Source organism: Miniopterus schreibersii (genome assembly GCF_964146895.1).
Source record: "Miniopterus schreibersii genome assembly, chromosome: 13".
NCBI lineage: Eukaryota > Metazoa > Chordata > Mammalia > Chiroptera > Miniopteridae > Miniopterus > Miniopterus schreibersii.
Window position 1 is genome coordinate 22,676,979 of NC_138113.1, and position 144,179 is coordinate 22,821,157.

A 144,179-nucleotide genomic window follows, 5' to 3' on the forward strand; every position below is an offset into this window, starting at 1 on the left:
GGAAAACAAAGCAATTGGCTTCAGTGCTAGTAGGACCCCTAGCAGTGTTAGTGGGCCACTCAGGCAATTGCAGGAAGTGGAAACAGAGAAGTTCAGTAGGAAAAGGATGGTTTTCTGGAGGGAGAAGCTTGAGGGGGAGAGGAGGACTGGAGGGGTGCTCTACCACAAGAGCAATCTGAGTTATTAAATAACATGGGAACAGCTGCTGGGGAGATCACTGGAATAGAAGTCCTGAATTTGAACCCTGCTTGACCTTGGGCAAGTTTTTTACCCTTTCTTTCCATAGTTATGATCAACTGAGGAGGCATTTCTTAATACTGTGAAGAGCCATTTAAATATTTGACATGAAATGGTCATGGCTCAGTGGGACATGCTGGAGCACAGCTCACTTCCATGGCAGCGCTGAGCCCTCGCTCTGTCTTGTGAGCACAGCTGGACCTACAGCCCTCAACTGAAATGTGTTCACTTGCATTGACCGGTCCCTTCAGTGGAGCCGAGACCCAAGGAGGACATGGGGTCTGGAGGAACCGCACTGAGGAACACTCAAGAAGAGAAAGGCCAATGGTTTTTCTCAGGAGAGTTTTTCCCCGGACTTTTATCATTTTTCTCAGACTAGCAACTTCTGCACCTTCGTAAGAAGTTACCTAGACAAGTCTGCTTGTGGCAAGATAAAAGGGAAGAGAAGCCAGACACGAAAGGCCACCTATTATATAATCCCACTTATATAAAATGTCAGAATAAGCAGAGCCATAGGGACAGAAAACAGATTAGTGGTTGCCAGGGGCTGGGGGCACTGGGGAATGGGGGTGATTGCTAATGGGTATGGGGTTCTTTTTGGTGTGATGAAAATGTTCTGCAATTTGATAGTGTGATAATTGTACAACCTGTGAACTTACTATAAACTATTGAATAGTACACTTAAAAGGGTGGATTTTATAATATGTAAATTAAATCTCAATTTAAAAAAGATAAAGTTAAGAGAGGAGGCTCCCAGCAAGGTTCCCATCGCTATGGAAGTTTTCTTCATTGTGGAAGCCTCTTTGAGTGGAGGGGAAGCCATAAGGACCCAGAGTTTCAGAGTAACTCATGGAGGGGCCTGCCTGGGCTGTTTGAGGAATAGAGTCACAGGCTGGACCCCAGCACAAACAGCGAGAAGAGAGAGAGGCAGCCAGGCCCCCCGGTCCTTTACTCACTGGGCAACAGTCCCCGGAAGACCAAAGCAGCACCAGTGACTGCAGGTGGAATTTTTGTTTTTGAAGCACACCCCAAGCACTTCAAGATGGTCACTGGGAGAGGGAGCCATGACCCAGGCTTGGCACGGCCACTGTGGCTTGGTGGGCCCTGCGCTCCACGTCAATGTCAGCCTGAGCCCAAAGCTGAGAGGCTCCCCGACTCTGGGCACTTGCCCTGCGGCTTACCTCAAGCACATGCACACACTCTCCTCCATTTGGAGGGGGCCTTGGAAGGAGAATTTGTGTGTGTTTTTTTAATAAAGAAAATATAGCAAGTATTCATCTTGGTCTATAAACTCAGGTACATATACACACAAATCAATTTATATATTTTCTTTAAGTCAACTTAATTCCAATTCTAAGGTCCTGACATCCAGCGGGCTGGTAGGAAATTCAGTCATCCTGGATTTACCTACTGCCTCACCCCAGGCGCGCCGGGATCTGGGTTTATGTGGTGCCCGGAGAAGGGGAAGTCCCTCCAGTGTTTAGTGAGTCAAAATCCAGGCCTAAGTGTTCCACTGAAGGCTGGCAGCATGGGGCAGGGCTCTTGCACGGGGCTGGGACTCTCTCAGTCTTCGCTGCTGAGGTCTTACCATCTCCCCAGGAAGCTCCCCTGTTACGTGGGGTCCCTGATCCTGCAAGACCCAGCATGGGTCTTATCCATTAGATACTATTGTCCAAGGGCTCAGAAAATGTCTGATTATTGGAATTTAGTCCATGGGCCTCAAAATACAAAAAAAGAGAACTGTGAAACCTGAACTGAATAAATGCTTGTGTTCACAATATCTAATATTGTCATCTTCATTCACTGTTAAATATTAATATGCACAAACATTTCATTCTATTTGATAAGAGTTTGCTAGTTAGATTATCTCACTTAGCAAGAATTTCTGAGTATAGTAATATTTGCTAAGTCATCCTTGGTCAGGAAAAACAACAACAACTAGTGGCACCAGGGACAACTCTAGAATAACCAAGAAGTGACATTCATGTCCCACCAGGTTCCGTAAAGCAGGGCTTCTCAAACATTCATGTGCCTGTGAGTCACCTAGTGGTGTTCTGACTCAGTGGGTCTGTGGTGGAACTGAGGCTGGGCTTTCCTAAAAGTGCTCCCAGATGGAGTAAAGTTGATGCCGTTGATCCCCAGGCCACATTGTGTGTAGCTAAGCTCTAAAGCATCCTTTCATTTATTGCTTCTTGTTCCGGGACTTCCAGTACCTTCAGCTGACCTCTGGGTTAAGTCCAGAGTCTTCTGTCTCCATCAGGTATTGATTCTTAGATACTGGCCCCTCTCTCCAACTGAGTTCTGTATCCAGGAGATGCTTATTCCAGCTCTCAGGCCATTGCTAAAGCTGTTTCTGTGCCTGCGATGCCCTCCCTTCTGGTCTCTGCCAAGTGAGATCCCCTTTACCCTTCAGCATCCAACCTAATTGCTGCTTCCTCTGTGAAATCAGCCCCAAACTTGCCAGCTAGTATTGCTTCCTTCCTTCCCCGAATTCAGTTTTTGTAGCCCTCAGTTTGGCTCTGATTATATTCTGTCATGTTATTAGCTAACTCTTTTGAAGATGTCTGTCTTATTTCTCCAACTAGGCTGCAAGGCCCTGGCGGACGTTGCTAAGATTTCCCTTTTTTTCCCCCTGCAGTCTAGACTTGGCTCTGCCATTAATTAACCACATGATCTTAGAAAAATCACTTTATTTCTCTGAACCTTGGGTCCCTCATTTGTAAAATGAGGAGTTGAACTAACTCAGAGGCTGCTGAAAGCCTGTCTGCCTCTAAAATTCCTTGGTTCCATATGGTTCTGACTACCCTACGTTGCCTAGGACATGGTTGACATCCAAGAACACACCTAGTGGATTTAATTAAATTGAAATTTTAAGCAAGGAAAGGCTATATGTCCCCAGAGAGGTCGTGGATAAATGGCCCTGGGGCAATGCAACAAATCACGGCTGTAGGAGAGATTCATTCTTCCTGTGCCTCCCCCACCTCTTGGAGGCCTCTCCTCTGCGTCTGGAATTTGCCATCTCTTCTCAGCGCTAGGTGCATCCCTCCTTCCATTCTTTACCAAGACCACAGAGAAAATAAAATAAAAAACAATGAGGGAAATGCATGCCTAGGGGTGTGAGAGAGAAACAGGAAAGGAAAGGGGTGGGAGAGAGAGAGTGGGGGAGGAAAAGGGGTGGCAGAGGAGGAGAGCGGAACATGAGGTCATAATCCAGAGGGACCAGACTTTTCAGAAATCGTCTGTCACAGCAACCTAGCCACCAGAAGATGTAAATAAATTAAGATGGTAATTCCATCTCAGATTTGTGGTGTTGTGAACAGCCCTTCCAAGTTCGGCTCTCACGGTATGTGATGTCACCCACATGCCTTGATGGAATTAGAGCCCTAATTTATTTATGGTTGGGGATATGCTATTCCTTATGGCATTGCAATTGTCTTTATTTTATAGGCTGCTTGAAGCAATTTAATATGGTTGGATCCCACAGAGGATGCATACCAGCAGAAACTCAACAAGTGAGAGCTGGCTGGCTAGAGGCACCACCACAGCGCTCCCTCCTCATGGACAGCCTGCTGCCCAGAGCCATGAAAGACCTGCCAAAACATGGGGCTTCAGATTTTTTTCATCTTCCTCAGAGACATCTCCCTCAGGAAACAGGGATCTCTCCAGTGTGATAATCAGGAGCCATCACAGTAGGTGTCATCTTCTCAGAGACCCGGCCAAGCAACTGTGGAAACAAATCCCTAGCAGGATCAAATAAAGGGAGAGTTTAAGGGAACAACTGCTTGGAGCTAAAGCAGGACTTTGTTCAAACTACTCCACACCATGTATGGAAGGGCCTGGACCAGCAAACAGTGTGGAATAGTGTAAGAATTTGGAATTAGAAGCCCTGGGTACAAGCCTTGGCTCTGCCACTATCTGTGTTGTTCTGGGCATTTCACTTATCAGTCCTTACAGGTAAAATGGAAATAATATTTTCTGCCTCAGAAAGTTGTTGAGATGACCAAGTGTCAATGTAGGTAAAGTACTTGTTAATCTCTGACTGTAGCTCCAACCTGGGGAGGCAACAAGTAGATGACCTCACTTGTAGCACAAGCCCTCCTCTAGGAGCTCTTGAACTCCCAAGAGAACCAAATCTCAAGACAGTAAAGCCACCTATTGATATCCTGCACTTCCCACCCTTTGACCAACAGTCATCATGGAGACTGAGTTCTTTCTTGTTGAAGTACCAAAACATTAGACTTCTCCAGGCTACAACACTGGTAGGCTTTAGATTCTTAAGGCCCAGGGGTCCCTTCTCCTTTTGGAATCTCTCCTGTCATCCCTCTTCTGTAGGAGCAATACACATACTTTGCTCATTTGATAGTTTTATACATTACCTTGTCATTCTTGAGTGCATTGTAAGCACACATTGTATTCTGGACCAATGCATTTCTTCTTTTTCAGTTTCAAGTCTCTAGAATGTTCTAGGGTCTCACTTGAGGACGAAACAGCTAGGTGCAGAAAGAAACTATAGTTGAGAATATATAACTTACTATATCCTAATTCCTATGAAACATAGCTATATGTATTTAAAGAAATAGTCAAATGATAAAGAAAGAAGTTTTACTCAACTGCACATCTTAGCATACACTTCAGTTTCCTCACCTGTGAAATGAGGAGTCTTCACCAAATATCTCTGGCAATCACATCCGGTTAATAATATCCTGTAGACTTATAGTTTATTCCACCATTGGCAATACATTACATAGGATTCACCACTCACAGCAGACACAGTTAATCACAGCACTACTTCATGTGCTTCAAAAATCCCTTCCCAAATCACGTTACTGCATGAGATAAAGCCCATTTGCTTCCCGGGTTTATTCATTCAATCATAAGACCACTGTTGAATAACCTTTTATTTTTCTACTTAAAAAAATGTATTTTCCTACCTTCTCTATTCCCTTAGCTCCCTCAGAGACCATTACCATGATGGAAATTCCATAAAAAATACAAAATGTAATGGGTAAAATGATTTTTAGATAAAGCAATGAGGAGTGGCACCATGGAAGAAGTAATACTTGAAATATTATTAAAACTACAACACTAATAACCACTGTTGTTTAACAGAGGACCTGCTATATGACAGGCATTGAGTTTTCTCTTGATCTTACTAATCCTAACAACAATGCTTTGAGATATTTGTTATTTTTCTCATCTTACAGATATGGAAACTGAGGCTCAGAAGAGTTAAATCATTTGCCCAGGGTCATACAACATACAAGTGTCAGAGCTGGGATTCACTACTGAAGTCCACAGTGGGTAGAATTTTCATAGGTAGAAATAGAGGAGAGGAGACAGAAGAGGCTCTGATTAGCACCTCAGAAAAGAAATATTTAGGTATAGATCTAAACAAATATGCACAAAATTTATATGAGAAAAACTACAAAATTCTGATGAAAGATATCAAAGATGTCAAACCCTGATGAAAGGTATTTCCATCAAATAAATGGAGAGATATTCCATGTTCATGGATAAGAAGACTCAATATTGTCAAGATGTCAGTTCTTCCCAACTTCATCTTAGATCTTATGCAACTCCGATCAAAAGCACAGCAAGTTATTTATAGATATTGACAAACTAGTTCTAAAGTTTATATGGGGAGTCAAAAGACCCAGAATCACCAACACAATATTGATAGAGAATAACAAAGTCAGAGGACTGATACCATCAAATGTCAAGACTTAGAACGAAGCTACAGTAATCAAGACAATGTGTTATTGGCAAAAGAACAGACAAATAGATCAATAGAACAGAACAGAGGGCCCAGTAACAGACCCACATAAATGCAGTCAGCTGATCTTTGACAAAGATACAAAGGTAGTCTTTTTGACAAATACTACTGGAACAATTAGACATCCACATGCAAAAATATGAATCTATACACAGACCTTATACCCTTCATAGGTAGAACTAGAAGGGAGGGGACAGAAGAGGCCCTAGGAAAAGGAAATTGGATGACTGTTTAAAACACATTCCAATTAATATGCAAATGGCCCATGCATAATTCAATCAATATAAGACGAGCAAGAAAAGCTGGGCCACTTGAAGGCAGGTGGGTGCATCCTAGAGAAGAGCAGCCTAAGGTCACTGAGCGTTCACCTGGGACAAAGGAGAAAGCAATGAATCCAGTAGGAAATGTTTGCCCAATGGGGAGCCCTGTGCCTTATTCCTGCAATCTGGAGGCAGGCCTCAATGCTAGGCTTGTGTGCTTTCTCCTTGAGAGGGTTTGGAAGATGGACAGTGATGATGGGCGGGTTCCAGGGTGGGAACCTGGAAAATAATAGGTTTGTATTCCGCAGAATAATTTCCTGACTTCAGGTGGGGCGGGGGACAAGTGGCAGTATGAGATGCTGAGTGGGAAAGGACAGAGCAGGACAACCCAGAAGGCACTCTTCCAGTAACCTGAGCAGGTAGGGTACCATGCGCAGGGAGTAAGGAAACGGGGGGCTAGTTCTAGACTTGATGTTAACAGAATTTCAGGGCTTTCTGGACGAGGGGGCAGAGTGAGGGAAAGGCTTCCAGTTTCGGAATGGTTGTTTGAAGCGATGGTTGGTGCCCTTTTTGGGGGCAGCTGAGGGTAACCGGGCTTACCTCTCCGTGAACGACACCTGAGAGGACACTCAGTGAGTGAGTGTTCTCACAGCTAGGGTGTCCTCTACATCATTTCCCATTCCTGGGCCTCAGTTTCCTCTTTTTTAAATGAGACACTTGGATTAGATGACTGCCCAATGTGCCTTCCAACTCTAAATTCTGTCCAGGAAGGCACTGACAGTCCTTGTCTTCAGGAACTAAGAGTTGAAATAAGGAGGTTCAGACACAGCATGCCAGCGTGAGAACGGATTGCTTACAGTGGATGTGGAGAGCAGGGGTGAGCTGATGAAGCTGACTAATGTTTGGGGGGCTCAGAGTTGGGGGGTGGGGGACAGGGCTGAGTGGAACCGAAGCCTCTGATTGAGGCCCAGGTCAGACACTGGCTGTGGTGGTGACTCCAGACCCACAGCTGCTCAGTCTCTTCCCACTCTCATAACGGCACCAAGGACCCGGGTTGGGAGCTGCGGCCTTAGAGACCCTGCTCTTTTTAAGCTCAGTGGCTCCCCTGCCTCTTCGGGCCACTGAGACGCTAACCTGCAGGCCCTGAGAGGCGGCTCAGCCAGCATCTTGAACTCATTTTCCAGCACGAGGGGGTCTGGTTTTATGTCACAGACCAAGGCACGTGTTTACTCAGCTTCCCTGCTCCCCAGCCCAAGGAAAGATAACTGAACTTGATGGATAACCACTAATTGGATCATTACCTTCATTTCGAAATGATTGCCCCTAGCCCCCGGGGGCATTAGTTCCGAGCTGGGGCCCCCAACCCGGCCTAAGGCAGGCTGCAGAGGACAGCTCCGCGAGCCCAGGCCCGCAGCACCGTGACCCCACGGGGGCTCACCGCCGAGCTCCTGCCAGACTCCCTCCCAGACAGCCCCTCCCGGCCCCGCCCCGGCTCCTGGTTCCCAGGCACTCATGGTGTACCTTGCTCCTGACACCCCCTGGAGTGCCCTCTCGTCCTGTTTCCAGGGCTCCCAGGGACACCAGTTCCGACACCCTGCCGCTCTGCCTGTCTGAGGGACCTCCCCCTCGGGGCACCACCTCCCTGGTCCTCACTGTGCACAGTTTACTCCCCCAGACAGAGGACAGGGTCCTTGAAGGCAGGTCCAGCCCTCTTTTCTAAGGCGCCCTTGTGTTGCCAGCACCGGGCTGGGCACACTGCGGTGGCTCGTTGGTTGATTGATGTTATGGGGCAGGAAGAACAGGCAGGAAGGGAGGGCGATTGATTCCAGCTGAGGAAGGAGAGGGGCAGGCACAGGCTGAGGGTAATGGATGCCGGTGGGGGCAGGAGGGCCAGTAGCTCTGAAGGAGCCCCCAGCCCTCTGCTCTGGTGGCTTGGACCTGCGAGCCTGGGTTAAAAAAAGTAGTTTACAGAAGAAATCCCTCTGAGAGTAATTAAATAAATGACCACAACTCCTGGGATGAAATATGACAGCCATTAAAAATGCTTTGAAGACTATTTAATGATATAGGAAAATGTTCATACCAAATGAGTGGGAAAAAAAACACAAGTCACAAAAGATAATGTATAATCTGATTCCATTAAAAATGTTAAAACACATAGGATAACGGTAGCTGACACGCACTGGGCCCTTACGGCATGCCCTGCATGTGCTACCGGCTTCCCAAATGTCATCTCATGTAGTCTTCCTATCAATCCCAGGAGCTAGGTTCCAGCTCATTTTACATAACCCCATTTACATATGTGGAAACTGAGGCACTGCGATGAAGGACCTTCCCCAACTTTCTATCTTGAAGCCTTTAGAGCTCTCTAAGATTCTTATGGTGCCTGGAGGGCCCTCATACAGGGGAATCAGGTCACACCTGTCTAAAGCCATGATCTATGGAGAGCTGTTGGGGGTCTGTTATGTGGAAGAAGGGTCAGCTGTGCTTGGCGTGTCCTCAGGTTGGGGACAGGGAGGCCGACTGTGCTGACTAGGAGGAGGAATGCCTTCCTAATTGCTGCTGAGCAGAGAGGAAGCCTATGTCCCTAGAAGTGAACGAGATTGAGCTGAGGAGGGGATTTCACATTGGGATGACCTCTGAGGACTTTTAATTTTCACAGTTTATGAGGAGTGCCACCCTGGGAATGCAATCCAGGGCTTTCCCTGGCCAGGTGCCTGGGCAGAGAATCCAGGGGCTCAGGAGTTGCTATTTCACCCTTATTATGGACTGAATGTTTGGGTCCCTCCAATACATCTGTTGAAACACTACCCACCAATGTGATGGTATTAGAAGATAGGGCCTTTGGGAGATAATTTGAATTAGATGAGGGCATGTGGGTGGGCACCTCCTGAATGGGATTAGTGCCCTTATAAGACTAAGGAGGGAGCTTGCTTCCTCTCTCACCCTCTCTGCCTTGTGAGGATATGAGAAAACAGCCATCTGCATTTCAGAAGAGGGCCCTTACAAGAACACCACTGTGCTGGCACCTTCATCTTGGACTTCTAGCCTCCAGAACTGCAAGGAATAAATTTCTGTTGCTTAAGCCCCTAGTCTCTGGTCCTTTGTTATAGCAGCCCGAGCTGACTAAGAGCCCCTCTGGGAGAGGGGTGCCCTATCCAGGCACTCCTCCAGATTTCCTTAAGAGAGTACAGACCATGGCCACTTCTAGCCCTCTCTGTCTCTCAAACACACATGTGCTCCATGAGCTAAAGTCCCTGGAGCCCAAGATCAAGATTTTCAACATTTCCTACATTGGAGCACCAGGGAAATCTTGGGCAGTGAAACTGAACATTTTAGAGAAAGGTCATACTAACTAACTTGATAAGAGTGTTATCCTGCAGAGAAAGGCTTAGGACAGGAAGACTGAGTTTCTTCTTGCCTTTTGTGGCCTCCTGAGATTTTACATAAGTCTGGCCAATCTGGGTGGGCCTGGGAGGTCTGAGAGCTGTGTGTGTAGTGGAATGGGGGTAGGGACAGGTCACCTGACTGAGACTGCAGAGCCCACTCACATTTTTCTGGGCACTGTCCTGGCCTTTAAACAGGACACTGGGCTGAGCAATTCAAGCTGATATCGTCCTGTTATCTCACAGTGCCCACTGGTGTTGATGGTGGCATTTGGTAATCAATCAATCAATCAACTTCTCTTTATTGCCTGATAATCGTGTATCCAGCCTAGCTTGTGTGTGTCTGTGCGTGCACATGTGTGTGGGAGCACATGTACATGTTTGTGTGTGTGTTTGAGGGGGTGAGGCATGAAGAAAAGGTATAACCTTGCTTGGGGAGTAAGATGGACCCAGGAGGAAACCGTTCACAGCAAACTCAAAGGCTGGACACTGCTCTGTATTGAGTTGGGAGAGACAATTGTTGCTTGTCTGCCTGGAAGAGTTGAGCATGAAACAGCACGTGCCTGCTGTCTGAAAAAGCCCTGGGTAGCTCTATAACTCTTATACTTAGTGAAATGCCCTTTTATCCAGGGTGAGCCCTAATCCAGCGATTTTCAACTGGTGTGCTGCGAGAATTTTAAAAACATGCAATACCTGTCTGGAGCCATGAATGCCTTGTCTGGAGCCATAAATATATAGGTCATATAATAAAGTTGCATTTTATTGGTGACGTCACATAATAAGTTTGCATCTCATTGGTTAATTGTTGGTGCCAGAAATCCTTATATACAAGTATAGTCACCTGATTTTTTGAAAAAGTCACTTTGGAGCAAAAAGGGTAGGTAATTACTATTGTTTTTGTAAATCAATCAAAATTATACCTATTTTTTTTTCAGATTGGCAAAAAATTTATTTTTTGGTGTGGCACAGAATTTTAGTAATTAGTTTATGTGTGCCATGAGATGAAAAAGGTTGAAAATCGCTGCCCTAATCCAATGGCTGGGGTCCTTCTAAGAATAGAAAATTTAGACAGAGACAGAGACACTGGGAGAACGCCGGGAGGAGATGAAGGGAGATTGGAGTGATACCTCTACAAACCAAAGAATGCTATAAATATTGGGGGAAGAAACATGGAGCAGACTCTCACTCAGAACACCCAGATGGAACCAACACTGTTAATAGCTTGATTTTGAACTTCTAACTTCCTGAACTGTAAGAAAACAAATTTCTGTTGTTTTATAGTCAATTGTTATACAGCTCTAGGAAAATAATACAGTTTCTTATATGTTAGTCCAAGCCCAGAATGCTTCTTTCTCCTGGCCTAAAACCAGCGACTTCTTCAGAACCCACTCTCAGAATCCTTCTCTCTGGGGTTGGCCCAGACCTGGTTAAGTGAGTTATTGCATAAGTCCATCTGGGAGCTGCCTCAGGAGGCGATAGAGGCCAATGGGCGAGTGAACAGCTCACGCTTGGGGCTCCCAGAGAAGGCTTTGTGGAGGCAGGAGCCTGATAGCAGAAACTGGAGATGGAGGGCAAAGAGCTAATTTGAGTGGGAACAGAGAACAGCGCATGTAAAAGCACCTGGCAAGATAAGGCATGGTGCTCGTTGCATTGTAGGTGGTCAGTTAATGTTAGTAAAGAAAATGAAAGAATGCAAGATGTCTTAGAAGCAGCTGACACCAGGCATGAACCACTATAAATTTGCTGGATTCAAGTTTTAGGCAAGAACATTGTTAACTACATTGATTTGAGTGAATTGTCAAAGGCAATGGGGGAAAGCCTAGCTTTTGGCCTCAAAAGTCATGGATTCTGGCTTTGACTCTGCTACTTCCTAGTTTTTGTGAAGTTGGGAAAATCACTTCTCTCTCTGAGCCTCAGACCCCTCAACTGTAAAATGGAGGTGAGAAATATTCCTTAGCTTACAAAGTTATGAAGAAGGGGTGGCAAAGAATTTGAAAGTGCTTTATAAGCTGCAAAGCACAATATGAACATAAAGTCTTATCTGATTATTGACTGGCTGACGGCTTTCCTCTCCTGTAAATGCCCCCTGCCCATCTGTGCCTCTGAGTCCTTGCTCATGGTCTCTTTGCCCACTTGGAAGTCCCTCTGTGCTGGTTAGATTTTGTATCCAAATCTAATCCTTGGTATGTTTCTCTCTCATGTATTAGTCTGCAGGCATTCCAGGACTTAGGATCTTCCCATTTTGTTGCTCTGCTGTGTCTCTTTGCCATTTCCAAGGTCACTTTATGGCCCAAAATAGCTGCTGGAGCTCCAGCATACATCCACATTTCAGCAAGGAGGAATAAAAGAGAAGGCAGACTTCCTGTCTTTAAAGACACTCTAAAAGTTGCATATGCCCCGCTTTTATATATTCTATTGGTCGGCACTTAATCACATGGACACATCTATCTTCTGGAGGAACTGAAACATGTGGTTTTTATTCTGGGTGGTCATGTGACCAGCTGAAACTCAGGGTACTGTTATCATTGAAGAAGGAGGGTGGAGTATTTAGGAAGAACTAGCATCTCTACCATTCTATTCATTTCTCTTGCATGGACCAATATTTCATTCTTCAAGATAAAGTCAAGTTCATCTGCAAAGTAAGGACTTTGGATCACTAGGGAGATCCACAGCTAGCCCATAGGCTGGCAGTGAGCTAAAGGCTTTGCGCGGGTCATCTCGCTGACCCTGCAGCACAGCTGTGGGCTAGGCACCGTCATTGCCTCAGTGTAACAGATGAGGAATTGTGGCCCAGAGAGCGGTGCAACGCCATAGTTTAGGTTTCCTGGGATACAAGCTCAGAGATGGACAGTAGCAATTAGTGGGCAGGCCATGCATTGGAGGGTGCTTTTGGGGCTCATGCCTGGGGAAGAGAGGGAGGGGATGGAAGCAGGACTGGGCAGAGGAGAAGCTGGGCTGTGAGGCAGTTCCAAGAAAGGTCTCAGCTGGCTCCCCAGGGGCCTCTAGAATTGGGATAGCCCCGCAGAGCTGTTCCAAGTCAGCACTTGGGGGAGAGGCCTTTAGACCCTTATGCTGGTCGCTCATTGAACACAGGCTGCCCCAGGAAGAGGGCCTGATGTTGGACAAATCACTCTCCAGCTAAAGCAACCCCTGAGGAGGCTGAGAGCTGAGGGCTCCCCACTGGCAGCACCCCCAGTGGCTGCAAGTGTAAGTCCTTCCTTCTTGAAGCAGGATGCTGGAGGGATCAGAATCCCCCCCTCCCCCAAAGCCACTTGACTAAGCCTACACTAAGCAGCAAGTGACAGAGACAGGACTAGTACCAGGACATCTGACTCTACCAGTTGGGCTTCTGCGGTTAAATGGTTTATTCAGTCGCAGCTGGAAGGAAATGCCCACCATTCAAGCCCCCTCATCTACATTCTAAATCAATTTGCTACATTTGCCTCTTTAGGGTCTCTGCTGGAATCTTCTTCTGGAGACTTTACCTCCATGTTTCCTATGTGCCGTGTTCTTTCTTCTCTCTGAACAAACTCTGGCAGTTAATAGTACCTTGGCTGAACAATATCGAGTCAATCAAAGCCGTGCTTTGTTGACTAAGTCTCCTGGGGGCTCAGCTCTCTGCCAGGTGGAATGGGATTCCGAAGACAGACTCCTGCCCCAGCAGGCTGCTTGGAGAGCCAAGGCCACCACCCATGGAGGCGCTGGCAACTGTGGCAGGAGAGAGCGGCCCTGAGCACTGCCCTGTGAGTCCTGTCTGTCGGTGTTTTCAGAGGACGAGAAGGCCAACCCGGGCTGGGTCAGAAGACCTGTGCTCACGCCTCCTCTGCTCTCCAGGAGGCTGGAGCCAGACTCTCTCCGCTTTTCGAACCCATCACCTGCTCAGTACGTGGGCAGGGACTTTAGAACCATAGGACTGGAGGAAGACAGTCAAGTTTCTTATCTCAGAGGTGAGAAAGCAGAGGCACAGGACTCAGCATGACCCGCTCAGTGGCACAGCCAGGCGGCTGTAGCGTGGCTGGACTGAGGACATGGGCTTCCCGACTCCCAGCCTAACCCACCACCCTGAGCCGCCCCTGCTAACTGGAGGCAGAGGGGCCAGCTGCAGACTTCAGGCTAGCCCTTGCCTCCTGGCATTCTCAGCACAGCACTCAGGACTGAGAGCAGCAAAACGTCAGATGGGGAAGAGCGAGCCCGTGGAAACACTCACAGAACTCGAGCTGATTCCCACCAGGCCCGGCTGCCTCCTTGCTAGGCCCAGGTGGTTGCCCCAAGAAAGGGGGTGGGGAGAAGAGAGCACAAAAGTTCTTTCTATCTTGGGCTTAGCACCTGGGACTGCAGACAATGCCCAGTCGGCTGAGAAGATTTAGGAGTGATTCTGTAGGAAGCCAGAGCGTAACAAGCTTTAGATCAATGGTTCAATATGCAGAAAACTTTTGCCCACCGCCCGAGAGAGGCTCCCTCACACACATAACCTGCATCTTCCCCCTGAAACATCTTAGCTCCACAAAGCAATAAAACAGTCTGGCCTAAGTTACTGGGCTGCTTTGAAGTCCTAGAGAGGCCCATAAATAAGGTAGGTACTTTGGAAGGGGGCGTTCATTTTGAGGGATCCCCATACAACTCTTTCAGACTCACATTGATTTGTTGCTGCCTCTAAGTCAATTTCCTGGGGCTCATAAATCTTGATTCGAGCAACACTAAAATGTCATCGATATTTATTTGATGCATTTCTTACCACTCCATAGGAAAGGAAGAAGAGAGCATCGTCAGCATTCTCACCCGCCACCCCGGGGCGGGCACGGGCCACGGCCGTTCCCCAGTCCTCGAAGGCCGTTCCGTCGTGAACCATAAACCCCGGGTAACAAATGTTCCATTTCATGGTCAGCAAGAGTGGTAACTGTCACTGGAGAAATAAAATTGAGTTATTGTTTCCAGTTTCAAAAGAACAGCAACAAGTATATAAAAAAGAACTGTATGCGATCCCTGTCTTCTTCCCCTCAGACACCTGCAGCCATCTAATGTTTCACTGAATCCTGCCACATAAATGCATAGCTTCACTCACTAATCCATATGGCTCCAGAGACCACTGTTACATGAGAACTTAAACTGATGGGGCCAGGCAGCCCAGGGCAGCTTAATCTTTTTTAATTCAAATCGACTGAGTCCCATGTGGCCCGGAGATGACACCCTATATGCTGCAATCAGACTGACCTAGACTTCTCCTGCTCTAAATGATTAATGAAACTGCCTCGAGTTTGTTTCTATGGTGATTGGAAACCTGACCCAGACAGAGGAATCTGCCATTCACGGCGAACGAACGGAAAGGGGGGGGCATCGGGGACCCTGGCCGCTGGTGGTTGAGAGAAGGTGCCCAAATGCTTCGAGTTCCTCTCCCCGAGAGGGGAGGGAGGGGCAGGAAGAAAACGGCCCTCGCAGGGAAGTCTTAATTCCACCAAAATGCAGAACTGTTATTTCTCCTCAAAGAATCTAAAAATGCGGGAAGATAGCATTTAACTCACCTTTGCTTTCATAAAATAAATAAGTGAATAAATAAAATCAAACTATGAAGTCTTGGATTCCTTCCTTAGAATGAACGTTTTTTGCCCTTGAGGATCATTATGAAACCAGCTGAGTACCTCATATTACTGTTTACTCTTAGGTCATGTGTGGCTTTGTTTTCAGTCCTCATATGAAATAGGTCATATTTGGGCTTCACCTGGCAAAACTTTGCTGTCAGAACTGGCAGAGCCAGGCAGGGTGGGACTTAGGGGGTAGAGAAGCGCTGGGTATGAATGGTTAGTGCCAATGGTCTGCCTGGCAGAACAGTTGGGTCCTATTTCAGGATGGAGCCCATCCTAGCTCTATCAGAGCCCCACATGCTGCCCAGGGGTCCCAGCTTTATGAATTCCTGAATCTCTAGGAGGTCGGACACGGGGGACACCAAAGAACATACCTTGTCATTTCAAAATCTAAGGCTTAATCCAACGTGGCGGTTGGTTGAGGGATAATGACTGTGAAAGTTGGTGGGGGCGTTGTTCCCCTTCTTTCACTTTCCTTACTGCCCACCTGCCTTTCTTCACATAATCACTGGCCACCTCCTTAAACACACTGTCCCCTGCCTCTGAACCTTTGATGGTCCGTGTTCCCAGACTTTGCTAAGACATGGAGGACCCTCCGAGGTTCCTTCCCGCCTCCCCATTCCAGCTCTATCTCCATTCACCTCCGTCAACTGTTCTCTGTATGTCCTCCATGAATGCCCCATTCTCTGCCTTTGCTTTGCTCTTCCCTCTGACTGGAGTGCTCTTCCCGACTCCACGTGTTAGAACAATCCTCTCTGTTTCCCAAGACCCAGCTCACATGCCACCTCAGCACGTGGCTGTCCCAGTTCCTCAGTCATAGGCTTTCCTTGTGCCTTCTACAATAGTGTGTCCCAGGCTCTGCCTTGTGTGATGGGACATCTTGCTCCCAGTTAGAGAGGTTGGCACATAATGTGTGTGCTCAGTCCCCTACTCCTTGGTCCCTGGCTCCATTGACTGCTAGGCGGGAAGCTCATCTGGCCTTTATATCTATTGTCCCCCTGATGGTCACTGCTAGCTGTCCCTGGGTGGGCAGAAGCTTCATGACCTCGTGGTTCAGCAAACACTCAGGAATACCGGGAAAGCAAGCAGTAACTGCTCTAGATCCACTCGAAGCCACTCTTCTGACCAAGCTGGAGCTCATCTGGCCCAAGTTTCCCCAAATTGAACCCCCCCCGTTGAAGGCCTGAGCTGTTCTGACCGGGCCGAGCGCTGTGTAGAGGGCCTTCTGAGCCGGGCCTCTCACCCTAGCCCCTTTATGGGGACTCGGCCGTGCAAGGGTGCACCTGTTAGGCAGCACCCTCCTCTGCCCTCGGCAGGGGAAGACCTGAGGAAGAAGGGGCCTCAGCCAGCCTCTCGCCCATCCAGTTAGGCGTTTTCACAAATTACTCACTGGTAAGCAATCCCTTGGCCTTATCTGACTCTCCCACAGAGGGGGATATCATGTGTGCCTGCTTTATTCTCTGGGGACACAGGTGGCAATACTGGGGTGTGGGGCCCTGGCGGGAGGCAGTGGTATCCCAATGCCTAGGAACAGATATTTGGGTGAGCGGAGACAGGGTGACTGCTTCTCCTGACAAGTGATGAGCCTGAATGAGTTGTGTCCCCAGCATTGTCTCCGTTCACCAAATTCCCCCACCCAGTTTCTTATCTGGAGTCCTTCATGCCACTGCCCAGAGCTCAGGGAGCCCTCCTCGCTCGCTAGTCCCAGCTTCTGCTTGCTCATTTGTTAAGTGGACAAGGTCGCCATCCTTGTCTGTAGCACTGTAAGGTCAAGAACATCTCTCCCCTGTTCCTCTTATCTCTCCTTGCACTCCCGCATCCAACCAAAATGTTACTTGTCATGCTGTACATTTTAAAAAATCACATTTCATTTTGAGGGGTTCAGAAAAAGTCGCACTGCCTCTTTCAGAGGTCCTTCCCTGGGCGAGGTAAGCACTCTGCCTTCCGGGGCCAGGCTGGGCTCGGGGGAGGAAGGGGTGGCTGGGCCAGCAGAACTTGGGGACCGAGTCAGCTGCTGAGGTGAGGAATGTGAGATGTGCAAGAGAGGCGGCGAGAGGGAAGTGAACTCATGAATATTTAGAAGTGGGGGAGAGTGGAATTCAATCTGACACTGATACAAGGGCAGATTGGATTGATAGCAATAATCTAAAATTAGAAGCAGTCTGTCATGGGAGTTTAGAGCTCAGGCCCTAGAAGACAGACTGGGTTAAAAGCTCTGAATTTCCTACTTACCAGCTGAGTGACCTTGGGCAAGTAACTCCACCTCTCTGTGCCCTCGGCTTCCTCATCTGTAAAGTAGAGATGATAAAGCACTTCCTTTATGGGGCTGTGGTAATGACTGATTTCATGTGACAGTGCTTGGCGCATAGTACAAACTAGCTGTGTTCATAATTGAATAAAGGTCAACGCCACGTCCTTCCCAGAGGCTGTCAGGTTCTGTCCTCTTAGAGTTCCTTTCCTTGTTTTCCCAAATCCTCTGCCATCCTCCCCTGTTAATTTGTTTTCAAGGAAAGGAGGGTCTAGGCCGCCACTGTCCAACAGAAACACATGAAATTTAAAACTTTCTAGAAGTCCCACTAAAAAATAAAAATTAATTTTACTAATATATATCATTTAACCCAATATATCAGAAATATTATCCTTCGACGTGTAATGAATACAAAAAAATTGTGACAGATATATATATTGCATCCTAATCTTTGAAATCTAGTGCATATTTACACCTGCAAAGCATATCTCAATTCAGGCACTAGATTGTCATCTGAAATACTTGATTGTATTTTGATGTCATCAAACTGACAGTTGTTTGGAACAACGTGCCTAAGTTGTTCCAAACAACTCTATTTAGCTTTCCAATAACTGAATCCAGTCTCAGGTTTTAAATGAAAATGAATTAAAATGCAATAAAGCTTCAATTTTTCAGATGCACTGGCCACATTTCAAGTGCCCAGTAGCCGATTGTGGCTAGTGTGTTGGACAGTGAAGATCTAGAAGTTGCCATGGGGAAGAATTAAGCCTGAAGAAATGCTATCTGACTGTAGGCATCTCAGTCACAGGAGCTTACTGGAACAGAGACCCTGAGCTCATTCCCAGTGTGGTGGGGGATGGGAAGGGTGGTGTGGGGACACAGGTATACTGGGGATTCTCTTTGTTCTTTTGAGAACCAATGCATACCTGTACCTACCACCTACCAGGTGCCGCCCGTGGTGCCAGAGATGCAGTGCGAGTTAGTGCTCTGGACTGAACTGTGGTTAAAATCTAGCTGCCATCTTCCAGTCTCTAGCCTGCTGTAACTTCCAGGGGGCAGTGGACTCTAAAATGTGATCCCCAGCTTACGGCCCTGCCCCGCGGCCAGCCTGCTGCAGGAATCGGACTGAAGCTCGGTCTGGCTGGAAGGAGCCTGCTGTGGGCCAGGCACCGTGCTCTTAGCTGGGACGCAGCTTAACGGGGTGGCCGGCACCTTTGGGTGGATTGGGGCTTCCAGCTCCCCACTGCCCCGGCCATGTTGGCAGCCCGTGGCTTTCCCCTGCCCCTCTCCACCTGCCTCCCCACCCCCCCAGCTGTCACACCCACCTTGTCACTCCCCTCCACATAGTCCTTAGGATGCCCTTTGGCTCTGGACCTTGGCTCCCTTCATTTCCCCTCTCCGGAATGCCCTTCCTATCGCATTCTTCATCACCCGTTCATATCCTGCCTGCTGTCAAGGCTCTCCTCCTCCAGGCAGCCCTCCAGCACGTGCGATCTCCCTTTCCTCGCATTCACAGCTCTTACTTACCGTGTTGGCGGTTGGCGGGGAGCTGCATGGACGGTGGCATTGTTTAAGCCTCACGGTCTTGCTTTGCCTCCGCGCCCCCGAGAGCTGGGCTGTCCGCCACTCATTCTTCTGTGAGTCCTGCGTTCACTCCTATTCCGCCCTCTCCTCCCTGCCCGCCAGCGCCTGGGCCCCCAGGAGGCGCTCGGGAAAAACCTGCCGATGGACTGATACCCTAGCCAGGGGGCCAGCCTGTGTGATGAAGTTTGCGAGCCCATTTTCCCGGGTAATAACGTAGCCGCCAAGGATATGCCGCTTCCACTGTTACGTTTTATACAACACGGGCCGCCGTTGAAATATTTATGGGAAAATTAATTGCCCTGGAGCCAGCCTTCATTGAGTTCTCTGACGGGAAGCTGCTCTTTCTGCCAATGTGATTGGAGAAAACAAAATGCTTTACTCCCTCCACTAAGTCTTTAGTCACGTAGGGAACCATTTGCTATGAAGCAAATGAACGGCAATCGCAATCGTAGCAGTGGGCATCACTGACATTTATGGACCACTTTCCGTCCGCCGGACACTGTGCCAAGTGCTTCACACGTGTTATTTCATTTAATTCCTACAACCCACCAAGGTAGATACCACTGGGAAGCCTGGGGTGAAGGAAGGGGTCAAGTGCTCATGCTTTGGTAGCGGGCAGCCTGGCACACCGCTGCCAGCTATGTGATTTTTGGCGAGTGTCTTAGCCTAGCTGTAAATCCTTGTGAGGGCCGGAGAGATGATGTATGCAGAGTGCTCAGACATGCACATTCTACTTTTTCAAAATATTTTAGCTGTTATACGATCAGTCCCCATTCTATCGATGGGGAAACTGAATTAAGAGAAATTAAGTGGGTTGCTCCAAGTCACAGTCAGTAAGAGACACATTCAGATTTAAACCCCGCCTGACCTCATAATCCTTGCTTGTAATCACTACGCTACAATGAATTCAGATTTACTCACCTTCTTTGCCCCAGGCCCTGTGCTGGACAGTCGGCAACCAATTATCTCATTCAATCTTCCAAATAATTCTGTGAAATGAATTTCTCTCCTGAGCAGGGAGGGGACTGGGAGCAGCTGCCAGCTGGAGCAATATTCGAGGAGGACAGGCCACCCTGGGTAAGAGGGGCTGCCCCATGGAGCCATCACGGAGTGCCGTGCGGAAGGAAGGCCGCTGCGCTGCTGGGGGGGACAGGTCTCGGGGCTCACACAGGAGGGCAGCACCGCTGCTTACGGGGTCAGGGAAGCTTTCCGAGAGTGGAAGTTCCACCCAAAACAGCTGCAGACTTGATGAGAACAGGGTTTTTTGTCTGTTTTGTTCACTTCGATGCTAGAACTCACAGTCTCTGACACAGAGTAGGTGCTTAATAAGTATTTGTTAAGTACATGGAAAGTGAGCTTTAAGTTGTGTTCCGGGCAGAGAAAACAGTGTGTGCCCAGAGGCCCAGAGGCCCGAGCGACGGTGGCCATTGGTGGCCATTGCCTCTTCTCACCATGGCAAAATATGCGGTGATACAGATGGGGCTCCTCCTGTGGGGGTGCTGGATGTGAAGGCTCGCAGGGTCCAGTTGGCTAAGCAGGGAGGCAGCTCCCCTCAGGGCCTGGGAGGGAAGCCCTGGGGAGTGATGAAGAGGACTGTCCTTGCAGCCTCAGGCATGGTGGGGTGGGGAGAGGTGGCACAGGAGCCAACCCCAGCTCCACAGACGCAATGCCGAGGAAAAGTCCAGGGACGTAGAGGAGGTGCTCACTGCAGAGGGTGACAGTGTCAAGCGCATATGAAACACACACACTCTTCTTTAGGAGATGCATTGGCTGAGAACTTCATCTCGATAAGTGCTTCTTGATTGCTTACTGGAAAATGGTTACACGTGGAAAAATTAGAGGCCTGATTTTGCAAGGTTCTCTGTACCCACCTTCCCACCCCCCCTTTTGGTCTTCTGTCTCTTCTTTGAATTACCAGCTGTCAGCTGAGATGCCAGCTCCTCTAGGACACCCGCTAGCCCTCGAGCCATTCCGTCTCCCATCGCCCCACCCGTTACAGGCAGACCTCACACATCACAGGCAGCCTTTGTGCTTTATGTTGCCGGGGGAGAACACCTGTTAAAATCTCCACGTTCACTAGCACCCTGCCAAAGGACGGAGGCACATTATGTTAAATATAAAAGAGATCTGTAGCACAATTGTCATCAATTGTAAAATTATTTGATTAAATTAATATATTGAATAATTTAGTCAAATGGCTCAAAAACCAACAAATACACAAAGACATATGGTAAAGTCAGGCTCCCACCTTGGTCCCTCTGCCAATGTATGCTCCTCACCTCAGAAATAAAATAAAACCAAACCAGGTACCACTGTTAGTAGTTTTTTGTATATACTTCTAGAGACTTCTAAATATATACCAAGCACTGTTTTTAAAATATAAATTATATCATTCTCTATACACTGTCCTTCACTTTGCTTTTTTTCACTTAACACAGATCCTTAGAACCTTTCTTTATTAGTACTTAAAGAGCTTCCTTGTTTTATTTTAAAGTTGCATAACATCCATTTTACAGATGCGCTACAATTTATTTAACCAGTACCCTATTGACGATGTTTAAGTATTTAAGTTGCTCCCAGTCTTGCATATTATAAGCAGTACTGTAATGAATAATCTGACACTTAGGCAACAGTAAATGTGCTGCTAGAATTTTTACTATAGAAATAATATCACACACGCATACTCCTTAGAGTTCAGAAAGCGCCTTTAAAAAAATTAAACATTTTCCTTTGAGACAGTTGCAGATTCACACACAGTTGTAGGAAATAATTCAGAGACACCCCATATACCCCTCAACCAGCTTCCCCTAACTGGGTACAAAACTATGGTCCAATATCACAGGGAGGAAACTAGCGTGATGCAATCCACTCACGTGATTCAGATCTCACCAGTTTTACCTGTGTGGGTGCATACCCGCGAGTGCATTTAGTTCTATGAAATCTCATTGCCTGTGTAGGCTTGTGTACCCACCATAAGAGTCAAGATACAGTGCAGTTCCAGCACCACAAGAATCCCTCCTCCTGGCCTTTCATAACCAGGCCCACCTTCCTCCCTTGCCCGCTGCCTCCATCACACCCTCAGTCAGTAACTCCTGGCAACCTGGCAGCTCCTGGCAATCTGTTCTGTTTCTCTATAGTTTTGCCATTTCAAAACGTTATACAAATAGAATCATATCATATCGATAATATATGATAGCTTAGGGATTGACTTTTACAAATCCCTTTGAGATGCATCCAAGTTGCTGCATATATCAATAGGTTTTCTTTTCTTTTTTTTTTTTTTTATTGCTGAGTAGCTTTGCAAGATGTGGGTGAACCAGTTTGTTTAAGAATAAGCTGCTGTGGACCCTCCTGTACAGGTGTTTGTGTAAATCTAAGTTTCCATGTCTCTGGAATAAATGCCCAATGGTACAATTAATTGCTGGATTGTATGGTATTTGCATATTTAGTTTCATAAGAAACTGCCAAACTTTTCCAGAATGGCTATCCCATTTTATATTTCTACCAGCAATGTCTGAATAATTTGCATCCTTGCCAACATTTGGTGGTGTCACTATTTTTTTATTTTAGCCTGATAGGTGTATGCATTCCTTTTAAAATTTTCACCTACCCTGCTGCCATCTTCCATCTCCAGGACTCTGTTTCTTTATTTGCGAAATGGAGAAATTGGAGATGGCCCCCAAGGTCCCCTCCAGCTCACACTTTCTGTGGTGGGGCGTAATTAAAGACGGTATGACCGCTGATTAGTGCCCCAACAATGGCAGGGACAACCAGGAGGTGTACCTGAAGCCCGGGAAGCCCAGGAGGGCAGGCGGCCTAGGGGAATCGCAGGGAGGTGGGCTTTGAGGATGCCTGGCTGTGCCAGGCAGCCCGGGGTGTCCTTCTGTTTGGCTTCCTGCAGGCCCGGCCCAGCCCTCGCCCGGCCCAGCAGCCTCTGGCGCGCACGTGGCCCGAGCGGCTCCCCCAGACCCTACACACTTTCGGGTCCCGTAAGTAGCTTTGACAGAGCTCAGCAGTATTCCCTGGATGAAAGCTGTTTTCTTTTAAAAAACAGATGTTGATGACAATAAAGTCTGAAGAGAAGACTGCAATATAAGTGGATTTTTAAATCACTTCTACTTAGAGGAATTCACAGGACATGTTTTAAAAAATATAGCCCCCTACATGATTCCTATTACTAGCTCCATTGATGAAAAGGCTCAAGCACATTTGGTTTAACATCCTTAATACAAAGGGGCACCTCGAAACACATTTCCAGATGAGAACCAATGTAGGCTTTTTTCCTTTTCAATTAGGCCTTACTTTCTGTCAATGGGGCTCCTCTGTTACCTCTTTTTCCTTTAAAAAAACTCTCTTTCTATACAGCTGTCATATTGTAAAGCTGTACACCTGAAATTTATATAATATAACCAGTTACCCTGATGAATTTAATTTAAAAAAATAAAAAATAAAATCCACTGTGAAAAAAGAAAAATACAAGTCCTTGCGCAAATGAGCCCACAATTAAAATATTAAAAATATTAATTGGAAAAAATAAAAATTCTCTCTCATTTATGAGACAAAGAAAGAGCAAAAATAAAAATATTTTATTAATAATATATGTATTTTTTAAAATAGGAAACACATTAATACGATAAAAAAAATTTAAAAGAACAACAAAAAATCAGCAAATACTTTTTCTCCCACCCTACCCCAGCCACTCAGTTCCCCTCCCCAAGACTACCTGCATTATCATGGGTTTTGTGTGTTTGCACCTTTCCAGAGGGATGTTACTCTAACACAAACACACACCCTTATTATTATTTCTCTCTTTTTACATATTATACTCACACACTGCTCTAGCTATTGTTTATTTGTGTTTTTTTCATTTAGCAATATATCCTGGAGATCATTTCTTTTCATTACATAAAGACTTATTCTTTTTTCAGCTGTATAGTATTTCATTGCAATTTATTTAGTAAGTCCCCTATGGATAGATATTCGAATTGCTTCCCATTTGTTGCTATTACAAAAATACTGCAAAGAAGTGCCTTGTATATGAATAATTTCTCACATATGCTCATATAGCCATAAGATAAATTACTAGAAATAGAAGTTTAAGGTCAAAAGATATGGGCATTTGTAACTTTGATGGATTAAATTTTCATTTTACCACCCCTTATAATCCCTTCTCCAGCGTTAGTCATGCTAACATTTTTATTTATAATTTTCCAAAGTTGCTCATTGAACAAGCATTTACTGAGCCCTTACTGGCTAAGTGTTCTGTTAGGCACTGGCCATACAACGCTAAACAAAACCAACTTCGGGAGGAGGCACACGGTGGCTCCACAGCAGCAACGCATATGAATTGCTTCACGGCACTTGGATTTAAAAGAATGGCTCCCCCCAAATCCCATCAAATCTGGCTCTCAGCTCTACCCATGCCAAGGTCTGTGCTAAGTTGTTGGGTTATTTCCTTTCCCATGGATTGTACCAAAATTCTGGGGTTTTTGTGGCCAAAAGTCGGAAGCAGCTCTCGCCTGCTCAGCCCACCGTCAGTCCCTGCGGTTGTCCTGATCCGCCTGCCCCAGCAACCCCGTGTGGGGTCCCACCAGCCAGGGTTGCTTCAGAGTTGGAAGCACTGGGTTTTCAACCTCAGAGGAAATCCTCGCTCCCACTGCATTCTGGCCCTGGGAATTTACTCAGTCTCCTGGCACCACCCCCTCTGCCTTTTTCTCCCCAATTTTATTTTCATTCCTTTCAATTACAATGGACACCTGATATTATATTAGTTTCAGGTGTACACATAGTGGTTAGACATTTATATAACATGAAGTGGTCCCCCTGGTACCCACCTGGCACCATACACAGTTGTTACTATGTTCCCTAAGCTGGACTTTACATCCCCGTGACTATTCTGTGACTACCAACCTGTCCTTCTCAATCCTTTTGCACCCAGCCCCCAACCCCCTCCCACCTGGCAGTCATCAGTTTGTTTTTCGTATCTATGAGTCTGTCTCTGTTTTGTTTGCTCATTTGTTCCTTCTTTAAGAAAAACAAAACACTAACTCAAAAAGATTTCTGCACCCCCATGTTCACTGCAGCATTACTGACAACAGCCAAGATATGGAAGCAGCCCAAGTGCCCATCGGTAGACCCCTGGATAAAGAAGCTGCGGTGCACATCTACAATGGAATATTACTCGGCCATGAAAAGGAATGAAATCTTACCACTTCTGACAACATGGGTGGACCTAGAGGGTATTATGCTAAATAAAATAAGTCAGTCAGAGAAAGACAAGTACCATATGATTTTACTTATATGTGGAACCCTCCGCCTTCTCTTCAAAACACCAGTTTCCATTCCTTCTTTCTCTTACCCAATGCTAGCTGCCTCCTTAGAAGCCCTCCAATACCTGGGAGACGAGACTTTCCCAAAAGAGCCTAGACACTGGACCACAAAGGTTAAGCTGCTTTGAGAACTAGGGGGAGAGGAATCACATTTTCCTTCTTGGGGTTTCTCTATCCATGGGACTAAGGCAAAAAATTCATATGTAAATGAATTATCCCCTGCATAAATAAATAAATTCTAATTGCAAGCAGTGGTGTTCAATAAATATTTGTTGACTGAAAGAATAAAGTATTATACAGAGAAAGAACGGGGGAAATGCCTGAGAGAGGACACTGGAGCCAGAGGTGACTGCTTTGGCCTGAGTGGTCCGAGATGGTTTCTCTGAGGAGATGACATGTCCACTGATCTTGAGGGTCATAAGAAATCAGCTCTGTGAACTGCGTGGGGAGGAGGCACCCAGACACATGGAGTGTGCGGGGCCCGGGGGTAGAAGAGAGTTTGTGAAGTGAGCACGGAGGGAAGCCCCGGGCAGAGGCCGCACAAGGAGGCGACAAAGGGAGGCGGAGGTCGGCTCTGGCGCTCCCATAGGGAGTTAAGGAGTGTAGAATTTAAATTAATGCAAAAACGTTCGATGATTTTAAACAGGGGAATAAATAACTTTTTAGAATCTTTTTACCTTCTGAAAGGATCTCCCAGGCGGCTGTGTAAAAGCGGATTGGAGCCGAGAGGTGGCTGAGCAGGGAGATCCTTTGGGGGCCCTGCCATGGTCACAGCAAGAAGAGAGGAGTGGCGGGGAGGAGGGAACGGTGAGCGGGTTTAGGGTGCGCTTTACAGGCAGCTCAGGTAGGACTCGGTGGAGCCAATGTGGGAGTCAAAAAAAGAGGCACACGGTAAGAAGACCCCCAGGTTTTCACCCGGGAATCGCTGTGCGCTGGGGATAATTGTGAGGCGCGGGGGACGTCATGTAAGGGGCTGAGGGAGGCTGGACCAAGAGTCTATGTACATGTATCTCGGTTCAGTGTTAAGAGTTGGGGTAAGTCTCAACCTGCCGGGCTCTAGTCCCATCTCTGCCAGGTGAGCGATGGGATACTGGGCAAGTCCCCCATTTCCTCACCTGCCAGGGCATAATAATAGTTCCTTCCTAAATTTTTATGAGGGTTAATTGACATAATCTATATAAAATGCTTATAATAGTGTTTTTACATAGTAAATTACCTAATAAAATTTAGCCGTTTTTTATGATCTACTTCTACATTGGTATTTAAAATGGATGACCAATATTTCATTTTACGAATAAATTATTTATCCAGATCCCTAGTTGGATTGTTTCCAGCACTACAGCTTAGTAATAATAGTGTAGTGGTTAAGAGCAGACTCAAGAGTAACCGCCTGGGTTGTAACCTGGCCCAGCATTTGCTGCACATGTAACCTGGGCAAGTTCCCTGACCTCTCCGGCCTGTTTCCTCATCTCTCAAATGAGAAAAACAATAGCACCTGCTTCAGAAGGGACTCTGTAAGAATCGAACGAGTAATAGGTCTAGGTCACTTAGAACATATTAAATACCGTGTTTGTCATGTGTGCCAGCCACCTCTTTAAGCACCTTATGTGCATTTCCTCATGTGATATTTATAAAATCCCCATGAAGCAGGCATTAGCATTACCCAGCGTAACAGGCCAGAAAGTGACCTACAGGCCCGGTGTGAGCCCAGATGCCTCGCCCCTGGTGCTGGACACTATTGCCTGTGCCACATCATGTGATATATAACTTTGCTCATCCGCACAATTATTTCTTTAGGATAAACTCAAAGAAATGGCATTTTATGATTTAAAAGTTCTTATAAAGGACTTTGGTACATATTAACAAATTACTTTCCAGAGAGTTTAGAGCGATTTACAATCTCATGAAAGTTACAATAGTTATGTTTTCTTGGTGGATCATTCTCTTTAACATTAAGCAATTCTTGATACTACGGATAAGCTAGTTTTCTTTTCATTAGTATTTGTATAGTATATAGTTTTCCATTTTTTTCATGTCTTAATTTTGATCTTTCTCTGTCTTTATTTTAGGTATGCCACTTTTAAACAGCATGTATCTAGGTTTTGGCTTTTAATCCATTCTAAAATTCTCTGTACCATAATAGGAAAGCTTAATTCATTTATATTAACTATGATTACTGACATAGTGGGACTTTTTCCCTGACATATTACTTTGCAGCTTTTCTTTGCTACACTTCTTTCCTTCCCCATCTTTTTACTCCTCTAATGGATTGATTGGGTTTTCCTTATTTCTCCCTAGGTTTCCTCAATTAGTTTGAAATTATATGTTCTATTTTTCAGCAATGCTCTTAAATTTTTAATATGCTTATTTAACTTAACAAATTTTATCTTCCAAGCAAGATTAGCATCTTAAAATACATTTATTTCGAATGACCCTCCCTCCCTTCATCTATGATAATACAGCTAATATATTTATTTTTAAAATATCTGTTCCTCCAAGTTATTCTTTAAAAAGTATTCAAGCAGGACTTCTGGCTATGGCCTAATGCAGAGATTGGCAAACTGTCCTCTCCAAAACAACTACAGAACCAGACAAAATTGACAAAAATAATCATTTCAGCGCTCGGGAAAGTGATCAAAGGCCTAACAACACTCTGAGAAGCTTTGATGCTTGAACAACCGCTGGAGCTGGGAGAAGGACAGTGGGAATCTGTGGCTCCCCAGCCGGTGGCTGCTCCCTCCCCAGCCTGGAGCTCAGAGCTCAGTGGAGGTAACGCTGATAGGGAGGGCGGCCAGGAACACTGGCAGCTCCTCTGCCCCGACCGAAGGCAGTTCATTATACTTGGCTGGGAGGGCAAAGTCACATCCAGTGACACTGTCAGTGGAAGTGACTCTCAGCTGCAGATAAGTGGTGGAGTCAATGGCTCTGCTGGCCTGAGGTCATGGGGCTGGGTGAGCGTATTCCTGGCTGAGGCTGTGCGTATACACAGCAGAGACTGGAAGGGGCGCAGCATCACATGTGGCATTTGTCATGTTTCCTCAGCCTTCGCCAACCTGGGACGTTCCTCAGTCTTTCTTTTCATGATCTTGGCCCTTTTGAAGAGTGCTATCCAGAGGTTTGTAGAAGGGATCAGACAAGGAATAATTATTACAAATATGTTAAAGAATTTATAGGAAAAGTTGGACATAATAAGTGAAAAATTATATGGGGGTATTTCAGGAAAGAAATGGTCTCTAACATAGAACCCAGTGAAAGTCTAGAGGAAATAAAGAGCTCTGGAAGCAGTACACATGCAGGTAAATTAAAAAACACTTTCTTCCTCTAATTTCTTTAGAGTTCAATTGACAGTTTAAAGGAAAACAAATAATAATAATATAGCATGGGATTTATAACATGTTTAAAAGTAAAATATGAATGTAATAGTACAAAGTAAAAAAGGAGCTAAATGGAAGTTCTTGTACAATTTTCCACTACATATGAAGTAGCATAATATTAATAAATTGTAGTCTGTAAAAAGTGAAAGTTGCTAATTGCAATCCCTAGAGTAAGAACTGAAAATAAAGCAAAGAGGTTTAACTAAAAATCCAGTGAAGATAAAATGGAATACTAAAAAGTAACCCTCCAAAAAGTCAGGAAAAGAGGGGAAAATGAACAAAAACAGGGAGGCAAATAGAAAATAAATAGCAAGGTGGTAGATATAACCTAATATAAAATAATTATTTGTCAATAAATACATAAATACAAATAGGCTAGGCCTCTCTATTAAAACCTGAGTGCCTTGGGCATATATCTGGTTCTAATAACATTATAGGTCTTTTGGTTTCTAACTCTCTTTTACTGCTCTGCTTTTAACTTTCTTTGTCCATCTTCTGGTACCAAAAGACCCAGCAAATCCACACCCAGTGTGCACCCAACAGAAAGGTGTACATATGTTCACCAAAAACCATGTACTAGAATGTTCATAATGGATTAGTTTTATTCATAATAGCCAAAAACTAGAAACAACATGAAGACCTGTCAACAGGAGAATGGATAAATTGATAAAGGTGTAGGTACATAAATATTTGTATGTACGTGGAGACACACAGATATACACATACACACATATGCACACACACAGACAATGGAATACTACAAAGCAATAAAAATGTACAAACTACTGATAAGAACAACAAAGTGGATGAACCTCAAGATAATATGTTGAGTGGAAGAATCCAGGCACTAAAGTAGACACTGCATGATTTGACTTATATTGGGTGCACACCGGGTGTGGATTTGCTGGGTCGGAGAATATGCACAAGTTTACCTTAAGCGAAACTATCAAATAAATGGTTACCCCATTTTACATTCTCCCCATCAATGTTTGAGAAGTGCAGTTGTTTCAAATGCTCACTAACATTTGGTATTGTAAATCTTTCATTTTAGTCGGTCTGGGTGTCTGGAATGGCATCTCATTATGGTTTTAATTCGCATTTACTTGATAAGTAATAGAGTTCAACAGCTTTTCATATGTTTATTGGCCATTTGGATATTCTCTCTTTCAAAGTGCCAGTTTGATATTTTTACACATTTTTTAATTGGGTGGCTTGACTTTTCTTACTGATGTGTAGGAATTTTTCATATAGTCCAGATATGAGTCTTTGTCCCATCTGTTCAAAGATATTTGTCTGGGGCTTGACTTCTAATTCTCTTTTAATTTCCATTGATGAGCAGAAGGCTTCAATTTCAGTCAAGTTCAATTCATCAGTTATTTTTCATTTAGGGCTACCACTTTCTTACGTTCTGTTTCAGAAATATTTTCTTACCCAAGGTCATGAAGATATTCTCCTATGTTTGTTTCTAGAAAGCTTATTGTCTTACCTTTAATATCTACACCTATAACCCATCACAAATGAATTTCTGGGCCATGGGTGAGGTAGGGGTTCACATTTTCCCCCGTTATGGATATCCAGGTTTCAGCGCCAGTTGCTGAAAAGCTCATTCTTTCCCCCACTGAACTGCATCGGCACTTTCCTTGTGAATCAGGTGAGCATGTGGGTCTATTTCTGCACTTCATTTTGTATCATTGGTCTATTTATCTGTCCTGTCACTAACACCACTCTGTCTTAGTACTACACTTACTATCGCTGTAAAACTTGAAATCTGTAGTATAAATATTCCAGTTTTATTCTTCGAGATCATCTTAGCTATTCTAGGTCCCTTGCATTTCCTTGTAAGATTTAGAATCAATTTGTGGAGCTCAACAACTATAAACTTTCTGGGATTTTGATTATGATTTCATTGAATTTTTATATCAGTTCAGAGAGAATTAATGCATTAACAATATTGAATCATCCAATCCAAGAGCATGTATACGTTACTTATTTAGCTCCTTTTTAATTTCTCCCAGCAAGTTGTTATGTTTTCAGTATACAAGTCTTGTACATATTTTGTTAAATTTATCACTAAATATTTCACATTTTTAATGCTATAGTGTTTTAAAATTTTTATTTTCCAATTTTTGTGGTTCTTTTATAGAAATACAATTTGGTAGATTGACTTTTTACTATTCATTAATTCACTTATTAGTTTTAATAGTTTGTTACAGATTCTTTTGAAATTTCTACATATACAGTTATGGCAGCTACAAATAAAGAGTCTTACTTCCTCCTTTTTATAGCCTCTTATTTATTTTTCCTTTTGAAAGGACTTCCAAATAATCTCTCTGTAGACTGATGGTCCTAATTCAAGTCATATGTAAAATGAGCTCTAAAAAGTGTCAGGACAAGGAAGGCTTAGTTGGAAAGGGTATTGGATAATTTAATTGAAGCAATGATGGGAATGTGAGTCCTCACCGAAGGCCCCTGTTGATACTGAATGTTTACGTGCAGAAAAATGTATACAGCACCCGTGCATGATAAATATGCACACCGGCAATCACGCGGTGCAGCACCCTCACAGAAAATGTAAGAAAATGTTGCCTGGAGAAAACTTTTTGTTCAATCACGATAAAATGCTCAAGAACTTGATCTTTTGGGACTTTTTGGAAGGCATTTTCCCTGGACTTATCCACCTAAGCTCAGACAGGATAGGGGGCAGGGTTTCTGTCTTCTAGTCCTACTCTGTGCTTTGCCAACTCAGTGTCTGTTGATGTTTCTTGAATGAGTGAATGTGTGAATAAGTGAAAAGAGCAAATGAGTGGAATTACGGATGAGAGAAGTCAGCCCGCACCTCCAGTTATCTCTGACAACCCACCCTCTTGAACTTCAAATCTAGTTGCTATATTCTGATTGATGTTTTGTTTGTTTTTTTGTTCAAAATAACACAGATGTCCCCTTTTCTCCCCAATGACCCATTCCACCCCGTCCTACCCCTCTCCCCAGTCCCTCTCCACATCACTGTCCGTGTCCTTGGGTTGTGCATATATGCATATAAGTTCTTTGGTTAATCTGATTGATGTTTAAATAACCTGGTTTCCCATTTACAACTTGGTTCCATTAAAGGAATGTTTTCATCCGTAGTAGACTGTTTTCTAAAATGACCGCAACATCCTCTCTCCCCACACCACCTCACTCCCTCGTCTCAAGGTTGCCATTAGTAACCGTCAAACAGTAAAGCAGGAGAGGTGGAATCTGGGTGGACTGAGCTTGACATTTTAAAAAAGCTGACTTAGGTTGCATCAATCTGTGTGTGTGTTGTCCAGTTACAGTCATGGGAGAAATGCCATTGTTACTGCAGTGTGGGTGAGCTCCAGCCCACCAGCGGCTCTGGCAGGGACGTGACAGTGGCCCCTGTCCTCGCTCATTGCCCCTCCGTCCAGCCTCAGGCAGGGCCTCCACTCTCTGAGCACACTCAGCACCCCTGCCAGTGTCCACAGCCCTCCTCCTCCCCCCGAATAGTTTACTCGCTTGCTTGTGTACGTATCCATCTCCATAAACAACTTCTTTGTACCCTAAGGTGCCCGGCACAATGGGCCCTCAGAATAATATTTGCTAGATGCACAAACTAAAAGAGGAAGCGAGGAAGAGGTAGACACCAAAGATGAGATGCAAGAAATGCGTGGTGAATGCCACAATCCACAAGGTGTGGTGTGCACACGTTAAATTACACTGGGTTGCTTTCTAGTAATTACCATTCTAGGCTTAAAATGGTTTTTAGAGAAGCATCAGAAATTCCGATTTTAGCTTAATCACAATGTTTAGTTTTCTCTAGGAAGGCACCTTATTTATTTAATGTCACAATACTAAAATCATTCCTTTCCGCAATGTTCAATAAACAGAAAAGAAACCCCAACATCTCTATTAAATTGTTACTAACAAAGTAAACATTTCTCCCCCTGTTTTTTCTGAGTTGATTAAGCACCAGCGTATTTAAAAATGTTCCCCGGGCCCGAGGAAGGTTCCCCTCTGAACATACCACTATTGAGTGTAGAATGTTTTTCCTACCACTTGATTACAATTTGGCAGTAGTTTCTGAATAATTTACAAATTTTAAATTTCTGTGCCCTAAACACACATGTGTTTGCAGCTAAACAGACTTGAAAGAATATGCAAATTGTACTTCTATGTCAAAAATGAGTGAACGCAGCTTCACGCAGAGAAAAGTGGACTGTCACCCCCCTGTTTTTGTTTAGACTAATCTGTGTGCTGTCGCCCCACATCAGACTGCACCAGCGTTTTCTTCGGGATATTAGACGTAAATGTTTATGGCTGCAGATAGCCTAGGAGGGATTGGCACTTATTAAAAACGACCCTGGAGTGTTTTCTTTGGTTTCCACATAAATATCCCAGGGAAATGTTCAATCAAACAAGGCTGCCAGGTAGAGGGAAGTGAGCAGTGCCGTGGGACACGGGTCTCCGGGCCTGTCCAGTGGGAGGTCCCATCCGAGGACGTGGTGGGAAGGCTGAGCCAGAGGACGGTGGAGAATGGATGATAATGGTGCTGATGACTGGAGAGCCTCTCCCTGAGGCCAGGAATCCATCCCTCCCCACAGGAAAAGCTTCCCATTTTGAAGAGTCATCAACAATCTAGATACCACATGTGAACTTCAGCCTGTCTTCAGCTGCAGGGGCCAAGCCTGGGTGTGTCATCAAGATGAGACAACCTCTCACAGCACAGCTGGTTTCATTCATGGGCTGAGGCGGGCATGAGTCCACCAGGTCTTCACAAAGGGCAGGAACTGGTGCCTGAAGTTGAGGCCTGGAAAAGCTGAGAATTTTTTTCTAGAATCTCAGACACTGAGGACACACTTCTAACCCTACTTGCTTCAGCCAAAATGTATCCAAAACCCACTATATAAAGGCCCAGTAAGTTCTCCTCTTGCCAACCACTTCCATGTAATTATTGTCCACTAGCTTGTACCCTGGACTCCCTGACATCCAGGAAACATCATCCCACTCTCAACAGTCTTTTGCCTCCTCTCATCCCACTACAAAAGTTATCACCAAGCTCATACACAACCTCCACAGATACAATGAAAATGAGCATATTTTTCCAATTCAACAACAAAAAACAAACAACCTAATTAAAACGTTGGCAGAGGACTTGAATATGCAGACATTTCTCCCCAAAAGACATGCAGATGGTCAACAGTCACGTGACAAGATATTCAACTACCAGGGAAATGCAAATTGAAACCACAGTGAGATAAGACCTCACACCAGTTACAATGGGTATTGTGGCTCTTATAAAAAAGATAAGAAAAACAAATATTGGAGAGGATGGAGAAAAGGGAACCCTCACGTACTGTTGGTGGGAGTGTAAATTGGCACAACGACGATAGAAAACAGTATGGAGGTTCCTCAAAAATTAAGAATAAAAATATCATATGATCCAGCTATCTGACTGCTGGATACTTATCTGAAGAATACAAATATATTAATTAAAAAGATATGTGCACCCCTATGTTCACTGCAGCATATTTACAATAGCCAAGATACGGAAACAACCTAAGTGCCCATCAATGAACAAATGTATACACAATGGAATATTGTGTGTTATGCATCAGCAACAAAAAACAGTGAAAACTTGCCATTTGTGACAACACGGATGGCCCTGGAGGGTATTATGCTAAGTAAAATGAGTCAGACAGAGAAAGACAAATACCGTATGACTTTACTCATATGCAGAATCTGAAAAACAAAACAAAACCAAACTCATAGATACAGAGAACGGATCAGTGGTTACCAGAGTGGGAGGGGGTAGGGAGGGGTGTCAGCCAAAGGGGTGGACGGTCAATTGTATGGTGAAGGACAGTAACTAGACTTTAGGGGATGATCACTTTGTGGAGTATTCAGATGTCAACTTACATTGTTGTACACCTGAAACTTATATAATGTAATATACCAATTTTACCTCAATAAAAAAACACCACACTTTCTATTTCCCATCTTATTTTCCCTCCCAACAGTATCGATACTCTCGGCCACACCCTCCTGGAAACCCTCCCTTCTACTGGCTTCAATAACATCATAGTCACTTGGTTTCCCTTCTATGTTTGCCTACTTCTCTCTCCTTTGCAGGCTCCTGTTTCTCTACATAGTCTTGAAGTCGACAGACCCAAAACCATAGCATCCTTTTAAGAGGCACAGGAAAAGCACTTGAGAAAATCCAACCCTTTTTCATGTTAAAAATACTCAACAAACTAGGAATAGAAGGGAACTTCCTTAACCTGATAAAATATTAACACTAACAGGAAACTGAGACAGATTTTGGTCCCTGGAAGTGGGTGCTGCTGAAACAAATACCTGAAAATGTGGACATGGCCTTGGAACTGGGCCATGAACAGAGGCTGGAAGAGTGCTGAGGAGCGTGATAGAAAAAGCCCCGATTGCCTTGAACAGGCTGTTAGTGGAAATATAGATGCTAAAACTCTGCTAATGAGGACTCAGAAGGAAAGGAGAAGCACGGCAGAGAAAACATAAATTGCCCTAGATTATACCTAAATCGCCATGAACAGATTGTTAGTAGAAATATGGGTGTTAAAGGTGCTGTTGTTGAAGGCTCTGAAGGAAATGAGGAACATGTTATTGGAAACTGGAGGAAAGGGGGCTCTTGTTACATAGTGGCAGAAAGTTTAGCAGAGTTTTTCCTGCAGTTATGGGGAAAGCAGGGCTGGTAAATGATGAAATTCAACATGTAGCTGAAATTTCCAAGTGAAGTGTTGAAGGTGTGACCTACATTTTCTTGCTGTTTATAGCAAAAGGTAAGAGAAAGGAGATAAATTGAAGCAAGAACTTTAAAAAGAAAAAAAGGATCCTGGACTTAATGATTTGGGAAATTCAGCTCATTCAGATTGCAAAGCACCCTAAATGTAGGAGATTCACTCCCTGGGAAATGTATTATAGGAAAAAAAAATGAGGGTGGAGCTGGACAACCTCTTGGCAATACCTCAGAAAAATATAGAAAGTTAGAGAATTCAGTTACACAAAAGGTTCTTAGAGATTACATGTCCGATACATAGATACCCTCAGTAAACTCATCAGAAGCCAAAAATAAAGATGGGATTATTTAAGAAGACTCTGTGGAGGGACCGCTTGTCTAATGGGAAAACAACAGATTCCTTTTTATATTATATAAAAAAATGTATGTAATATAAATTTTATATTAGCAGAAACACTGCCAGCTTGGACCAAATGGGACAAAGAGAGAACAAAATGAAAGCAAGCTGTTGAACCCTCAAAATTCTGCAGGCAGGAAACAGGCTGATAAAACCACCCAGCTGCAAACACATGTTACCTTTCATGTAAAAGAAAGGATGCTCAAAGGATGGAGCCTCGGGCCCAGAGGGTGGGGCCTGGACCCAGAGGTTGGAAAGGAGGGCCCCAGAAAATTATTAACAGGCCTTGAAACCCAAGGGAGTTTGCCCGGCTGGATTTCTACATTTTGGGGACCAGTGACACTTTTTCTTTTCCATTTCCTCCCTCTCTGACCCAGAATATCTATGCTTGTCATATCTTTATTTTGGGAGCATATAAATTATTTCTTTAGTTTTGCTGGTCCACATGGAAAGGAACTGTGCTCTAGGATAGATTATACTGAATCTCACCCATACTTACATTGATGATCTAGGTGAAAGAATTTGGAACTTTTGAACTGATGAGATGCAGGTGAGGTTTTGGACTTTTTGATGAAGTAATGAGTTGAGAATTTGGGAGATCTTGTGATAGGATAAATATATTTTGCATACGGGACAGACATAAATCTTTAGGGACCAGAGAGTGGAATGTGGTGGGTTATCCACAGCCTAATCCCTGGACCTTGAATATGTTTCAGTAATGAGAAAAGAGACTTTGCAGATGTGACTAAGGTTAGGGACCTTGACAGGGGACCAGTCTAATCACTTGAATACTTAAAATTGAGGAACTTCCCTGCTGTAGTCAGCCAGAGGAAGGTATGTCTGTGGAAGGGAAGGTGAGAGAGATGCCAAGTTGCTGGCTTTGAAAATGAAGGAAAGCCGCCATGAGCCAAGGAATGTGGGTGGCCGTCAGAAGCTGGAAAAGGCACGGGTGACTCCCTTAGTCTCCAGAGAGGAACACCGCCCTCTGGCACCTTGGTTTTAGCCCAGGGAAGCCCATGTTGAACTTCTAAACTACAGAATTGGGAGTTATACATTTGTGTTGCTTTAAGCCATCAAGGTTGTCACAATTAGTTACAGCAGCCATAGAAAAAGAATATAGACATTTATGAAAACCCACAGCTAACATCAACTTAGTGGTGAAAGACCGATGCTTCCCCCTTACGATGCAGAATAAGATAAAGCCTGCTTTCCCCACATCTGTTCACATGGTACTGGGCCATCTAGCCAGGGCAACCAGGCAGGAAAAAGAAACAAAGGCAGGAAAAGTGAAACTAGCTTTATTTATACACGACATGATGTTGTATATAAAAAAATCCTAAGGAATCTATAAAAAATTATTAGAACAAATAAATGAGTTCAGCATGGTTGCAAGATACAAGATAAATATGCGCAAGTCAATTACATCGCTATAATACTAGCAACGAGAAATCAGGAAATAAAATTAGGAAAACAATTCCATTTATAATAGTATCAAAAAGAATAAAACACTTATGGACAAATTTAACCAAATAAGCGTAGGGTGTGTACCCTGAAAGTTATAAAATGTCACTGAAAGAAATGAAAGAAGACTTGAATAAATGGAAGAAAAACAAAAAAGATATCTCATTCTCATGGATTGGAAGACTTAATATTGTTAAGATGGCAATACTCTCTAAATTGATATACAGCCCGGCCAGGCGTGGCTCAGCAGTTGAGCGTCGACCTAGGATCCAGGCGATCGGGGTTCGATTCCCGGTCAGGGCACATGCCCGGGTTGCGGGCTCGATCAATGACTCTCTCATCATTGGTGTTTCTGTCTCTCTCTCCCTCGCCTTTCCTCTCTCTGAAATCAATAAAGATATTTTTTTTTTTTTTTTAAAAATTGATATACAAAGTCAATGCAATTCCTGCCAAAATCCTAGCTGGTTTCTTCGTAAATATTGATAAGTTTATCTTGAAATTCATGTGGAAATTCAAGGGACCTAGAGAAGCTAAAACAATCTTGCAAAAGAACAAATTTGGATGATTCACACTTTCTGATTTCAAAACTTACTATAAATCAAGATTGTAGTACTGGCATAAAGATAGACATAGAGATCAATGGAATAGAATTGAGAATCTAGAAATAAACTCTTTCATTTTTTGGTCACTTGATTTTTGTCAAGGGCATTAAAACAATTAAGTGGGAGGAAATAATAATCTTTTCAACAAATGGTGTCAGACAACTGGATATCCATATACAAAGGAATAAATTTGGACCTTACCTCCAAAACATTTACAAAAAGTTAACTAAAATGGATCAGAGATCTAAATGTGAGAGCTAAAACTATAAAACTTTTAGAAGAAAATATAGCTTAATCTTAAGTCTTTGTAACCTCAGATTAGGCAATGGTTTCTTAAATATGACACCAAAAAAACACAAATTACAAAAAAAATAGGTAAGTTGAACTTCATCCAAATTAAAACCATTTGCATTTCAAAGAACATCATCAATAAAGTGAAAAGACAACCCAAAACAGAATGGGAGAAAAATTTTGTAAATCAGATATCTGATGAGGGACTTATATCCAGAATTAAAAAAATTTGTACAACTCAACAATGAAAAGGAAGCCCAATATAAAAACCTGCAAAAGATTTGAATAGACATTTCTTCAAAGAAGCTATACAAATGGCCAATAAACACATGAAAGAATGCTCAACATCTTAAAGAAATGCAAATCAAAACCACAATGATGCCACTTCACACCAACCAGGATGGCTGTAATCAAAAAAGCAGACGCTAACCAGTGTTGATGACGATGTGGAGAAATGGACTCTCCTACTTTGTGGGTGGGAATGTAAAAGCCGCTGCTTTGTGAAAACAGTTTGACAGTTCCTCAAAAAATTAAACATATGACACAATAATTCCACTCCTACGTATATAAGAGAATTGAAAACATATGTTCACCAAAAAACTTGTTCATAGCAGCCTGGTTCTTATTTGTAGTAGCCCCCAAAATGGAACCAACCCACATGTCCATCAACTGAAGAGTGGATAAACAAAAATGTGGTATATCTACTTATACAATGGACTATTACTCAGCCATAAAAAGGAATAAAGTACAGATGCATGCTATAACATGGATAGACTACAAGATCATTGTGTTAACTGAGAGAAGCCAGACACAGAAGGTCATATGTCATATGATCCCATTTATGTGACGTGTTCAGTAGAGGCAAATCCAGAGAGTCACAAAGTAGATTAATGGCTATTAGAAGCTGGAGGTGGGGGTAGAAATGAACAGTGATTGCTAACGGGTACAGGGTTTCCTTTAGGACTGACAAAAATATTCTGGAATTAGATAGTTGTGATGGTTGCACAACTTTGAATATATTAAAATACTGAATTGTACACTTTAAAAGATTGAATTTTAGGTACGTGAATTATATCGCAATAAAGTTGTTATGCTAAAAAAACACACAACAGTTGATAGGCTTGGTGCTAAATCTTATGCTTTTCTACACTCTCTCAGGCAGTCTCTACTACTTCTATGGTTAAACTACAACTGAGGTACCTGTGAACCCCAAGATTATATCTCTATCCCAAGTCCCTCCTCTGAGTCCCTGTACACCAAAACTCTGCAGTTTACCTGCTCCTCTTGGCCTTAAGTTCATGCAACTAAGTTCATTTCATGCCTTCACTTCACTGTCACTTCTGTGAGTGTGTCCTACTCACCTCTCTAACCCTTTGCTCAAAAATATTGATGAATATGTGAACAAATGAAAGAAATATTCTCTTTACAGCTCCACGTGGTAAGCGGCAGGTTTCAGGCCCATTGATATATGGGTGTTACTTTGGGAAACAGTGGCTCTCAGTAGAACTTGCACTTGTTTACTGCGCATATCCTACTAAAGAAAGGTAGGCAATAAAATGTATTTAGACTGGAGCCTGAACTTGAGTGAGTTTTCCTTCCAAGAGGAACCACAGAGATCATTCTGCCATGACTGCTGACCTTCCTGGAAGATTCTTGAAAAACCCACACCTGAAACTGGGAAGACCCTTGTGCTTCATGAGTGTTCGGTGAGTGACACTGAGTATTTGACAGTGGGAGGGCCTGTGCTCTCTTCTACAAAGGTTTTATGGCGGTGACAATGGATGGGAGCATTTTTACGTGTGACAGAGCTGAGGCTGCCTCGTGCATCTCCCTCACGCTGGCAGCCATAGGCCTTGTATGACAGTCCTGCCATTCCCACAGCACCAACTCCTTCTCATGCTAATTTTGGTCTTATTCTGTCTCCCTGTGGGAGGGACACAAACCGTGACTGATCTGGTGGAGGCACGTGGTCATCACAGCCCTCCTAAGGTTTGCACTTTCCCTCCATTTGCAGAGGCCAGACTTCAGCTGCATGATTCCAGTCGCTCACTGGGTGCGTGCTGGGCTCCTACATGGACCATGCCTGGGATCGCCTATATATATTCAAACTGGTGGTGAGGAACACTTGGACTTCGCCACCCTCCACCGTCTGTGCGATAACACATCTCTGCTCATTAAGACTTAACCCAGTGGCAGCCAAGCTGCTGTGTTCCTGAGCCCCGCAGAGACATTGGATATGTCTCTGCCAGGCACAGCTTCTCCTTCTTCCCAAAGCCTGGCTGCAGAAGCCTTAGACCAGGGGTAGAGACGGGCTGTGGAGAGCAGTGCATTTTGGAGAAGAATCATTTCCTCCTCTCTGTTGGAAGGATTGCTGGGTGTCTGGTTGAGCGTGTTGCATCCTGTGAGCCTGACTTGGCCCGTACCCTTTCCTCCTCTTTCAGAGCCTTAGTTGTCTCACAGTGACTGACTGCACACTACCTAAGTTCCATGCCCTGTATGTGGTCCAACCTGCACTGTTGGCAAACAATTAAAAAAGAAAATGCTTAGCAGCTAAGATCACAGGCTTAGGGGTCAGGCAGACTTGCGTTTGAATACTGTGTGACCTTGGGCAAGATACTTAGCTCTTCTGAATCTCTTTTCCTTACCTGGAAAAGTGGGATAATAATACCAACTCCCTCATGAAATAGGTGGGGGAATAAATGAGCTAACATAGGTAAAGCAGAGTGCCAGGAACATGCAGGTGATCCAATGAATGTTAGCTACCAGCACCACCACCACCACCACCACCACCATCACCACCACCATCCTCCCCCTCCTCCTCCTCCTCCTCCTCATCATCATGATTGTATTCATCGATTTTGGTTGCAAGTGACAGAAGCCCATCTCAAATGAAGTTAAGCAAAGAAGACAAATATTTTGGTTTAGTTAATTGAAAAGTCTAAGCACAGCTGGCTCCAGAGTTCCAACAGTGTCATCTGTGCTCAATCTCTCTCTCTCTCCAAATCTCGCTCGACTTCTTTCTACCTTGGATTCATCCTCCAGGCAGCTGGGGGCCTCTAGCCTGCAGAGACCCACTCCCTTCTCCTTCCACCAAAGGGCCTGTGCTTATGCACGTGGACACTCCAGCCCACATATCCAAGCTTTGTCCACAAACCCACATCCCAGCAAATGGCCTCCCCTTGTCCTCTGAAGGACAGACCTGGGGAAGAGGCATCCATAGGCTCTGGGAATAGATTCGAGGCTGTTTGGGCACAGAATTCTGGGGCCCTGGGGATCAGGAGCATGGTATAAAAGTGGGAGTAGGAAGGATGCAAGCTCAAGATGGGCACGCTCACTTGGTCCCACAGAATCATCACCCCATGGGGAAAGGTGGGGCTGGATGAGGCCTGCGCAGGGGCCCTGGCTGCTCGGTTGAAGAGGGGTATTTATCTATTCTACAGCGATCGCTGTGGCACAGTCTAGTAACAATTCAAGACAGGATACAAGGAAGTGTAGCGGGGTTTTAGAAAAGAGAGAGACCACTACCAGCAGGAGAGGATTTCTCCAGAAGGGGCCTTGGAAGGTGGGAAGAGCAGGATAGAACAGGACATGGAGAAGGGCATTCCAGGCAAGGAGAGCAACATCAGCAAACGCCATGAGGTCACATTGGGTCCACTGTGTGCAGGGACAGAGCTCGGTGGAGTAAGACAGAAGGGGTGTGCTGGGAGCAATGGGAGCTAGCTGGGGGGACCTGCTGGAGGCATTTAGAAGGGCTTGAAGAGAGACTCTGGCTCCACATCTGTTGCAAAAGAACTGGGGAGTCTTCGAAGGTTTATGAATAGAGGGTGATGGTTGAAAGTGGTGCTTGAGAAGCTGGACCATGTCGGTGGACCAAAGGGCTCACCCAGAGCTGAGATCGGGGCTAGTGAATGAAGAACCAGACAAGGTTCTGTGAGGGTGACAAGGGGTAAGTTGGGGAGGAACGGAGCACTTACGCACAGTCAATGGAAGAGGCTAAGCTGCCAAAGTGACCAAATCCGAAGCCGATGTCCCAGAAGAACCAAGTATCTGGCCCTGAGTGAGCTACACACAAATGTATTCCCAAACTGAGCTGTTGGGACAAGTGAGATGGACACAAGTCCAGGCTTATTTGTGGTTAAGATAACCACCTAAACTGCTCAAGGTGTTTGCTTTTCAATTTTGTTCCAGACCCCTGAAGGGCCAATGAAATCTAGCGAGTCCATGCGACCTGGCTGGGCTAGGGTTACCGCCTCCGGGTGTTCTGTGGGCAGAGCTGGCGCCTCAGGCTCAGGCTGACGTGGTGCTGAAGTTCCTGTGGCCAGAAGGGAGGGCTTTTTCCTGGCTGGTTTTGCTGGGTGGTTTTTAGGGCCCTGTCTGTTGGCCAGGGGTGAATGCAAACTGGAATGTATTTGTAAAGGGGGCTTCCAGTCCTAGCCTGGGCCTGCCGGCTTCACATATGAGAAAGGGGAACCGCAGGCGCCTGGCCAGCCACATGACTGGGATACAAGCCAACAGGTCCAGGCGGGTCTGGAGCCTTGGCTCCTACAGCATGGGCACTCAGAGGAGCCCAAGGGTATTTCTGGGTGAGAAAAAAAATCATGCCAGGCCATTTGATCTGGCCCTAGCCTTTAAGCTGGGCAATTTATAATTGTGTGGTATTCATCAACCCACAATTATTGATTGATCGCCTGTTATGTATGTACATTGGGTTGAGTGCCATGTGAGATACAGAAGAGATCGATGTGACTTCTAAAGAGTCTAGAAGTTTAAGTTTGAGGACTTTGGTTTAAGTCCCAGCTCTACTATTTATTAGTTATGTAACTTTAGCAAGCCTTGTAACCTCGTTTCCTCTGTTTCTTTATCTGTAAAATGGGTACAGAAATACTGACAATGTCGATGTGGGGAATAAATGGTATCATCTATAATTATATATCATCAACAGATATTTTTCTAATCTAATAAATGGAGATTAATATAATTTCTAATTTTATAATATTTTTTCATAATATAATTTGTTCTGAAACTCAATGAGTCCTATGAAACATTTTCTTGCTCCTAAGAAACATGGACTCTGACTGGGGAAATAAAATTAACACACATATAATAGCAATGAATATAAGTGAGAGAGAAAATATACCACATAGGCTAAGAGCCACTGGCATTTTCTCAACTATGGCTCAAATAAATTGGGTCATTTTCTTGCTACCTCTCTAAGAAGTGTTTGGTTTTACCATAGGCTCTTGAAGGTGGAAACTGTTTATAGTCAGGAGCCAGTGTCTTCTTGGCCCCTGCTTACAGATGGGACAACTGAAGCCCAAAGAGGTGAGGGGTCTTTCACTGCAAAATTGCACCTTTAGGAAGTGGTAGGACCAGAACTTGACCTCAGGACTTCCGGCTTTTTCCAATCCACTGTGTTACCCCCTGACTTGGCAGCCATCCAGCATGTAAGATCCGGGTCACTGGAAGGGCCCACTGGCTCCTCACCCCCATCACTTCAGGCCACTCCTTGCTTTCCTTGCCTGGGGAAGTCTCTCCCACATAACCCCAGGGTCAGAAATTACTGTCTTTGAAAACATTAATTTTGGAGTAAAAACAACAATAAAAATAACAAAACACAGCACGGGGAATTTTCAAATGGGAATTAGGTAGAGAGACAGGTAAAACATCCCCCAGCACTCCCCTCCCTAAGCAAGAGCCATTCCCCTCTTATCTTAGGCCTTCCTGACCTTCCCTGTCCACCCAACCCTCAGCTCGAGGAGTGATCACACCGTGGCTGTGGCTGCCCGACCCTTCCACACTGAGCACTATGGCTGGGAGCAGCCAAGTGCTCTCCTTGGTTTTGCCATTTCCCTAACTGGCAGGAATTGCTAATCCTTCGTTACTGAAAATAACTCCTTTATCCAGGACCCAATCACCATGAAACATCACCAGGATGCAGTTTCCTCCAATCCTGTATGGTAACTGATTTTCCTAATGATGTCCCCGAGGCCCTGCAACACCCTGGAATGCTTTCTGAATCATTGAGGGAGTATGCGGTTGTGTTCAGTCTAGTTTTATTGTGAAGCGATTCTCGCTGTGCTTTTCAAAGCCTGGAATAAAAGGCAGCTCTCATGGGACCTACCCAAATGTTGTGGGGAAACAAAAGACACCTGTCTACGGAAAGACAGCATGTCCCGGTCATTTCAGCCACTTCTGGGCATCTGCACGTCCATGGCAATCCAGGTGTAACTGCTCAGCTCTGGCTCCATCTATGATGCTCGGTGTTTGTTGAAGGGGTTTGAGGAGCTGCATTTTTTTGGTGTATCCTGCTTCACTCCTTTGGCTGCAAAGTCCTCAGGGGTGAGGAACATGTCTCATTCTTTCCTTGTCTCCCACATATGTTCTGCTGATGACTGTGGTCATGCCAGGAGCCAAGTCCATGGGGCCGCTGAGCTCACTGCGGGGCCTGCTCTGGCCAGAGAACTGCCTGCTCCCTGCGGGCACCTGGCACCTGCAGAAATGAAAATCTGCCTCCCAAAGTGATCCATCCCTGGACCCAAGTTTCCCAGTTACTTCGGCCTTTTTACCCTGGAACTCCGCCCGTCTGCAGTTCTCCCAAGGAGTTATCCATTCCACGGTTTCCACCTGCCCTCCTCACGGGCTGCCTTAATTACACTATCAGCCTCCAGGGACAGGAGCTGGTGAATGGAATGAGGGGAAAGAGCTGGCGGGCGGAGGCAGGAAGGAAACACTGCAGATGGGACAGGAGGCACAGATGTCTGCTGGCCCCTTCCATGAAGTGGCCCCTATCGCATAAGGCCCTTCAGGGCAGGAGTCTTCCACGGCCAGACCGCCTTATAGTGCCAGCCCCGAGGAAAGGGCTCTGCTTATGTTCGATAAATGTTTGCTGAAGGAATGAGACTTGGCTCCCATGACAATTCAGCCATTTGTGTTTCTGTGGACCTTTTCCTTTCCTCATCTCTAAACTGAGGGGGCTATGGCTGTAACTCATTTGTCATATTACATTCCATTGGATAAAGCTCAGAAACATAGTGTTGAGTGGAAAAGAAAAGTAAGTAGTTGACAATGACGTGTGATATTAATGATCGTTTTTCAAAACTCAAAAACAAACATGCTGTTTAGAGATACACTGTATACTGTCAGCTCTTGCCACAATAGTGCTACATGACAAACTACTTCAAAATTCAGTGGCTTACCAGCCTTCACGTCTTCTTACTCAGGTGTTTGTGGATTGGCTGGGAGTTGGCTGATCTAGTCGGGGCTCCGTCGGGTTTGATTCCAATCTCAGTTTGGGTCCAGGTCTGCTCCACACATCTCTCATCTTCCTTGAATCGGCAGGTGGGACAAAGAGCACGTTCTTATGACAGAGGCAGGAATATAAGAGGAGAAAGTGGAAACATGTGATGCCATTTAAGATCTAAGTTCAAAATTGGCATCCATGCCTGGCCGGGTGTCTCTCAGCTGTTGAGCATCAACCTAGGATCCAGGTGATCAGGGTTCGATTCCTGGTCAGGGCACATGCCCGGGTTGCGAGCTGGATCCCCAGTCGGGGGTGTGCAGGAGGCAGCTGATCAATGACTCTCTCACCATTGATGTTTCTGTCTCCCTTTCCCTCTCTCTCCCTCTCCAGGAAATCAATAAAGATATATTAAAAAAAAGAAAAAAAAGAATTGGCATCCATGAATGTCTGCAACTTTCTATCGGCCAAAGCCAATCTAACCTCACTGGGCAGGGAAATGTATTCCACCTTGAATGGGAGGACCTGCAAAGTCGTATGCCAGAGGGTATCTAAAAACCTCAGAATAATCATGCAACCTACTTGGTAAAAATACAAAAATAATCAAAGGAACGATAAACACAAATTTAGGATAGTGGTTATTTCTGTGGGGGAGGCAGGAGAAAAGAATATGAGGAGCATCCATTGTAATGGTCCAGTTGTAAGGTGGAGGGGTGGGCTCACAGGTTTTACGATTACTAAGCTTTATAATTTACATAGGTGTTATTCCATACATGTGAAATGTTGCCTATAAAAACAGTAACTTGAAATAAGTAAATGAGAGATGTGACCCATTGATATGAGGGGTTCTTTCCAGTGCTGGCTTTGTGTGTTCTGTAGTTCTAAGTGAACAGGAGCTGAGAGCTCTCCTTCGGCGATGAAAAGCACCCGAGCCATCAGCAGCAGTAGTCCTGGTCACCCAGCTCCCAGTATTCAACCCCTGACGGTGGGCTCAGGCCTGTGCTATGCCCGATGGGGAAAATGAGAAGTTATGCTCCCTGCACTTAGGGCTGTGGGAAGTCTCTAGAAAACAATCTGGATTGCGGCCCTGAGATAGTACTGAGAGCCCTGGCTTGGCCTCCAGTCTCATTGGCCTCAAATCCCAACTGAGAAACTCATCAGTCGTATGACCTTGGGAAAGTTCCTTAGCCTCTCTGGGTCTATTTCTTCAGGCATAAGTGAGACAACCCTACCGTGAAAGGTTTGCTTTCTGATATTGAGCAGAAAGGCTGCGTGGCATGCTGAGTTGTAGAGTTTGATACCTGTGTTTGAATCTAACCCATGCTGTTTATAGCGATGGGTCCTCAGGCAGTGACAACTTTTCCAAATCTCCATTGCTTTCAGGAATTTGGTAGTACTATGTTGTTGTTGTTTTTTAAATGGCGTATTGGGTGGTTTAAATTAGATAACGTATATAATGAACTTGACACATAGGGGACTCAATAAATGTTAATCCCTTTCTCCTCCTGCTTCCAGCCTCTACACAGCTTCTTTCTGACTAGGACTCAGAGGGTGGGAGAAAGAGGTCAAGTTCATGGCCAGGTGTGTTAAGGAGAAGATGGGTATGATGTTGAATCCCAGTCTCCTTGGCTCAAATGGTAGGGGTGTGTAAGGTGTGGGTGCTAGGAGGGGGGTTGGACCCATGGAGGGATTATGTTTTCCATTACCCAAACATCTCCAATTTCAGCCTCAATTTTGGGAAGCAAAATAATTTTGGCCCCCCACACAGTATCTGTCTCTGGAACTGATTATCTGCTTTGTTAAGTTCAGAGGCATTCTGATAAGGGTAATTGAATTAGGCTTCTCAGGGCTCCTACAAGCAGTCTCACTGCCGCAGTAGGGGGTCTCTGTCCAGGCCCCTTGGCGTGGCATGCACGCTCTCCCTCCCCCACCAGTGCTCCTCTTTCCAGCCTTCCCTCCTGGGGCGCTCAGTGCCTTGGGCTTTGCCTTTGAAGATCTTTGCAGAGAAGCCTCTCCAACTCTCCACACTCCCAAGGCCCTTCATGCTTCCCTGGGGTCCTGCCCTTAGTCTGTTTCCACCCACTTTGGAGGCCTCTGGGGGGAGGGAGGAGTCGTCTTCCTTCAAGGCAGAGGAATTTCTGGAGGTCAGGGAAATGTCTGCTTGGGGACAAAAGAGCAGGAGGTCAAGGTTCAAATGATGTTGACCTAAATTTTCCCAATTCCAGAAGGTTTCTTTTTCAGGGGAACTGGCTTCTACTCTCCTCACAATCTTGGCAGGACTCTCTCTGCCCACCTGAAATGACAGAAGTCTGGTCATCTGGGGATATTACTATGACAGCAGCCACTAAAGTTTTCAACAATCAGCAGGCTGCAAAAAAAGCACCCCCAAACTGTGCGCAGACTCAGCCCCCATTGCTCACACTGCACCATGGTCTCCACCCCACCCCCCTTGTGACCACACTGAGAAAATCAGAGTGTTTGTTGCTGTGTACCTCTTAGGGATTGTTTCTTCTTCCTCCCATCAGACCAGAGTCCCATGGAAACTCAACCCCAAAAGGGTGGCAGGGCAGAGTGACTATGCGGTGCGTCCTCGAGGCTCTGTGCAAGTCCTCTCAGTTCCATGATCTGTGGTCCCACCGCCCTTTCCCAAATTCTGCCCCACCAGTGCCCTACCCATCCATCTCCTAATGAGCCCATCATTATTTTAAACAAAAGAGAAGTGGTTTTAGAGACCACTAGAAGAGATCTGGGTTCAAATCCTGACTCTGGAACTTACTACTTTTGTGACCTTTGGTAAATTAGTAACCTGGGAGGATTGGCAATAACAGAGAGGTTCTCAGACTCTCTGTTTATGGTGTCCTTAGTATCTCAGCCATTTTTTTCACAGTGTCTCTAGGCCTTAAGAAACATGTAGGAGTTCTATTTATTAAGAAGTTGGGACCAAACAATTTAAGTATTTATGTTCTGACAAAATAATACATTTACATGGAAAGAAAAAGTAATAATTCTATTTCATTCTTAAGCTAGCGACCGTTACTTATTAACAAGATGTATACACCTCTTGGGCACTGGACAGCTTCTCAAAACTTGCAATCTGATTGGACCCTGATGCCCCCGTCTCCTGTTCCATTTGATTTTCATATAGTTCTTGTTTATTTAATGCAGCCATTACCAAAGATCCAGCTCCACAAATACGGCATCATCAAAAGGAAGGTAGGGTGACTGCATGTTAAAACTGTGAACTACCTTGAGCTAATGGTTTGCACAGTGCCTTTGAGTATCACTGTTTTTCCCTAAAAAATTGAAATAACTCACAGGGCCCCTGTGAGTTTGCTGCAGCACCTCAGAGTGGGACTGTAAAAATAATGTTTGAAAAACACCTAACATATTATAGATTCTTAAAGTGGTAGCTCTTATTACTTCTCTTTAAACTTTTAAAGTCACTGTTGCTTGATTTATGACTACCTTGCCATGCCACCAGCCTAGACTACAGTCTCATTGAAGGCTATCTTATCCATCTAAGCATCCTCTATAACTGGCACATGGTGTTTGATCAATGTTTCTTGAATGGATGGATGGATGCCTTTCAAACCATCCATCCGTTCATCTATACTTCCATCCATCCATCCATCCATCCATCCATCCATCCATCCATCCACCCATCCATCGAACAGTAGAAAGCTGACTCTGCTGCCAGCTGGACTGGCCTCGCAGCCCCTGCCCCAGGCTAGTGGATAGTGTCAGCTCCTCCTCCCCTTCTTGTCTACTTCCTGTTGCCTTGAAGAACCATCACACTTTGGGCCCTAGCTCTGGAATTATTCTTTCTTGTGTGTGGCCTTTCCCCCCCAAAGGTCTCTGCAAATTCCTCAAGGACAGAAAAAGGTCTAGTTCACCCATGAATCCCCACAATTTTTCTGACATGTAAAGTTCTCCACAGGGCTGAACATAAGGTAGGTGCTCAGTAAATACTTGCTAAGTGAATGATCTGATTTATGCTATGACTCTATGCACAAACCAACGTCAACATTTGATCAACTTGTCTAGTGACTCATTAATTACAAAATGAGTAGGTAGTGAACAGCCCATAGCATGGAGTGAAGGAGGAATCGAGACGATTTTGGCAGCTAGTGAGGGCTTCACTGAGAAGGGGCCAGAGCTGGGTGTTGAGCAGTGGGCAGGGTTCAGAGAAGCTGGAGGAAGGAGGCGGGCATTCAGGATCAGGGTGCAGAGCACAGTGTGAGAAATGGCCTGAAGGAGGAAACGGGCTGGTGTGTGAGGGCCAATGAAGGAAAATAGAGAGGGAATGAGATGGAATCATGTGGAATAAAGCTGGGTAAGAAACTTGAAGATCTTGAAAAAAAGATGGTTTGACTTTGGGTGAGGGGTGCACAGGGCAATATACAGATCTTGTGTCATACAAATGTACACTTCAGACCTATATGATCCTATTAACCGATGTCACCCCAACTAATTTAATTAAAAAAAAGAAAGCTAAGAAGAAGCATATTAAAATGAGAACATCAGTATTTAGGTGAAAGGCATAGTGTAGCGTTGGTTGTGTAAAGGTGATTGCACCATATTGAATCCCTTTACCTCTGGCAAAGGGACAGGGATGCAGGGGACATGAAGATAACAGGCCCTGTAACGGGATAGGTCCAAAGGAGAACATTTTGCTGGGGCCTAACTGGCCATCGGTTCGATGATTTTCTATCCACCATACAAGTAAATAGCTCAAGGGCAGGCTGCCTGCCAGCATAAGCCTTTGTGTGGAAAATACTGCCAGTGTGGCTATGGAAAATGCCCTCTCGCTGACCATAATTATACGGCCTGTGTGCAAATAAAAGCTGAAAGGAAACACTTTTGCAGAGGTGTATTTTCTCTGTTCTTACTTTGACAGAGGGGAAGAGAAATTCGCAGGCCATTTTCTCATTCCCCAGTTGGGGAAGAATGAACTCATGCTATATGGCTGGGGGTGGGTTTCAGAGAAAGACCCCTGAAACTAGTTTCTACACACAGACCTACAGTTCTGGGTCCTGCAGTCCTGAGATGGCCTCCAGTGGCCAGCAAGTTGTCCAAGAGGGGTCCAAAGAGGCTTTGCCTTGTTTAGCTCTCACCAGCCAGCAAGGTTTGGTTCTTTTCAGCCAAAGGGAGTTGGGGGGAGCTGAGGGTCTTCAAAGTATATCCTCACCTTTTAAGGTTACCTTTTAAAGTTACCTTCTTGCCCTGGCAGCTGTGGCTCAGTGGTTAGAGCGCCAGCCTGTGGACCCGAGGGTCATGGGTTCGATTCCCGGTCAAGGGCATGTACCTGGGTTGCAGGTTCAATCCCCAGCCCCAGTCAGGGTGCATGCGGGAGGCAACCAATCGATGTCTCTCACAACGATGTTTCTGTCTCTCCCAACAATTCCTGTTCTGTCTGCTGTCTGTTCCATTCTCCTCTCTGCTTACTCATAATTTCTGTTGCATAACTTCACCTTGCATATGGCCATCACGACTGCCAGCTCCCTTCGCTTGTGGCAATTCTCTGTACAACTTTTGGCATCTGTCCCCAATGCTAACTGGTTGTTTCTCTGTGTTAAGTGAAATATAACTGGCCCAACTGGCCTTGCTCTTTTTTTTTTTTTTTTGAGGGGGAGCAGGGTCTAGTGTTTGGCTTGGCCTGTGGCTTGGTCACCTTTGTGTTGGGCACCCAGAGTAGGGCCAGCTGAGGGGTGAACAACGTGTCACGTGGGAGCAGAGGTCATGAGTTGGGGCATGGACAAAGCAGGCAATGGCTGTCCTCTCTAATACAAGTCATTTTGAACAGCACTGGTTGGTAAGGCTGTGGCAGGGACTGCACATAGAGTTTTATAGAGGTTAGCTAACATTTGTTTTACATGTAAGAGAAATATTTTCATGGAAAGAAAAATACCTAGTCATGAACTTCATGTGACTGTGATATAGTCTAAGACATGTAGGTATATTTGTACCCAGTAATATCCAAGGCACCTGTTAGAGAAGAGAAAACTCACTTCAACTCTTTAGTGCCATGTTGGAAAATAACCCTCACATTCCATCAAAAACAGAGAAAAGCTACTTAATTGTTTCTATTATTTTAAAGTGTTTGTTTTTTTAAACAAAATTTTATGTATCCAAGGGAGATTGGAGAAATTATGTTTAGGTTACAGTCCCCACATCTTTTAAAACTCAACTTCATGGGCAGACAAGCTTGCTTTGTCCCAGCCCATCCTTTGGGACATGTAATGCAACCTTGACCTTCACATCTGCATTCAGCGTATTCTGGACTCTGTGGCAGGTCCTCTCAGTTATAGTGGGTATTGTACTCAGGTATAGCAGAGGGACACAGGAAAGGTTGAGTATGTATTTTGGATTAGGTGTGGCTACTGGCAACAGACATTCCAAATAGCAATGGGTTAGATAAACAAGTTCATTTCTTTCTCAATGTAGTGGCTTTGCACCACAAAACCCTCAGGAGCCCAGATTCATTCTGAGTTCTCCCCATTGGAGACCTCCACTTCACAGGTTGGTTTTCCTCCTGGGGCTGGGGTGGAGGTCATCCGAGGTTTTTTGTGTATAATTATTCCTCAGTAAAGCTGTTAAAAGATAAAATAAAAATAAAATACACATCTCAAAACTTTAATGCAAAACAAAAGAAGTTAAAATGTCTCATTTATAAATATATATATCGATTACATGTTGACAATATTTTGAATATTGAATATATCATATATTAAAAATATATATTTTGACATACATATTGAATATTATAAATATATATATCAATTACATGTTGACAATATTTTGAATATTGAATATGTTATATATTCAAAATATACATTTTGACATATATATTAAAATATATTCAACATATATTAAAATATATTCAATATATATGTCAAAATGTATATTTTGAATATATGATTAAAATTAATTTCGCCTGTTTCTTTTTACTTTTTGTAGTGCAGCTACTAGAAAATGTAAAATGACATGTGTGGTTCCATTATTTTACTATGGGACAGAGCTGTTGTAAGGATACCGGCTCCACACCCTCAGGGATGCCCTGACTTACCCTCTCCTTTTCCCTCTCAGCTCCTCTAGCTCCTGCCAAGAGAGCCCCTCTGCCTGGTTGCCAATTGTTTCATGAAGCCTCCCCTGCCCTGTGACGAGACTCCAGCATTTCAGTAGAGCCTGGCTTTCCATAGGGACAGGCTAAGGGTCCACTGGAATGATCCTGAGCTGGGAATCCGAAAACGGGGACTCTGCCCTGACCTTACAGTCAACACAAGGGTGACTTGGAGCAACACACCTCACCTGGGCTGGATTCCTCACCTATAAACTGAGAATAACATTCCTTGCCCTCCTCTTGGGGCTATTTTAAAAATAAGAATGAGTGCCCGAGGAAATCTTGAAAAAGTAAAAGTGCTACTCTAACATTAAATAATCTGTATTCACACAGGGGACGGGTTGATTTGCTTCCTTCTGTCTAGTGAGCGAGTGCTAAGTGCCACCGCCTGCTCGGGGCCAGGGCTGTGCTAGGCTCGCCTGCCCGTGGCTGGCAGTGTTTCTCGCCTGGCTCACTCCACCCCCTTTCCTGCCAGCAGAACCCTGGTTGTCTAAGTGGCTCATGCCTTCTCACCTGCGGTTCACACACATGCCCTTGAGGCCAACAGTAGTTTACCTAATTTCATCTTCCTCATGAACCCTGCACGAGGCCCTGAGAAAGCAGTCAGCTCCCACACCGCAGTTCAGGCCCGCCGTTAGCCCCGCGTGATGAAATGTACACAGAGACCCTCAAAATTGGTGTTAAAAGCACATAAACCTCTTGGGTTGTTGAGATTCTAGCCCAAGCAGGGTGTGTGTGTAATATCACTAAAAGCAGGTATGCTGGATAAAAATGACTGATGGGCCCTTCCCAACGTAAACCAAGCTGCTCATCCCTCAGGGTTGTTTATAAATAGAGGGGAGTCCATTTGTTCGGGATCTCGGGGACAGGCCGGCACTCCATTTAGATAACGACCGCATTTCGTGCCCAGCCATCACTCCCCAGCTCGCAGGGTGGCGATTAATCAAACAGTGTTTTGGTTTCTCCCGATACACATCTAGTCCTTCCGGTTTAGAATGAGCTGGAGATGGCTCCGCAGTTTACAGAAGAGCCGGGCCAGTGCATTAGAGGCCGGAGGAGAGGGCCCTCGGAGGGCCTAGTGGCCTGGCCCGTCCAGTTGGAATTCTGAGTTGGGAGCAGCTGCATGGATGGGAATCCAGAAGTTCAGTCCAGTGGCAGCCTGGCCTTCTGGGGCATCACTGACTTGTAACATTCAGTCTGACAGAGCGAGTAGCACCTTCATTAAGATAGGGACACCAAGAGTGGAAGGAACACCAAAATTGGACTCATTGAAAGGCATTTATTTTTCTGATAGGTAATCAGATACAGACCCAGGGTAACAGAGCCTCTCACCTGGCCTCCTTACCTCGGTCGGCAGGAGTAAAGAAGCGCCCCAGAGTCCTATAAGCTCTTGCAAAACACTGGTGAAATATCATATCCTTTTAAAATTGAACCTTCCATGCCTACACCCATTTAGCTGAACATACACAGTTCACATTCATGTTCATGAGCACTAGCTTCAAGGGGACCCTCATTTTCCCCAGTCTAGTCACTCCCCCACCTTCTCAGACATCAGTCTGCTGCTCGTACCCAGCGAGAGCCTCACTGTCCATTTCTCTGCGAGAACACAATCAGAAGAGACCCCCCACGTGCTCCCGCCACATTCACCCCTTTGTCTGCATCTGCCCCTGTCCTCTGCCTTCTTCCCTGTTCTGCGGATGAACCGTCCCCTGTTCTCATCCCAAACCAGCCCCCCACTTGTCCATCAGATGCCATCCCTTTCGCCTATACTAGGGCTTTCTGTAATAATTCTCCCTCCTATTCCTGCACTATCACTTTTTTCCTTCCGCTACTAGATCATTTATATCAGCACACCAACATATTGTAATATTTCCTATATTTTAAGAAAGTCTCTCTTGACCCTACAATCTTCTCCAGCCAGTACACCATTTCTCTGCTCCACACAATAAAACTCTCAAGAGAGGACTAAACCTGCTACCTGTTCACAGTTCCCTCTTGAAGTCCCCAGAGGGCTGTGTCACCCCTTTCCACCACGTGAGGACACGGCGAGAAGATGGGCCAGTGTCTGTGAACCATTAGAAGCCGATGTTGTAAGTGCTGTTGCAGAATCACGCAAAGGGAAGCGTGGGAAGTGAGATGAGGGAGGTGAATCAGAAAGGAGGGACTGAACTGAGCCTGAAGGCAGAGTGGGAAAGGGCTTCTCTCTAAGGAGAACTGCACACGCGCTAGGCAAAGAGGTCAGCAGTTGATAGACCTTGGGGTCAGTCAGACAGAATTGATTCAAATCTTTCTTCCTGCCCTTGGTGGAGAAATTACGTAACCTCTCTGGACCAGTTTCCTCACTTGCAGACTGGGCACTACTCTTTAGACTTAAGAAAATGCCTATCATAACGTCTGACGCTTAATAGGCATCCCAGAAATAATTTTTAAAATTAGTTGATTCAAACTGCCCAATACAGGGTTTTTAAAAGTTTTTGTTTCACTAGTTCTATTCCAACAGGTCCAAACAATATCTGGAGTATAATCTAAAAAATAAAAGAAGAAATTTTGGGAGTGAGAAGCAGAAAGATTACTTTCCCCTGGTCCCACTTGAGTCATAGCTGCACAGCCTTGTCATCTGTATTTGCAGCACAGAAATTCTTTGCAGCAGGCTGTGTATTTGATTCTGGGGCCTAAACTGGGAATACTGTCCTAGAATATGGACTGGCAGGCAAGGCAGATTTCCAGGTCATGTTGCCTTTTACATCCACTGGGGTGGACAGGGAATGGAGAGAAAATAAAAATAAAAGGTTTTCTTTGAATTCAAATTTTAAAGTCTGTACCATTGAGAATAGAGCATATAATAGCTGGCCCCTGCCTTCAAGGTGTGTACAACATATTTGGAAGGACGAGACTCAAACATAGGAATCTGTGAGTTGAAGTCGCAGGGTGTAGTCGAGTCAGGATGGAAGTTACAGACCCTGGGAGTGGGGCAACGGGAGGTGGGAAGGCCTCTGGGTGGCTGTTGTGATCAGAGGAGCCCCAGCCTGCCTTGCCAAGCGGGGCAGATGGCGTCTCTATACAATCGCCTACTTTTTATTTTCAGCTGTTCATTCCAAGACTGCAACTTTCTGGAAAGGAAGTGCCAGCCAGCCCCTAAAGCCATTAGGCCAGATCCATCAAAGGGCCTGCCCCACATGCTTTGAGGATTAGCGTTGGTCTTAGTTAACAATCTAATTAATGTTTTGATAATTTAACGATTATGTATGCTTTCTAGAGGGCTTTCTAGGGGAGCGACCTTGGCAAATAAAGCCATGTTTTCTTTCATTCTTAGAGAGATGCCTTTTCTGATCCTATTAATGAGAAACATCCTTCCTATCTGGGCTGGGCCAAGTGAGTAAGAGCTGGCTTTTCTGCTTTGGTGATGGGGTGGGAGATCCCCAACAGTGTGGCCAGTGCAGGGTGGGAGGGTGGGGGCAGAGGAGCAGCCGTCTTCTCAGCCCCCCAGTCACCCCAGTTTCAGGGCCAGCCTCTCTTCAGGGTCTGGCTGTATGAACCAGAAGGTGCGGCCCTGCCAAAGGTGCCCAGCAACTGGCTGTGCTGCGTGGACCAGGCTCTTCCTTTCTCTGGAATTCCATTTCTTCCCATTTCTAAGGTCATGATAATCCTTATCTTACCCGCCCTGGTGGGTGCTAAGCCAAGCCATCTGTCAGCAGCGTGGGAATCATTGGGGAGGTTTAAATGAGACCCGGGTCAAAGATCCCATGTAGCCCAGACATAGGAAGTGTGGTGAGGCTTCACAATCCCTCTGGGGACGAGGCGCCCTCCAGGGAAAGGCGTGATTATCTCTCTCCTTCCAAATCAAGGCCCCGGGGAGCGGCGGTGAGGGGAGCAGGCCTCCTAATTCCTGCCCCATCACTGCCTTGCTGCGTGCCCGTAGGTTAACTAGCCTCCCCAAGTGTCTTCATCTGTCAGTGGGCACAGCAATGGCATCGTCTGCACCCATCATAAAGCTGCACACTTTGCAGAGTTCAAAGAAGTATGAATTTCAGTTATCACGGTTTAAGTAAATAACACCAGTCCCCAACTACATGGCTGGAGTTCCAGCTACTATGTGTATTAACTGAGCAGTTGTATAAAGTACAAACTCCTCTGCTAGCTCTTCAATCCCGTCTCTACGTGAATGACAGAGGCACGTCCTGATCAGTGACCGATCGCGTCACTTCTTTCAAAGCCTGTCGGTGACTGGTCACTGCACATCTGTTACTCAGTTCACCCCCAGACAGCAAAGCCTGTAGCTCTTTCCTTGTCTCCCAGTGATAAACCCATGTGAGAATCACAAAGAGGGGCTCTGGCCAAGAAAGATGAAAGGGCAGCAAAGAAACACAAATGATGATGCTGGAAGCGAAATTCAAACCCAACATAAGTGGACTTAGAAGAGAAATAGCTGCCCTTGGCAATGGAGACAGTGCCACGCTTCTAGAGATCTTAGTGAAGGCAAACTTGGTGACATATACGAGGACAGTGGCTGTGTCACAAAGGATGAAGATGTCCCGCAGGAAGTGATGCCAGCAAAATTTTTCCGTGTAAGGAACTCTCAGAGATACTTCACAACACTGAAAATGCAAATGATAAAGTGTTGGAAGCTGGTCCAAACTTAGAAAGGACACGAAAATGTGTCAAGGGTAGAAAAGGTGCTTTCTCTGTATCCTACGCTTTATGAGAAGACGGCGAGAACTATTCAAACTTCTCTCAACAGGGTTTTTACAAAGAAGCAAAATACGTTACTTCTTGACATTCCTAATGTTTTAAATCACAATGTGTTATGTAAATATTGGCTTCATTATCTTTTCCATTTTAATAAACAGTAATAAATGACAGTAAGAGAGTTCTTAATGTTTTGACAAAAAAATGTTAAAGATCACAGAACAATGATAATTTCCCTCCATAATTCCTAAGATGGCTTTGCAGGGTTTTAGTATTTGAGGTCATTTTTACAGTCCTGCACTAACTACCATGCAAAGTGAGGACCGCCTTTATATAAAGATAAATGCTGATAAATGGTGCTGGCACCATTATTACATTGGCCCAGGGACTCCAGAGGAGCAAGTCATGCTGACTGTTCCATCGCCTTTTCTACCCACTCATCGGGTAAGAACAGCGGTTGAGGAAACTCTGGGACAAAAGAGGTTATAAAAACCAAGAGGAGAAAGGGTCCTGAGCTGCCAAGCCTTACCCAGGGAACCTTCTACGTGGAACAAGTAAAGGACTGTTCTGCAACCACAGGCAACATGGTCCATGAAAATTTGCAGATGCTTCCTAGCATCTTCTAAGATGCTTCTAAGACACAACATTTCATAGAGTCTTCAAATTCCATATTTTATTTAACTGACATTAGAAGAGAGAGAAATTTCATGGGTGGGTTCAAGATCCTGAAGACAACACCACCTTCTCCCAACTCTCAAGAGAAGAGATCTGCAGAGGGGGTCAAAGGCCCGGAGCATAGACTGGTTCTGAACTTCCAATTGTCTCTCATTGCTCTATGAAAAAATCATGTCTCAGCTTCCTCATTTGTAAATGTAAAATAATAGTAGTGTCTTAGTCAGTGCCGGCTGCTATAACAAAAATATCATAGACTGGGTGGCTTAACAACAAATATTTATTTCTCACAACTCTGGAGCCTGAGAAGTCCAAGATCAAGTCACCAACAGATTCGGTGTCTGGTGAGAGCCTGCTTGCTGGTTCATAGCCATTCTCACTAGGTCCTCACGTGGCAAAAAAAGGCGAGAGAGCTCCCTTAGGGGCTCCTTAATAAGGACATTAATCCCCATCATGAGGGCTCCACCCACATGACTACCTCCAAATACCAGCACCTTGGAGGTTAGGGTTTCAACATATAAATTTGGCAGGGGGGCGGGGGGAGACACACACACACAAACATTCAGGACTGGCTGCATAACAAATAGTCTCTACTTAATACAGATGTGAGGTCTACAAGTGATCATCTGTATTAAGCTCTTTGCACAGTCTCTGGCATATAAAGACTGTTCTATAAATGTGTGTTATTAAGAAAGCAATTAAAAAAAAAAAGAGAGAGAAGATTCACATTCATACAGAAAGTTCCAGATCATCATGTTTTGACCATTTCCCAAATAAATTCTCTCCTAAATTGTGTGGTGGGGAATTTGTGTTGCTACTATAAAGACGTGAGCATCAGACTGATTATCGGTTGCCAGCCCTCAGTGGTCCAGTGGCAGCTTCAGACTATCAACCATCTTCTGGGCTCTCACTGCTAGGATGAACTGTTCTCTGAATAAGACACTATTGAATTAATTATTTATAATAATAATGAGTTTCCCTCTGTCGTCACCGACAGGGACGACAGTACAAGTTGTTTCATTTTCTAGAGGTGGGGATGTTCAGATCCTCTCCCAAGCCTCCTCCCCCCTCCTTCTTAACAGGTTTTCATGGGAGGGCTGGCTCAGGCGAAGGGTTGGTCCGTGGAAAGAGATGGAGATGATCTAAGGGCATGGCCTCATCCATAAAGTCCTGAGGCCCCGGTCCACACTGAGCTCTTCCCTTCCCCATCTCTTCAGTACCACTAGTTCTTGTTCGCACTCAGCCTGTACGGCGCCTTTGTTAGCTGGCTGCTGTTCCCCCAGGTAGACGCTCCTTTCCTGCCTCGCCCTTCCTACAGGGAGCCCTCCATGGCTGCAAGCAGTCAGCACACGCTGGTTGACAGAGAGCAGGGACCTCTCAGGGAAGAGGGAAGGAAGCTCCTGGGCTGGGAAGGGCCTGGACCGGGGGAGGGGGGCGGGGGGGGGCGGTGAGTGTTGCACACCCAGAGCTTGCGTCTGTCTCATTTTTATCCCCACCACTGGCAGTCAGGACAGAGTTTCCCACCTCCCACAGGGTCTGCATGGGAGTGTGTCTTGGATGATTGAATGCTTCCATGAAAATAAAAGTTGGAAATGTGGGAGCTGCACTTTCCGGAGACAGTGGGAGGGAAGGGCCCAATCCCTTTAAGGACCGTATGGCAAATAGAATCGGCTGCATAATTTGCAAGGCCCAGTGCGAAATGAAAATATGAAGCTCCCTGTTCAAAAATTGTTGAGAATTTTAAGACCATGACAACAGAGCACTAAACCAAGTGCAGGCCCACCTAAGGCTGGGTTCTTGTACTGCATAGATTGCGTGCCCACAGGGTTGGTCCTGCAGGAAAATCCAGGCGCTTTGCCCAGCTCGGGCATGGTGCATTAACTCACTACGTCCATCTAAACTCCTCAGTGGGCTTGGGATTTAGGGGCAAGGGGGAAGTAGTGTCTAGCTCCTTTCTCCCTGGCTGAGAGCAGGGATGGGAAACAAGTACTGCTGGCAAGACCAGTTGTGTTGTGCCCTCAGAAGAGGCCCAGCGGCCCCACGGAAGGAAATGTTAAACACAGAGTCTGTGTTTATCTCACCACGTTGTCATGTAGCATGACTAAGGCCTGCCTGCAATTCTACACTGGGTGTGCTCAGGAGGAATCACAGCCTCTCTATGACAATATTTACTTCACTGTTGCCTTGGGGAGCTCTAAATACAGAGAATGGTGGTGGTTTTCTCCAGATCTACACTCTTCGTGAGCAACTTCTTTTTCCTACTGAGAGTGTTCTGGTTTGGGTCAAGAGTGGGGTGTGAGTCTCCTCTGGAAGAAAACTCAGGGAGAACCAAGACCCGCAAACCCTTACTATGGCCAAGTATGGGGAGGGGAAGAAGACTCACACTCAGTTGAGTTGCCCACCAACGCTTAGCCCATGAGGACGTTTTGTTTTGTTTTTTCTCTGAGCACTTTGAGATGAGAACAGCGTCCATACCTTCCTTTCATCTCTGCCCCCTTCATACTTGAGTTCCCACATGTAGGTGTCAGTTTACAGACTGGAAGGAGGAAGGGTGGAAGGACAGCCAGGGGTGTGTTAGGCACGGGTTGGGCTAGAGGTGTTGTGGTCTGGGGTGGGGGCTGGGGGGTGAGGGGGCCTGCTCTTCCTGACAGCCGTCTCGTCCTCAGCTCCTCAAGCAGACCAAGCCAACTGGAATTCGGGTGTCGACTTTTGCCAAATAGTTTAAGAGCAATGAACACTTAACAGCTTTGTGAAGTTCCCCGCAGAGGTACCAAGGTTTTCCTAAGGATTTAGCCTTTTGTGAGTATGTAGCACCTAAGAAAACTCTGCTTTTGAGAGTGATGTCCCAGAAAAGCCAGATAATACCAGGGAGATGAGCCTCCTGTCTGCAGGAGCCTAGCAAATCTTATGTCCTTTGCCTCACTCGGATACTTCTATTCTCTTTACATTGGTGGCAATACATTTCCTCCGGCATAATTTCTGTATGTCAAACATATCAACCTATATTATTAGAATGATTGCACAGGGTTTATCTTTGATCTTAGTAACATAAGCTGATATATGTAACTAACATAAAGGAGAAATACAAGGAAAGTAATTTGTTGTAAACTGAAATATTACTATTTTATTCTCTATAATACATATATGTTATATATAGTATAATGTTATATATTATATAATATACATTAATGTTACGTATTGTATTTTATATGTGTATTACAGAATATATAATAATTATAGTTACAATCATTATAATAAATAGTTATATTATATAATATACTGTGTATAGCATGTTTTGTAGATTTCAGTTACTTAGAGGTAATTCAGGACTCCTTTTTCCAGACTTCCAAATACTGTACCAAGGTCCTTCTGTCTTAATTGGTCCAGATACTTGGTATTGTCACAGCATCCACTGAAGAGAGAGGCTAATTCTATCAGCTGGTGGCTTTATCAGATCATTAGCTATTCTGCATTTTTATAATGTGACACAATTACCTCATATCATAAGTCAATAAATTATTTGCTCTGTATTTTTGTAAATAAGCTATTACACATTTCATTTGTAAGCAAGCTGCTTCCTGCTCTTATGAAGTTGGGCAGGTAATGGAACAGCCAGTATCTCAAAGGTGACCATGATGATCATGGCCTTTTCCAGTTATTTTAGCTGATTTACAAAACTAAGTAGTAAACAGAACTTGCTCCAGGGCCAGCCTGATAGGCTACTGCTTTCTGTAGTGACTTCATTTACAGATGTTCAGGCCTGGAGGGATTGGGGGATCTTTTTCAAACTAGGCACTCAGTATCTATGATTCCCAAGCTATTCCTCCACTACACAACTTCTAAGACTTGCTTTTCCCTCCTGTTACCACTCACCTCGCACTGGAGGCATCCTTTACGCACAGATCAAGCGGTGGTCTCTCCAGTATCAACCCTCTGTTGCTTCCTGCTAACTGTGGTTCAAAACAGCTCTTAGGCCTGCTCATGTGGGACCCAGTCCCGACTAACAGGACCTGAGGGGAGCTGGCCTGAGGCTTCTGGGAAAGATTTTCCTCCTCAGGAGAAGAGCAAAGAGAAATGGCAATTCCTGCATTGGGTGTGGAGTGTGGCGAGTAAGCAGATGCGGTAGATGAAGCAGACGAATGGAGAGAGCCTGGGTCCTACTGTCATGGCCAAGTCTCTGCATTGACCAATGTGCTTCTGCCTGCCTTTCTTTTTTGAAATGTTTTTATTGATTTTAGAAAGAGGAAGGGAGAGGGAGAGAAAGAGAAAAACATCAATGATAAGAATCGTCCATCGGCTGCCTCCTGCGTGCCCCCTACTGGGGATCGAGCCTGCAACCCAGGCGTGTGCCCTGACTGGGAATTGAACCGTGACCTCCAGGTTCATGGATCGATGCTCAACCACTGAGCAACACCAGCCAGGCTGCCCTGACTTTCAATGTCTTGCTCTGTGAGCTAATAAGTGCCCATGTTGCTTAAGCCGCTTTTAGTTTGCGTTTTGTGCTGAGCTGCTGAGAGCATCCCTCCCAACTAACAGCATTAACTAATTAACAGTACACATAGTAATGAAGAACCCTGTATCAGTTATTAATGGAGAAAGTCAAAAGAAACAGAAAATGTGTTTATTGCCTTCATTGAAAATATAATCTAGTTGACAGAAATAAAATATACCTACATGTATGAATTTCTGTCCAGCACCTCACACTCCTGTGCAAAGTACTATAGTATAAGCTAAGTAGAAATTGCAAACATTTCTGCAAGATTTGCTTAGATTATCAGTTTTCAACAAGATGTTTTCACACTGTTCAAGAGAACCAAGGAAAAATTAAATATAAAATATGGCTCTCCCTTTTTTTCATGAATGTGCTTCAAAATTGACATTGCTAGCTTTGAAAGCCTCATGCTCTGATGTTTTGGAAAACACTGGAACATAAAATATTTCTCAGAAATAGGAACTCACCTATAGAGCCTGCTGAACACACACACTGCTGCTTATGTCTGACTTGGAATATGCAAGCAATTTGCCTCTAAGAATTTATTGCCGTCAGGTTAATAATCTTCACCTGACATTTAGAGAGTAAATCATAGGCGCCTTCATGTTTTTTTAAACTCTATCTGTGGCTGAGCAGTTAGCCAGTGTTAGCACAAATGCCAATTTGATGGTCGAAAATACTAATTTTGTGCCTTTCAGTCCTCCTGGAGGCCACATCCATTAGGCATGTTCTGAAGATGGTAACAGAGTGTACTTGTAGGTTTGTGTTACACAGCAGTAATTATGGTGGCTGCTCTGACTCAAGTTTTCAAAGTTTCATGAAATAAGCCTCATTTGAAAGATAAACTGGTTGGTTGGCCTTCACATGTCTTCCCAGAAATACCATGAAATAAGACCACAATCTAAATTCTCCTAGGGAGGTTGCAGGGGGTCTGGCAGCTGGGGGTAGCTCTACCCAAAAGTGCACCAGGACTAGAAAGGCCCCCTGTCCTGCTGAGGAGGAGGTGAGAGGAATGGGGAGAGCTTTTGTGGATGCTGGTACTTCTGCTGCGTGGTGATAAAGGAACACAACTGTAGAATACAGGACCTGCATGAACTGCAGAACTTTCCACAGACCCCATCTGGGCTGCCTCAAGTTCATGCTCATCTCAGCTTCCCAGCCCCTCTGTCCCACCGTTGGTCCCGCTTCTCTCCCACACTCACTAGTCTCACTGTGCTGCAAAGTGAGCACATTTATTCCTGCTTTCCTGCCCTTGTTCCTGACGTGCCAACTGCCTGGAATGTCCTCCGTGGCCCCTTTTACTCTCTCCACCTCTCCTCTGTGCCATCCTTCACTGCCCAGTTCAAGTCCCATCTCTTACAGGACTGTCCTGGCCCCCAGTGAGCTCTCTCCTCGTATAATACTAGTAATTACCACATATTGAGCATGTAGGACATGCCAGGTAATTCATACTCTTTATGTGAAAGTGATGGGCGGGGTTTGTCTAATCTCTCACTGTTTCCATCCATCCCCACCTTGGGACCTGGTTCACACTGTGAAAAGGGCATTTGGTAATGCAGCTCAAGGAATTAGAGCTCTCTGCAAAATGATGCTTAGATCGTCTTGCAGATGTGCCTCTTCTAGGAGCTAGAGGCCCCAACCCACACCAAGATGGGATGGAATAAAAATGAAAGAAAGGCTGATAACATTTATCAGAGGCTAGGGAGAGACTGTAGGGCACATGCATTAGGAGAAAAAGGATTAAAGAGAATTGCAGTGATGATTTTGGTTTCCTCATGACAGAGAGAGGGTTAGGGCATGGGGCAACCTAACCTCAAAGCCACGACCTTCCATGGGTCCTCAATGGTCTATTGTGGAGCTGGGGGACAGGCTGAATCCAGGGAGAGGAGAGTCGCATGAATTCCAACCCTACTACAGACTCTGAGTGAAAGCTCTCCTCGATAAAGAAGGGTTGTTTGTTTTTTATTGGGTAATGCATTGTGTAATCAATTTCTAATGATCAATTTTTCTCTAATTACCAATTTTTACTGCAAAAAGTATGAAGAAAAAATAGATACACCATCATACCATTTCATAAAGACAACCACTGTAAATATGTTGCTGTGTTTCCTCATAGTGTTTTGCCTCCATCAATCTGTCTCTCTTTGTATTTATCCCCGGCTTTGCTGTAACATCTGATGACCTAGCTCCTACAGAAATGCCGCTCCCAGCTTGCAGGCACACTCTGCTCCCTCATTGTTAAGGTGGATTCATCCAAACCGCCAGCCTTAGTTCAGCCTTCAGAAATCACTCAGATTCACCCTACTGGTTTTGCTCAGTGGTTAGAGTGTCGGCCTTCAGACTGAAGGGTCCCGGGTTCGATTCTAGCAAAGGGCACAGGCTTGATCCTGGCCTGGCCCGGGAGGCAACCCATCGATGTGTCTCTCTCACATCAATGTTTCTCTCTCGCTCGCTCCCTTCCACTCTCTCTGAAAAGCAATGGAAAAAAAATATCCTCAGGTGAGATTAAAAATAAAGGAAGAAAGAAATTGCTCAGATTGGAGGTAACTCTGCAGGATGAGCCCTTGTCACATTATATCCACACAGGGACAAACCTGAAGTCCTTCAGGCAACGGCAGTAATGCTCTGATATTTTTAAGATGTCATTGCGCTCTTTAAGTTGTAACTCAAATCCTTCCTGGCAGCTTCAGCCTGAACCCCAGGGCTGCAGGGGAGACGGGCATGTGGCCTGGTCCCAGTCTGAAGGCCTCAGCTATCAACAAGCAATTCCCTCAGAGGGGATCTCAGGCTTTTCCAGGCAGGAGCCAAGAAATTGAATCATACGATGACATTCGATAATTTAAAAAAAAACGAAACACATCCAGAACAATAACATTTTAGAGACTCCGCATCCCCAGGCAGGAACCCAGCCCCCTCCGCGTGGTGTCAGAGCCTAAAGACTTGGGGCATGAAAGACAAAATCGTCCCGAGAGACTTGAGCTTTCCTTTAAGCCAATTTAATCTGGAAATGTTTACTCAAATTGTTTAGGCAGAGTTAGGTTATGGACCTGTGACTGTTCAAACCTGGACACATCTGACTAGACTTTTTAGGGGCAAGAAATATTCCCAGGATGCCAAAGCGAAGAGAATAAAGCATTCTAAAGGCCTCTCTCCTCTGACGGACTCTCTCATCCATTAGTGAATGCTCCTCAAGTGCTTTTCAACGTTTACTGATTCTCAGCAAGAGATGCCCTGTCCTGTTAGTCATCTTCTGAGGGAGTTGGTGGCTGTCCTCAGCACACGATTGTGTTCACGGGGGCCTTTCGCATTCTCCTCGGCACTGCCCTCACGGCAAGGGGGCAGCCAGCACAGGGGCTGCTCACCGGGTATATTTTGTCCCTGTGCTAAGCTACAGATGCAACTTCGTGAACTCAGGTCCTCCAAAGGGCTCCCTAGATGGGTTTTTGGACGTCCCCATCCCCCCGTTTACTGCCTCCAAGCCTCACAATTCTCTGTGAGGTAAGACAAGCTCCATTGATAAGGGAGGAAGCTGAAACTCGGACAGGGAGAGAGATTTGCCAAAGGTCCCTCAGTAGCAAGTAGTAAAAGCAAGGCTGGAGATGAGATTTTCTGACCCCGAGTCCAATGTTCCTGCCCTGATATGACAGCTGTTCTCACTTTGCCACAATAATCTGGCTGTGGGAAAACCTGTGGCAATGTGGGTGTGGGGAGGAGGCAGAAGGAGCATTTATTTCCACCACCTCTGTCTGCAGCACAGTGGGTCCCTGGGCCCACTGCGCCAGGCCCAGATGGGGCTCCACTGTGCAACACTTGGCAGCCTCGGGCTCCTTGCTTTTCTATTAGATCCTTTCATTTCTTTCTCCCTGCCCCCTCACCTCCCTACCAAATACAGAAACAACCCCAGGAGTAAAATGCAAGAGCTCGACCAACATAAAGCAAAGGTTAGAAATTGAATGCCACCCTTCCCGAAGCCAGGAAATTCCAGAGATGTGGTTCTCATGGCAAGGGGACTTCAAGTTACATATTTTGCAGTCTGGCTAACCAGTTGTACTTTTCAGTGTGAGGCTTAAGACAGGGTCTGCCTGTGCCACGAGGGTGCCTCCGGGCTCTCAGACCCATATTAGATTGCAGGCAGGCTGTCCTGTGGATTAGCTGTGAGATTTGCAAATGTATAGTTTACAATGTGGTAAGAGCCCTGTGGCCCTGCAGCCAGCAGCGAGAGCCCGGTTGCTATGGCGGTGCTCCAGTTTAGGGGTGTTTGCCCTTCAAACTCAAGGCTACATTAGCATGGTTGGGCCTATGAAGTTCCCCCACTAAAAGCAGCAGTTTAAAGTTAAGTTAAAGTGATTTTCATTAGTTCTCCCCATGCAACCAGATGTGTTTCCCTGGGTAAAACCTTGACTGCTTCAGAAATCCAGATAAGCTGGGATGCCCAAGATTTTAGAATTGAAGGACTGGTCTTTATTAGAAGTGGTTTTTAATCACTTGTGAATTAAATATGAGGGTCCTGTGCCCCCCCCCCCCCAACTTGGTCTGTAGGTTCCAGTGAGTGGGGCAAAGCACTTGTTCCGAATGTCATAGGCTGAGCACCTACTGCTCAACACTGATCCCAAAGCAGGGCCTAAAGAGTTCTCCAGCTTAGGGCAAGGCACAGGGCAGACTCTCATCCAAGCCTAGAGAACAGCAGTGAGGGAAACCTAAGCTTTTCCCCCAAAGTTACCTTAGGCTGGAAGCTGGAGAGTCCCATGACTTCCCTGTCCCTTTCCTGAGCTGTCTCAACGACTTCACCAGCTACTTATCCCAGTGTGGGGGGGTTGTATTTTAGGATCTGGGGTGCTTGTACCAGAAGAGTAAGCCAGCACCAGCGAGAAGCTGGCACGAGAGCCTAAGATGGCTTTTCTGACTCCCTTCCACACAGGCCTCGGAGCAGATGACTCCCACTGACCTGCTCAAGGAGAAATGAGTCATGCTCATGTGAAAATCTTCTGAAGGCCCTTTTCTGACAAATTCTAGAAGGCAAAGCCAGGGAGGGGAGATGGTGCTGGAGATACCATTCTGAGGGAAAAGCTGATACTGTGGAGCCCAGAGACTCCCCTTTTCCTCCACATCCTTTCCCTTTCTAGGGGTTAATTCTTTGCTTTCAGGCAGAGAGGCCCTGATTGTGGTCCCAAAGCTTATCCGGCCAGTTAGGAGTCTCACACTAACTGTGAAGCTGGTAATACCTTTCCCCCGGGCCCCAGGAAAGCCCTCGATTTCCCTTTCCTTATTTGTTGCATGAATGAGTGAATAAATGAATGAATGAATGAATGCTGCTCTATACTTCTGCTCATGGAGCCAAGTCACTCAGACAACTCACTTTCTGGATGGGGCCTGAGGGGCTTAAGAGGTTATCTTTGGCGAGAGAAATGTTCGATTTTAAGAAATGGATTAATAATATAAACCTTAAGGCCCTAAAGCTCTACTTGGAGAAGATAAGTTACCAGAAGTCATTTTAGTTTACAAATGAGTGCCTTCAGATGAAAATTGATGCAGACTGTCTTTTACATAATTGGACTAGATGGCTGCCTATTTGGTGTAACTGGAGAGGGGCTGGAATAGGTCTTCTACCCCAATATCACTCACACCAGCCTGTCTCAGTGCCTGGGATCCCACCATTAGAGATGCATTACTTTGTAGTTTTAAGAGCCTTTTAGAAAAGCATCGTCAATAACTCAATATGTGGTGGTGCGATGCTAAATATTCAGATATATTCATCTTTATGATTGGGATGCATAAAGATAGAATCCTCCTCCTAATCAAATTAAAGAAAATCTACACGAGATGAGATTCACATGCTTCTAATTTTCTGAAACTGAAGGTACTTTGCCGACTCCGATTCTGCCCCCCCTTCCTCCCACCCCCCTCTACTGTCTTCTGTATTAGGATATGAGTTCAGTAGCACCTCCTGCTCTCTGGGGCCTCCAGCACGGCAAAGTCTCAACCATGAATTTCAGGCCCAAAACCTAGAAAAGAAAAAGAGTGTGTGAAGGAGAAATGGTGTTGAAAAGCAGAAATAGTGGGAGACAAAGGAGCCAAGTAAAGAAGAGGAGAAGAGCCTGACCAGTGTGGCTCAGCGGCTGAACATTGACCTATGATCCAGGAAATCGAGGTTCATTCCTTGTCGGGGCACATGCCCGCGTTACAGGCTCGATCCCCGTTGGGGGGTGTGCAGGAGGCAGCCAATCAATGACTCTCATCACTGATTTTTTTTCCCTCTCTCCCTCTCCTTTCCTCTCTCTGAAATCAATAAAGATATATTTAAAAAAAAAAAAAAAACAGGAGAAGAGAAAGACGTAAGGGCTCATGGGAGAACAGGAAAGAGAACTATGTGTCCATCTCCTACAGGAAGCAATGATTCCTCCTTGTGGGCTAAGGTTCTAATCCTTTCACCCTGGACTCACCTTAATTCAATTTGTCCCAGAGACTGGAGCCCTACCTTTAGGGATGAGCTACTTCATAACTTGACAGCCTTCTAGCCAACCTCACTGGTCAGCCTGGAGCTGGTTCCGTGTGGCTGCCCATCTGCAGGCATCTTCTGCTCCTCTAATTGAAGGTTATATGGTAAGGCTGGGCTGTCAGACCAGGCTGCTCATGTAGATGTTTTGTTCACACCTTCCTTCTATTATAGAAGTTTTAGAAAGAACTAAATGTGCGACTTGGGTCTGATCAAATTGCTCAGTGGGACTGTCTACCCCAAATGCAGGAAGCTGGAGATACAGACAGGGAGTTCAGCAGTGAGCTGGAGGCTGCAACGTATCTCCTCCTTTGCAGCATCCAGCTCACAAGCCTCTGTTCTTCTGGTTCTCATTCAGAGATCTGGGCAGAGGTGGGGATGGGGTAGGGGTGGGGCATGGTGTTAGCTGCTTCTGGAGAACCAGACTGATGAGCAGAGGTTGCTTTGGTTGCTTTCTTTTCTGAGCCCAATCTGTGTACAGATGTTGGATATTTGGAGATCAGCCCTTACCTGATGTCTTCAGATGTCAGGCCAGGCACTCATCTGCCAGGGCAGTGTTTTCTAAAGCGTTGGCTCTCCTGTACTCATGAGAGTTTCAGTCTCTGTAGCAAAGGGCTGCTCCATAACCTGCAATGGGCAGAACACGCTTCCCCCTCTGAACTTCCGCTAGGGCTTCAGGACTGCAGCGTGGAGAGAGAATTCAACATCCTGTTCAACTCACTTTCCATGGGTTCTTGGAAGGGGCTCTCTCCTCTTAGAGAACCTCATTCCACTTCCTTTAGATCTTTGAAATGCTTACTGAAACTCAGGCAAAGGACTTACACCTTTAGTTTCTCCTACTGAGCCAGAGGTTTCCACCCCCCCCCCCCCCAGTTGTCACACTTAACAGCAGCAGCTCTCAAACTCTTTGGTCACAGGACTGCTTTTCACACTCTTAAAAATTATTGAGGACTCCACTAAGCTTTTGCTTATATGAATTGTATCTATCAGTGATTTCCATATTAGCAATTAAAACTATGAAAATTTTAAAGTACTTATTTATTAATTCATTTAAAAATAAACTCAGTATATATTAACATAAATAATACTTTTATGAAAAATAGCTACATATTCAGAAACAACAACAAAAAAACCTAGTGAGCAATTGGCATTATTTTCCATTTTTGAAAAATTTTTAAATGTCAGGTGTATTAGAAGTCAGTTTGATGCTTAACTATGCCTCTGCATCCAGTCTGTTGTGACATCACATATCACACAGTCTGTGGAAAATTCCAGTGTACACCTGTGAAAGAATGAGAATGGAAAGAGCAAATACTGTCTTAGTTCTGTTATGAAAGTAGTTTGACTCATGGGCCGCACTGAGAACCACTGCTTTACAACATTAGCATTGTGAGGTTTCCCAGTGTCAACTGCCTTCCCTTACACAGGTGCATGCACACACAGGTGCATGCTTGCACATGCTTGTCTGGTATTTTTGTTTTGATAATGTCATGATAGTCTTGGAATAACTGAAAACTGCAATGAGAACAGGCATTTGCACAACATAGCTGGTAACAGAGTAGAAGTTATGGCCAACTCTGGAGCCACAGGGTCTCATATTTGGATCCTGGCTCTGTCACTGATATGCTCTAGCCCAGGAGAAATTACATAATCTCTTTAAAGCCTGTTTCTTCTTTTGTAAAAGGAACAATAATAACTTCTCGTTATGGAGTCATTGGTAGGATTAAGGATGCAATATATGTAAAGCATCAACCACAATATCTGGCAGAGAGACAACAGGTACTCAATATATAGTAGATATTATTGTTGTCACCATCATGATTATTAAAAAATAATGTAAGCTCCATGAATGTGGGGACTTTGCTTATTGCTATTACTCCAGATCTCCACTTAGTGCTCAAGAGATATGAAGGTATGGATGTACAAATTCAACTTCCTTCAAAACCTATTAGCTTGACTCAAGGTATAGTTAGGCATATGAGAGAACAGGTGGTCCCTGCCCCTGGGAGCTTTTGGTCTAATTAGGAGGAAAAGACTCACACTTGAGAAAGAGAGCAGTAACCGAAGGTATGTGATAAAGAGTCAAAATGAGCAGAGGTGCCAGCATTTACTGCAGTTGCTCACAGATGGAAACTAACACATGGCATGGGGATTGATGTTGGCTCTGAGATCTATTTGCCTGCTGCTATTGTTGTCTTAATCCCTCTAGCCTCTCACATGCACAACTGTGCAGAGGGGAGGCGATGTGGCAGACAGTCCTCAAAGGTGGTTACCAGCAAGATTTCTTCTGCACACGCTGCTCCTCCCATCAAGAGGTCTATTTCATCTGGGCTGGCCTTGTGACTTGCCTTGGACAATAGGATGCCATGGAGATGACATTCTGTAACTCCTAAATGCAGGACTTCCTAAGGCAGCTTCTGCTTCTTCCCTTTTAGAAGGCAGCATGTAAGAAGTTTGGCCATCTTAAAACCACTATGTTGCAAGGAAGCCCACCAAGAGGAAGGGGCACATAGAGAAGCCCTGAGGTACCGGACACATGCATAAAGCCTTCCTTGATCTGCCAGCATGGCCCACCTAGTAGCTGAAGGCAGCCAAGTGAGTGATCCCCAGATGATATTATGTGGAACAGAACTGCCTGTCTGAACCCAGCTAAGCCACAACGTTATAGAGATAATAAGTGGTTGTTTTGAGCCATTATGTTTTGGACAAGTTGGTTTCAGAGCAATAGAAAACTGGAACAAGAGGGAAGGGGCTGGGAGAGAAGAGGGAAAGGTGGCAGAGTCACTGCGTTTACACACCTCTGGGACTGGTAGTGGCACCCTTCCCCTCCAACCTCTAGGCACAGAGTAGATAAGAGAGTAAACACAACTTTGCTAAGGTGTGTCTGGATTTGAACTTACATCTCAGAGGAAATCCTATAAATAATTTTCAAGTAGAAAAAATGTATAGGTAACAGATAACAGTTAATTAGTAAATGCTGGCACCTTTGCTCATTTTGACTCTTCATCACACACCTTTGGTTACTGCTCTCTTTCTCAAGTGTGAGTCTTTCCTCCCTAATTAGACCAATAAGCTTCTAGGACAGGCATGCCTAAAGTTCACTATTAGTAAATGAACATGTCCCTCCTGGTGGTAATTGCCACCACCATGGTTTCTCTTGAATATTCTTATTTTGCATCCCACTTCTATTGGGACCACCTAATTCCTGCTACCAGGCCTTTGTTTATGTTTTTCCCATATCTAGATTGCTCTTTCTCTTTTTCTCTTCCAATCAAATTCTACCATCCTTCAACATTACCATTGGCTCCTCAACTCCACTGCAAAAATTCCCTAACTTCAGCTCACACTGGTCACACCCTTCCACAAAGGCCTAGAGCACTGGTTGTATGCCACGTACATTTTGCCACTTAGAATCCAAGCATCACAGATTGTTAGAGCTGACTGGACTTCAGAGTTAGAGTCTGGGATAGGTACCTGGAGCTCAGGAGACTGACTTGCCTCAGGTCCTGTAGTTAGTAAAGCATGAGCATCAATACTACAGTTCTATAATTTTGGTTACCCAAATTTACCAAACATTTGAGTTAAAATGGAACTGAACCAGGAACCATTGAGAACCAGCTTTTACAAAATAGGCTTATACCTGCTATAAAGTGAAGAGGAGACATTCAGAAGAGGCAGCTACAGAGTTAACTTTTATAAGACTGTACTATCAATAAGGTAAGATACTCAGAACAAACTTCATTTGGGAAAAAGATTAAAATCAAATAAAAAATATATCTGTTTGCTCAGAGTCTATAATTTGGACAGTTTTGATGTAATAAACAGTCTCCATATAATAAAGTGCTTGCCTGGTCAGACACTGCCCTTGGAACGCATACCCTTAACTTGTGCCCTGTCCTGAATCAGAAGCATCTGTGTACCTGTATTTGTGACCTTAAGTTGGCTTAGAATGTAACTCTGACTCTTTAGGGTAGCTGAGTAAAAATCATACCCAAGGGGAAGAACAAAGAACTAAAGAAAAAAAGAATCCAAAAAAAATGAGGATAGTGTAAGGACCCTCTGGGACAACTTCAAGTGTACCAACATTCCCATCATGAAGGTACCAGAAGGAGAAGAGAGAGAGCAAAAAATTGAAAACCTATTTGAAAAAATAATGATGGAAAACTTCCTTAACCTAGTGAAGAAAATAGACATACAAGTCCAGGAAGCTCAGAGAGTCCCAAACAAGATGAATCCAAAGAGGCCTACACCAAGACACATCATAATTAACATGCAAAAAGTTAAAGACAAAGAATCTCAAAAGCAGCTAGAGAAAAGCAGTGAGCTCCCTACAAAGGAGTTCCCAGAAGACTGTCAACTGATTTCTTAACAGAAACTTTCTAAGCCAGAAAGGACTGGCAAGAAATATTCAAAGTGATAAAAAGCAGGGACCTACAACTAAGATTATTCTACCCAACAAAGCTATCATTTAGAATTAAAGGACATATAAAGAGCTTCCCAGACAATAAAAAGCTAAAGGAGTTCATCACCACCAAACCAGTATTACATGAAATGTTAAAGGGTCTTCTTTAAGAAGAAAGGGGGGTGGGAGGAAGATACAAAATATGAACAATAAAATGGCAATAAATGCATATCTATCAACAAATGAATAAAAAAACACAAAATAAACAAATAAGCAGAACAGAAACAGACTCGTAGATACAGAGAACATTTTGATGGTTGCCAGATGGGAGGGGGATTGGGGGTGGGTGAAAAAGGTGAAGGGATTAAGAAGTACAAATGGGTAGTTACAGAATAGTCGTGAGGATGTGAATACAGCGTAGGGAATATGGTCAATAATATTCTAATAACTGTGTGTGGTGTCAGATGAGTATGAGATTTATCGGGGTGATCACTTAGTAAGTTATATAATATCTAATCACTGGGGTGCACACTTAAAACTAATATAATATTGTATGTCAACTATAATTAAATAAAAAATGATTTAAATAAAAGAAATAAATCACATATTTCCATGCCTTTAAGAAATAAAAAATAAATAAAAGCTAGTTGATGGGAAAAGTTAACAATTAGAATAATAACAAAGGAAAAGGAGAATCACGTTTACATGTTATATTGTTAGCCTTTTTGTAACAGGTTTTAGGGTAAATAAACCGATGAGTTTTGTATCATCAAATCACTGTCAATTTTTAAAACTATTTATGGCAATTAGGAGAATCTGATGTGTTAGAATCGTGAAGACTTCAGTTGCTTAAGTTTGCAGAACTGTTCACTGGTTGGGGGAATTTTTAGTTATGCCGATGTTTTTGGGGTGTTATTCAGTGGCCTGTGAATATTTTCAAAATGTTAATTGCTTGAAAATTAGTAAATTGGACACTAAACCAAGTAGGACACGTTGCAAACACTTGTTTCCGTTGCCCAAAGCCTCTCAGGCACAAACAAGCCTTGCCTTCTCCCAGGGAGTCCTACCTCCAAGGCTGGTCACCCAGGCACCTCCCTCAGTCACATGTCTTTCAACACTTTCTCTTTCACGTGTGTTCATTCGCCATCACGGGGGCAGGCATGTGGCATCCTTTCCTCTTTCCTTTCCCTGCTCCGAGCAACCCCAAATCCTCTTTACATTTTAAGTTAATTAGATTTAGAACCAATGCGACTTTTAATCCAATGTCAGCAACGTGCCTCTTTCTGTGAAGCACTGAATTAGGCACGATTCTTGTCCAGAAACATCCCTGAGGACGTGACACAAAAGTGAAGGGGTTTTTGTGTCCCCTTCACACAAGAAACAGTAATGACAGACTCACCAGGAAAGTACTGTGCTTTTGGATGGTGCTGGCAGGCAGGTAGGTGGCATTAAGCAGATGCTCTAGAAGTAATCGCAAAGGAGGAGAGTATGACAGACTCTAGAACTGTCTTACTGGGCCGGTAGAAGAAAGAAGACATGACACGCCAAGGGAGGCCAGGAGTCTTGGCTCCAATCTCTTTCCTCACACTCTGTGTGGCCCCTACCTCTTCACTCAAGCACAGAGACGTATCACGCGTAAGGAAAGCAGAGAAGGGAGACAGCAAAGCCAAGGGTACAGTGAGCTTGATTTGGTGAGCAAAGCAGAGATAGAAACTTGGGAAAGTTTTGGAAGATGAGCTCTCAGGGGGGCCAATCCTCATGACCCTAGCTCGAGGTGACAACCAGGTTTCATTCCAAAGATAGTGGGAACTGAGACTAATGTTGCAGGAGACCTGGGTGACCAAGAGGGAAGAAAAGAGGAGTAGCTTAGACTGCATGGAGAAGAAAGCTGCTGGGGCGCAGTGGCCGGAGGCAGTGCAGGAGATGCAGTGACGCAAAGAGCCAGAGGCAGACCCAGAAGACTTGGAAGTAGTGAGCCCTAGGACGAGGCCCTGCCTGAGCGGGGAGATCACCGGAGAAAGGAGGGTGCTGGGGTCCTTTGGCCATCAGGTGATTCAGAAGCAGAGATGAGTTAAAAAAAAAATTTTTTTTTTTTAAATTGCTGATTTGAGACTGGGCTGGGGTAAAAAAAGCATTTGAGTCACTTGCATAAAGTCAGTTAAAAGTATGCTAAAAGGTCAGGTTTTCCAGAATATTGACATTTGGGACATTTGGGACCAGGCTTGGCCTTGGCGCCAAGAAGGATTTCTACACCCATTGCAAGACTGTGAAAAGTTCACCGTTTTGTGGTGGAAAAAGCTGTTCCTTTATTTGCACAGTGTGTAATTTTGTACTCAGGGGAAAACACGGTGATGTGAATCACCCAAATTTTCCACCCCTGTTGAATTGGGTTGCTCGGGAGAGCCAGCAGACTTTTAAGCAGCGAGCATTTTCAAAAGCAGGTTACCGAAGTATTTCCAGACAGTTCCTTTTTATCCAAACTGAATCAGGAGCTACGAAACCCAACATGGCTGGCCGCTGCGGCGGACGGGGGATGCCAGGAATCCGAACGCCAGTCAGGCTGAGCGCTGAGCTCGCTGCGCGGGCCCTGGGTCGCGTGGCAGGCGCCGTCTCTCACCAACCGCCCGGGAGGCGGCCTGCTGTTCACAGGTGCGGAGCCCGAGGCACAGAGGCTCGGCGACTCGTCCGAAGCCCGAGCCTGGGGTTATAACGCAGGTTTACACCGTCTGAGCCCAGCCCAGCCGGGGGTGGGCGATGGGAAAGCAGCCGCGCTGGGACGGCCGATGGGACACAGGCACATCAGCCCGTTTGGACGTGCTTTTAACACGGGCAAAGGACGGGTGATCTGCACCACGTACTGACTACCCGAGATGTCCTGCTTTCGTCTGTTATTTACATTTTCATGTACTTTTTGTCTTGACCCTTAACTGCTCCGACAGCTCCCAAAGAAAGGGACCGTCTTGCGGGTCTCCTGCCTCCCGCTCGACGCCTGTCACACGCAGAGCCCGTCAGGGACAGGGAGCTGGCTGACTGGCCTTTTCAACTTCTTGCTCCACCCTGTTTGTGAATGAACGACGGTCAGATTTGTATGTTTTTAAAATGTAGTCAACAATTTTGTATACACTAGATGGGGGATTTTCTAAATGTTCTACCAGTAGAATGAATTTAGTGATGCCCCAAATTTTCACGAGACTTCTTTCACGCTGTCTTCAGGTTGAGGTTTAATTTAAAATTTATACTAGACTTTTCATCCCTTTTCTTTTGCATTTAAATTGCCACACGGTGGAGGCGAATAGAATGTACATTCTGCCTCTCGAAATACCATCTGGGGCCAGCAGACTATCCTAACAGTTATTTTTTGCTTTAAAGCAAAAGAGGCTCTAGAGTTGTCCTTTAGATTTTCTGTGGAAAAACATGTTGAGAATGAAATACTGAAAATATGATCGGGGGGGAAAAAAAGAGAGAGAAAGAAAAGAAAGGAAGAGAAAAGAAAACAGACACAGAGGCTAATGCTGATCCTCCACGGACGAGCACCTGGGAGCACGGAACTGGCCCCAGCGGGGTCTAGAACGGTCAAAATACTGTCCACAAGTTGCTGACTTTCTGATCCGATTCCGTTAGAACCGAGACAGATAAAGCTGCACGGTCGCCCTACCTGAGGCCACCACAAGCGCGACACCTTCCCGCTGGAGAGGGAAACTGCCCCCAGGGCCTGCCAGCCTGGAGAGCGTGGGGCCGCCGTCCCGGGGCTCGTTCAAGCAGCGCGGAGTCTGGGCAATAATCGTAGAGTCTCAGAGGGGAAAGAAGGTTTCCTGGCAGCGGCAGTGAATCAACTATTGTCGCAGCGGACTTCAGGGAAGTCCAGCCTCAGGAAGGCCCCTGTTTTGTGCAAACTGATCAAATGCAGATGTTTCCAAGGAGTTGACCTTACTCACCGTAACTTCATGGAGATTGAGCGGTGGACAGCCGGTCAGCAGCGGGGTGAAGGCTTGTTTTGGCGAGAGGGTGTAAATGTATATACAGTTGACAGGATGTGAGTGACACTGGACAAACATCTCTTCTATTGATAAATACATGTTTGACTTCCAAAACGTTTTATACCAGGGCGATGTGGTGAGAAAGAATATAGTTTTGGGCTTTGCTAGGTGTCTCCTGTGTACGTCAAACTCTGAAAGAGATGAAGGGGAAAAATATTAAAAATGGGTTCAAACTCCCGTCTTCCTGAAATATCAGTTTTCATATAAAACTCATCAGCTGAGCCAAGTATTAGGCTTGATCAATGGCCGGAAACTAGGGGATCAAATGCTAATAAATCAGAAACAGATACCCCCTCTTGAACAGAAAATATATCACAAAACCGAAAACAAGGAAATCATCTGACGATTTTCTATTGCATGAGCAAGGAGAAAATGAGCTTTTTTTGGGGGGGTGGGGTGCTGTACCTTAAATAGCAACGAAGAATACAATTTGCAAACACTTTAATCAGACTTGGACTTTAACGTTCCCAAAACAAACAAGCAAACAAAAAAGACTCAGATATTTGGTGAAACCTGGATACCGAGGAGCAATCTTAAGTGTTTGTGGGTGTGCAGCTATTAAGATGGCAAAGTGAACACATAAAGACCTTGCTAATAATATTTTGCTATATATTTTAATTCATTTTTTCTCTTTTGGAATTATTTCTTCGGTCCCCAGTTCTCATGCCTGCCTTTTAAAAATGGCTTGCTTGCACCACAGTCCCATTCCCTTACTTCTTAGTGTTTTTTTCTCTTATTGTTCTTCATTTTGTAAAGTAAACGTTTCATTGAAATAAAACATATATAAAGAAAAATGCACAAATTCACAAATTCATACGCTCAGTGGATTTTCATAAAGTGGACACACCTGTGGAACTAGCACCCAGCTGAGAAAGAAAACATTACTGGTGTCCCTAGAAGCCCCTCTTATTCTGTCCCAGTTGAGGACCTTTCCTCTGAGGGTGATCACTGCTGTGACCGTAACACTATAGACTCGGGTTGATTATTTCTGAGCTTTATATAAATGGAATCATAAAGTATGTATTCTTATGGCGGCTGCTTCTGCTCAGCACTATTTAAATTGTGCAATTCACCCATGGCGGTTAGCGGTGTACCTATTAATATGTTAAACTGTATTGTTTTTAATAATACATATGCATTCATTTCGTGAATATAGTCTTGCAGGTACAGAAATGTCTCTGTTTATTTCAACGCATTGATCAGATTTGGCACCCAGAAGAAAGTACAGAAAAGTAACCCACCCTCAGCAGAAATCACAAAGAATCCACTGAGCTGTGATAAAATTCTGAACCGACACGTCAGTAATGAAAGGCACATTATCACCAACACCTTTGAAAGTTTCATTTTTTTCCTCTTTATTTTTCTTACAAATGCACATGCAAATTTTTTTTTTTTTTTTTTACCCACCTTAAAAAAGAACCTGGACAGTGTGGTCCTACTCTCTGGATGGAAACTGTTTACGTCTGTGAAAACAGAGAACTAAATTAAATTAGAAAATCCTGGTATTCAGTAGGACCGAATTTCCCTTCCTTCCTACTTTCCCATTCCACAATCTATCACCTAGAGTAATTAAGAACAGGGAGGTATCATCTTCACTGGATTAACCTTAACTAAATTGTGCTCATTCAACACGTGCCCTTTTGATTAGTCCGAGCAGGGCCTGCTGTCTCGGATACACCCACCTTGTAATTCTACACACTTAATTAATTTCAGATGAAGAGCAGAGGGGATAAACCAAATTCTCGATTAATAAACTGTAAGTCCTTATGTGTGTCAGAGCAGCTCAAGATTTTCATTCTTCCTTTATCTCTCTGCCCTGCAAAGGCAAATGGAAATTGAAACACACACACACACACACACACACCCCATATACACACAGCTGCAATTGTGTGAGGTTGGTGAAAGGACCCCTGAGCAATGTCATCACTGAAGGGCCGACCTTAAGAGAGAAAATGCATGAATTGTTAGTAAAATAGATTATTTTTCTGCCAACTATAATTATGAATGTTCTCCTTCACCTGGACCTCAGTCTTTAGTTTTTATTTGCACATATTTCCTGTTCCATGTACAGGTTCTTAGTTATGAAAACTCAATATTAATGTCATGTATATTGTATTTTTAAATGTATTTCTCAGAAGTAAATACTATTAATAGTCTGAGAACTTTTCTGAGAAATGGTTTGAAATTATGTGTTTAATCATCAAATTTAACAGCTCTCAAATATATAATAAAAATTTGCCCTCATGGGCATCTCTGACAGCAAAGGAAATTATTTCCTTATAATAAAACCGACCCCAAAGATGTTTATATGCTATAATTTATCTCATTTTAAAAGATGGCTAGAAAATTATACAAGATAGATTTACAGTCTCTCCTTCAACCCAGAAAATTTATATGTCTAGTTATTAGTGACTTAAAAACTACTACTGATCTGCATAATTGTATGTAAAGAGTTTCCCCAGTAGCTTTTATGTCCTATGATTCAACTTAATGAGGTCAATTATATTCAGGGAATTTAAATTACTGATACTTAGGGAATATAGCCAACATAGCTGTTAGTTTCTTATGTTGGTATGCAAGGAATTCTAGTTACATAAGACAAAAAAATATATATTATTATAGCCAATTTTATGTGTTTAATTAAGGAGAGTTTTTTTTTAAAGGTCACCAAGCTATTTTATATAGAAAGTCATTCCAGAAACCATATACTCAATTCACTTATGTCTTCAGATGTTAGAGTTGTTCTGATTTGTTTCCAAAATTTAGTCTTTGTTTCAAAATGATTTTTTTAAAAAGCCCTTGAGGAATTCTGTTAGTATTTTCTACTAGTTTAGAAAATTAAACTGTGAAATTCTGGGACTCCATTTCTAACTGTGCCGCTGTTTCGCAGGCTATTAAATATTCCTACAAGTTAAAACCCTGCTCAATAATTTACCATTAAATGAGTGCGAGCGCGTGGAAGATTTTACTGATCATTTTACTAATTGCTTATTTGTGAAAATCCTCCAAGTGGTGGAGTCATTTGGTTAATTGAATGCAAGTATTAAATAATTTTTGATTGATGACCTGCATGCCGACAGGCGCATCATTCTTCAGGGTGCCTCAGCTAAATGCCTTATCAGGTTTGGGTTATCTCCTCCATCTGAGGCTGGGCACAGGGGCATTTTAACTCATGTCAGGATATTCTCCAACCGGGTCCTACATTTGACCTTTTAGAAAAACACAAAAGCAAGTAATTTAAGTCAGCCCACACCTGCACCGTCCTCCAAACTACCCTCCTCCGCGGGCTCAGCACGGCTCAGCCCCAGCACCGCGGGCGGCCGAGCGGGACAATTGATTCCTGCGCAAGAACCAAGTGCTGCGTGGCCGGCCGTCCTCTCCGAGGTCTGGGTCGCGGCGGGCCGCCGCGGGGCCTTGGGACTGAGGGCTACTCCGCACACCAGCAGCCCCTTGGCCTTTTGCAGGGGGACTTCACAGTTCTTAGCCCGGCTATGTCGCTGTTTGTGCACCACAGTCGGAAGCCTTGTGAATTCTGTTCTAGGTGAGGCATCACCAAGGAGTCTTACATTAGGAAAGGAAGCATGTCGTCTGGGTTGCCGGCCGTCCGGGAAGTGGTTTGGTTACATTTGGTTACATTTGGTTACATTTGGCACTTGGTAACGGAAGGCCCGTGCGCAGGGCTCCGCGGCGCTGCCGGGACTCGCGGCCCCTCGCTCAGCCGCGCCCGCTCCCGCCGGCCTCTCCCAGCCGCGGACCCCGTGTCCCTTCTTGCGGACGGTCGGCGCCCCGGTTCGGCCGGGCGCGCACACGCGTCGGGCTGGGAAAGGCTTCGGGAGACTCCGAGGCTGCCGACCGCTCTCGCGGCCGTGGCCCCCTCCTCCCAGCTCCTGGTGCCCGCGTCGGCGGCGCCCCGATGGCTGGGCCCCCATTCCCTGTCCGTCTCTGAAAAAAAATTATTCTTTTTAAGTTCGTGGCTTTACTGCGCGCGGACGCGAAGGCGAGCGAGAGCGGAGGGCGCAGGTGCGGCCGGCGGCTGCTGGGCGCGGCGGGCGGGCGGCGCGAGGTCCTCGCCGCGGGCGGGCAGCCGGCCGGCGGGTGCGGCGCTGCGGCGCCGGCGCGGAGGGCTCGGTGTCCCCGGGCTGGCGGCCCCCGGCCGGGCCCTTCCCGCCGCGCCCAGCGGGGAGGGACGGACGGACGGACGGACGCCCGGGCGGGCCGGCGGCTCCGAGTAGCGCCCGCAGCCCTGGACTCGGGCGGGCGGCCTCTGCGCGGGGTCCTGCCGAGCGCGCCCGGCGGCCGGCGGGGTGTGCAGGGGCGCGGGGTGCGGGGCAGACAGTGGGAGCCGAAGCGGGAGTCTCCGGGGCTCTGGAGGCCGACGGGCCGGCCCCGGGCAGAGGCTGGGCGGCGGGCGCTCCGTGCAGAAGGCCCCGCGCCCGCAGGCTCCCGAGGGGCGCCGCTCCCGCAGCGGGGGGCGCGGGGCCGGGGGCACGGGGATGCGTGGTGCTGGGGGATGTCTGGGGCGCCGTGTGGCGGGGACCTCGGCCGGCGGCGATGCGCAGCCGCCATGTCCAAAAGCTCGGACCCCAGCACCCCCCAGGGTCACGCGAGTGGCACCGCAGACGGGAGGGGCAGGCAGAGGGGGTGGCGGGGCGAGGCCGGGTGGAGGAGCCGCGGGACCGGGCGCTGGGGGAGGGCGGCGGTGCGCGAAGCGGCGGGCTGGGCGGACGCACACGGAAGGAGGCTCAGGGCTCCCCCCCTCCGCTTTCCCCTGCGCCCCGGAGACGCGGAGCCTTCAGGAGGGGCTCCGCAGAGCCTGCGGGTTGCGGGGATGGGGCTGCCCGCGCCTCCCGCGCCTCCTGCGCCCCGCTCCGGGCAGCGCGGCTCAGCGTTCACCCCGCGGGGGCTGACCCGCGGTTGACCCGTCCCTCCGTCTCCGCCCGCACGCTGGACCGCACGCTGGACCGCACGCTGCGCCGCGTCCCCAGCACCGCTCTTTGGCGTCAGCACCGAGCCTCCAGGTCGGGGTGGGGCAGGGAAGGTGTTTCCCGCCTGCGGTGGGAGAAGCTCCAGGCCCGGGGTGTCGCGGGCGGGTCGGGCCCCGCCTGGAAGAGCGAGGCCTCCTCGGACCCCGGCTGGTCCGGGGCTTCCAGAGCGAGAGCGGCCGTCGGGCCGGCGCCGGGGCTGGCGCGAGGGCGGCCACTCCCCAGCCCCTGGGGGCAGCGGGGCCTAGGAAGTGCTGGACGGTGGGACTCGCACCATCCTGGGGCGGGGGCTCCAAGCCCTCTGCGGTTCCTTGGTGAGCACCCCACCCTCCGGACGCACTCCCCGCAGCTGCCGCGGCGCCCCGCGCACAGCCGGGCCCGGCGGTGCGCGCGGCCTGCGCCCGAGGAGGTGCGGGGCGGAGAGGCGGCCGCCCAGGGTCTCCGCCTGTCACATCTGCACTTATTTAAAGCTCGGCTGGTGGTCTGCACTCTCTGGAATGCCAATTGCGGGCCTGGCCTCCTACGACATTTGCATTGATTAGCCAGCCGGTCATGGGGGAGGCAAAGGCGGGGGAAGTGGGAGGCTTTGGGGAGACCGGAGGTTCACAGTATTCTTCTGCCTGACCCTGTTCCACAAGCTGGCCTGCAGCGGGGCGATTCCCTGTCGGGGAACAGAGAATCCAATGTCGAGAACATTCGATGTGTATAGGAACCGGCCATTGTCCAACACGCGCGTTGCGGCCACTGCGCACAGCCCGAAGCCTCTGAGGGCTGCAGCGCTGAATCCGGCAGGGGTGGTGGACAGAGTGCTGTGACCCCCGTATCAGCGCAGGCCCTGCAAACGTCTTTGCAATGACTGGGATACTCAGCTTCCTCGGTGCACAAGTCAAAAAATGTTTGCTGATGCAAGTCCTTAAAACGAGATTGACCTTTCTTGCTTAAAAAGATTATACACAGAGGTAAAAACAAACAAACAAACAAAAAACACCAAGTATAACCTGCACAGGTGGAGTCCCACCGCAAGAGGCCTGGTGCGAATTCATGGGTGAAAAACAAGCTGTATTACAACTGAATGTGTCTCCCTCAAATGCTGGGGGAGGAGACAGGGGAGGGGGTGTGCTTTTTTATTCTATAAACCTGGAAAAGTTGGGTTTGATTTTGCATTTGCCTTTGGACTTGGTATAATTGAGGGTGAAAATAAGGCCCCTCTGTATTTCTGTCCCCCTTTGCTTTCTGCAAAGCCTTAACCCCAAAGAAGAATTGTTTTAGTAATCTGGAAAAGAGAAACCATGTGCTGAGTCAGCAAAAACACTGCACCAGGCCAGTTCAATTCAATAATACTGTTATGTGTAATATACACACTCTATATGCTTTTGTGGAAATAATGAAAAATACATCGGCATTTTCGTGGCATGGAAATTCCCACAAAGCCTGTTGGCAGTTGACAACCAGATTAAACGCTGTGTCTTCTAATATAAGAAATATGTTCTGAACATGTCTTCTAACAAGCATTAGACCCAACTCCATTTCATGTGAGAGAGAAAAAGAGAAATACAATTCTCAAAACATCACGAAGTATTTTCTCCCCCCAAATGGTTGTGCTGCAGAATGTTTAAACATTCCTTTCTGCTCGTGTTCTTGTGACAAATGCTCAAGGTGGCTCTAGTGGATGCAATCTTCTTTTCCACTTTGTATAATTAGAAGCATTTTTCAAAAATGCATCTTTAAAAGGTCTTAAAGGTTTTGGAAATCCTGTTAGAGCCTCGATAACCTGTCGATCATGCATTCTCATTTGCTTGCAAGGAAAAAGTGTACTCACAGACAGTCACTTGGAATGAAACTCATTGCTCAAGCAGTTAAGCAACTATTTTTGAGAATGATTTCTTTTTACTGCATTTTACACTGTTGAACAACAGTCTAAATCATTGTATTATCAGTGATGGTATTTCAAAATTCTTTTAATTCTTATATCCGAGTTTTAAAATGTGTGGCTTAAAAACAAACACTAGCATAGGGCATAAAGAGTCAACTAAAAGCTTGCTTCTATTTCACTCACCTTTTCCATCTCAAAACTGAAATGAAATTGGCGTAACTTTTATGCTTTTACTTTTTAAATTCCTAAAAATATAGCTGACTTCTTCAAGTTGTTTCAGCATAATGCAAAAACATTTGGATGCGAAGTGAAAAATTCAGTCTGTCACCCAGGTTCCAGATGTTTGGTAGTATGTAGACAAAACATCAGGATGAATGACTGAAACTTTCCTGTCCAATCCAGATGGGTAAGTGCCTGGTGCTTCTATAAGGAAGCATATTTTCCTTCCTTTAAACATCACATCCTACTGTATCCTACACAAGTCACAATTTACACTCTTCTTCAACAAAATGCTGGGCCATTTGAAGTGCAACAAAGCAATCAGTAAATGAAATGCAATTGGACTGTGAAATAATATCCTTGTATCCTCTGAAGCCCTCTTTCCCTATTACTCCTTCTTGGAGCATTATACATGGAAACAAATAAATGTAATATAACATTAAAACATGATTATGACTTATGAGCATTATACAGGTGGGAAAATTCTGTTTGAAAAGTAAGAAATCAATATAGCAAATATTTTAATCACTCAAAAAATATAGAGACAATGAATAGGTTTCTCTTCATGTGAAATGTCACCACAGCTTTACAGTTGTTAAGCTTAGGGATGAAGACATAGAAGCAACATTTTTTTCTTCCCCAAAGTCACAGAGATTTAAGGTCATGAGTAGAGAGAGTCTGAGCTTTTCCAAGTCTCTTTGCCTTAACCATGTTGAGAAAGAAAGAACAGATATGAGAGGCCTTCCATTAGATTCAGCAGATGAAATCAAAACCAGAATGAATTCCATTCTACTTATTAACCTCACACACTCTCTGGATTATAGAGTGTTTAGATAATGAATGGCAATGAATGTTAAAACATCATAAAATCTGAGCACTTAACAATTGTGCAAGAAAAACATACCATTTTAAATAGACCTTCTTACAACTCAGAATCTGAGACTGATAATAAGACACAAGATTTCATACTGGCCCCAATCAATTTAAAAAAAAAAAAAGTTTACAGGGATCTAGTAGAGTTTCAGGAGTACACATATTGAATCATTAAGAGACTCAAAAGTCAGAAGGGAATCTTAAACACCATATAAAACAGAATCACAGTTCTTTTTCTTGATTGCTATAATGGGATATTTTTGTGACTTTTGTGATTCATTTATTAGAATAATAAAACCACAGAGCTCGAAAGTACTTAGAGCTCATCCAGGTCTCCTCTCTCCTTTTATAGATGAGTAAACTGGGGACCAAAATTAAAGGACCTACCTAAGGCCACACATTAGAGGAAGGGTCAGAACTAGAATTGCTGAATTCCAGTGGTGACTCACAGAGTCCATGGCTCATTCCAGGACAGCTTGCCTTGGAATCATTACAATGCTGCTCAGTCACAGATTTCTGAGTAGTGTCCAAGAAACTGACACCCATCACTACAGGTTGGAATCAGCTCAAAACCGTTAATTTGCATTACATATCTAAAAACTATAAAACAAAGTCAGCATGAAGGCAGAGTTCTCCCATTTGACCTCATAGTAAGAGAGACTATTGCAAAAACAGAGCCAATAAAAACTCTGTCAACTTCACCTATTTGGTAAATGGTCCTCATAACAGCAAATGACAGCTTTGCTTTCTATAGAGATCTTGAAGCAGTCTCTTCTTTGAAAATAACACATTCAAACATTCAAAATATGTGACTTTAATGGGGAGAAGGGAGAGGGAGGAGGTGGTTGTAGCCACATCAACACCATTCTTTAGAGAAGACAAAGGTGTCAATGGAAGGGTCTTACCTGACTTCCACCATCTCAATTCACTATTCCAGTGGCTTGTATGATGAAATGGAAGATTAGGATGCATTGGGTAGGTGGAGGGTGAAGGATGGGGGTGGAGGGGGCAAAGGGAAATAAGCTGCTTAAGGATATTTAGATAGCAATATGAAGCATACATCCCCAATTTTTAGGATCTGGGAACCTCACTGGTTCTTCATGGCATGAATCAAAGAATTAGACTTATACATGTTGTTACCAAACCTCTTTCATTTTATATTTTATTCAACATCAAATGAGAACATAAGAACATTTCCTTTTTCTTTTATAAGTTTAAATCATATTTTATTTTTCAATTACAGTTGACATACAATATTATAGTAGTTTCAGGTGTACACCCCAGTGATTAGACATTATATAACTTACTAAGTGATCATCCCAATAAATCTCATACCCATCTGACAATTGTACATAATTATTAGAATATTATTGACCATATTCCCTATGCTATACTTTACATCCCCATGACTATTCTATAACAATCTATTTGTACTTCTTAATCCCCTCATCTTTTTCACCCATTCCCCCAAACCTCTCCCATCTGGCAACCGTCAAAATGTTCTCTGTATCTATCAATGAGTCTGTTTCTGTTCTGCTTATTTGCTTATTTTGTATCTTAGACTCAATTGTTAATAGATATGTATTTATTGCCATTTTATTGTTCATATTTTCTCCTCCCCCCCCCCTTCTTCTTAAAGAAGACCCTTTAACATTTCATGTAATACTGGTTTGGTGGTGATGAACTCCTTTAGCTTTTTATTGTCTGGGAAGCTCTTTATATGTCCTTCCATTCTAAATGATAGCTTTGTTGGGTAGAGAAATCTCGGTTGTAGGTCCTTGCTTTTCATCATTTTGAAAATTTCTTGCCAGTGCCTTCTGGCTTAGAAAGTTTCTCTTGAGAAATCTGCTGACAGTTTTATGGGAGCTCCCTTATAGTAACTAACTGCTTTTCTCTTGCTGCTTTTAAGATTCTCTCTTTGTCTTTAACTTTTAGCATTTTAATTATGATATGTCTTGGTGTGGGCCTCTTTGGATTCATCTTGTTTGGGACTCTCTGAGCTTCCTGGACTTGTATGTCTATTTCCTTCACAAGGTTAGGAAAGTTTTCCATAATTATTTTTGAAATAGGTTTTCAATTTCTTGCTCTTTCTTCTCCTGCTGGCATCCCCATGATATGAATGTTGGTATGCTTGAAGTTGCCCCAAGGCTTCTTAAATTATCTCATTTTTTATTTATTTCTTTATTTTATTTTTGCTGTTCTAATTGGGTATTTTTTGCTTCCTTATATTCCAAATAACTGATTTGATTCTTGGCTTCATCTGCTATACTGTTGATTCCCTGTATTCTTCATTTCAGTTAGAGTATCCTTCATTTCTGAATGGTTCTTTTTCATGGTTTCCACATCCTTTTTATGCTGTTGAAGTTCTCACTAAGTTCATTGAAACATCTTTATAACCAGTGTTTTGAACTCTGCACCCAGTAGACTGCTTGTCTCCATTTGTTTAGTTATTTTTCTGGAGTTTTGTTCTGTTCTTTCATTAAAGACATGTTTATTTGTCTTGTCATTTTGGCAGCCTCCCTGCATTTGTTTCTATATATTAGGTAGAGCTTCTACATCTCCTAGGCTTGGTAGAGTGGCGTAATGTAGTAGGTGTTTGTTAGGTCCAGGCACACAGCCTCCCTAATCAACCAAGCTGGGCACTCAAGGTATGCCCCCCCAACCAATGTGGGCTGTGTACACCCTCCTGTTGTAGTTGAGCCTTGATTGCTGTTGGCATGTCAATGGGAGGGATTACTGATCAGCTGCAAGGACTGGCTTCAACCACTAACCACTGTGGAGGATTAGTTGTGCAGGGGCCCACCCCACAGAGTAGGACTTACTTAAGCAGGGCTCTGGTGCCTGGTGAGTCTGCCCCTTGAGTGTGTCACTTGTGGAGGTGGTTAGGTGGTGATTCGACATGGTATGAAGCTGTCCACTGGGTGCACTGGCTCTGGGGCCTCCCAGGAGGCGCAGACCAAGGTCAGCCACCACCTGTGATCTACCTGGAGCCTCCCAGCATGAGCTACAAAGAGATCTTCAGATGCCTGCTACTTGTGCTGGGCTTGGAGGTGCCCAGGTGAGGCCAAGCTGTGAACCATGGATGGCTGCTGCTAGTGCCAGGCCTGGGGCCACTTTAGTGAGAGGTGCAGGGCACAATGAGGCCAGATGCTGATTGTTTGAGAGGTTTTAGGAAAGTTTGAAGCATGAGCCGTGACAGGCCATTTATATGGAAAATCCATTGGAAACAGCTTGGGCGGGCCCACAGGTTGGTGGGGCAGTGTCTCAGGGAATCACCAGGGTGGAGGGAACAGTGTGAGCCTGGTTGATGGGGACTCAGATATGGTGCCTGCCTGCCAGCTCTGTGGCAGGGGTCTCAGAAAAGGAACAATGGCCTCTGCCAGCACTTTTGTCTGATAGAAAGCTGTACCTCCAGCTCTTGCCCGGATGCCAGACAATTCACTTCCTCCCTGTATGTCCCTGGGGCCTTTCAAGCTGCTGCCCCAGCTTGAGCTCAGAGGGAGTGAGTCTGAGTAAAATCATGTGCGAGCCCTTTAAGAGGAATGTTGGAGACTCCAGCAGCCCTTTGTCTCACTCAGCCACAATTCTCACTGGTTTTTACAGCCCAAAGTTGTTGGGACTTCTTTTTTGGCACTAGAACCCTGGGCTGTGGGGCCTGGTGTGGGGCTGGGACCCCTTGCTCCTCAGGGGAAACCTTCGAAGCTGAGATATCCCCCCCAATTTTTATCCACCACACATGGGTGTGGTATTAGCCCATTTCAAGTCTCCGCCCTTCCTACCAGTCTTAATGTGGCTTCTTCTTTAAACCCCTAGTTGTAGGACTTCCATTCAGCTGGATTTCAGGAGGTTCTGAGTGATGGTTGTTCGGCAGTTTAGTTGTGATTTGATGTGGTTGTGGGAGGATGCAAGTACCACATTTACCTATACCACCATCTTGACTGGAAGTCTAGAAGCATTTCTTCTGGACTCTCTCATGAGCATTCTGGTCGAAGCAATGCAAGGAAAAATAGCAATTATGGGAAATAGGGGTGGGAGGAGTGAGTGAAACCAATACTCAGTATTTGGAATTGTGAGGAAAAAAAAAATAGTCATGTTTCGATTGGCCTAGAGAGAGAACAGATCCTGGTAAGGCCCTCCCCTCAAGCTAATCTAAAGTCAGTACCACTTGAGAAGCAGGATCTGGCCAGAATTTGAATTGAGGGTGGGGGAGATACTGATGCTGGGAAAAGAGGTCTGATAACCTATATTCTTCTTTTGAAATGCTTAGGGGAGCAACTAAACCAACAAAAGCTAAACCAAATAAAACCAGCGTGCCAGCTTACCTCTTTAATTTACTCTCCCAAACAGATCATCATTTGGGCTATTCCCCTGAAGTCAAGCATGAAATCTCTTTAGCTGGATAGCTACCCATTTCCTCTGACCTGCAGAAGAGATGCCCTGTTCTTTCAGAATTCCTGGAATGCCAGAATCCAGAGAAAACTGGAGCCACATGCCTAGGCTCCTTGAAACCCTCCCACCCCCCACACTAAAGAAACACATTGACAAAGATGGAGCCAACTTTCAGCACTACCCAACCCAGAAACAGCTGCTGATTCATCTCTGTAGGGCACCCCATGACTTTAAATCACTATGAATTTAAGAGGGTCTCTTATCAACAAAGTTTTAAAATTATTTTTGTACCCAGGATCCTTTTGGTGGTTTTGTAAAGCCTATGGACAGCTTCTCAGAATGTTTTTAAGTGCATAAATTATATTGAAATAAAGTGATCGAATATTTTTAAGAAACAAATTTATATGATAGTGTTCTTTATATTTGCTTCTTTATTAACCTATTAAATGCAAGATCTAGTGGTGGATCTAACTCCTGTAATATTGAAGTAGTGGTAAGTGTGAATGTTAATTCAAACTATAATGTGATATGAGGGTGACTGTGATTTCTGTTGGTAACAAAGTCACAGGCACTGCTAATGCTGTAGTTTGTTGTTGATATTCATAATCAAAGGAAGTGATAATTTTCAAACTGAGGTTTGTAGACTGAAGATGTAAATTTTTCACATCCAAGTTTATGGGTTTCTGCATTAAATGATTGCATTTCCAAGTCACTTTACTTCCCAGTAAAGAACCCTTGGGGGGAGGGCAGTTCTAGTGGTACTTCAGAGCTATGCAATGAGATGGTCATAGCCATTTGAATCAGTTTTGATCAAATTATGCTGGGCCCACATTGGGAGTTTAAGCATTGAGCCTGTGATATTAGATCCTGGCCCTCAGGTGAAAAGTAACTTTATACTGTAATCCAGTAGAGTGGAGATCTTGAAAAGTATTCCCTTGCTGAGAGGTCACTGAAGGAAGTGTCAAAGATCACCTGTCAAGGTAGCAGTGGGCATAACAAGAGCCAGGGAGGACTTGATAAGGATGCGTGAATCACCTCTGCTTGGCGACCGAGGCTCAGACTGGAATGTGAAATGCAGAGGGACCTAGGGAAGAAGTACTGGCTGCTGATGGCAGGCAAGGAGACCCCCAGGAGGATGACATAGTTCCAGCCCTCAAGAACTGTGGGCACAGAGGAAATAACTCCAACTGTGGGTCAGAAAAAGAGGATTTTGCATATCCAAATAGGAGTAATAGCTTCAGTGTCCACCCAGGGAGTCTACAGCAAGCCAACGGAGCAGAATGGATCTGTGGGGAGGGCAGGGAAGGGAACTGCAAGTCAGGACAGAACAGCTCTCAGCCTGGGAACCACAGTGGAGAGAGAACCCAAAGCAGGGTGTCTTCCTGAAGGCAAAGAAATAATTGATAATTGAACTTCATTCAAATTAAGAACCTCTATTAATCAAAAGCAGATCCTTTCATTAAGAGGATGAAAGGCAAACCACAGACTGTGAGAAAAATATTCACAACACATACCTGACAAAGGATTCATTTCTAGAATAAAGAATTCTTGCAAATAAATAAGAAAAATATAAACAAACAAAAGTTTACAAATAAACCAGAGACTCAAGAGACACGTCATTGAAGAGAATATCCAAATGGCCAGCAAGCATATGAAAAGGTGCGCAATGCCATTAGTCATCAGGAAAATGCAAATGAAAACTTCATTGAGATACGAACATTGCAGAAGGGCCATAAATAAATAAATCAATAAATAAAAAGACATTGCATAGCAAGTGCTGGAGAGGATGTGGAGTGACCGAAATTCTCACACATGGCGGGTGGGAATGTACACTGGTACAACCACTTTGGAAAACTTGCAGGATCTACTAAAACAAACCCCCATTCATACGCTAAGACCCAGAAAGTCCATCCCTAGATATAGGCCCAAGATTGCATTTTCCTGTCAAAAGATGTACAAGAATATAGCTTTATATGTTTTACATGTTGATAAATACAGGGGTGGGCAAAAGTAGGTTTATAGTTGTGAGTATAGGAAACGCAGAGTTTATTCTTATATTCTTATTTATTAATTACTGTATTCCATACGAACAACTGTAAACCTACTTTTGCCCACCCCATATGAATATTATGTAAATTTACATAAATATATATCAACTTTTTCATTATAGCATCAATCTGGAAACAACCCAAACTGCAGTCTGTTTATGCGCTGGAATATCATATAGCAATGAAAAAGAACAAACTATTGGTACATGCAAAGTGGATGAATCTCACAGAGCGAAAGAAGCCAGACCCAGAAGAGCACACTCTGTGTGATTCCATTTATGGGAAGGACAAGCACAGACAGAACAAATCTATGGTGACAGAGGTTAGGGTAGAATTTACTTTTGCAGAGTGGGTATTGATTGAGAGGGGGCACAAGGGCACCTTCCGTGGTGCTGAATTATAAATATTATTGACTTTCTGAAAAGTGGTTTGGGAATGCAATCAAGTAAGGGCTGCGGGCCATAGTGTAGACTCACTCCTCCTAATGTTGTGGTTTTACGTTACAAAAAGATTTTCCTGGGCCATATGAGCACCAAGAGAGTGCAAAGGCAAGCTACAGACCGGCAGAAGATTTTTAAAAGACTTCTTTTAGAAGACGACGGAGGATTTTTACAATAGAGGTGTCTGACAAGGGGCTTGCATCCAGCGAAACTGTGCAAATGACTTGAAATGCACTTCACAAAAGGTGGTAACCAAATGGCTGAGAGGTACCAGGAAAGGTGCTCAGCATCATTATTCTCCGGGGAAAACAACGTAAAATCACAAGTTAATACCCACCCACTGAAGTGACTGAAATACAAAAGACTGGCAGTTAACAGAGGTGGGCCAGTGACTTGAGCAATGGGGCGCTCACACACTGCTGATGGCAGTGCGGACAGGGCCAGCTGTGTCGCAGACCGGCTGTGTCTGTCTGTAAAGCTAACCCCGTGCCTGTGAGGGTAGGGCTCTGGGTGGCGCGTCTAGGAACTGAGTTAGATGAGAACAAGAGGAGGACCGGGGAGCTTGGCTAATAAAGCCTGCCAGCTTAGGACACCCTGTTCCAAGTGTTCGGGAGTTTCTTTAGATTTCTAGCAAAGTTTCTTAGGCAAAATCCTAGCATTATTTTGGTTTAATTAGGGGGGCAAGGGAATTGTCCATCTTAGTTCCGAATAGTAAGGGAGATGAGATCAGGTCTGCAGGTGGGCATGGCTGAGCCAGACAAAAACCTGAGGACAGCCCCAGGAAGCTTCGGAGCGAGTGGGCAAGTCAGGGTGGCTGAAGGGTTCTCTCCTGCGGTGCCGCGTGAGAAGACCAAGAAAGACAGCGACCTCTTCCCACTGCTGCCCGGGACATGGCCTCTCCCTCCTTGGAACTCCCGCCACCCATGGCCGCATGGACAACACGGATGGGCGCGGTGAGCAGGGTGTATTTGAAGAGCCAGGCTGCGGGACCTGAAAGAAGAGGCCACATTTATTGTGCAAATTCAGCTTGGGAGGGGAGGGTGAAGGTGATGGAGGAGGAATGTGGGGGAACAGGAACAAAGTGACCGAAGGAGCAGAGAAGACTGGAGCGCAGGGGAGCCTGAGGCCCGGGCTTCCAGCTGCCCTCCGTGAGCCCATCCGTCAGCGCGAACCTCTGGCCACGCTGATCCTTCCCATGAAAGCTGGTTCCGGACGGCCGGGCTCCAGGGTGGCTCAGAACAAACAGCAGCCGGTGGGGGGATGGCTGGGGATTTCACATCTGTTCTTTGGCCCATAATTAAACCTTCTTTCCCCTAAACACCGAGGACGGTAGCTATAATAAGTACCAGCTTTGGTGGGTCATTATCAGAGTATTTTTTTCGTATTTTGAAAATTTTCTCAGGAGATGCAACCAACAAAACACCCACTCCAAATTTCCCAGGTCTCGTATTGAGGTTCTAAGTTATCGCTGTCTTATGGCAGCTAAATCCTTGGACAAAATATGAAGTACAAGATCCTAGCTCTCTTCTAAAAGAAAGGTGTTTTTTCTTCGTTTTTAAATATATATTATTAAACTTACACTCTATTCACATGTCTTGATCTATTCATTTGGCTTTGAGGTTTGGGAGACTGACTTTTAATCTCACGTTCATCATTGTCACCATCACTGACATGCATTAGCCACCTACTGTGTGTAGAAGACTGCGTTCCTCAGAGACGGGGTATGTGTAAACGCATAAAAGTTATCAACAGAATGACCCAAGGTCTTATCACTGAATCGTAAGATAACTTTCATTTATTCAAAGAATGCTTGCTGAGCACCTACTATGTGCCAGGCACCACGTAGATGTTGATGACGCCATGGAAAGCAGCAAAACAGAAATAGTCTCTGCCCCTAAGATGCTTACAGTCCAGTAAGGGAGGAAGATTTTAATTTTTAAAAATTGTTCCTCTCTGCACATTTCACCTTTCCCTGAACCCTAAACTGCCTAAAAAAGATAGTTGTTGAACTTAGGATAATCAGGGTTCATAGTGGAAAATAAACTCGCTGCATTTGAGAGCGCTGTAGGCGGTGGGAAGATATAAGCAAACAGGTCCAGGGGCTGAGGCCGGTAGCTCCATCGTACGTCCTGTGGGGTTTAGGGGCGTTTGACGGAGGGCAGCTGTGGCACCCTTCAAACTAAGAGACAGGGTCCCGCAGGAAGAACCCCAGGGGTGTTGCTATGGTTCTTATTTGGTTGGGTGAGGCCAATGCCCCTTACATGTGTGAGAATCCACAAAACTGACTCCTGAGAATAGGTGGAATCTGGGGTGGGGACCTCAGGACAGGCAGAGACCCTGACCAAGGTCAAGGAGAACATTGTTCTAGGTTTCTCTCACCTTGACTCCCTGACTGGGTCTCCACAGAGAAGAATGAAAGATGAGAATTCAGCTAATAGTGCTCCTCACCCACGAAGAGAGATGAGGACGTATTTACTGCTACCCAGTTTACAAAGCACCTTCACGTGTACGATCACATTTGTTCCTCTTAACAGCCTTTTGAAGTAGGCAAGGCAGGCCATGTCACGGATGAGAGAGCTGAGGCTTCTTTCTACAGGTTAAATAATTTACCCGATACCACATAACTAATTAAGTGGCAGAGTGGGGATTTCAACCCAATTTCTCTGACTCTTAGTCATGGATGAAACCCCTAAGCCTGTTTCCCTTCCCTGCCAAGGAGCCCAAAACCTCCCACCGTGAAGGTTTGCTCCTGAACTCGGCAAAGAACCTTGGAGGTTCTGTCAGGAAGGAATCTCGCATTTGTTGGACACTTCCCAGGAGGGCTTGTCTCCCTGTGTGCTGAAGAGAAAACAGATGTCAAAGACAGGGTCTCAGCCTCCAGCATGAAGTCCCCTTTATGACTCTCTTCCACAGGCAGACGGAGGAGAGATCTCTGCTGCGCCAACTGGGAAAATGAATAGCTGTTTCCACCATACGACTCTGGAGCAGCTGTCAGCGAACTTCCTGTCAAGGGCCAGAGTAAATGTTTTAGGCTTTGGGGCCACATGCAGTCTCTGTCACAACTCTTAACTCTGCCACTGTGGCATGGAAGCAGCCACAGACAACGTGCAGATGAATGGGAGTAGCCGTGTTCCAGTCGAACTTTTGGACACTGTCATATAGTGTTCACATGTCACAAAATATTCTTCTATTGATTTTTTCCAACCATTTCAAAATGTAAACACCATTCTCATCGCATGGGCCATATAAAAAAGGTGGTGAGCCACCCATGGGCCCTAGCTTGCCAAGCCCTGTTCCAGAGGACCAAAGAGATGTCTCAGTCCCAAATGTCCCCACATGTACCTGAAAGTCCTCCATTGGTCCTTCATGCCTTTTGGGATGAAGTACTTCTCCACACTCTTCTTTTAAGAAGTAGGCATCCTGGGAGGAGGGGAACATTAAAGTCCTAACAACTTCATATAAAGAGTTTATTAGGTGAGTTAGAATGTAAGCACCCTGAGAGCCAGGCTTTTTGTCTGCTTTGTTCACTGCTTAGTTCATTGCTGAGTGCTAGGACAGTGAACAGAATCCACAGATACTCTGCACAAATTTGGGTTGAGTGGATGAATGGACTCTCCCTTCTGATCTAAAAGGTTGGAGCCCCCAGCAGGGGCAGCTGGGAGAGGACAGTGAAGGTGAGGGGTGCCAGGGGAGTTGGGCAGAAGTGAGGAAGATAAGGCTCCGGAAGGCCCTGGGCCTGCGAGGCGCTGAAGTCAGCGGATGCTCCAGGGAGCCAGCAGGCTTGGAACAGGTGGGACGCAGGGTGCTTCAGAGCCCACGGAGCCTGGGGAGGGTGTCAGGAAGCCCCAGCAGCTACACTCAGTGCCTGGAGAAGCGGCACCAAGGCCCAATGGGTCACCCGACCCATTTCAGTGGAGAGGTGCCGTCTCTGCCAAGGAAAACATTCGGACTTGACAGATTTGGCAAGTCCCTGGGACATGAATTTGTGCAATGTCAAGTTAGAAGAGCCTTTTGGGAGAGGGGACAAATCTGAACAGATGGTAGAAAAGTGTGCATGGGTTGTCAAAACCCACTCCCTCTGCAGGGAAGTGCCAAGGAAAAGGAAGGCTGAGAGAAGGAAGAAAATGAAGACCACCCACCCCACCCCAGCAGCCACATGTATTCCTGGGTCAGACACATCATAAAATATTGTAGGACTGAATGAATGCAATGGCTGTAGTGTGTGTTATTAAAAATAACCAAGGTTCCTCACTGTGACCGCAATGAAAAATATGAAGCAAGACACTTGCTGGATGGAAAAGTCCTTGGAGATGAGCTGTCCCAGCAAATCCAGCCTTGATTTCTCACCCTGAGTTCTCCATGTGCAGTGTAGACTAACAACCAGCTGTCCCTGGCTGCCCTCTAAACTGTTCCTTATCTTTGCTTATGGACACTTGGATCTGACTTGGTGATTCCCAATCCTGTGGAGGGATGGACCAAATCGGCCACTTTATCACTGGTTAGATAAGTCAACCTGGGGCCCTGTGTGACCTTCCAGATATTAGTTCAGGGGGATGAGGTCCTCTCACCCAGGATGGGGAGGAGCCAATTGAACAAACTGGGCTCCCCATTGGAGTTGGAGCCTGTACCTGCAACAGTGAAGGCCAACTTTCGGGGCCAACACAAGAATCACAAATGTGAGGGGGAGTCTATGATGCGTTGTGAAGACATCTTTCTTCATATACCCACAGTGGCATGGCATAGTGGGTAAGAGTCCGGGAGACCTAGGTCACATCCTGGGCCTTGATCTTACTAGCTTTTGGACTCAGGGTAACTTACTTTATCACATGGCGCCTTGGCTTCATCAGCTGTACATTCAGGGTGATAGTTACCTCATTGGCTGTTGTGCGGGTTGATTGAGGTGATATGTGTAATGCATCTAGCACAGTGGCTGGTGTGTAGGAAGGGAAAAATAAATAGCATTTGCTGTTGTCATTTTTTAACTGCAGTGTGATGGAATCATTCCCATTGCCACATAATCAGCAAGGCTTCACCTCATCATTGCCCAGCCTTTATGAAGAGAAGGGGGTCCTCCAATGCTTCCTGACATCACACCACCCACTTTTCCAACTCTTCTGCCCAAGTTCCCCATGGGAGAGGAGAGCAAGCAGGTATCCAGTTGAGTATGGCCCAAAGTGGCCCTCCAACCTCATGAAATTTCTTTTAAGTCTCAGCCTTCTTTTAATCATTCTTGCAAATTTTGTATTTTACTCCATACAGTGTTTCAGTATATTGAGCCTTATAAATGTGTTCTCCCGGAATCTTTGAGCAACCCTGAGGCTCTGAGAAGATGAGCATTCACCCTGAACACATGTCCCTCTTGGAGAATCTCAAACCAAAATCGTGTGTGCCCCTGGCAGGTCATCAGGTCAGGGGAGGAGGGCTCTCAGGTAGACCATCAGGTGACTTTGTGAAGAGGCCTTCAGGAAGGCCTGAGCTGGCCTAGTAGCCTTTGGACATGTGGACAGAGAGAAGAAAGCTTATGAGCAAAGGCCTGGAAGTGGAGAACACAAGTGAAACTCTCAAAAAACCACAAAGAAACTTTGTTCCAGAGACCAGGAACTGGGTTCTTTCTCACCTGAAAGTCACTAATCTTTGTGTCTCCTTCCAGGAAAACCTGACTCCCCAGGAGCCAGATTTGCCGTCCTAAGGCCATCAGTCACCTTCAGCAGCTATGTGGTTTCTTCTCTCTCTCCTCCTTCACTCCCTACACATTTTCCATCTGAACAGGAGGCCACAGGCAAGCATGGCTGGCGCCAGGCATTGCTCACGTGCCTCCCTCAGGACTTACGGTCATTAAGAAATTTCTCATAAGAGCACTTTGGCCCCAAAGCATCCAGCCTTCTCTGCCCCTCTCAGCGGCCTGCCTTTAGGTTCCGCCCTCCCCCATCCCAGGCCTGGCACCTTCTTGGCTTCCTCCCTGGAAGTGTTAACAATAAATGCTTGATGGAAGATTTATTGGTTTCCAGCCAACATGTTTAGATTCCCAATCCTCTGCCACACAGAAACCAACATGGAGCATCAGCATGGGAGGACTCAATTTGGAAAGACAGAGGGCGCTGTAGAGCAGCAGATAATGGTGTTATGGGCTCGGCAGTAAAATGAAAACTGGAGAACAGGCTTAGGCTTTAATCCAGATATGATTCAAACCCAGCTCCTCACCTGTAAAATGGAGATAATGCTGCCTAAATAACAGGTATGCTGTGAGACAATTTAGCAGACATTAACACTTAGAAGAGGGTTTAGAACATAGTAAACCCCAATTGTAACAATGACCTCTTGTCTTTGGTGGGTCATCAAATTCAAGCTGGTAAAGTGGCTCCTTTGGGAGAGTGTACGTTTTAGACAGTGGGAAGCCAACTTGTGAACTTCAGCCTTCCTGGATGTGGCCCTGATGGAAAATACAAAGAGCTCACAGGACTGCTCCCAAGTCTTGGAAGCAGCCCAAGTGTCCATCAGAAGATGAGTGGATAAAAAAGTTGTGGTACATTTACTCAATGGAATAGTACTTAGCCGTAAAAAAAGAAAAAAGAAGGAAATCTCATCCTCTGCAACAGCATGGATGGACCATGTGCTAAGTGAAATAAGCCAATGAGACAAAGACAAGTGCCATATGATTTCACTCATATGTGGAATCTAATGAACAAATTAACTAAAAAGCAAAATAGAGACAGACTCATAGATACAGAGCAGGCTAACAGTTGGGGGGGGGGGAATTGAGCAAAAAGGGGAAAAAAAAGCTCTCAGGAGAATTAGGCGTCATGAAAGCCATGCCCTGGCTGCTGAGTCCATGCTCTGTCTTTCACGGCTGTGGAGGAGGCTCCTTGCCCCAAACTGCCTGGAGTCCCAGCAGTCGTGAGATTCTAGGCCAGACAGAACTCAGGCGCTGACATGGTGGAGGCCTTTCTTGCTCTCTGATTTTCTTTGTCTCCCTCTGGCCTGCTAATAGCACGGTGCCTGAGCTTAAAGTTAACAAGAGAGAAAGGGTGGCTTCAAAAGTCTCCCTGGGGCTTTGGGAGGGACTTGGAGATGCTTGAAGGGGGAACAAGGAGAAGAGACCCCATGGAGTCACTGCCCCCGTCAGTCAGTGGGGTCACACCTGATAGCACCCCAGGTGCGCTGCGCCCTCGCCTCTGGCCTTGTCAGCGGCTGGGGCTTCCCGGCCCCGGACAGCGAGCCTCAGCTCTTCCGACGCTTTCCTGACGCTGGTTGAGGCCTCGAGGCTGCCTCGGCACGTGAGGCGCTTGGAACTGACTCCAGGATCCTCCGTCGGTGTGGGTGGGGAGGGCGCAGACCCCACCCAGCCCTCACAGGGCTGACTTTCCGAAGCTGAGCCGGGTAGGATGCGTTCAGCATCTGTCTGAGAACAAGTCAAAAGACCAAGGAGGCTGCACTAAACCTGTTTGCTTGTTTGTTTCCACTTGTTTTTACCGCTGCAACCAGAGGGCAAGAACTGCAGAGTTTTGTAGACACGAACCTCTTTCTGAGCGAGGATACCCGTGTTTACGTATCACCCTCTTTTCCAGGAAGCTAGGAAGTCACCAGAACGTGTCCCAGAGGCGGGCGGATGAGAGGAACCACGAAAAAGGTTTCAGTGATCGGCCTCGATCGCACAGCTCAGCAAGCCGAGCGGGAGGAGCTGCGCCGAGAGCCAGTCTCCCAAACTCTAGGTTACAATCTCTCCGGCAGTGGTGTGCATTTTTTATGTGAAACAGAAATACACTCATAGATACAGAGAACAAACCGATGGTTGCCAGAGGGGAAGGCGGTAAGGGCATAAAGGGTGAAGGAGAGTAAGAGGTACAAACTTCTGGTTATAAAACAAATAAGCCATGGGGATGTAAGTGTACAGCACAGGGGATATAATCAATAATATCTAATAACTTTGTATAGTAACAGATATAGACTTACCATGGGAATCACATTATGAGGAATATAAATGTCAAATCACTATATTGTAAACTTGAAATTAGTATAATATTGTATGCCAATTACACTTTCATAAAAAATAAATATATATGCCAAAACAAAAGACAAAAAAAGTTTTCAAATTTGGATCCTGGATTTCAGTCCCAGACAAGGCCGTACCAGTCCGAGGTGAAGCTCTCACACGTCAGCTAAAAGGCTTCCTGCAGCACAATTCTCCCCGGTTGGCCCCCAAGGTCCTTGCTCCTGGCTCCCCCGGCAGCTGCGGTGCCACCTCTAGTGGGAGTATTCCCACCACGTGCCCTCTGTGCCGCTCCCAGACCCCGAGAACGCCGGAGCACGCGTCCCTGCACAGCCAGGCTTCCATCTTCAGTCGTCCGCGCTGCTCAAGGCCCTATTGCCCAGCCCTGCTTGACTTTCTATCCTGTTTCCTGCCTGCCTCAAATTTCCAAGCCACCCCACTCTGACCATTGTCTCCATCCCCACCCCTACTCTGAGCACAAGATCTCCTGGGCCCCTTCCCCAGGAGGCTGCCAGTCGTCGCATCCCTGCCCTCGCCTCATCTCAGCAGCCTCTGGCCCATCGCTCCTTCTTCCCGTCAATCCCTCTCCCCCTTTCTGCCTCTGCCACGGTCGTGCTCCACCAGAGCGTCCCCCTCTGGCACCCGTTCAGTCTCTCCCTCCTTATCGATTCCTCATTAAATATTGTTCAAGGGCCCATCACCTAAGAAAACTTTCCTTCCACCCGTCGCTGTGAAATCTTTAAGTTCACTCCTGCTGCGTCTTCTTTTCACTTCCCACTCAGCCTCGCCGTCACTTAGACTGTCCTCCCCGAGACAGCCAGTGTCGTCCCCGCTGCTGAACTCAGCACCACCTCCCTTTCTGGAGGCTCCTTGAAGCATCACAAATGTGTTCCAACTCTTCTTCTCGACACTTGCCTCCCTTTTCTCCTTGGCTCATCTCCCACTTCCCCTGCTGTTCCCTCTTATCTGTCGCATTAACACTTCTCCATGCGATGCTCCTCAGAGCTCTGCCTTTTTCCTATTTTGGTCCATGTCTCCCTCCTAGATATTGCCTCATGAAAGTCACCACCAGGAACTCCAACGCCACATATCAGTTGGAACTGGTGTTTTCCGCTCTCCCCGCCTCTAACCACTTCTCTTTTAGAGTTCCCTGTCTCTGCCACGGCCAGGGGCATCTTCCCAGGTGCCCTGAAGACAGCAAATGACTTGCTGGTGCTTCCCCTCCTCCCACCACATCCGATGGGCTGCCCTGAGCCTGGGCAGGGTCCCCAGCATCCATCCCTCGCTCCAGGAACAGTGCCTGTGCCTCGCCAGCCCTCTTCCTCTCTGACCTGCCTCTGAGAGAGCCTCTGGTCTGTCTGCTCCACTGTCTTCCCTCCTCAGCCTCCCATTTTTTTTAATGGCCCACGGGGTCTATTACAAATACACAGACGGGGTCACATCACCACTTCACTCACTCCCACCCTCAAGGCTCCAGTGCCTCTAAGGGGTGGCTGGGATTTGCAAAATAAAGCATGGCCCAGCCGGGGGCATGCAGGAGGCAGCGGATCCTGGATCCTCGGATCCCTCATCATTGATGCTTCTGTCTCTCTCTCCCCCTCTCCTTTCCTCTCTCTGAGATCAATAAAGATATATTTAATAAACAAATATAATTAATAAAGCATGGCTCCTGTAGCCTGCTGATCATGGCTCTCGGCGGCTCCATCTTAACTTCAGTCCCCTTTGCCTCACCCTTCCCACCCCCACAAACACAGACAAGCCCCCCCGCCCCGCACGTGCCTTATCCCGTTTTCCCTCGGGACCACGCGTCGTCCAGCTGTGACTTGTGCCCCGTGCCTCCCGTCACGCTGGCTCCTCTCGTGCTCGCGGCGGGTCCTCCCCGTGGAGGTCATTCCGCCCCCTGGTCGTGTAAGGCCGACCCCTCCGTGAAGCTCTGTCCCAGCCCTCCCGGCACAGCTCTGGTCACGCAGCTTCGGCTTGTGTCTCCACGGCGGCGCTTACTCCCTCCCGAGGAGGCAGGCCTGTCCTCTGTCTGCACCCTGGAAGGGGGGCAGCACGGCTCACGTGGGGTTCGAGCTTGTTTGCTGAGTGCCTGAGTGGGCGAACGACTGGCGCGTCCGGCTGTCCTGTGGGAGCGGTGAGGGCAGTCACTTTAGCGGGAGAGCACAGCGCTCTCACAAGGCTTGTGTCTCGGCTTCATCGCGACCCCGGTGACTCATCCGAGGCCCACGTGAGTAGCCTCCCTTCCCTCCTTTCTTTCCGGGATGGGCCTCCTCTGGCCCTTTGCCCTGGATGAGATGAATCTCTACCTCTTCCAGAAATCTACAGCAGTCGTGTAATCAAGGAACTTTCTACTTCTTCAGGGGCCGCGGTGAAGGTGTCTGTTACCTATGACACCAGTCCTCTGCTCCTCTGCCTCTCTCCTTCCCAGGCTCCCCTCCCCCTCCCGCCATTCAGGTGATCAATGTGCTTTTCTTTGCACGCTCTCTGCATTCATGTGGGAGCCCCTGGCTCCTCACCCCCGGCCGGAGGGAAGGTGCTGAGTCACACACCTGCGGGCGGTCCCTGGGCTATAGACCCCACTGCAGTCCATTTCCCCGAGCCCCCGACTGCTCGTGGGCCTTGTACATCCTTTTTGGCCTTTGACGAGGGGCCTAGGAGGCTCCAGAGCAGCCGCCAGCCTGGGAAGCCATCCCGCTCGTGGCCGGAGGAAACACAGGCCTTCCAGGGAAGGGCCGGGCCTGACGTCCTGTGCCCAGTGCCTGTGCCTGCTGCCGCCCTGCGCTGCGGGCTCCCCTCCCGGGGCAGCAGGCAGACGCGGGAACAGCCGAGGCCACAGCCTGCTGTCCAGGTTTCCATTCGTGAGCCCTCTGCAAGCGCAAGGCTGGGGGCACCGCCTTTGCCGTGGCTTGAAGCGGTTCGTGCAGACCGAGTCCAGATAGGGAATAGCCGTTCCCTATTTTCTATGAGAAGATTTATTCAAAAATAAATTTAGCTAAGGGGGAAAAGTTAAAAAAAAGAAAAAAAAAAGGAAAACAGAGAGACAGATTTTCTTGTTGACTGGCTGCCAGGGATTGAAACGTTGAGGCAGCCAGTCCCTTCGGAGGAGCAGCTGCAACATTTCACGGTGTAAAGTCAGCGAATTTCCACCGGCCCGGCCTGCCAGAGACCACAAAATGGTTTCAAACAACGGCTTGCTTCATGCTATTTGTGTGTGTGTGTGTGTGTGTGTGCGTGCACGTGCGCGCACATGTTTGGGAAAAAGGCAAGGGTGGGGGTGGGCAGCGAGGGAGCTGGAAGTGTCCTCCTGGCTGGCCGAGTGGGCAGGGGTGCAGCGAGCAGATTAATGAAAATGTTTCGCTGGCACGAGGGGTTTGATTGCCCCACTGCAAAATTGCTTGCAGATTCGAAAACAGCATGTTTCATTTCAAACTCTTTCTCTTGCCATACATTAGCACTTGTCAATGTAACCATTAAGCACAGGCAGTGCAGAAATTTAATTACAAAACCATTTATTTTATTGAAAGAAAAATAAACCCAAGCTACCTCAAATGCATTAGGTAGGTTCAAAACATGTTCAGCTGATAACACCCAAGGGTAGGGAGGCGGCTGCAGGAATAAATGCGTCTTTCATGTGCGGTGGGGACTCGATATTAGAAACAGCTGCCTATAGGTCGCTCCTTATTTAAGTTCAATTATGAATTTAAAAACAACTGATTTAATGAAGGGACTTTTTATATCTGAAGTTACTCAGCTGCAATGCCCGCTCTTCCCGTGTTCTGCCTCCCTTTTCGGCGTTTGGATAAAAAATGCTAATTAGGCAAACAACTTTTTATTGAATGGATCACCCGCCCCCCTCCCCATCTCAGGCCTGACTTTTGTTCTCCTAATGGGGGAAGAAGCAGAAGGTCTGTGGTATTAAAGGAAGTCACAGAAATGTGCTAAACACATCAAAAAGTCTGCAATCTGTGTCTTATTTATGCCTCTTTCCCGTCCTCGTGTGCCTCTTGTGTAGGGTTGGAGAGCCGGCAGTGTGAGGCTCTCTGGTGAAACCCTGATGTCATGCTGGAGCCAGCCTCTCCTTAGCACTAATGAACTGCCAATAACACGTCTGTTTTACTATTCTGCTACGAGAGGGAAAAAAAGTTATAACCTTAATGGTTTGGGCTGATTTGTCAATTTAAAGTGCTCTTTTTTTTCTGTCTGAGATATCTACCCACAATTTCTTACAGACATCTCCTCATGCAGTCCACTTAGAGGAAGAATCTTGAGAGGGAAGGTCATTTTTTAAAAATTTCCCTAGTGAGACTATGAATCTCTCAGATTCCAAGGAGGCATCATTTGTCTGGTGGAGTGAGGGAGATAGGCACGGAGGGAGCTCTTCCACGGAAAATTCAATTTTAGCTCTCATAGCTAAGCTTACGCACAGTAGCAGACCCTTGTGACACTGACACAGTGATGATTGGCCATTTTTCCCCCCAGGATGAGACCTATGAAGGACATCCTGGCCTGTTTCACAAGGGCCTCGGCATGCCTGTTGCCTCCTGCAGGACCATGGCCGATGCTCTCTGGGGGGCACGCACATTTATTGTCCAAACTGCCCTGAGACCTGCCAGGAGGAACACCCGAGAAGCCATGCTGTCCAGGTGACTTGGAAATTGTACCTGGTCCCTGGCCTGGAGGGCACCTCTGTCTCTGGCCCACATGCTCTGCTCCATTCTTGACACGTGCCCTCCAGGCCAGAGACCCTGGGAGCCTTAGGCAGGAAAAACATTTCCAAATGGAGAAACTCACCACTCCAGGTAGCAAACCCTTTATTAATAGATTTTAGATAATCGCTTGATTGGGGAGGAGGAAGGAGGGCAGAAGGAGTCAGGATCAGGAAGTTGGAGGTGGGGGTGGGTGTTTGTATCCTATGTTAATATTCTAACCAAGGAAGCCCCAGAGGAGAGTGCGCCTTCATCCTGTTATCACAAGTGCACCCAGCAGAGAAAACAGCAAAACACTACAAACATTCTCCGAGGGGTCAAGAAGGTGGTGCCCCCTCTGACCCAGCCAAGGCCGGATCCTCTGACTCCATGACTCCGTATAGGGAGGAACAGGGGCAAGGGTGGGTAGAGAGGCTGGAGTGTCTAATGCACTGTCCCTGAAGGAATTTCCACTTGGGATATGAGCTGTAGACTTTCTGAACATCACCTCTCACTCAATAAAAGCTCACGCCAGCACCACTTGCTTCTGCCGAGTCTGTCCCTGGCCGGTGCTGGGATGGCTGAAGGCCCCCCCATCCAGTGCACATTCTCTAATCACATGGTGCTTCCCGGCCTGGGTCTCAGGCAGGACAGTTCCAAAAATGTATCCCAGTTTTAGAAACAGCGAAGGTTTTTCAAAATATAGCAACTCAGATGATTCAAGAACGATCTTTCCTCTTATTCTCGCTGTCTTGGGAAATAAGAAGTAGACTCCTAGGAAACGGAATAGGTTTCCTCTCCCATTGGGCTGGTAAAGCGGATGGAGCAAGATCGTAGCCTTCCAGGGAGTGTGGCCACCCAGCCCTGAAGTGTGCACGCCGGAGTGGCCCCAGAGAACAGGAGAGCTCTGTATCCCACCCACAGCCTCATTTTCACAGGCAGGGCTCCCCCTTCTCTCTAAGGAGCTGCAGGACGCACAGCAGGATCACAAGGGGCTGCCCCCTGCAGATAGGGCTTTCTTTCCCCTCCTCTGATCCGTCACCTCCACTCCTCTCCCCTTCTGCCACACAGAGTTGATAACACGACCTTCAGCATTTACTTATAGCCATTGGTCAACACGTATTTTTTGAGCACTATAGTGGTTGCTGGGGATTTCATGAACAGGACAGCTAAGGTCCTTGCCATTGTGGTTTATACCCAGTGGGAAAGGTAGGTATGAGTCAGGTAAACAAGCAGGTTAAAAGGCTACAAATTGTTCTCAGTGCTTTAAATGGGATAATTGGGCACTATGATGGGTTTGAACAGGGGAGATACTCCAGTTAGGAAAGGTCTTTCTGAGCAGCTGAGAGTCACGCTAGAACTAAAAGCTAAGAAGGGGAGAGCCACAGGAGGAGCCAGGAGGAAGGTGGCAACGACGACCGGGCAGCAGACAGCACAAAGCCCTGGCGCCCAAGCAGCCTGGCCTCGCTGGGACCAGTCAGAAGCCCACTGTGACAGTGTGACAAGTGAAGGGAGTGAGGTCGGGCATGAGGCCACGGGAAGTGGTGTGGACCCAGAACACTACGAGTGCAGTGGGAAGCTGTTGAATGGTTTTAAGAAATGGATCGACACGTTCTAATTTGTGTTTTTAAAAGATGATTGACTGCAAGTGTGACAAATGGGCTGGAAGGGGGTGAATGTAATAATGGGAGACTCGATGGGAGGGCAAGAGTCTGAGAGAAGATGGTGGCAGGAATAGAGTGATGGCGATGGGTGCTGTACCTCTCCTTCTTGTGTGATGTAGTTTGATTTAGCTTCTCCAACAGTCTGAGAGCTCCTTGAGGGTAGAGAGCTGGCTTCGGTCTTTCTAGGATGGGTGGGGAACATCAGGCCCGCAGGACATATACGCCTGAGATATCATTTGATCTGGCCCTGCCAAGGCACCTGCGGTTCCAGCCATCACATTAGGGGTCAGTAACTTTTAAAACATTCTCAACACGTGTGCGCACGCACAGACACACACACACCTGTGTTAATATGTGAGGTAATGGATATGTTAATTTTCTTGATCTGAGTAATCATTCTACAATGTATATGTGTTTATCAAATCATCACATTGTACACTTTAAAAATATAAAATTATATTTGTCAATTATTCCTCAGAGAGTTTACAAATTTTAAAAATGAGATGAGCTTTAAATATAAAGATCAATTAATAAGGAAGACATAATCATTGTAAATGTGTATATGCCTAAGACTAGAGCTTCAAGATACACGAAGCAAAAACTGACAGAATGAAATAGAAAATTTACACTTACAGTGGAATATTTTAACACCCTTCTCTGCAATGGATAGAAGCACCAGACAAAAATTTCAGTAAAGACATAGAGGTTCTGAACCACCTTAACAACCCATTAACTTAATTGGCATTTATTCTTTTCAATTGCACACATTCACCTAGAGACCATATCCTGGGCTATAAAACAAGTCCTAATAAAATAAAAAAGGATTGAAATAATAGTATCATGTATCCTCTATTCACAATATAAATAAATTAGGAATAAATAAAAAAAGATACCTAGGAAAAACCCAAATATTAGGAAATTAATCATACTTCTAAACAATCCATGAGTGAAAGAAGAAATTGCAGAGAAACTAGAAAATATGTGAAACTTAATGACAGTGAAAATACAACAGAATTTGTGGGATGCAGCTAAAGCAGTGCTTAGAGGGAATTTTGTGGCTTTAATGCTTGTATGAGAAAAAAAGAAAGGTTTAAAGTCAGTGACTTAAGAGTTCACCTCAAACCCACAGTAGGTCAAAGTAGAACAAATAGCATAATAAACGTGAGAGCACAAATCAATGTAATATGCAATAGGCAAGCAATAAAGAAAACTGTCAAACCCCAAAGTTGTTTCTAAGTAAAGAACAAAAAAAAATTACACACTTTGTTAGTTAGTTAGACCGTTTGAGAAACATAAAGATCACAAATTACCAGTATCAGGAATAAAAAAGGGATTATCATTACAGATGTTACAAACATTAAAATAATAAAAAGAGAGTCTAAGAATGTTGTGAAAGAACTTTATGCCAATAATTTCTACAAAATATATGAAATGTAAAAATCCTTTAAACATATAAATCACCGATATTTATACACGATGGAAGAGCAAACTGAATTACAGGCATAGGTAATTTCGTTGGTAAATTCTATCAAACATGCAAAGAAGAAATAACACCAAATGTACTCACATACTAGCAAACATAATCCAGCAACATATGTTCTAATTTTTTTAACCTCACCTGAGGATATGTTTATTGATTTGAGACAGGAAGAAAGAGAGCGAGAGAGAAAGACCCATCAGTTGCCTCCCACATGCATCCCAACTGGGGATGGAACCCGTAACCTAGGTATGTGTCCTGACCTGATGGGGAATTGAACCTTTTGGGATGATGCTCCCACCAACAGAGCCACCCAGCCAAGGCTGTCCTAATTTTTTTTAATGTTTTTAAAAATAATATGTGTTGTCTCCATTGAATACCAAGTTTACACATATCTGTTAGCTATATATATGTTATTCTTATATTATTATAATTATTATATAATTAGAATTACTAATTTGCTATTATTATATTGTTACTTATTTTTATATATTTAATCTTATTTTTCATGTATCTTAATCAGTTTCTCCTTGCATTTTTACTGGTTTTATTTTGCATATTTGGAAGTTGTAGTTAAATGCTGAGGTTAACAACTTCTTTGGGGACTATAGTTTTCTTTTTGAATTTATTGAGGTGACATTAGTTAATAAAAATTGTATAGGTTTCAGGTGTACAGTTCTATAACACATCATATTTATATTGTATTGTATGTTCACCGCCCCAAGTGAAGTCTCCTTCCATCACCATTTGTCCCCCCATACTCTCTTTTACCTGCCCCGCCCCCCTTCTTCAATAAATGGTACTGGAACAATTACATATCCATATGTGAAAAAGAAAAGAGGGAAGGAAGGAAGGAAGGAAGGAAGGAAGGAAGGAAGGAAGGAAGGAAGGAAGGAAGGAAGGAAGGAAGGAAGGAAGGAAGGAAGGAAGAAGGGAAAGGATTAAAGACGACAGAGGCTCTCTCTACCCTCCATATCTTATAGCATATTCAAAACTAAAACTGGATCATAGACCTAAGTATAAAAACTTAGATCATACAATGTCCAGAAGGAGACATAGGAGAAAAACTTTATGACCTTGGCAAAGATGTCTTAGATACAATATCCAAAAAAGGCTACCAGGTCACCCAGCTGGCCAATGGCAGAGCCGGGCGGTGCCCTCGGGCGGTCTGACTCCGGGGCCTGCGTTCAGTGCGCAGTGCATATTCTAGAGCAACTCCTTCCGCAGGACACGGCCAGGGAGCAGGGATTTCCACAGCACAGCGGTAGCTCGGGGATAAGGGGCTGCACCCCCCAGCGCCCCATCCTCCACCCTGGGCGCGGGAAGGCCTGAGTGCTGGAGCTTCAGCGCCACTGACTGAGCTTTCAACAACCCGGCAATGCTTCGTCGCAAAAGGAAAATGTTATGACGGAGGTTAGGACTGCGCTGTCCTCCCTGAAGTTCTGCCAGCTCCGTCTTAATGACTTGCTACTGCTGAAAACAAGGGTCGTCCACGGGGTGGGTGTCGCCCCACGGCGATGCTACAGAGAATGCAGTCAGGCATAAGCCGGCCCTCGCTGGGGCCTGCCCAGGAAGGGGCGGCCAGAGTTTGGGGTTCAAACCCCACAGCGTGAGTCCTTACCTGGACCTGCCCTTGCCTCTTTCCTTCCCGCAGCGCCTAACTCGGGACTCGGCACACAGCAGGTTTCCATAAAGCCCCCTTGCTTGAGAGATGGTTTGTAGGTGCCACTATTCATATTAGGGATTTATTTCTAGTTCCAAACTCCAGACTGATGCCAGCCATGGCGCCCACTGCGGCCGGCCAGCTAGAGAACATGAAGCCCAGGAGCAGCTTCTCTTTCCTTTCAGCCAGGAGAGAGTTTAGAGCGAACAGTGTCTTCTGATCATTGTCCAGCTGGGAGCAAAAGCTCAACCAGTCCATTGCCATTCCCTTTGTGCATTCATTCATTTACTTTTAAAAAGATGAATTAAGAATCTATTGTGCTTGCAGTACAGCTACCAGGCCAGATGGAGAACTCTGAGTGCCAGGGCAGGCTCATGGTGTGGGGTCCCGCAAACACACTCGGGCACGTGTATTTAGAGGCCATACCAGCTTTGTCTGTTGAGGGAGGGGGCTCAGTCTCCCTTCTGTCTTTCTGACTAGTTTGGCTCCATTCAAACTTGCAAACCCCATCGAAAGTGTAGCAATTATCTATTGAATGCCCCCGAAAGGTCTCTCCCAGCCACACTTTCTTTGGCTTTTCTCCTGAGACAGATCAAAGTGAGTGCTGGGTGTCCTTCATTCTTTCTCTGGGAAGAATAGTTAATAAAAGTTTTCCACCTTGTTATTTATAATAGATCAGCATCCTTGGGAAGGGCCTTGCCAATCTTTCTCTTAATTGGTGCAATTATATTTCATCCATTTACACTTTATGCTCAGCCCAGTGCTGAAAAACCTTAGTCTTTGCCTTCAGCAGGTTTCCCATCTCCTTAAGGAAAGAAAGCTCACAGCGAAGCAGTAGGGGCCCGAGCTGAATCCGGGCCGTGCTGGACCCGGTCCGGCTGCTGTGTGAGCAGGGACAGGCCACTGTGGCCTGGCAGGCCCTGTGGAAGGCTTCATGGAAAGGGTTACGCCAGGCCTGAGGGACAGGAACATGAAGTGAGTTGAGTGAGTGTAAACCAGGGTCAGGAAGGAGGAAACCGTGCAGTATGGACAAATGCACACACAGGACGCCTGCAGGTGGTTGGTCGGCACCTGGCCTCCCTGCATTTTCGGAGACACTCTCGCTCGTGGTCCTCTTACCAGCCCTCGGCCAAAAGTTCCACAAACATTTCCATCTTGGATCCAGCCAGGTCGGGATATTTCATTCCACCAAAGCGGAGCCAGAGGCTTTGACCTGAATGCATAAAATGAAGGCGGAAAAACAATATTTGAATTTTTCTCCAGAAAAAGGAAGCAACCACCAGCAATCTGGAAATTCTCAACAGGGTAGTAGTTCAGGACAGCTTCTGAAACTACCGGGCAGAGTGGAAAACCATGTGAGGCACCTTCCCTGAACTGCGACTATGACCCTGCTGGTCCTGGGGGGAGAGGGCCGGTGACAGGACATTGCTGTTGGGTCTTTAAAAATCTGGGCCTGCCTCCATGATCTGATGCTCCTGCCAAGCCTCTTTTCAAATGCACCAACACCATCCGGGCGCATTCTTGCCATTCTTCTGCCTCACAGCAGGCTTTAGGTCAGAGCAGTTGCAAGATTGGATTTGTTTGTGATGTGTTTGTAGAATAAAGTGTTTTAACAGTTTGGCAGAAGGAGGGAAAGATGAAACCAAGATGACTGGAGCATGCATACTTGATGGGCCACTCTTTGCGAGAGCAGAGAACTATTGGGCAGCAGGGCAGAGGGAGACCTAGCACCCTTTATTGCCAGCTCCACCTCAGGGCAGCCGCCTGGCAACTTGAGCTGGTCCAGCCCCCTTGGAAGGGCAGCTGGGTAATGAGGGCGGCCCTGGCTGTTTACCCCAACTGCAAAGAGTCAAAGCCACAGCCTGGGCAAGCTGCCCTGGGCTGATGAGGGACCCCGACCACTGGCTTCTGCTCAGAAAGGCTTTGAGTCCCTTGGCTGCCTGGGCATTCAGATTTAGGGGAAGAGGGACAAGGACAGCAATGAAATCGCATCCACCTCCCACAGAGTCCCATTGCTTATGGGATGTATTACAGACCCCTTGACCAGGTCTCGAGGTCTTCAAATATGGCCCCAATCTCTCCGGCCAACTGAGTTGCTCCCCTGCACACACCATGCGCTCCAGCGAGGCCTTTGTTCTCAGCTCTTCACTCTACCTCCTTTCAGGCTCATCTTCCCCTCTTCTCTCCCCTTCCTTAGTCTTATCCGTCCTTCAAGATCCAGGGAGCCTGCTGACTCTACAGGGCCACAGCAGCCCTTCTTCCTCTAGAACTGGGTCACCCCAACTGCAGACCAAATTTAGTGCCAGCAAAGCATGGGCAACTAAAAGCGTTGTTTGTAAAGAGTTGGCTACCAGAAAATTTCTTTGACAAGTACTTTAAAAATTATAATGGGAAATTTTATGCATTTTTCTTGTATTTCATTACTTTTTTTTTTTTGGTAGTTTATAGTATTGCTTATTTTTAAAATTATCTGCAGGGGGCATCCTGTAATCTTTCTGGGGTTTAAGTCCCCAAGGTCTGAACTCAACCTGTCCCTCTCTGACCACTTCACCAAATGACAGTCCCCAATCATTCATGTCTTACAGGTGAGTAACTATTTCCCAATTAATCAGAATCTCCTTAAGAGCAGGCATTAAGTCTTCTCCATGGCTAAGGATGTGATGCATGGAAAGCTGTGAGGCCAGTGTCTGGCACATAGTGAAAGCTCACTGCATGTCAGATATTGCTGTTGTTACTGTTATTTTACTTTTCTTGCATCACCCCAGAGAAGAAATTTTTATTTTCTTTGAAGATTAGATGTGGGCAATCAATAGGAGCTCAATAAATTCTTGTTAAATTTCTTTGCAGTAATATAGTATCTACTAAATTAAAGGGTGGATTCAGGAGCCAGCGTAGCATAATAGTTATAAGCACAGCCTCTAGAGACATGATACTTGGGCCCAAATCCTGGCACCACAACTTGAGTTCGATTACTTAACCTCAGGGTCTCTCTCACCTTGTCTGTTGCCCACTTCATAGGTTTATTATAAGAATTAAGTGGGTTAGTATTTCTCTAGTGCATCACACTGTGCCTGGAACGTAGGAAGCCCCATGTCAGTATCTTAAGTACAAACATTACCCAGTCCTGCTTTCTTCCTTCCCTTCCACAGGTGTTGATCCTGGGAATACTCCCTAATAAACACCCTGCACACTGACCTCCATCTCAAAGTCCACTCCCAGGGAACCCAGCCTGCAACTCAGGCAAATGCATTTATTTTCATTAATTCTAATATGACCCTTAATTTACAATTACCTGAATTTCACCTGTAGCTAAGGTGAGTGTACGGTGTGGTTTGCCTGAGACAATTTGTGCCTTTAATTATTAAAAGGTTTACAAGTAATAGCAATCCCTTTTACTTTAAAAATATTCCCAGTTTGAAAAATAAATTATACAGTTACTCTATTTGTAAGCAACCCTAATTCCTCAGGTCTCACCGCCAGTGTGGTTCACAGGGTCTGAATTCCCCCAGCTTGGAGCTCCCCTTAAGTGTAACTTTGGAACCTCAGTGCCCTTGCAGAGCTCCTGCCACTCATTTTCCCTGCCTCCTCCCAGGACATCTGAGGCCTCTCTGGAGCTCACACACTCTCAACAGATCAACTGCCATAGCTCAGCCACTGCTCAACACTCTTCAGAGGCCATGGCTTGCACCCCAGTGCTGACAGCCCCTCCACTCTCCCTGAGGGTAGTGGCTCCCGCAGACACTGCTGCTCTTGAGTGTCACAGCCTCTGGGTGTCCCATCACTGCCATGGGCCCAAATGGCCCGAGGAGGCCCTGTGATGCTCAGCCCTGGCCAGAGTTTGAGTCTCTTTTATGGTTGTAGTTTGATGTATCTACTCTCCCATGCAACAAGAAACATATTCCCTTTGTCGAGTACACACTTTTTAAGCTGGATCCCACAGCAGGATGGCATGGACCCTAAGTGGGTGCGGTTTGTTGCTCTTTCCCACTCATGGTCACACACAGGCCATCAAGGTGGCTGGATCAGGTTGGGGTTGAATAATGGCCTTCAAAATATACCTGGAACCCCTATACCTATCTAACCCTAGTGGTTTAAGTTCTTTTTCCAGAAGCTTCCTCAGACTCCACATAACTAAGTTGGCACAAACAGAGGTAGAGGAATTGTAATCTAACTCCACACAAAGCAGGTATGCATACAGGCAGCCCGAGCTTTGCATGATAACACAGGACCGTTAAAATGACTGTGAAAGCTGAAACGCTGCAAAGAGGTCTTGCTAATCAATGAGAAGAATTATAATTGTTCTGTGACCTTTACAAATGTTTGTCAAAACATTGAGAACTCTCTTACTGTCGGTTATAAATGCATTGGGAAATGAAAAATGAGGAAAACTAATATTTGCTTATTACACTTAGAAACATTAAGAATTAAAATGCTTCCTTTATAAAAAACCTACCAAGAGGAGTTTGAACAGGTCCTGCCTCCTTCCTCTCACTGCGTGACTTGGGGTGAGGCACAAGCATCTCCTCTGGGCCTTGGTGCATTGTCATCCTTCTAAGTTTGGATCAACTTGCAGCATTTTATGCCTTGCTCTTGCTACGCCTGAAATACCTATGAGCATTCCTTTAACGTGAAGATTTTCACTGGTGTCACTTCCTTTGGGACACCTTCATTTTCTTGGAGCCTGTGTGTAAACTTCACAGCAGCACCTCCAATCAGCTCACGCTGAATTCTGAGATGATGACACCAGCCTCTATTGACAGTGAAAGGTTCTTCCTCAGTCTCCTTGTAATTAACTTTCTTTTTTTTTTCACGGAGGTAACTAGTGTCAATGCTTTGGCCTGAAGGCTAGCCAGACTGATTGGGATTTAAAAATATTACAGTCTTCAATCTGAAATACTGTAGAAGAAACTACTCCATTTCAACCATACGTGGCTTTCTGTTTTTGGTGTAGTTTAAACTAAAAGTTGGAGGTTTTACCTTCTTTTTTAGGCTCATTGGACTTTTCCAGTCTGGTCAGCACCATGGCTTCTAGCGGCCCCACGTCTTGTCTTATCTTTGCTTCGCTATTGCCATCTTCAAATCTTCTAATCCCATCCGATTTCTCTTCCAGCATTATTAAATTTTGTCTTCGTTGTAGTTTTATTCTCGTGAGCTAACCCTCTATAGGTTATCCATTTTGGTAAAATGTCATGTGGGCTTATCACTGGGAGAAAGGAGGCGACACTTTGCTGTCTGTGCAAAGTGAGTAACAGATGCACGGAGACTGGTCACGGGCAGGCTTAGATGTGATGCGACTGGTCACACGGGGCTGGGCCCTGTTGACATGCAGTCATCTGCGGTCTGAAGAGCAGACAGTGAAATTTGTACTTCATGCAATTACAGTAACATACTGTGGTGACTGAAATTGGAACCATTTCGTTGGGGACTGGTATCATTTAACTAAATGACGGTCATTGAAACTCGGCGTATCGTACCCATGCAAAGCGAGGGCTGCTTTATGGCTGTTGTTCACCAACATCCCTGAGCACATTTGTAGTGCACAGCGCTTCACCCGCCTCGCGGTCGGGAGGTCGCCTGTGACTGCTTCTGGCCAGTGGACTGTGAGCAGAAGTTCCATGGGTCACTTCCATGCCAAAGCATTTGACTGCCAGTCAGACTGGCACAGCCCCGAGGGCATCGGAGCAGGCTGGGTGCCCAGGCAGCGAGGAGCAGCACAGATCCCCGCTAAGGCGTCACAGAATGAAGCATAAGCAGGAAGCGAGCCTTTCTTCTAAGCTGCGGAGGTCTGAGGCTTGTTGCTCCTGCGCACAGCAGCCCGTTGGCACGCTGTGTGATTAGGAGAGACTCTAGGAGGAGGAGGGTGGGGACCAGGCAGGGCTCAGAAGCCAGGAACTGGCCGCTAATAGTCACGGGGCTCCAAGTTGGGGGGGGGGGAGAGAAAGAATCTGGGGCACGTACTGAAAACAAACGAAGTCTTTATATGGAAAAATAAAATAAAATAATAGCACGAATACAGAAAATTGGTGTCTAGCTTAACAAATTGTTAAAAAGTAAACACTCATAACCTCCACCCAAGTCAAGAAACAGGACTCAGCCATCCACCCGAGAAGGAAGCTCCTGCCTGTGTGTCCTGTTTCACCACAGACCCCGCCCTGCCTTCTCACAGCCACCACTCACCTGTCCTTAGTGGTAATGACCTTCCTTTCTTCGTAGCACTATCCCCCACACGTGCGTCCCTCAACGCTGTGGCTTAGCCTCACCCACGCATTTAAGTCTCTTGTAACGTACAGATTTCCTACCCATTGCTTTCCCTGATGACTGTCTTTGCTGATGAATTTATTATTTACAGTCTCTATGATACTCACGGTGTGGCAGTCATCTTCATCAACAGGGAGGAATTCAATCCTGACCGAAGTACACTGCCTCACCCGGCGTCGTGACTGAGTTTCCCAGAAAGGTGCACCCACTTTCAGGGGCAAAGCTTCTGGGTGTGAATGCTCAGGCCTCGGATTTATGTGACGTGTACATATGAGTTTTTATATAATGATGTTTTTATTTTATTACTGTTAATATTTCTAAATGCATATTATAATATTTATGTGTCTCTACTATAGTACCACACAGTCTTTCAGTATTAAAATCATAAACTTTTATAGTTTGCAAATAAAGAAAAATTTGAAGGTGAAATAAAGGGGGTCATTTTTAGAGTTTCCCACAGTGTGGATTTTGTGGTTTGCACCCCCTTAGTGTTCCTCTGGCCCTGTAGTTCCTTTACATTGCTAGTTGGATCTATAGGTTGATCAAATTTGGGTTTGATTATTTTTGGAAAGATGATTCATAGGCGATGGTACATTTGTTTACCAAAAGGTACATACTCGCCTACAGAATACTTTTGTCATATTATGAACAGCCACCGATGTTCAGTTCAAAAACTCAGACTACATCCATTCATTTATCTGGGGCTTCAGAGTGGAGAAATTCTAGTTCAGAACTTCCCTTCTTCTACTCTTTGGTTACTCAGGTTATCATTCAGATAGGAGAATCAGGGTAAATGCTCGATTTTTGTTTCCCAGAGCTCAAAGCTTTGTCACCTCCAGGTAAGTACCTAAGGTCTGAAATTGACAAAATTGTCATAAAGGCCAAGATGGTCTCCATTGGCCCAGCTTTCTCTCACTATGCCTTTGACCACTAAGAGTTCACCCCAGGCCCTGTGCTCCCTACGATTTCCTCTCCATCTCCCCACCCATTAGAGCCCACCTTCAGGAAGGGAGGTCCTCATTTCCTTCCCCCTTAGAAGATAGATTGTGGGCATCACCATCCTAGAGGTATGTGGATTTTAAGCCACCTCTGTCAAATATTCTGTCACAATCCTTGTGGGATTGAAAACAGGTAGCAACAAGCCCAAACCCAACCTGGGATTTGTTTTGTTTGGGCCAGCAAGAGTGTTTCCGCTGTTAGGGTTTTTGTTTGTTTGTTTGTTTTTAAGTTGAATGAGACTGCATTTGGGTAGGAGGACTGTCTCTCTGGTTCCATCAGAGCCCACCACTCCTCTTGTATTACACCTGCCCTGTTTTCTGACTTCCAAAGACACTTGTGTTTGGCACATCTGTCTTATAGCACTGTAGACAGGGGTTAGAGGCCCATTTTACAGGTGGACGCACAAGAACTGGAGAATTGATGAGAAGGGCTGGGTGAGACCTCAGTGGAAATGAGAATCAGACCACGTTGGGGAAGGGGTGCTGGGACCCTCTCCAGCCCCGCACACACGAAAGCCCACATTCTTTTTCTTCCCTTTCACAGAGACAGCGCAAGGAAGCATGATAAAATGAGGCCTAAGATAATATTTGGGGGGAAAGTTTATTTTTTTATGGTCTGTTTGCATTAGACCGTCGGGCAAAGAGAGGCTGTTAAAGACTTGTCCCAAATGGCTGGGCTGGAGAAGCACAAATCCAATGTCAATAGTTGGAAATACAAGTGTTTGGTTTCATTAAACTTCTCTTTAAAAAACACTTTTTCCCTTTTCCTGAGGCAATGTGAGGGAAGGAGATACAGAGCCGGAAAGAGACAGAGCAGGAAGGAGCCAGCCGGAGCCAACCGCAGGCAGGCGTGGGGCCGGTCGAGGGGACCTGGCTCCCCTCTGCGTGTCTTCAGCCTGCCCGGGAGGTTGGCACACCTGACCAGGGGCAGAAACCTGGCTCATCCGCTGGGGGCAAGGACTGTTGCTAATCGAGGGTAGGAGAGCCAACAGCAAACTTGGAAACAAAATGAGTGAAAACGAACAAATGGTGAAACCAGGGCCAGCTCTGGGGACCCGACAAGAGTTGTGTGTTACCCGAGGCTCCCCCCAGCAGCGGCTGCCCCCTTTCCTCTCCCCACCCCCACCCTGCCAGTCCTTGGCTGCCCCAGGCAGAGGCCACATCTGTAGACACAGAAGAGGGCAGGTTAGGAATCCAGGCTCTAGTCAGACAGAAGGGGTTTTCAGGTTAAAATGCTAGCTCTGGCACTTATTAACTGGGTCACTTTGGGCAAATTCTTTGGGCCTCAGTTTCCTCCTCTAAGAAATGGAGAAATGGAAATGCCTGGTGCCTATCGAAAGGATGGCGTGGGAAACATGCTTAGCATGTGCCTGGCATTTAGGAAGAGTTCAGTAAACAGTTGTTGTTCTTAGTTTGAGAGCTCCTCTCTCTCTACCTTCGTCCTTCCATTACACGCCGCACCCCTGCAATCCCCCTAGATTTGTCCAAATAGATAAATGTGCCCAGAGAAACTGAAACACGTGTCCTGAATTTTGCACACTGCCCCAGTCGGTTTCCATGCAGCTCCATGGACACCACGTCCCTACCCTCGTCAACCCTCCCCAGTTCACATGCCCCATCAGCCTGGATCACCCCCTCCATTCACCTCCATCCACTACAATCTCGTTCAAGGCTCACACTGTAATGAAATGTTCTCTGTTTCAAGAAAACCAGCCCATATAGCAAGGAAATGTATTGACTACAGAGTTGTGAAGTCCAGGGGACAGGTCTGTCTTTAGGAGGCTTGACTCAGAGTCTCACATGAAGTCACTAGGACCTTGTGTCATCTCTTGGTCCTGCTCCTTCCACGTTGGTGCCACTCTCAGGCAGAATCTGCACTTCTGGTAGCAAGGGGTTAGCATTGCAAAATGAACCTCAAGTTCAAGCCCAGTGAGAAAGAGAACTTTGCTGTCTCCTAAATAGCCCCAGCGGACATGGCATCTGTTCCTTGGCTATGACTGGGTCACAGGTCCACCCCTGGACCAATGTTATAATAGAAGGAGAAACGGTGCTCCCACCTACAACCCAATCTACCATCCCTGGGCTGATGAGGGGAGAAGGGATACCTCCCGGAAAGAAATCAGGGTAGTTTCCAAAATAAGGGAGAATGAACACAGAGGAGCCAAACCCAGCAAATACCCACAACACACACCTCTTCCAAAACCCACCCCCAGCGAGTCTAGCCAATTGTATTCTCTGCATTCCTGACCCGATTCTTCATAATGCCGCTCATGCTGGCAATGTCTTTTTCTGGCATCCTTTTGTTGGGACGAACTCTTGCTGCATCAGCTACTCTATGGACCACTTTCTCTCTGGAAAACTGTTCCCATACCTTTCACTTGGCAATAAGTCAGGTGCTGCCTTCTTGTGTTGCACTGTTACGTTTCTATTACTGACATTGAACTTCCCATATAAGTCAGCCTTAGCTTTCTTTCAGGGTATAAACACTGTGGCAGGAAACAAGGATACTTCTTTCTATATAATAATTGCTTGGTTGTGGATTGGTCAAGAATTGAGTGATATTTCTTCTCTTATTACTTGCACTAGCTGAATGTCCATTAGGCACTAAATAATATTATTGGAACCATACATTTAGAAGAAACACCAAATCTGGGCAGGACTTTATAGTTTAATGCAGGTCCTCATTTTATCTGGAGTTAGAACAGGACCCAAAGTAATGCACTGAGTATAAAAGCAAGCTAGAAGAAAAAAAAAATCAAAGTCCTTTGAACCATAGTTAGCACTATGTACTGCTGATTGACTGCTGATTGCAAATTCAGTGGCTTTTCCACTAAACCTTTATGTGAGATCAGGAACGAGCTAAGGATGCCCACTTTCATCATTTGTACTGGAAGACTTATCCAGACAAATTAGACACGAGAAAGAAATGAAAGTTATCCAAATTGGATACAAAGAAATAAAATGATCTCTGTTCGCAGGTGACATCATCTTTTATGTAGAAACTCCTGAAGATTCCACAAATTATTAGCACTAATAAATAATTTCAGCAAAGTTACAGGATACAAAATCAGCATACAAAAATGAACTGCATTAAAAAAAATTTTTTTTCTTATTGTGTTAAGAACACTGAACTTGAGATCTGCTCTCTTTGTACAAATAGTTAAGTGTACAATATGGTATCACTAACTATAGGTACAATTTTGTACAACTCTCTAGAACTCATCTTGCTTAACTGAAACTTTATGCTCATTGATTAGTAACTCCCCTTTCATCCCCCCCTCCCCAGTCCCTGAAAACCACCATTCCACTCTTTAATTCTGTGAATTTGGCTAGTTTAGATATCTCAAATAAGTGAAATCACACAGTATTTGTCTTTTTGTGATTGACTTATTTCACTTAGCATGCTGTCCTCAAGATTCATCCATGTTGCTGCATATTGCAGAATTCTCTTCTCTTCTAAGGTCGAATAACATTCCATTGTATGGGTAAACCACCATCTCTTTACCCCTTCATCAATAGAAGCTCATTTAAGTTGTTCTCATATTTTGGCTATTGTGAATAGTGCTGCAATAAACATGGGAATGCTAATATCAATTTGAGATCCTGATTTCAATTCTTTTGGGCGATACCCAGAAGCAGGATTGCTGGATCATATGGTAGCTCTATTTTTAATTCTTTGAGAAACCTTCATACTGTTTTCCATAGTGGCTGCACAATTTTGCGTTCTCACCAACAGAGTGCAAAAGTTCCAGCTTCTTTACATCCTCACCAACACATGTTTTTTGTTTTTTATAATAGCCAGCCTAACAGATATGAGGTAACATCTCATTGTGGTTTTCATTTTATTTTCCCTGATGATCAGTGATGTTGAGCAACTTTTTGTGTAACCTGTTGACCATTTGTATGTCTTCTTTGGAGAAATGTCCATTCAAGTTCTTTGCCCATTTAAAAAACTGGCTTATTAGGCGTGTTCTTTAATTTTTAAGTTGTAGGAGTTATATATTTTGGATATTAACTCCTTATCAGATATATGGTTTGCAAATATTTTCTCCTATTCCATAGGTTGCCATTTCACTCTGTTGACGATTTCATTTGTTGTATAGCTTTTTAGTTTAATGAATTCCCACTTGTCTATTTTTTGTTTTTTATGTTTGTGCTTTTGATCCATATTGAGTTAATTTTTGTGTATGGTATAAGATAAGGGTGCAATTTAATTCTTTTGCATGTGGCTATCCAGTTTTCCTAGCACCATTTGTTGAAAAGACTATTCTTCCCCCATTGTACATTCTTGGTACCTTTGTTAAAGATCAGTTGACCGTATATGCATGGGTATATTTCTGGGCTCTCTATTCTGTTCCATTGGAGCTCCATATGTCCATCTTTAGGCCAGTAACATATTGTTTTGGTTACTGTAGCTCTGTAATATAGTTTGAAATCAGGAAGCGATCCAAGCAGCAGAAGAGCTCTAGCCTGCCTGCCTGGGCCTGTGGGCTAGGGGCCCAGCAGCAAGACTAGCTGAGCCTGGGAGAGAGGAGTACAGTATAACCCTTACACAAATGAACAAAACACTGATCTGGCCTTTCATTCCTCAGGGAAAGAGATTAAGGTAGGGCAGGTCCTTAACAGGTGAATGAAAGAAATCCACAAAATAGGAGAAATACCAAAAGGACGTTAAACCAGTTTGGACACTTCATCCAAAGCCTTTGCCATTACCTGCAATGATTACCTGGCAAAGCTCCTGTACATCTGGAGGTAACTACCCCAGGCCCAGGACTCCTCTCTAGGACCTGGCCAAGGGCTTTATCCCAATGGAACCCAAGCTGAACTCTGGGCAAGGCCCACCGCGAGCCCCACCTAACCTGGTTCTCAGGTCAAAGGGTCTTCAGAGACATCAACCAGCCATCAGTCAAGGGGGAAGAGAACTGGGGAGGCATGGCACCGAAAAGTCTCTCCATTTTTTTCATTCCTATTGGCCAGATGGAGGGGCTCCCTAGGTGCCAGACCCAGGGCAGGAACCAGTGATCAACTCAACATGGCCCTCAGCCCCACAGGACATCTCCAGCAGATAAGTGCCACCCACCACCCCTGCCTTCTGCTGTGGGGGTTTGGGTGAACAGGGCAGGGAGGGGTGTCAGGGAGTAGGTCACAGTCTTATGTGGAGTAACTGAAAGGATGCTGTCAGTAGACCTCAGATCTGATCCTTTTTCATCATTTTCTAGCTGCCTGGTCCCAGGCAACATCTCCAGGTCAGGGGTTAGGGATGGGTGGGATCCCTCCCTGCACTAAGTTAGGTGACAGTTAATTCTGATGGCATGCTCTCACCTGCGCCAACTGCACACCCACAGGCCACATCTCTAGGACATTTGGTTTCTCCATGGACAATTGAGACCAGATCTTCACTCCAGCATGTACTGTGGAGCAACAGGGCAGTGCCACCTCCAGTGAAGGGCACTGCTGTAAGCCAAACTGCATCTGAATCCCACCTCTGCCCCTTCCTTGCCCCAGGCTCCCTTTGTGAAAATGGGAATGAGAGATAATTTCTATCTTGCAGGGTTGTTAGGGGGATTCAAGGAGGTGATTTAGACAAAACCTCTGAGAACAGTGCCTGGCTCTTGGATCTTGGAACGTGCAGTGTAAGAGTTGGCTGTTATTACCGTGAGCATTCAGGAGCCCACAAAGCTCCCAAACCACCATCTGAGCTAACAGAGAATCCAAGCGCAGCTCTCAAGGACTTTGTCTCAGGGAAAGTTGAGCCTCTCGCAGACCTGGGGCCAGAAGAAATGGTCTTGGATGTTCTCTCCCTCACTCTGGAAGGCGAGGATTGGCCAGCTCTCTGGCCCAGAGATGAGGCCCCCCAGCCTCCAGCTCCAGGGGCCATTAGGAACGAGCTGTTGACACGGGCCGGCCACACCCCATGCCTGCACAGGACGCCCTGGCAGGCTGGAGGTGGCCTCCTTTCCCAGCGGGCTCGTGCCAGACGGCTCGATTACCACGGGGTGCATTTCAGGCCTTCTCGCTATTATCAGCTTCTCACTTTCAGCGGCTGGGTCGGGGGCAGGCTCCTTCCCTTCCTCCCTCTGCCCCATCCCTGGGGGTGTCCGTTTCGCGGCAGCCTGGGCTGCCCAGGGGAGCATGTCCTGCCCTGGGGAAGGCCTCCCGCAGCGCCCGCTCGGACCTGCCCGGACATCGCCCGCCTGTGCGCAGCGGGCTCCAGCGCTGGCCTCCCGGTCCCAGCCCCAACTGACTCTGACGTGAGCGGGGGCTGGGAGGTGAGGAAGGGGCTAGGTCATCACTGTCCAGTCTGTGCCACCAGCATTTCAAGGTCTCCCCGGGGAAGATAAAAGAGGGGGAAATGATAGAGAAGGAAAAGCAAAGATTTCCGCCAGCGTCATAAACAGTAGATTTACAGAATGTGCCAGTCCTCTCTCCCCTTCACTCGGGCAGTGTCCCCGCTCGCTGTGCCTCCCCTCCGCTCCCCGAGGCTGCCCCGTGCCAGCTCTGGGAACCCTCCCTGCTGGCCGTCCCTCCCAGGTGGGCGCGGCAGGAGCTGAGTGCCCACCATACCCAAGGCAGGAGAACGTCTTTATGTTACGTTAAGGCCTGAAGGGGACGGGAATGTCATCTCTGAATAAACAAACAGACAGGAACATCTTTCATCCAAGAGCTCCACGGAGAGGGCTTTCCAGGGGAAGGGACACTTTGGCAGCTGGTCCCTTTCCCTCCGCCTGGGTTCGGTCCTCACTGGCACTGTCTTTTGTTCTCATTGCCACCAAGTCACCTTGTCCACCTGGATCTCCTGCCCAGGTATGGGCCACACCCTCTCTGTCCCCTTTGCAGAGCTCAGACAGGCTGGAATTCTCCAAAAATAACCTCACGGAAAAGCAATGAAATGAACAAAGAACAGGGACAGCTGAGCAGCAGATGTGCTTACGGGGCGCAGGTACTGATCCCAGCGCCGGCAGCCCCCACCCGCGCGCGGGTCGGCTCTGGCGTCCTCCCCCCTCGGCCGGAAAGACCCCCTCACGGGAAGCTTCCCGACACCGCGTCCTCACTCGGCCCACCAGGGAGGCAGGAGTGGTAAGAGAAAGGGGGTGGCGTTCAGGGAGCAGCACTCGCCTGGCCTTGTGTCTGAGCTACTGTCAAAGGGCAGGTGGGCCCCTAAGTCCCCTAAATTGGAGCAGAATTCTGGGTGAAGCAGCCCCCCACTCGGAGAGGGGAAGTATCCACATGGGGGGCCTAGCAGGAGGAAGGGAGCTGGTGAGGCCGGGCTTGGAGGCCAGGCCAAGTCTAGACACGGGGAGCAGGTGCCTGGCTCCAGCTCTGCTTTTGCCACTCTGGCCGTTTCCTCATCTTTTCTGGGCCTCAGTTTCCCTATTGGCAAGAGGGGTCAGTTGGAGCAGATGATGTCTGAAGGTTCTTTCATCTCTAGCTCTCGGTAGTTCTGCAATTCTCCATCTTCGACCGCCACTTCCCAGAGGTGAGGAAACTCCAGTCCACTCAGACGGGCCCTGGTAAAGGCATCGACCCCAACGCAATCCTGACAGCTAACCAGCCTGAATGGTGACCGGCTGCCACTGTAGCCACTTCACCCAGGTGGACTCGCCCCCTCATGAGAGCCCTGAGCAGAGGGCCTAGGATCCCCGTTTCACAGATGACCAAACTGAGGCCCAAAGTGATTAAGAGCATCCCAGGACGGTAGGTAAGGGAGGGGCTTCATGTGGTTCCAGGGCCTGTGCTCTGATCTTCCAGACTAAACTACCTCTTCATGATGAGTGACTGCAATATCTAAAACAGGCACAGCCCGGCCGGGCGTGGCTCAGCGGCTGAGCATCGACCTAGGATCCAGGCGATCGGGGTTCGATTCCCGGTCAGGGCACATGCCCGGGTTGTGGGCTCGATCCCCAGATCCCCAGTCGAGGGTGCAGGAGGCAGCTGATCAATGACTCTCTCATCATTGATGTTTCTGTCTCTCTCTCTCTCCCTCTCCTTTCCTCTCTCTGAAATCAATAAAGATATATTTTAAAAATAATAATAATAAAATAAAATACGCACAGTAGCCAAAAGGTGGGAACAACCCGAATTACCACCAATGGATAAGTGAACAAACCAAATATTATTCAGCCTTGAAGAGGAATGAAATTCTCACATATGCTCTAAAAATGGATAAGACTTGAAAACACTATGCTAAGTGAAATAAGCTAAACATTACTGTATGATTTCACTTACATGAAATATCTGAAATTGACAAATTCGGAGACAGAGAATAGATTAGAGGGTACCAGGGCTTGAGGGAGGGGAGAATGGGGAATTATTGTTTAATGGGTACAGAATTTCTGTTTGGGATGATTTAAAAGTTCCAGAAATGCATAGTGGAAATGGTTGTACAATATTATAAACATACCTAATGCCACCGAATTGTACACTTAGAAATAGTTAAGATGGTAGATTTTGTTATATTTATATTTAAAATAAATATGAAAATATCTGTAACAAAATAGACACCACTAATTAAGCACCTACTATGCCCCTATAGCCCTAGGTGCTTTATGCATCGCCTCGTTTAATATTTACAACAACCCTGTGAGGTCAGCGATGGCGTCATCCCGCCTACTTTACAGACAAGGACACCCAAGCTCAGAGGATACATTCCCAGGACCCGCAAGTAGTAAGTGGCAGATCTGACAGGTAAACCCAGGCAGTGCTGAGAGCAAACTCAGAGAAGAGGACAGAGAGAAATCTGAGAAGGCGAGGGACAAGCTGAGATGAACGGTGTGGGGCCGCTCACCCCTTCCTGTGCTTGCCAGGGTTCGTAAATTCTGCCTTTGTCTTTTCTCACATCTCTCTCTGCATTTGCTACGTTTCCGTTTTATAGCCAACCAGCACCTTCCTGCCTTACCCCTCAGCTCACATCACCACCTCTGCCCGTGATACCTCCCCACCCCCCCCAGCACGGTAGGACGGCTTGTCAGGTTTTGGGGTACAGAGAGGGCTTACAGCTACCAGGGTTCATTCTGCCCTGAAGGCAAGCGGCTACCCACCCGCCCACTGCGGAGGTCCTGCCAGGGCCGGGGCAGCTGCGTGGTAACTGACTGTCCCCAGAACCTCAGGGAGGCTGGGCAGGTGACTCCATGGGGCGCCAGGCCTGTGGGCCACTAGCTGACCCGTCTTAGCTGACCTTGAATGTGAGTGCCCTCGGGGTGAAAAGTTTCATTTGCCTTTTAAATAATGAATTGCCCGTTGCCCCCGAAGCACATGGCATTTTGCATTCAGGTCACCCAGGAAAGCCAAGCACACCTACATCTAGGCCACCTTGTCCAGTTGTAGCCTCCTGAGGCATTAGCCTAACCCCGAAGGTCCCATACGGGCACAAAGCATCCTTAGAAACTCCTCCACAGGAGGGCTCAGGCAAGGTTTTCAGATGCCAAGGTTGTGACTGTCAGGGCTGGAAGGGTTTTTTGTGTGTGTGCCTCATAACTTGCTTTCTCTACCCCACATCCCCCCAGATATTTCCCTGGCACTCTGTTCCCCACATGCTGCACCCAGCCAGTGACTATAAATCCCCAGATGTCCACTGGTGAGCTGTGACTCCTCTCAGGGCACCCTGAACAGCTAACACTGACCCAAGAAGTAAAGTCTGGGGGATTCTGGACCTCAGGCAGTGTGGAGGAAAGGTTTAAAGCATATGCGTCTTTCCAAACACCCCTTTAATCATGTCCAGGAAGGGTGACCTCTACCAGCTGGCAGATTTAAATCACAGGCTCCCGTGCTCTGGGGAGAGTCACTGTGGCAAAGCAGAGTGGACTCTGGTGTCAAAGTTCCAGGGCCTGACTCCTGATTCTGCCACTAATCAGCCATGTGAAAGTAGCCAGTACCAACTGGCCAGGGATAGCATCTAAGGCAAAGTCCATTTGCAGCCACTGAATCTTTTTTTTAACTTGGCACTTAATGCTCTTCCCTGTCTGAGCTGGGACGCCTCTACTTCCCACCCTTGTTTCCTGTTATGCCAATGCTAGGACCACCCTCCTCACAACACACACATGCACTTTAGATCCAAAATGGATCCCTGATTTCCCCAGGCACAATTTTCAATAGCTTTAATGAAAACAATTCACATACCATACAATTCACCCACTTAAAGTATACACCCACTTTTCATGAAGATGGAGCTAGAAGGAAGCCCCTGCCGAAGCCAAAGCAAAGGCTCTGAAGGCAGAGAAAGCAGCGCTGAAAGGCTCCACAGCCACACACACGAAAAGGAGATCAGCAGGTCACCCACCTTCTGACGGGGCCAAGACACTGCGGCTCCCAAGGCAGCCCAATATCCTCAGAAGAACGCCCCGGGGAGAAACCAGCTGGACCGCTATGCCATCACCAAGTCCCCCTGACTGCGAGTCAGCCGTGAAGAAGGCAGAAGACGCAGTTCACTCGTGTTCACTGTGGGCGTCAAGGCCAACAAGCCCCAGGTCAAACAGTCGTGAAGAAACTCTATGGCATTGACGTGCCCAAGGTCAACACCCTCATCAGCCTGACGGAGAGAAGGCATATGTTTGACTGGCTCCCGACTATGATGTTTGGATGTTGCCAACAAAATTGGGCTCATCTAGACTGAGTCCGGCTGGCTAATTCTAAATATAAAAATGTTTCACTGTAAAAAAAAGTAAATAGAGTTTGCAATTCAAGGACTTTTAGTATATACAGAACTGTGCATACACCACCACGATCAATTTTAGCATATTTTTATTGCCTTTCCAAAGAATCCCCATACCTCTTAGGCGTCACCTCCCAAACTCTCCTCCTTCTCCCTCCCCGCCTCCCCCCCCAGCACCAGGCAACCATTAATCTACTTTCTGTCTCTATAGATTTGCCTACTCTGGACATTTCACGTAAATGGAGTCACGCATTATGTAGTTCTTTGTGTCTGGCTTCTTTCACTTATAATGTTTTCAATGTCCATCTACGTTGTAGCATGTCTCAATACTTCATTTCTTTTTATTGTTGAATAATATTTCATTGTATGAATATAGCACATTTTATTTATTGAGGGACATTTGGATGCTTCACCTTTTGAATATTATGAATAATGTTGCTATGAATATTTATGTAAACGTTTTTGTGTGAACATGTTTCATTTCTCAGGTAGATAACTAGGAGTTAAACTGTTGGGTTATATGGTAACTCCATGTTTAACCATTCGAGAAACTGCTAGAATGTTTCCGAGACAGCTGCAGCATTTTAAATTTCCACCAGCAGTGCACCAGGGTTTGACTTCTCTACATCCTTGTCAACACTTTTTATTATCCGTGTTTCTGATTAGAGCTGTCCTAGAGGGTGTGGAACAGCATCTTACTGTGGTTTTGACTTGCGTTTCCTGACGGCTAATGATGCTGAGCAGGCTTTCAGGAGCTTATTGGTCAATTCTGCATCTTCACTAGAAAACTGTCTATTCATGTCCTTTGCCTATTTTTAAATTGGGATATTTATGTTTTTATTATTGAGTTATAAGAGTTCTTTATATATTCTAGATACAAATCCCTTACTGGGTATATGATTGGCAAAAGTTTTCTCGGATTCTGTGAGTTGTCTTGTCACTTTCCTTATGGCATTGTTCGAGGCACAAATGTTTTTCATTTTGATGTCACTTTGAGTACATTTTGTATGTGGGAAGAGGTAGGGGGTTCAACATTCTTATACATGTGAATATCCAGTCATCCCAGCACCATTTAAAGGACTATTCTTTCCCCAATTTCTTTGTCTTGGCATCCTTGCCAGAGAGCAGAGAGGAAGCTAAGTTTCTCTTGAAGAGAGAGAGGGACAGAGGAACGGGGGGAGAAAGATACTAGCCCAGGGCGGACAAGCCCTATGAAAGGTCCTGCAGGCGAGCTGCCCTAAAGTAGGTTGAACCCTTCCTACAGATTCCCCAGGACCAGGGCCCTGCGCGGGGGTTTTGAAGGTAACAATCTGGGGGGACTGTATAATTCCCTATGATATTAAGGCACAGCATCTGTGGAGCTCAGAGTCTGACCACTTCCGAGCATTTTTCATCTACCCTCAGAAATGTAAATCATGCTGTATTATTGCCAGTGGCCAGGCAATGGCTTGAATTCAGGTTATTTCAAGTAATTGCTAAACTCTTACCACGAGTCCAACCTCATGCTAAGGACTGTGGTGAACAGAAGGGAAGTCAGAGTTGGGTCCTTGCTGTTAAGGAATTTATAGCTGGAAAATCAAGAATTCCATATTGGAAAATGGTATGACTCATATAATTCACCCAAGTCCAGAACTAAATATAAAAATGGGTGGGACAGTGAGTGAGGTAGGAGTTGAGAGGGCACAGAGAGAGGACAGTGGTCTGGTGGCCAGGAGAACTTTATACAGAAGGTAGAACTTGATGCCAATATGCAGCCATGAGAATCAGGTCTCTCTGCCTGCCTCCCTCCCCCAGGCTACAAGAAGACCAAGCCCGAGGCCCGGGCGTGGAAGAAGCAGCCTCTCTTCTGGAAACTTAGAGGAAAGGCTCTAAGTGAGAACTTTCTCCCATCCTATCTTTTTCAGTGCTGTTTGCTCTAAATGGGACCAGATTTTCCTGTTATGACAGCCAAAAAACCAAAATAAATCAAGGAAGGAATGGCAAGGAGAGACCTGGAAATGCAGTTAAAATCTCTAGGCATGGTGAAGACACCGCAGAATGGTTTTCTCCGCAAGTGGCTGCTCGGTTTAGAGGCAGGCAGGCTAGACTGCCCTGATGGGCCTGGGAGCATATTCCTCTTCCTGTCAGCTCCACCCACCCCTCTCCCACCCCATTTCCTCCCAAACCCTTTCGCAGATGGTGCCTCTCCCTTCCCAGAACCAGTCTGGAGCAGTGATTAAAATATTAAAATTCCAGGAACCATTTCTTCTTCTTCTACACCTTGGCAAATGTTAAGCTACACTAAGACACAGAGAATCATTTAAGAGTGACAATCAAGATTCTGTAGAAAAAGTAAGAATTCTACTCGGCATGGCGTCGGGCGGTCCTCAAAAAAGGAGCTGTTCGGGAAAGGCAGGGTTCTGTGAACACGCTTCTGGGGAACCCTTGCTTCCCATAGGTGCTCAGACCTCCCTATTGCCTCACTGGTTCAACTTCCTTTCCCCATTTGCATGGACAAGAATTATTTGCATTACTACCAGTTTTCTGCATATTACTAATTAGATTAAATCCACAAATTGAATGAGCTAAATCTGCAGCTCGAAGAGTGTATGTGTATCTGTGTGCGTTTATATAGGGAGCTATATCTATGTAAGTACTTTAAAAAATTCTGCATTATCAAGATACATTAAAATTAACAACATCCCAATTGTCCTAACCCTTTTAGAGTATATCAGACACTTTTGTGTGAAAGAGAGCAGGATTATAATTAATAGTCATTCCATGAGTCATAGTAGAGCCTTTCTGATAAACTTTCTAGACATTGAGAAACTGAATTAGTGCAATGACCAAGCATAAAATTTCCCAGTTAGTTGATTCTCTGTTCTTTGGGTTCACTCTATATTGATGGAGCACCTAACTGAATTGTCAGTTGATAGATCATTAAAAATAATTTCTGATGATAGATCAGCATGTGTTTTTGGTATATAACTGGGAAGTAGTTCAAAGAACTGAGCATCGTTGCTATCACAGAACTCTTTCTATTCCCATCCTATTTTTGTGAACATGTTTTCTCAGCATGTATATCTACAAGAAAGGAAAAATATGGATAGAACTGAAGCGAAACACTTCTCATTTAACAATAAGTAATACTCATCCATGGACAGAAAAGCAAACAACAAAAAAGCCTTTCCATGCCATGAAGAGATGCATTTCCAACAACACTGTATTTTTGTTAAGTATTTACTAAAATTTATATTTTTTAATGATATTTTGACCCATTGTATAATAAAAATTACTTTAATGAATGATCTAGACACTTTTCTAAACATTTAAAGCTTACATTCACAGGAGCGTTTTGAAAGTTAATTTTAATACAGACATACGCTTTTACTGCAGAGAGGATGAAATGCATAAAAACATATTAGGATAAAATTCTACTGAGAAGTGGAATGAAAATGCAGATTTGAGAAGAAATGGGAATGTAAGACTTCCGATAGGAAAGAGCTTGTTTATAAACTTTTAAACACGTGTTGAGGATCAAGCTGCATGGTATTTACAGTCCGCTGAAGACATTTAAAAGAGTGATGCTGCAGTTTTATAAGCATCAAATTTTCAATATGCCAGAAATCACACCTTTTTGCAATTACTATTTAAATTTGTGATAAAAATATTTAGCTGTCGGTGAGCTCCTGCTACCTTTCTGCCTGAGCTTAGCCCTCCCCTCCCGGGAACATTCCCCCTCCCAGCCAGGACAGCAGGGGCCCAGGGGCCGGGGCAGGGGCCCATGGGGGGGAGCCCAGGTGCACTGTCGACATCGCAGCTTCCCGGCGCTCCCCTGACCCCGTGGTTCTCCAAGAGCCAAGCGGAGGCAGGTCTCGTGCCTTCCCTTAGGGACTGTGCCTCTGAGCTGAGGACAGGAGCAGGCACTGCCCACACACGTGAAGGGTCCCCAGGACTTTCGGGCTACAAAGCCCTGCACCACCCTCTGCCCTATCCGGTGACGCTTGGCTTCCTGTGGGGAAGAGAGCTGAGGGGTTTGGCCACACACCACCCACCCATGCCCACTGCACAGCTCACCCTTCCTGCCAGCAAGCCCTGGGTAAGCACTCCTAGAGAAAGAGAGAGAAGACAAACACCCAGGCCGATGGAGAGGACAGTCTCCACGCAGAGGCAGAGAGGTCAGAATCCCTGCCCCTCTTGTCCTCAGTATAAAAGAAGAACTTTATGCCCTTGTTTGTTTCTATATGCTCATAATTCAAAAGAATTGATGCTTTAAAGGATCCGGGACCCAAGATATTCACAATGTTCCTTTAGGACCAGCTACGACAGAAGACAGTTACCTATATAATAGCAAGGCCATCATAAAGGAATCAAAGTCTTTGGGAAAGGCAATCCAGGAAGACTGCCTGGAGAAAGTGAAATAGTTGAACTCATTTGTAAAGGAGATTTGACTCTCATGGATGCTACTAAGCAACAATCCCAATGTTTATTGCCTCCCAGGATGTTCCCTTTGTGATGAGGATTATAATGTCAGAGATCAGCTGGAGTCAGATAAGCTGAACTTTGGAGGCGAGAGGTGAGAGGGGTAGAGTGGGAGGAGAGAAAAAAAAAAATCCTATCTCAAATCCAGTAACGTTGCCCCACTTCGTTTCATTACCAGAGATGAACGGTGCTTACAAATGACGCCGGTATAAGCTGAAACGCGATCTCCCGGCAAAGAGTATCTGCTGCCTGAGTAATTATAGACCCGCGCCCTCCCGCCTTCGACAGCCATCTGTGTGAGTCTGAGAACCAGCAGGCAGGAGCACCTTCCACTGGGACCCACGGTGTTGTAGCTGTAAAGAGCATAACCCAGCAGCTCGGAGCCCTGCTGGGGCGCCCTGGCCTGGGGCCTTGGCCGGCAAGCCCTCAGGAGCTGAGCCCAGCCGCAGCTCAATGAACAGGCCGAGGGGCACAGCCAGGCCCGTGGCCCAGTCCGTGTGTGGAGAGGGCACCTAGCAGTGGGCACCCAACTTGGCCTCCCTTTCAGGCACTCTTGGCGCCGATCTTACCAAGCTGCTTGCGTTCGCCCTGTGCCTACCCGCCTTGTGTTCTCCTGCTCAAGCCACTGCCCTCCTTTAAATGCCCTTTGTTCGCATGTTCCCATGTCTACCTTCTACCACTCCTTCAAGCCCCACCTTCAAGCCCCTCCTCTGAGAAGGCTTCTCTGATTCCCCATCAGCCCACTCAGCCCTTAAATTGAAGGTCACCTGTCATCCCCTGTGCCCCCTGAACCCTTGACCTGGAGTTATCGGAGGGGATGAATCCCTTTCCACCTTGCATTATGGTTATTTACAGGGTCTGATTTCCTCTCCTAGCCCAGGGCTAGGATTATCTACTCCACTTCGATTCCACGAGCTTGAGCTAAGCCCCTCCTGGGTGCCAGGCACTGTGCAGGTGCCCTAAGGAGAGAGGGAGGTGGCCCTACAGCCAGGCATTCACGCCCCATAGGAGAGCAGAGGCCATGCACAGCCCAGAGCACCACCTTCCACAACCAAGTTCCACGCTTGTTCTATAACTTGAGCCCAGATTATAGTTTAGTTCCAGGTGGTTGGAAACTGATTTATCTTTAGCTGAACGCAGACCAGCCTGTGACCAAGTGAGGGTCCAGGCAGGGAGCAGTGATTGGAAGGCAGTCGAGCAAATACTGCTCAGTGACTGGGCACAGGCGTCTGGGGAATGGTGAGCACACTCCCAGTCATGATATTTTATCTATCTGGAGTCCCAGGAGGCACTCTGGAGCCAAGGTTCCTATGGCCCCCAGCAGAGCACAGAAGCACATCCAGTTCAAATCCAGCAGGTGGTTCCTAAGTCCCTGGGAAGCTAATGAAAGTTCTGGATGTTCTTCCCAGACGTGCACAGACACATGCACGTACCGCTTAACACACAGTTTTAAAGATTCATCTATTCTTGGGAACCCATCCCTGGGTCCCTGGGTCCCTGGGTCCCTGGGTCCCTGGGTCCCTGGGTCAGTACCTTGATGTAAACAATGGATCCTTTAGAGCGGTTGCCATGGAACATTGGGGAAAACCTATATACCCTGCATTAATGAGGGGCCTTGAATTTGACCAGCCAGGTCCCCTCCCTGTCTTCACTAATCACTATTTCTTGTACTGTCTGGGAGAGTGAGCACGAGGTCTAAGCCAGAGCCCACCTGGTGTTCAGGTAGAACAAGTGGCCTTCTCTATGGTGGCATCTATGGAGTTGCAGGAATGCCTTGCCTCTCAAAAGCATCTTTCTTCAACAATCTTCCTTTGCCTCCCAAACCCCATGCCTGAAATTCTACCATTAACACAACCAGTAACACTACAGCCTTTTGAAGCAGAGTGACTGGAGCCCACGTGTTAAGGGCAAGTGTGCAGAGCTTCTGTTCCTCTGAGGAAGGGGCTCAACAAACGAAGGGTAGTGAGTCACACACAGAGACTCCCCAGCCTGGGCCCTGCCTCCCTCAAGTGATGTTCTGTGAGGAACGGTGGAGACATCAGAGCTATTTCAAATTCTCTCAAAACATCACCCATATATGACCTGATGATTCAGAAACACAAAGACATCCTGGAAAATCTTTTGTGAGTTAATAAGGGCAACTAAGAGCCCTCAGCCTCCAGAAAGTTTGGATTTATCCAAGCAGGAAAGGCCTTCCCAGAAGGGATGTGGAGGGGCATCTATTGGTGTCTCCTACATGCTGGGTGATTCCCACATATTATCATTTAATTTTCACATGATCGGGAAAAGAAAGTACATCATTTTCCCCATTTACAGGAGAGGAAACTGAGGCAAACATGCCCAAAGTTACACAGCTAGTAAGTTGAACTGAGAATCAAACTCAAGGCTGTCAGTTTTCAATGCCCATGAGCTCCCTTCTGTGCAAGAAATCAAGGGTGTTTTGTTTGTTTAAGGACAGAACACAGATCAGGCTTGTGATCAATTCAGCTCAGGAAAACAAACCCAATTTGGGGAGACCAAGGTTGCCCTGAATAACATCAACTCCAAAATTTGGAGACTGAGCCCAAACCCCACTATTGCCCGTGGAACCAGCGCTGGGTTGGCTTCATGGTAATGAGGGCTCACCATTTTTCCTCTGCAACATACAGACAGACCCTGCAGACCTTAGGGTCCTTGTGAAATCCGAAAACGGGAAGATGCTCCCTGATGGCCCAAGTCCAAATCTTCCAGAGGCTGAGAAAAATGCTGTGACACACATCTCCATGAGATGCCAGCTTCTGGAGCCCTGCAGAACCCCAGAAGGCTGACCCTGTGACTCCAGGCGAATGTGACCAGGGACTTGTCTGTTCATATTTTCTTCACAGTGCAAGAAAATTACCAACCTGGGAAAATATTCATTTTCAGCCACATTCATTATTTCAATAGCTCTTTTTCCTTTTTGATAGTCTTTGTTTACTCTGCCTCTTTGGCTTTTCCTGTTGTTTCTATGAACAAGTGTGCTCCCCTAAATGTGATCACCATTCTCATCACCACAACAGCCAACAGCCAACAGCCAGGACTTCACTTGCAGCCTAAAAAGCACTTTCCTACAAAAGGCAAACCGTGACCATGGACCACACCAAGGCTTCCTGAGACAATCAGTGTTGACATAAGGATACTTTTTTCCCTCTAGTCATAAGCATATTTGGGGGTGCTTATTAACTTTCACTTCTGGGTTTTTCCTCCTCTATCTCTCATAGATAGATTTATTTTTAACTAGATGCTTTTGGCTAAATCACTTTCCCATTGACCCCATTAGACCGAGAAAGAGTGACCTGTCAGGGTATCTGCATGCACATAAATATTTTTGCACACCAATACTGTATTTGCAAACTGATGACTGTTGAGGTCTAGTTACAGAGGTTCCTCAGACAAAAACCATTTGGATAACATTTAAGGGGGAAAAAAATCTAACCTTTCTTCCACTTAATAGAGGGCTCTGCAGAAAATATTTTTGGCACCTTAAGTTGTCTTGTTAATCAGCTATTATTATAGTGGTTCGCACCAGAACAATGTTCTAAAAGCTCTTTATCTCGTTACATAAGCAGAATGGCATTTCAGCATCTCATTTTTAAAAGGCATTAGTCACTAGTATAACAAAACACATGGTCTGAACCAATAAAATTTAATGTTCAAATAAAAAATGCTTGTTTACATGCGTTTTATATGGCTCTCTATATAAAAGGAACCATGTTTTCATGAGATATTTTCCTTAGGTCAGTGGACACTCCCTCCTATTTCCCTGTCTGATGGGGAGCCAGCCCATCCCATTGTCATTGCCCCAAAGAGAAGGCAGAGGTCCAAGGGGAGGGGGCAGGTCCGGTAGTTATGAATTCCGGATTTGAAGTGAAACAGTAGCGCTGCCTCCCCACTCCCCTGACTCAGTCTGGTACAAGAACTATTTCTACAGATGGCTCCTTGTTGGAATCTTTATCACTTCTTGGCCCCAAAGCCCACGGGTGTGGGCCCTGCAATAAGGTCCCTCCCCTCTACACCGACAATAAAGAGAGAACCAGATGCACTTACTATAACAAGGACACTGACAAAAGGTAGAGGTTTTTTCTATCACTCCTTTTTTTAATTCCCAAGTCCAAAGGATCCATCCATTAACACAACTGCTTGTTAAATTTATTAACGTTTACTTTATCCAAAATAACGAAATCCTAGGAGGTAGGGCAATAGTTCACTTTAAACCGCTATAACTCTATTTGATATCTTTAGGCTAGAATTTCCCCTTCAATCTAATTTAAATTTCCTAATTGAAGTTTATGGACTAGCAGTGTTCAATTTTTACCTGTGTTACTGGATTTGATGTATTTCTTAGATGCATTCAGAATTCATATAACATAACATTTTAAACAAAACATTAGGTCATTCTTAGGCTTGCCTTATATGCTTAGCAACCATGGGAAAGGGTATCAGAGTTAAAGATGAAGTTTCTTATAGATAATATCTTCTTTTCTGTTTCTATAAACAAAAATAAGAGTTGTATTAAAAATATTTTATTGTACTAACAGGTTAAAGTTTTATTCAGTATTAGGTTAATGATTTATTAGTCCTATTAATTAGGCGCCAAAGCCCTAATAAATTAAAAATAATAATTAGGCGTAACAGTAACAAAGAGGGACCAGGAGAACAGAGAAACATGTCCTGGAAACTATTTTTGGGTGTGAAAAATAAGTACTGCTGCTACTAATTCTTCCTTTTCTTCACCTGAAAGCCTGGCAAATTCTAGACAAACTGCTTTTCTGTCAGAGTTCAGGAGGAAAAGGGAAAACCAGAACGAAGCTGACACCATTTTTGGCCCATGATGTCATTTGCTGTCTTCCAAAGCCCGTGGGTCCGATTTTGATGTCAGGGTGCCTAACTCCGCCGTGACAGCCCCAAATGTATTTGAAGAGGGAAATAACCTTTCAGCTCTGCAGCGGTCGTTTCCCCCCAAGACAAATATAGCCCAGGCTGAAATCACTTAGTGTCAATCAAGGTAACCAGATCGGCTCGGCGTTAATAATGAATTTGGTCACGTGCCCCGCAGAGGGAAAAGTGTGAGATAGCTGAGCGCTGCTCCATGTGACACCCACCGGCTTCAGTGTCAGGCCACAGTGCTCCTGGCCCAGCTGGGAAGCAACAGGGTAATTTAATCTACCACCCACTCTAATTGCTAAACTGAGAGAATGATCGGAGTTGCCAGAAAGGGCTTTCAGAACACTGGGTCCAGGCTCGGGGGCTGACAGGCAAATCCATGCGTGGGGTTGTTATTAGGATGGACCCGGGCTTTGTGGGGTCTAAAGCTTATAGAATTTGGGGTCCCTCGTTAAGGAAAGAATGCAGTTAAAAATACAAAATTAGGAGCTGGGCCTTCCTTTAAGTCATAGTCCCTGAAGCTTAAGTGTCATTAACATCATGATAAATCCACCTCTGGTTGTCATGGAAACTGAAAGAACATTAGCCTCCTGTCTGTGTCCAGGTTTTTGATTGACTGACTCCAAAAAGGTATATCTTCTCTACTCTTATGTAATCACTTGTACTTTTCCATCTTAAGCAAAGATGAACTATACATATACAATGTTATCATGGGTCAAGGGTCAAAGGTCAGCCCTTCACCAACCCCTCAGCCCCCCTCAAATGCAGGATTGTGTTTCTGACAGTATGCTCTGGTTGTTCTCTATGACACCAACTTATAAAGGTTAAGGATTTGTCCCAAATATCCACAGTTTGCCCTAAACAATCTGCAATAAAGCCTTTGAAGATGACCACAGATTCCATCACTAGAGACAAAACAGAGATAAAAATAATGGAACAGTGAAATCAGGAGAGACTCTTGAAACAGTTTTCAGCCAAACCAAAGACTGTGTGTCCCATTTAAGTATTGATAAGCATACTGAAAGCGTTATTAGCACAACTGGGAAAATCATATAGAGTTTAATCCCTCAAATGCAATGTTGGCTCAACATTTCAAAATATTGTTAAATTAATAGACTAGGAGAGAAAATTACATAATTATCTCAACAGAAGCAGAGAATTTATTGCATGAAACGTAACACTCATTTTCAAGAAACTCTTAGCAAGTTGTAAATAGAAGAAAATTTTTTTCTTGATAAAGAATGTCAACCAGAAGCCTAGAGCAAATATCATACCTAATGATGAAGATAATTATTCTTGTTGCTATTATGAATAAAATAAAGATGCTCACAACTATTTCACATTGACCTGGAAGTCCTAGACTATTAAGTGACAAGGAAAAGAAGTGACATAAAAATTTGAAAGGAAGAAACAAAACTGTCAGTACTTGCAGACAGCATAATTTTGTATCTAGAAAATCTAAGAGAATCTGAAGTAAACTATCAGGATTCACAGAGTTCACTTAGGAGGCCAAGAATAATATAAATATGAAAATAGCCTGCTTCTATTCTACAATAACTATTGCAAAATGTTATGAAACATGATCCTATTCACAAAAAGCCACAAAACTGCAAAATACCTAAAAATAAACTAAAAATCTGCAAGATCTACATGAAAAAATGATAAAAATTTTTACCAAAGGACATAAAAGAAAACCCAAATAAATGGAGAAAATGTTCATGTGTCTGGTTGGAAAGACTTGGCATCGTAAAGATGCTCATTGCCCTGCAAATTAATCTATAAATTCAGTGAAATCACAATAAAATTCCCAGTGGGATTTTTCAAAAAATTTACAAACTGATTCTAAAATTCTTCTAGAAGAGAAAATGTGCTAGAATATGCAAGACAATTTTGAAAAAGTTCTATAAGTGTATGCTGTTCTAAATTTCTGAACTAGTCCAGTAGAGGCTGGGCTTAAAAAACAAGCAAGAAGGAACACTCAGGCACATGGAGAATGTACAGATTGAATGTCACTGCAGTGACCCTGAAGGATAAGAGATTGCATCAAGCAGAAGAACTTGGGGAACATAGCTTCTTGGATTTACCTTAATTCCACCCCGAGTGACAGACTTGAGTGCTGTCCTTGGTTAGCCTGCCAAAGGAAACTACTAGGCGATGGGAAGTCCTCAACAGTATTTTCTGGAGCCCACAGGTCCCAATCACAACACGTCAACTCTCCAGAATGGTTCTACCGAACTACTTTTGGTAAACCACATAATCCAGACCTATTATCAGGCTTAATTTCTTGCTATATTGCCATAATGCCATATGCTGAACTAAACACATTAAATGATAATAACCAGTCATCAAACATGCTTGGTTGCTCTAAGACAATATGGCAGGCCCTGTGTGATGCCCGGTTATTAAACTTCACCTAAAGCACATTCTCTGCTGAACTACTTCAGAAATGTGGAGGAGCATGTTCTCTCTTCTAGAACTCCTTTTTCAAAATTTTAGGCGGGCATATCGTTTATCTATTGGGAGGAGCAGAACAGTGCAAGCCTAGTCATCGCCTGTCACAATATCAAAACATAATGCAAAACTATGGAAAATAAAACATTGGTGCAAAACAACTTAATAGGACATACGGGAATCTGAGCCATGAATATATGGGAATGTTTTCTCTGATAAATGTGGCATTTCAAATCAATAGAAAAAGGATAGTCCGACTATTCAAAGAGTGATACTGGAGTAATTTACTGATCATTTGAGAAAAATTAATTTGCTTCACTACTTTTCACTAATCAAAAATATAAATCCCAGAAGAATTAAAGACTTACGCATATACAAAACTATAAACCGTAGAAGAAAATCTTGGGAAATTAACATAGGAAAAGCCTATGCAAAAACCATAGAATAAAAAGTGGTTAAATTTAATTTTGTCAAATTGTAAAATTCTGTCAACAGAAGTCACCATAAACATACTAAAATAAAAATAAGAGGTTATGAAAAGATATTTGCTACATATACAGTAAGTCCTCACTTACCACTGTCAATCAGTTCTGTGACTTTAAGTGAAACAACATATGACAAAACCAGTTTTACTATGGGCTAATTTATATAAATAAGAGTTATGTTTCTAAGGTAGCTCATCAATGTTATAATGAAATGACATCGAATGAAATGACATTATTTGAGGACTTGCCGTATAACAAAGGATTGTTATTCAAAACATTTAAGAACTCCTTCAGAAAAAGAGAGCCCAATAGAAAAAGTGGTGAAAGATACTAATTGGCAAGTCAAATAAGACAAGCTACACGTCAGTAAGAAAGTCAGCTTCACTGCTCATTAGTGACATATTAAACAAAAGTGGGATATCATTCCCATATCTTACTCGTAGTCAAATACTTTTGTCTGAGGAAGTCTTTTTTTCCTCCACTTTTGAAAGATATTTTCACTGGGTATAAAATTCTGGTTGACACATTTCCCACCACCCCACCCATAGCATGTTAAAGATGCTACTCCATCATCTTCTGGCTTACATAGTTTCCAACAGTATATCTGCTGTAATATTTTAACCTTTGTTCCTATGTATATAATGTATTTTTTCCCCCTCTTCACTGTTTTCAAGCTTTCCTCTTTATCCCTAGCTTTCAAGACTTTGATATGTTGTACTTTGTTTTTGTATTTATTCTGCTTGGTGTTCGCTAAGCTTTATAGTTAACTTTGGAAATTTCTCAGTCATTTTTAAAAATACTTTTTCTTCCTTTTTCTTTCTTCTTTTTGGAATTGTGATTCACATATATGTTAGACTATTTGATATTGTCCATGCTCTGGTCTGTTTTGCATGCTGTTCTGTTTTTCTTTCATTTTTTAAATGTGTATGTGCACCCATGTGTGTGCACATGCTCTACTTTGGGTAATTTCCTGAAGATAGATTTTCCTGTTCAGTTATTCTTTCCTTGACTGTATCAAGTTACTAATGAGCCCACTAAGAGCATTCTTCATCTCTGTTACTATCTTTCATTTCAACCATTTCCATTTGATTCTTTCTTATTATTTCCATCTCTACTGAAATCACCCATCTGCTGTTGTACATTGTATATCTTTTCCATTAGAGACTTTAACATATAAACCATAGTTATTTAAAATTCTCTGTCTGATTATTCCAATATCTGTATTATATCTGAATCTGATTAGGTTGATTGCCTTGCCTCTTGACAGCATGGTTTTTAACTTGCTTTTTTTGTATGTTTCATAACTTTTGTTGAAAGCCAGACATCTTGCATGTGATAGTGAAAATAGATGCAAATAGTTTTTATGCCTGAAAATAAGTATGTCTTTCTATCTTCTAGGTCTTTAGTATAGGGGTTTATACTCCTTTAGTATATTTAGGAGATGCTCTGTGGCAGACACTGTTGGTTGTTGCCCCAACAGCAATCTTTTCTTTCTTCCTTGCTAAGAAAACTCCAATATCAGTGAAGTATTGGGTGTCAATGCCTTTAAGGAAGATAGGGCCTTTCTCTAGTTTCAGCAGATGAGTCATGTTTGGTTTAAGCTAATCATGGAAATCTGATTCACCTTTGCCAGTGATTGGTTTAAAAGTAGGTATGGGATCCAGTCCACACCAATGGTATTAGAGTGAAGACTACAGGGAAGAGTCTCAGAAAGATGTCCCCACATGATAAAAAAGAGGTATCTGGGAGAGGCCATAGTCCCCTTCCACCTGCTCTACCTTTCTGCCATAAGAGGATATGCTGTTTGAAACTATGGAAGCCATCTTGTGACCATAAAGGGAAAACTAGGGGAGCCCTGCAGACGTGACCAAAAGCCCTGACATGACCGAACTATTGAATGAATCAACCCTGGAATCACATATCTCTGGATTTTGTGTTATATGAGAAAATGAAAATTACCTATTGCTGGTCTTACAGAGGGAAATCAGTCTGATAGTGATCCTGAAGTGGTTTTCCCATGGCACCCAGTACTGTCCCCCAAATTACACTTGTCACACTGAATGGTTATTGTTCCTCACTAGATTGTAAACTCTGTAGGGCAGGGACCACACCTGTCTTATTTACCACAGCATTCTCCCATGGAGCCCAGGGCCTCACACAAGGTTAGTGAACCTTAAGTATTTGTTGATTAAAATCTTACCATCTAGAGAGGTATATAGGCATACATGTAAAAAAAAATATGTGTGTGGGTGTTCACTAAGTATCAAATAATTCCCCACCAAAGCTCAAGGGAGTTGGATGGGGTCCCTGGGGAAAGGTTCCCAGAGGAGGTAAAAGTGAGCTGTACCTTGCCGGAATTGTACCAGAGGAAGGAAGACATTCCTGGCAGGATGGAAGTCAAGGTGCAAGAAATGGGAATAGGAGCAAGTACAGTAGCAAGGCTCGATCCAAGGTTTCAAGTGAGGTGAGTGCCAGAGATAACACTGGATTAATTGTAAAGGGTCTTGAAGACCCGGCTAAGGGGTTTGAGCTTTATTCTGTAAGAAAAAGGAAATCCTTTAAAAATTTTGAGTGGAGCAGTGGCATATGCAGAGCCAAGCTTCTGACTATTAAACTTGAGACAGCATGGGATAAACTGGAGCAGGTGGGGTGGAGCCAGGATGATCAAGGAGGCGGCAGGTGGGGGTATTCAACTGAGTAATGATCCCTCTCCCATTGCTAGCCTATGATTGTGGCATAAACACTGTGATTAGTATATAAAGCAAACCCAGAAAGTGATTTTAAAAAGACCTGTAGAAAGAACAAGTCAGGCAAAGATTATTCCCCACTGTGACTCTACAGACAGGAGATCAAGAAAAGGGCCCAAGAACGGAAGGAAAGAAGGTTTCCAGGCAGATCCTTTAGCCACAAAAATGAGCTCTTTAGAAGCCATTCCTTTTGGCAGAGGCTGTGAGGGAAAACTTGGTTCCTCTTTTCAAATTCATGTCATTCATCATTTGTAGTGTTTTCAACTATAGAACAATTTTTCTGCTGCCCCTAAAAGCTGTAACTTTTCTTCCAACTACAAAGTTAGGGTCAAAACAAAAGTGGGTGAATGTGTTTCTCTCCAGAAATGCCTAAGAATGGGCAGGAGGAGAGATATTGAAGTAGGATTTTTTAACATCCCACAGCACTCTAATTATGGTACGAGCTGGAACATTCCTAACACCTTTCCTGTGAGGTGATCAAAAGCAATTTTATCTCACTCGCTGAAATCTCTTCAAATTTCAGTAAAGAGATGAAATTTGTTATACATTTGCATCAAAGCTACCAACTCAGATACCTGACAGCATGTCATATTTTACCAAAAAGACAAAGCCTTAAAATTGTACTCTTATAAGCTTCCCAGTCCCCTTGCATTTTAGCATTCCTGCCGAGCTTGCCAAGAGAGAAGGCGCCTTGAACTTTCCTGACCCTATTGTGTCAAACACATCTCTCGTGCGCTTCATACTTTGTCTCACTCCTTTTTGACAGTCAGGTCTGAGGTTTAAGAAATCCTCCACGGGAAAAACCTCAAAGCGTGGACTGTGCCTTCCACTCACATCTGGAGCCATCTATCAAAACCTGCCTTCACAGATCAGCTTTTCCTGACAGAAAGGAAGGGTTGTCTGTCTTCCAACCTGGGAGCTGGCCGAGTGCCTGAATACCTGCCATAGCCCCCTTTCCCCAAGTGAACCCTCGCCGTCCATTTAGGAACACTCCCCTGCTTCCCGGGCTCGGAGTCTTTGGACTGTCTGCCCCGGGTATCCCAAGAACCTTCCACAGGGCTCAGCTGGCTGGGGTCCACCCTTTCAGGCTCCAATTTGTGAAGTCAAATTTCTTCACTCCTAAGGAATATGCATATTTTAAAATACTGAGGCCCAATTGAATCCGAACCTCTGGGGGTGAAGCCCAGACATAACTTCAGTTTTTAAAGCAGCCCTGGTCTTTTAAATCCGCAGCCAGGGTTCAGAACTACTAGGTAAGATAACCTCTAGAGTTCTATTTTCTTTAATATTCCATGATTCTAGAAGGTGCTAATGAATTGCTAGGATACACCACTCCCCATCGTCTTATTGACAGAGGCCCTGGAAATACGATGAGAGATCCTAGAATGGCAAATAGTTTCAGTTCAAAGACCTAAATCAGTGGCTTAGTAGCTGTTATGTAGAGCTCTGCGGTAAGGTTTAAGGCAGTACCTGGACTGAATGGGGAACAAAGTCGTATGA